Raw genomic sequence first — 110,873 nt, forward strand, 5'->3', positions numbered from 1 at the left:
GAAGTGGTTCTAAAGGTTCTGTACCAGCCTAACCCTAAAACTTGGGACTTAAAACATTTTCCACCAAAAAGTGACCTGAGAACTAACTGGAGATTGGCACCTACCTGCTTGCCGAACTGTTCAAGGTGCATCACCTGTCAGCCTGATTTTGCAGTAGCTCCGGCTACATTTTTTTGCAGCAGCAAATCCTGTTCAGCTGCCCCTCTTAGAAGGGGTATCTGGCCTTGTTGTTGCCCTCATCAGCTACAGCTTGCAGCTTTATAAATCTAGTGATTTTCGACTTCTAAAAAATGGACAAAGTCAGAACTTAAAAATCTTCACAGTAACTTTGTCAAGCTGCTTCCTGGCGGCGATGTGGGGCAAGGCACCTCGGAGTACACCATATGCCTTACCCCACTGAACGTTGCCGTCTCAGCAACTTTTTCTTCTAGATCTAAAGGTAATCCAGTACCGGGCCTACTTCACTTCATGCAGCCGAACCCTGCTCCATCGCCCTGGTCTTGTGCGTCTAACCACCAGTCGTGGGCGCTTAGTTCTTTTTGGTGTTATTTTCCACCTTAAACGTTGAAAATTCATAACTCCGGTTCTACTGCTTCAATTTACCTTGTGTTTGAGTCATTTTATTTATTAAACATTATTCTATTTATTGAGTGGGATTTTTCTTGCATTGCGTTTCCACTCGATTACTGTTTGTATGCAGCATACATACCCAAAAAAGTGCCATTAAGTTAGGCCTGACAGCTTTTGTGCCACGCTACCAGAGGGTTAAGCACAGGTAAGTCTGTGACCTTTTCTGGTTCACCTGACAAGGATTGTGGTTGTTGTTAACACCCCACTAAACAAAAAATAAACAATTTCTTACATGTGGCATTTAGATATCCCAGAGTACACCATTTGGCTGATTGCCAACATGGCTGGACCTTTCTGCGTGTGGAGGGCTCTAGCCCATCGAATAGGTATGGCCACCTGGAGGCTACACTCCCCTTGAAAAAACAGTTTGACAGCGGCTTTTCCCCCTTTGCCCAAGAAACCAGCTTGTATGTCTAAACATAAGAGCAGCCCATTCCTAATGTGCCAACCAATTCCCCTTCATAGGTGGAAGAAACAGTGAAACAATTAAGTGGCACTGAAGAACACAACACACTCAACCCTCTCAGGGATCGTGGTAACAGGACACACCGTTCCGCTCTTGCACTCGTACATGTCAACAATAAGATAAAGACACGAAGCAAGTTTATAATAATTATTTAAGCTGTCGTGCTCTAAGATGCAGTATTGTGCTACAATTAGACAACAAATGCATACAAAAAATATATTTAGCATGGTTAACAAACCACAAACGGCCTGTCATGTTATAAGACAGTTTAGCCTACCTCCTCCTTTCTACTGAAGCTAAATGATTATATATATTGTAGCTCTCAGGGATTAGTGGCAGACCCCGTATCGTAGCATACATAGGTGGATGTTCTGCATCTCAGCTGGCACAGCACTCTTGCTTCAGGACCTTCACTCAGTGTGGTTTTTTTTAAAATTCTTTTTATTAACTCACACAAATAAAAAAACAAAAACACGAACATAAAAATACACTGGGTGGCATCCAAACATACAATAAATGTCACATCCTCCAAGTTACGAAATACCATGCAAATAATACCAAACGGGTTCAGGGATCCTCCGACACAACATGATCTTCCAATATAGCGGGGGGAACACAAATATCTCCCCTGTACACATTCCAGATTTCCCCCCACTTCCTGGGCCTACCCCTGGCCACGTACACAAATCGCTCTCTAAACATGCACCAGTCCAGGTACTCCATCCATTTCCCAATATGTGGGGGCTGATTAGCCCCCCATAGTTAAGCGATATTTCGCTTGGCATTAGCACATGCAAGCGTGACTCATACCTTTCCGTGAGACGTAAGATCAGTTGGTTCCCAGACATTCAAGAGACAATGACGTGCTTCCAACTCAAGGCCCACTCCCCACACCTCGCATATCTTATCATGAACTGTGGTCCAATTCCCCCGGATGACAGTACAGTCCCATAACATATGCATAAACGTTCCAGTCTCACCACATCCCCTTCTACACTCACCACTAGCAGCCAAACTCATTTGCACCAAACGCGGGCCGGTAACATAGCAACGATGGAGGACCTTCAATTTCACCAATCGGAGTCGCATTTCAGTGTGTTTTTTTTAAAACCCTGGTCCTCAGTTATATGACAAGATATGTGTACTCACAAACAGCAGTTGCATTCTCTTGCTATGTCTATGTGATAGTGACAGATCAAAGAGAATAACCAGGGGCACTGCTGTTTGACCTTGTCTAGTGTGTTCTGACTAAATCCCAGGAAAATAATAAAATACGAGAACATGTGCAGGTTCTGGTTTTTTTTTTCCTCCTCATTTGCCTTTTCACTGCCCAAAACTAAGCGAAACGACCCTGGTCTTTTCCACCTCATTTACTGGCTATAGAGGAAGAGACAGAACAATGCTTTTTAGAATAGAAACTCCCCTCCGGGCAAAGCCCGTCGAAGGAGAGGGACGAGGAGTCTTCCTCCACAGCGCGTCAGCCCTTACTCCAAATCTTCCCAGTAACCAAGAAGATTTTCACCAGCCGAAGCAGGCTAAGGCTTAATCATTGGATTTATATTTTTCGAAACCAAATCACCCTGCCCCCACCCAAAACATGCCAAAAAAGGAGTCCAAAATTTGTATCTCTTCTTCGTCTGATCCAAAATATCCAATTTTGCAATAAATCTCATAGCTCGTAACCAGTCCGCTTCTATTGGCGATACCGGAGAAACCCACAGTTTACATATCTCTCTTCGTGCCACGAGTATAGCATAGAAAATAAGCTTTGCATTATCATCTGTGCCCTTACCTTGCAGGTCAAGTCTTCCAGATATGACTGACTCTGGGCTTACCTTGATCTTCAACCCTGGGGCACTCGAAAAACAGCTACTCACGGCCTCCCAAAATGCCTGAATCTTCGGACACAGCAGAAACATATGCAGATCATCTTCATTAGGGCTTTTGCATTTGGGACACACCACCACACCTCCTAAACCAAATTTGGAGAGTCTTCGCGGAGACCAATACCCCCTGTGCATCGTAAAAAAATTATTCCTCCTTAAATTTGCAGGCTTTACTATTTTATAAAGCATAGACATTGTTACTTGCCATTGGTCTTCCGTAGCGATCTCCGGCAAGCAGTCTCCCCACAGGATCTCAGGTAACTTGAAGGGGCCATCCTCCATTTCTAACATCAGCCAGTACCATAGTGATATTTCTTTTTTGAATACACCGTTAGAGAAAAGCTTATCCTCCAGCTCGTTATGAGTTCCAATTTGATCACCCGATACCGCCGACCAACTTTGGATATGTAAATATTTGAATCTCGAAAAACTGCGACCCCATACCTCCTCACAGTGCCCCCAGGGAACTAATTTTCCATCCGCGAATAACTCCTTCCATCTCTACAGACCGATCTCCTTTAATGGTCGGGCCAGGTGCATCCCAAATCGAAGCCATTTGGCTATAAAAATTCTTTTTTAAAGCTCTACTGATTCTGAACCAAGTCTCTGCCAAGTGTCTTAAAACGTTTAACCTAACCTTTTTGAAGAATTTGGGAACAGCAAATGTATACATTAAAACCATTTTCATTATAGTTTTGCTTCCTCAACATTGCTCCAAAACATTTTCCCAATCACCGTATTAGTCGGCATGTCCAGCAACATCCTGCTGTTTTTCAACAAAAAAGCCCACGCGTAAAATTGCAAGTCCGGAACCTCTAAACCTCCTTTAGCAAGTCTTCTCCTGAGCTTCTTCCAAGACAGGTGCGGCCCTTTTGATGCCCACAAAAAAGTACTAATCTCACTCTGCAAACTTGCAAGCAAATCCTTCTTAAACATCAGAGGGACTGTTTCAAACAAAAAAGTTAACTTTGGCAACAGCATCATTTTCACCAAATTTGTCCGACCAAACAGTGTAAGTGGTAAATGCGACCACCCTCGTAAACTAGCACTTATCTCCTTTTTAAGCTTAACAAAATTAATTTTGGTGAGATCTGCAATATTCTGGTTATCCTAACTCCGAGATACCTCATCTCATTTTTACATACAATTCCCTCAGTATTTATATTCCAGGCCATAACTTGTTTTTTTTTTATTCATATCGTAGCCTGAAACAGCCCCAAAATCTTTAGTTAAATCTAGGAGACATGTCATCGATTCCTGTAGATTAAGAGTATAGATAATTATGTCATCTGCATACAATTCGATCTTCTTAGACCATACCTCAAACTCGAAAGGAACAATATTCTCAGCAGACCTTATCATAAGCGCTAGGGGCTCTCTATACAAGTGAAATAAAAGGGGTGACAGCAGGCACCCTTGTCTGGTGCCTCGCATAATTGACACTGGGTGAGTTAGCATCCCCTTCACTAGTACTCTTGAAGTGGGGGCCTGATATATTGCTGAAAGAGATTTACTAAAATGTATTCCCAAGTTAAGATGTTTTATTAAAGCATGCAAATAGACCCAGTTAACTCGATCAAACGCTTTGGCGGCATCTAAAGAGAAAACCGCCAAGGGAAGATCATGAGTAGAAGCCATATCTATGGCACCAATGAGGGAAAAGGTCAGCTCTTTCAAATATCTTCCCTTAATAAAACCTTTTTGGTCCTCCTGAACTAATTGTGGGATGACACCGTTCAGCCTCCCAGCAATAATTTTAGCAAAAAAATTATAATCAGTATTAACTAATGAGATGGGCCTATATGATTCCTCAGACTTGGGTGACTTCCCTGGATTCAGTATTACTGTTCTAGTTGCCTCATTCCAAGAGGAGGGCAAAGACGCATCACCCAAAAATATCTCATTAAACAACTGACATATAATCGGTGTTAGTATCCCAACCAATGGTTTGTGAACTTCAGCAGGGAGACCGTCGGGGCCAGGACCCTTGGCTCTCCCCCGCCCCCCCGCCCCAATAACCTCCTCAACCACCAACTCAGTAATCTCCTGATTCAGAACATCCTTAAGCTCATCCGATAGGGGGTCCAACAGTTCCACCCAACTCTGCACAGCCTGATCTTCAACCACCATATCCTCCTTATAAACCTTCCCAAAATATTCATAAAAAGCAGCAGCTATTCCTTTGTTATCTGTAATCATCAGACCCGTTTCCACATTCTTCACTTCTTTAATCAGATTTCAAACTTGGTCACTCTTTGTCTTCCACGCTAGCAGCTTACTGCAGCCCTCACCATACTCAAAATGAGCAAGCTGGCTGGAATCTCACTTCTCCTTAACTCTCTCCCTCAGAACTCCCACTAGCTCTGTCTTTAACTCCGTAAGATCTTGAAGGACCTTTTCATTAGGGCCCCTACTACTAGAGTTTACCAAGCCCGCCTCCAATATACAGATCTTCTCGAGGTCTGTAACCCTACCATAATAAAGTCTCCTTTTCGTATCCGCCAAAGCTCCCAATCTCCCTCGTAAAAATGCCTTGTATGCATCCCAAAAAGTCTGTGTCCTGGTTGATCCCAGATTCTTTAAAAAAAATAGCTTTGTCTCCTCCTTCAAACCTCTACTGCTTCGTGATCAGAGAGTATTGTGCGATCTAATCTCCAGGTTGAATCCGAGGTGCCATCCCCTATCGCCAAGCGGAGGGTTATGGCTGAATGGTCAGATAGATGTGCTCCAACATGGCCCACCTGAACAACTGAATCAACCAGCCTTCTATCTACCAAGAAATAATCAATTCCGGATTTATGATTGTATTTTTTATTATAAAACGTAAATACTAGCTGCTGTCCAAACCTGCATCTCCAAATATCACATACCCCTAGCTGGGACATCATCAGCCTGACTCTATTTGACATTTTAGGATTCACAGCTGCTCTACTCCCTTCAGAACAGTCTAATCTGTGATCCAGCACTGTGTTTGTTTGTTTGTTTGTTTGCGTGTTTATAGAGCGCTAGAATAAACTCCCAAGTGAGTATCTCCGCGCTATATGACTGCAGAACCTGCAGGAGACCGAATTACATGGCTGCAATCTAGTTCTTAAACTGAATGGTTAGACCTGGAACAAGAACGTCTTCAGCTTTTTCCTGAAGGCCAAATGATTTTCAAGCTGCCTAAGCTGGAGAGGGAGACCATTCCATATCTTCGGTCCCTTCACAGACAGAGCCTTACCCCCTTGCCTTACCCGCTTGATCCTAGGAATCGTGAGAAGCAGTTGGTCACTGGACCGTAGAGCACGGGAAGGGACATACGGCACAAACTTGTCTGCCAGATAGGAGGGACCCAAACCATGAAGTCCTTTGTGGACCGTACAACAGATCTTAAAAACAACTCTCTGACGGATGGAAAGCCAGTGAAGCCTGGCAAGAAGAGGTTTTGAAGATGTTCTCGGAGGGGCATTTAGAACCAGCCTGGCTGCAGTGTTCTGCACGACCTGTAACCTATCCAGATCATCCTCATTAGCTGACAGCAAGAGACCATTACAATAGTCGAGACGACTGATAACCAACGCCTGGACCAGGGTCTTTCTGATGGTGTCTGGAAGCAATGGAAAAACTCTGCGCAGCAATCCTATGGTCCGAAAGCAAGATCCAACAAGGTTGGTAACATGCTGCTTCAGGCTGAGTTCTTGTTCCAGACAGACCCCTAGGTTCTTGACTGTCTGCTTAGGCTCAGGGACTGGGCCTAGATCTAAAGGCCACCAGTCAGGAGCCCAGCAGATCTTAGCCTCACCGAAGAGCATAACCTCTGTCTTTGAAACATTGCACTGCAACATATTCAAAGACATCCACTGGGAAACTGCTCTCATCCCCTCAGAGAAAGAATGTAATACCTCTGGAGTTAGATGGTCAAAGGGAAAGAGCAGCTGGGTATCGTCAGCATATGACACTGGGCAGAAACCAAAGGCTCTCAGGATATTAGCCAGGGGGGCCACATAGATGTTGAATAATGTTGGGCTCAAACAAGAGCCCTGTGGCACCCCCTTAGTAATCCTGGTCTCCTCGGATCGGAAATCTCCCATGGTGATACATTGGGTTTGATCCGAAAGAAAGCTCTTTAGCCAAGCCAGTGCCATGCCCCCTAGTCCACTCCCAGTCAGACGCTCGACCAAAATCTCATGTGAGATGGTATCAAAAGCTGCCGATAAGTCTAGCAGCACCAGGACAGCTGATGTTCCTTTGTCCTGGAGCATGCGTAGATCATCGGTAATCGACAGCAATGCTGTTTCCGTGCTGTATTTTTGTCTAAAGCCCGACTGAGAAGGGTCTAGTGCACCAGTGTGTTCCAGGTGATTAGACAAGTGCTTATTGACGTGCTTTTCTATGAGCTTTCCCATGAATGGTAAAAGGGAAATGGGTCTCAGATTGGTCATGTCAGCCCACGCAGTGGCGGTGTTCTTGCGGATGGGTCGCACTTGGGCTCTCTTCCATTCTAATGGGACACGGCCTGTGTCCAAAGAGAGGTTGACCAAACTTTGGATTTCTGGTGCTAATATGCTTCTCACTGAAACCATCACTCTCGGTGGAAGCTGATCCATAGTACTCCCACTCTTTATAGTTGTAATGAGTCCCTCCACTTCAGCCAAGGTGATGGTAGAAAAATTCGTCAAAGTGGAGACGATAATCTTTTTACTCGCTGGGACCACAGTGGGGAGAGTAACTTGTCCAATGGAAGCAATGGAGGCATGAATCTTCTCATAGATGGTTTCAATCTTGTTCGTAAAGAAGCAAGAAATATCATTACAAAGTTGTTGAGATGAAGTGTCAACACTCTCGCATGCTGCCGGCTTCAGGAAGGAGTTCAGTATTTGGTAAAGCATCCTCGGCGCATTTCCTACCGCCTCTAACTGTGAGGTAATGTGATGTTTACGAGCTGTTCGAATAGCTTTGTGGTAGGATTTTAGCGCCCTCTGATACTCCAATTTATCTGACTCCAGATGGGATGTACGCCAGGTTTTCTCTAATTTTCTAGTTCTATGCTTCATGGACCTCAGGTCCTCTGAAAACCACACCTCCTGATTTTTCGTCGGGCGGGTCTTAAAGGTTTTCATTGGAGCTATATGCTCAATGGCAATGGTTACTGCCTTTTCATATTTCTCTAGCGCCACATCAATATCGCTGATTGTGGCGTGATCTTGGATAGAGAAGGCATCCCTAAAAGATTCATTAGTTATCTTGTGCCATTGTCTCCGTTTCATAGGGATCTGAGTAGATCTCTTAGGAGTTGGTCCTATCTCAGGGATATAAAATTCTATCGTAAAATGGTCCGTCCATAGATTTGCAATAGGGGCAGAACACTCAGTTCCAGGAAACCTGGACAAAATGAGGTCCAAAGTATGTCCGGCCCTATGGGTGGGTCCTTTATTGCGGAGCAAGAATCCCAATGAAAAAAGATCATTTAGGAAATCCTGGGTCTCTTTTTCCTCCTTTAGCTCTGCGTGTATATTAAAATCACCCAATAATAAAAAGTCTTTCTCACCATTAACATGGGGGGCCAATAATTCCATTAATGTGTTGGAAAAATTGTTCATAGGTCCAGGAGGCCGATAGACCAAAGCACCGTTCATAAAACATTTCGGCGAGGTACTGATTTTAAAAACCAACATCTCCATCTCTGCTGAGCAATATTGCTCAAGAGTGGAGACCTTGATATTATCTTTATGCACGATGGCAAGGCCACCTCCCTTTTTTATGGGTCTGTCCTGACAGATAATTTTGTATCCCGGCGGTATCCCCAATGTAATAGTAGGTGCAGTGTGGGGTTTTAACCAGGTTTCAGTAAAGAAACATAGGTCAGGTTCTGCCTCCGAGATAAGATCCCAGATCTGCATGTAATGTTTAGGCAGTGATCTAACGTTACATAGCAGGCATTTATTACGGGAACCGGTGTTAATAGGGGCCGAGGAAACGGGCATAGCTAATAACTCCAGCCGGAGCGGTGCATTCATACTCTGAAAGCGGCAGTTTTTACATGAGAAGGGTCCTTCCAAAAATAAAACTTGGTTGCACACACAGTCTCCATGACAGAAAGTGTGTACATGGCATAGTGCGGCAGCAGTGTATGTAATCTTATGCTTAGAGTTGTCACTTACAGGTGCAGGGATCACCATCCTGAGCCTAGGCCCCTAGCCCCGTCCTGTCACGGACTGGCTTCTCTTTGGCGCCTCTTCGGCGCGTCAGAGGCGCTCCCGCTGCGCGTCTCCGCTGCGCTACAAACCAGGGTCTTTGTAGGTTAGGAGGGTTGGGAGACTAGACCGACACCCTGACAAAATGGCCGCCCGTTGTGGAACGACCAGGAAGTGCCAGCGCTATTCCTCCCTCCACATCAATCAGCAATGAAAGCTGCGGTGGACCGGGGAGTCAGCGCGCCTCAAAGGTATGTGCAAAGTGCAAAGCTAACCGTTTTAAAACAACGTGCTTGAAAGTGCAAATGCATACAGTAAAATAAAAACAGCGTTTTTAAAATGCGAGTACTGAGCAAACCGGTTCTAAACCAGCATTACAATTCAACAATTTACAAATTTACACATTTAAGAGCAGAGCTGCATACAACACGCTCCCACCACAATGTTAGCAATCATTAGGGGGGCGCGAGGAGGATAGGCTCTTTAATAGTCAGGGAGGGCTGGGAGACTAGACCGACACCCTGACAAAATGGCCGCCCGTCGTGGAACGACCAGGAAGTGCCAGCGCTATTCCTCCCTCCACATCAATCAGCAATGAAAGCTGCGGTGGACCGGGGAGTCAGCGCGCCTCAAAGGTATGTGCAAAGTGCAAAGCTAACCGTTTTAAAACAACGTGCTTGAAAGTGCAAATGCATACAGTAAAATAAAAACAGCGTTTTAAAAATGCGAGTACTGAGCAAACCGGTTCTAAACCAGCATTACAATTCAACAATTTACAAATTTACACATTTAAGAGCAGAGCTGCATACAACACGCTCCCACCACAATGTTAGCAATCATTCGGGTTCAACCTGAAAGGATCACGGAGTACTCTCTGAATATCCTTGGAGATCTCCTCCTCTGTCTCCTCCAGCTGCAACTCACTCTTCAATAGCTGCACTACAAATTTTCTGATATCCGTGTTAAAATCACCTGCCAAGAAGATCTGTCCTGAAAAATTCAATAGTTCCCTAACCAAATCGTCTAAAGGGCCTATATAGTCTTGGTTTGAACCATAGTAGATCACCACAATAAGCACTTGCCCGTAAACCTTTAACTTGACAATCAGCCACCTCCCTCCTACGCTGGCCGCTTTCCCTTCAACTGAGCTATTTAGACCATGTTTGATTAAAACTGCGACCCCTTTAGTCAAAGCTGTCTGGGGAGTATAGACTTCATGAGCCAACCACCGCTGACACAAGCACAACTTCTTACTCTCCTCCCCGGATAAATGGGCCTCTTATAATATTATTATTTGGGCCAAAGAATCCCTCAAATATTTCAAAATCAAATCCCTTATTTTCACAGCATTCTGTTTACGCTCCAAAATAAAATTCTCAACTCTTTAGAACTACCCCCACTCATCCCAGACATAGACACACAATCTCTCACACCCTCTCTTCCATTGACAGCAAAAATGCTCCTGAGGATTTTTCTGTATTTTCCCTTCCCCTTCTTCCTCCCCTCCACCCCAGAGACACCCTAGAAACCACCCGTCTCCTCGGAAAACCCATCCCAATTACCCATGGCTAAATAAGCCCTATGAATGCCCCTTGACGGGCGGTGAAATAAGAAAACATTACAACTTAAATAAAAACTGTGATGTACACACAGAGTCCTTTAAGAGAGAACATGAGCAACCTAATAAACACGATGAGTGGCGATAACGTTTCCTGACTTACATACCCCCTGATTGACACTCACCTCATCAACAAAACGAAAGGATTGCATCTTGTTACTCCATATAACCTTTAACAGCGCAGAGAACTTCAAATGGACCGAAGCCCCCAATTTCCTCAACGGCTCGATACTTTTACCATGCTCCCATTGTCTATTAGCAGTAATAGATGATAAATCTGATCTTACCTCCACTTTAACACCATCTACTTCAATTGTTTTTTTCTTAGGGGCGCTTGCTAGGATCTTTTCTTTCAGAGTATATATCATAAAATGAATCAAGATTCTCCTGGGTTTAGCACGATTCGGGTTCAACCTGAAAGGATCACGGAGTACTCTCTGAATATCCTTGGAGATCTCCTCCTCTGTCTCCTCCAGCTGCAACTCACTCTTCAATAGCTGCACTACAAATTTTCTGATATCCGTTCCTTCTTTGCCCTCAGGGAGTTTTAACATTTTCAGGTTATTTCTTCTCTGCATATTCTCCAACCTTTCTACCCTTTCCTCGTGCTCCCTATCTTTAATCTTGATTGCCTCTAGCTCTTTCCGATTGACCATAACGTCCTCTCTAAGGTACTTAACCTCCACCTCTAATGCCGTCGTACGGCTACTCAAACCATCTATCTTTTTCTCCAACAAGCCACAAGCCGCCCTGATACTTTCCTGATTCAGCTCAGAAACCTCAAATCTCTTATGCATCTCCAAATTAAAATTTTTAAGCAAAGTGATAACAGAGAAATCACTGCTATCCTGTTCCGATGATGCCTCCTTCTGCTGGACCAACTGGTCGGACTGCTTTCCCTCTGCACCTGGTATGCTTGGACTATCAAGGGGGCCAATAATAACCCCAGAGCCACTTACTTCAGGGGGCGAAACCTGCCGCAGTAAACTTAAATTCACCTCATTCTGGACTTGTGCAACATCATCACCATCACCCACATCTAACGACAGGACATGGAAACGATTAGCACTTAAGTGCTTGGACCAATCAGCCAAATCTAAATCAAGCACCTCTCCCAAACCGTCCCCAGCACTGACCAAACTACACTCCCCACTCAAATAATCCTGTTTGGCTTTTGGGGATATCGGTGGCCCCGTTAACTTTGTCGGAGATGTGCAGGTTCTGTGCGAAAATACAATCTGGCACAAAATCAAGCGTGTTATGTAGTAATGTGAGTAAAAGAAAAGCGGCCTAAAACATGCACAGTTAGGCTAAAATAGGAAAGCACCAATGGGCCAAGCAAGAAACACACAACACGCCTTCTGGGCTCACACCCCCTCAGGCCGTCCTGCCAGAAGATCACACCTCTTCCCCTGGGCAGGTCCTTAATTCCCCTTCCTGAGAGTTGTTCTCACCTCTCCCTAGGAGGGCAGCAGGCTGTCTCGAGGACAGCAGTTGGGTGCAACCAAAGACAGTTAGTGGAAAGTTTTGGGCAACAAAGTGACAACTTTCTACAAATTAAGGGCCCTCGATAGAAGGGGGTAGTGGACTTGGAACTTGGGTGGTGGGTTTAGGTGGGCATTTGGGGGTTTTGGTTGCTTCTAGTTTTTCTAATACCTGATATAGATTGTTCGCATCTACAGTGTGCTCATTCCTGGAATTTGTTCTATAGCGTGATATGGCTCTTTCTGTCTTATTGCCTAAGATTTCTACCTTACAATGTAATGAGGGTTTGGGGCCATATGGTCATGTGTTATTTATGCATGCGCCATAATCTGTCAATAAAGAGATTTAATACTAAAAATTAATAACATAGTTACATTAAACTCAACTTGTGCATCAAGTTAGATTTTTTGCAATGATTCTTTTGATACCTTAAAGATTCAACTTTAGTAGTGCCATTTGGAAGTTAGCAATACGGAGTTGTCAGTGTGTAACTCCACACGAACCAATGGGGCTACTCATCTTAACACAGTAAAATTGACAATTCAGGGTTTTTGCAGTCAGGATATGTAAAATATAACTGATATCCTTCTCTGTAATATAATACACCCTTCCTTTGAGGCTTGTTAGACCTACCTTAGGTGTGACTTACAAATATTAAAAAAAGAAGGTTTTGGCTTTGCCACAGGTTGAAATGGCACAGTCGAGTTAGCAGTTTTAATGCTACTCTGCCAGCCTGCAATGGCAGTGTGGGAGAGATGTTACACATTGTCACACTTGTGGTGGCACAATAAGTATTGCAGTCCATGAGGAACACTTAATGTATAGACTCCGGGTACATCGGGTGTCATACAATAGACATCAATGTAGTAGTAAACTTATGCTAATTGGAGATAAGCCAATTAAACATACACTTTTAAGGGTCAGAGTACATGCACCGAGGCCTGGAATGCAGGGTCCACAGGCACTACAGTCATTACACAGCACTCAATCTGGCTCGCCCCTGGGAAATCTGGCTCGCCCCTGGATCCTTGTCCTGCTAAAACACTGGCGAAACTGGCTGATGTGATCAATCCTATGGTCAACCCGCTGCTAAATCTTTCATTGAGTCAGGGAGTGGTCCCGCAGGCTTGGAAGCAGGCGATGGTCATCCCGCTGCTTAAGAAGCCTGGTCTGGACCCTAAGGCCCTTGTCAACTACCGGCCTATCTCTCTGTTGCCGGCTCTTTCGAAAATTGCTGAAAAGCACGTACAATCGGTGCTTTCCAATTTTCTAGAGGCGAATGAGATTTTGCATGCCTCCCAGTCAGGTTTTCGCCCTAATTTTAGCACCGAGACGGCGCTCCTCGAGGTCTCTGAAACAATCAAGGAGATCTTGGATCCAGGGGGTAAAGCCATGCTGGTGATGTTGGATTTGTCGGCGGCTTTCGACACCGTTCCCCATGAGGGTCTTCTCACAAGACTCTATGAGATAGGACTTCGGGGAACGGTGCTCAGTTGGTTTTCTTCCTTTCTAGCCAGCCGCCGGCAAACGATCTGGGCCTCACCAGATTCCGCCGTGATGCCTCCACTGGGAGTCGGGGTCCCTCAGGGCTCTATTCTGAGCCCGACCCTCTTTAATATCTTTATGACCCCTTTGGCGGCATTGGCGGAGTCGTTCGGGGCCCGGATCGTATCTTATGCCGACGATACCCAGCTTCTCTTCTCGTGTAAGAGAGGAGAAGATTTCAAGGGGGAGAGTATCCGGGATTGCCTTGGGGCTGTGTTCCAATGGTTCCAACTGCACAGCCTCAAGTGCAATTCCGACAAGTCTGAGATACTCTTCTTTGGGTGCGACACGGAGCCAGACTGGCAGGCCTGGTGGCCTACTGACATGTTCCCCCCTATGCGTTCTTCCCAAATAGCAAAAAACTTGGGTGTTAAGCTGGACGCGGGGCTGACAATGAAAGCCCAGATCTTAGGAGTGTCAGGCATGTGCTTTGGCCTCCTCAGGATGCTGCGGAGGTTCCTTCCCCTGTTATCGGAGGAGCACCGGAAGCTGACTGTACAGGCCCTGATTGGCTCCAGGTTGGATTATTGCAACATTTTATACCTGGGCCTGCCGGAGTACCTGTTACAGCGGCTTCAGGTTGTACAGAATGCTGCGGCAAGGGCGGTCTACGGAGTGAACAGGCGTACCAGCGCTATGGGTTTGCTCCACACCTTGCACTGGCTCCCAATCCGCAAGCGGATTGTTTTTAAGGCTCTGACATTGGCATTTAAGGCCCTTCATGCGTCGGGAGCGAAATATCTCCAGAGGAGACTGACTTTCTACCAACCGGCTCGCTCTCTTAGATCAGAATCTTTATTTCTGGCTACTGTCCCACGGGTGAAGAGAGCGCGTCTGGGTGGTCGCTCCTTTGGGTTACTGGCGCCCCAATTATGGAATTCCCTGCCCCTCTCACTTCGGGGATCCACTGGCATATTATCCTTCAGAAAGGACCTTAAGACCTGGCTGTTTGTCCAGTAGGCCTTCTTTGTGTGCTGTTTTCTGTTTTTTCACTTTGTTGTTTCTTATTCTCTTAAAGGTGTTATGTTAGTTTACTGCAGCCTGCTTCAATTAAAAGCGCCGGGACACTCTTTTTGAGTAGCCGTGCGCTCTACAAAAAACCAGTTAACATAACATAACATAACATAACTACCTCAAGCAACAGTAGGGCAAAAAGCATACGGGGGAGCTTGCAAAAAGAGTCTCTCACACTTAACAACATAATTAAGCATTGCTTTTGTTCTTTTACAACAAATAGCCAAACAGTATAGCATTTTACCTACTCCTGAAATAAAAATGAGTCTTAAAAAAACCAATGATAATGAACAGAATATTTCATGTTACAGATCTCTATGTGCCATGATGTTTTCTAATGAGAATTAGTCACGTCAGTCACATTGCATTGAGGCTATAACAGAATTTTGTCATAGTAAGAAGGGTTTGATTTTTGCTTTGTTGTTGCAAATAACGTGTTATTGCACATTTATTTTCACAGGTGTGTGTCTACATTTGTGCATATGAATTTATGAAACAAGTAGTATTTATAAAAGGACAAACAGCTGTCATGGCCAGGGAATCTTAGTAAGCGAGTGAATGGGGTAATACGGACTTTAAAAAAGCTCTTGATTGGACACCATGGTGATGATCGTTACCTTTATACTTTCAACAATTCCGCACACATTCATATTTACCAGTCACGTACCCTTGTGCAGGGCAAGACGGCAATGTTTAGAATATGAAGAATTGGTTAAAAATAATAGATTACGTAAGGTGAAAGAGAGGACTCGTATTTTGAATTGGTCTTTGGATTCGCTTTTGCATTCATTCTATCTCCCAAATGCTGATATATTTCAAGTCCCCTTGCTTCACTAGTATTCCACATTCTAAGCTATGAGTTTTCTACAATGAACGGATTCTCAGATTATTTTACAATATCTGCATTCTTGTGAAGCTTTTCTCATGTTTGCCACAATGAATTGCCTTTATTAAGGGTATCTGAGTGAAGTGTTTCCTAAATTCTGAACAATGAAAAGTTTTCTCATCAGTATGGATTCTCTGAGAGTGATTTCTTATGAGTAAAGCGTTCCCTACATTCTGTGCATGGATACGGTTTCTCACCACTGTGGATGTTTTGATGTCTTAAGATAGCTTTTTTCTTAGTGAAGCCTCTCTCACATTCAGTACACCAATGCAGTTTCCCACCAGTATGGATTCTCTGACGCTTCAACAGCTTACCCTATACAGTAAAGCTTTTCCTGCATACTGTACACTGATCGGGGTTTTAATCAGTGTGGATTCTCTGATGTTTCAACAAAGTGCTTTTCACAGTGAAGCTTTTCCAGCAACCTGTTCACGGATGGGGTTTCTCACTAGAATGGATTCTCTGATGGCTCAGCAGGGTACCCTTCTCAGTAAAGCTTTTCATGCATTCTGTGCACTGAAAGGGTTTCTCACTAGTGTGGAGTATTTGATGCTTCAACAAATTGCTTTTCACAGTAAAGCTCTTCCTGCATTCTGTGCATTGATAGGGTTTCTCACCAGTATGGATTCTCTGATGGCTCAACAGCGTACACTTCACAGTAAAGCTCTTCCCGCATTCTGTGCACTGAAAGGGTTTCTCACCAGTATGGATTCTCTGATGGCTCAACAGCGTGCCTTTTTCAGTAAAGCTTTTCCAGCATTCTGTACAGGGATAGGGTTTCTCACCAGTGTGGATTCGTTGATGCTTCAACAAATTGCTTTTCACAGTAAAGCTCTTCCTGCATTCTGTGCAATGATAGGGTTTCTCACCAATATGGATTCTCTGATGCCTCAACAGTGCACCCTTCTGGGTAAAGCTTTTTCCACATTCTGTACACTTATAGGGTTTTTCACCAGTGTGGATTCTCTGATGGTTCAACAGCATGCCCTTTTGAGTAAAGCTTTTCCCACATTCTGTACACTGATAGGGTTTCTCACCAGTGTGGATTCGTTGATGCTTCAACAAATAGCTTTTCATACTAAAGGTTTTCCTGCATTCTGTGCAATGATAGGGTTTCTCACCAATATGGATTCTCTGATGCCTCAACAGTGCACCCTTCTGGGTAAAGCTTTTTCCACATTCTGTACACTTATAGGGTTTTTCACCAGTGTGGATTCTCTGATGGTTCAACAGCATGCCCTTTTGAGTAAAGCTTTTCCCACATTCTGTACACTGATAGGGTTTCTCACCAGTGTGGATTCTCTGATGCTTCAACAAATGGCTTTTCACAGTAAAGCTTTTCCAGCATTCTGTACACTGATAGGGTTTCTCACCAGTATGGATTCTCTGATGGCTCAACAGCGTACCCTTCACAGTAAAGCTTTTCCAGCATTCTGTACACTTATAGGGTTTCTCACCAGTGTGGATTCTCTGATGCTTCAACAAATGGCTTTTCACAGTAAAGCTTTTCCAGCATTCTGTACACTGATAGGGTTTCTCACCAGTATGGATTCTCTGATGGCTCAACAGCGTACCCTTCACAGTAAAGCTTTTCAAGCATTCTGTACACTTATAGGGTTTCTCACCAATATGGATTCTCTGATGGTTCAACAGCGTAGCCTTCACAGTAAAGCTCTTCCTGCATTCTGTGCAATGATAGGGTTTCTCACCAGTATGGATTCTCTGATGACTCAACAGTGTACCCTTTTCCGTAAAGCTTTTCCCACATTCTGTACACTGATAGAGGTTCTCACCAGTGTGGATTCTCTGATGACTGAACAGCGCAACCTTCAGAGTAAACCTTTTTCCACATTCTGTGCAGTGGAAGGCTTTCTCGCCAGTATGGACTATCTGTTGTTTTAAAACACTGTTTGTCTTAATGAAGCGTTGCCTACATTCTGTATACTGATAGGTTTTATTGGCGGAATGGCATGTCTGATGCATTTTCAGTGTGATGTTCTCACTGAATCATTTCCTAAATTTTGTACAGTGACAGGGTTTCTAACAAGTATGGTTACTCTGATGAATCTGATCTATGCTAGTCCAAGTGAAGATGTTCTCACATTCGGTACACTGATAGGGTTCCTCACCAACATGAATTATCTTATGCGTCACTATTGAATTTTGTTTGCACTTTCTGTACAGTGGCATGGTTTCTAACCGGTATGGACTATATGACAACAGTGATTTCTTCTCAGCAAAGTTTTTCTCACATTCATTACAGTGAAAGTGTTCCTCATCAGTATGGATTATCAGTTGCTTTACCAGTGTGCCATTCTCAGTGTAGCTAATCCCACATTCTGTACAATTATAGCGCTCATCACCTGTATGGACTCTCTGGTCTCTCAACAGCTTCTTTGTCTCAGTGGAGCTTTTCCCACATTCGGTACACTGGTACGTCCTATCCTCAGAATGAACTATTTGATGCCTGTGCAGCGAAGAAACCTCAGTGCAGGTTTATCCACATTCCATAGACAGCTAGAGTTTCTCCCCAGTAAACATTCTATGATATTTCAACAGAAATGTTCTGGGATCATGCTTTTCTCACACTCCTTACACTGGTGTGACCTATCCTCTGGATATTCAGATTAACTGCTCTAATTTCACATTAGAATTACAATTGTGGGAGTAAACCAAAGGTTTTTCAGACTGTGTATACTCAAAGAGATGATTTCTGGTGTGAATCTTTTAAAACTGTCCATTAAGATGAGCTCGGCATGAAATTTTTCACGAACTAGGTCTGTGTTTTTCCCCTGAACGTATACATCGTAGGGTGTGTATCCAGGTCCAATCTCCAGCCGAGGGTTTTCTCAGACTCTACACACTGGTACAGTTGATTATCTGGGGCTGGGGTGCTGCAGGTCTCTTCATCAGGTTTTATTGATTCTGTGAATGAAAAACAAATCTCTGTGAGGATGGGAATGAAATCAAAGGGACTTTTTCATTTATTTATTTATACAGCACATCATTCATCCATATGACGGCACATTATTAGTGAGGGTAGAGTTCTGACAGAGGGTCTTTAGGTTGCTAAACAGGTCTTGGGAAACAGGTTTGGTTTGAATTTTTTCCTGAATATTAGGTAGTAATTGATAAGCCTACGTTCTAGAGGTAATTCATTTGAGTGAGTCGCTGCTAGATGTGAAAAGGAGCGATCTCTAGCCCTGCTCTTCTTGAGGCACATAGTTTTTGCCAGTGCCTAGTGGCATGACCTCAAGTTCCGTGTGGGTGCTTAAAAGACGACGATCACTAAGAATTCTAGGGCCCATCTGGTGTAGGACTTTGTACGTATGGCCGAATAGTTTACATTTGGCCATTTGTCACACAGGGAGCCAGTGGAGCGTCCTCATGCTTTCTGATGCTAAACTGTACTTGCTTTTGTTGCATACCAGTTTGGCTGCCGCATTCTGAACCATTTGCAATGGAGTGAAGAGGTAGTCCACCATACCCATAGTCCCATTTGCTAATTAGCAGTGCTTTGGACAATGGTCATCCAACACTCTAGAGGGATCCATTGAAAGAGTCTTTTTAGCAATGTTAGTGTTGCAAAGCTTTTCCCACAAAGTGCACGCATGTTTAGTGCATTAGCAACAAGAATGCCTACGTTTTTTGCACCCTATTTAACTGCGGGTGCATTGCCCAGTGACGAGTGCCACCAGGTTGCATTCCAGACTGACTGTGCTCCTCTAAAGAGCAGAATCTCAGATTTGTCTGCATTCAGTTTCAGACAGTGATTGGACATCCAAGCCACCATTCCAGAGAGGCATGTTGGTTAGTCTAATCCTTGTATCTTTGAGCCCATCAAGAGCAATCAACAGTTGTGTATCATCCCCATTTTTCGGTGATTTTCGCCAATGAGGATACGAAGACATTAAAAAGGGTAGGGCTAGGAAAGGGACTATAAAGGACAGAGAAAATAGATGAGGAAGGAGTGATTTTGAAGGGGAAAGGCAGAGAAGGAGGTAGCAGAAAAGCAACGGGGTCTGCACTCTTGATATTTAGGTTTAATGCCAGAGTTAGAGGATAAATGTAAAGTACACATTTCTGATTGCAACTGGTGAACTAGTCGATTCTGTTGGTGTCTCCTCCAATCAGATCAGAACTAATCAGACTGTTCAGTGTTGAAAAAATGTGTGCCTCTTAACCATGACATTTTCTCGTTGATAACCCAGCAACAGTACTAGTACACCCAAGATTAACCAGTATCTTCTAGGACTAGTAGAGTGTGTGAACTGTCCCTCCACTAACTCAGACTCTAAATACCAGATCCCTGTAAGCGCCACTGGAACCGCCTTTGAATTTATTGACTTTGTGAAGTAAACTTCCATAATGCAGGCAATATTGTATTACTTCTCTGAACAAATTAGCAGTATTTCAAATCTAAGGAGCTGTTTCATAACATTGCAGACCTACAATGTCCTAATGCAGTTAGTTTTCTCCTATAAAGCAGCGGTGAGGGCGTGTCATGCCATTTGAAAAATCCATTTAGAGATTTTGCAGTAGAATCTTTCTCCGTTTGTACTCATTGACTAACTGGGTAAGGAAGCATAAAACAACCAACAGAGAATAGGCACAGACAACTGGTCTCTGGAGGAATATATTCTATATTTATTAACCCAGTACTAGTAAAAGACACACATCAGTGAATCATAAATCACACAAGCATAGGTTATGGATAATTCTTCACAACAAATGATCCAAGTGCCGAAATATCTTCTCACAAATTAATGAATATTGCCATCAAATCTCTCAATAAAAGCATCACGCCAAATCGGACTTGCAGTCAACAATACCATAAGCTGTCTTCAGAAATGCAATCATGGTGTTGTGAAGGATCACCTACAGAAAAAATATGATTGCAGTTATGTAACAATTCTGCTCTCCGTGGAACAATCTTTGAAGCCTTATCGATTAGTCTATATATCTAATGCACAATTCAGATTGTTAATTTGGACTGAAGAATCAATAATAAGTGATTCCCATATTATGGCATTTTTGGCAACAACGCTTTGGATTCTGGTGTACGCAAATTTACTTTTCCCTTTTACTTTTCTGAGGTCCACTACGCAAGTGGTGTTGCTTAAATTCACATTTGTACGTTTGAGCCCCACATCCAAAGTTTATAAAAATAATAATCTTACAGTTTCAACCCAAAAAAAGATTTGTGGTGCATAATTCACACTGAATACAGAGCATTTCAGACAGCAAGAGTCTGCATAGTGTACACATTGCTTGTGCAATAGGCAGACAATCCACATGTAAACAACAAAAGCAGGGCCTTTAATTTTGATGAAAAGTTTACAATGTTTTCACTGCCAAGCCTGAAAAAGCCGAGGTGTGCACTAATATAATGCATTTCGTAGACATAGGTATACAAAACCTTGTAGTTTTTTCCAACAATTTCACCAAAAACACTTTATGAATCATAATGCAAATGTGCATGAAATTCATATTTTATCTATGTAAGTGTTTTTTCGGGTTCAGCGGTTTCAGTTCTTTACTGAACCAACTTTCCTTTATGGAAGGTACTCTTTTTACAGGGAGTATTCAATGCGTGGTAGAAAAACAAGGATTGAAAAGACCTGCTGTAGATGCACGTCTGTTGCCCGCTTCTTGGAAACTGGACTGGAGCAGCAAAGGAGGCCAAGTGATGGCCGTCCCTGAGCTTGATCTACCACTTCTTGGACCCCATGAAATCCATCTTTCATCACAGGCAGGGGTGGCAGCTGGGCGCTGCAGAATGTGAGATGTGAACATAACTCGAGGAGCAGGGGAGGGTGCCAACTTCTAAGGTATTCTTCTGCCTGCTAACAGGTGTCATGTGTCACGGATGCTTGCTGCGTGGTTCTCCACTCCAGCCCTGGCTGACCTGAGGTCTGAGGGAAGCTTCTAAATCTTCCTGTGAGAAGCTCACGTAGAGTGAGCCGGCCTGGCTGATCTCTGCCACAAATCACGTATTACCATGACAGTCCTGAGCTATCCTCGGCTCTGGGTTCGATCACAGAGCTGCAAGCAGGATAACAAACAGGGAAGTGACAGAGTCACAGTATCCACGCTCAGAGAGACGACTGTTACACAATCACTTCTGTAATGTTACTGCTGTACGGCACCACGTAGTGACGTGTGCGCGTAAAGCCAATCAGATAGCGCCATTTCAGCCAGAGAGCTTTTTTGTGGCCAAGAAGATAAATATAGCAGACATCGTGCTCCGCGCCTGATTTCACGATTATTTCGCAAATCGCGAAATCACTAAATTCTGGAGGGTCTGACAGGCTCTAGGAGCTCAGAAGAGCACTGAGGCTGCGAGGGCTCAGAGGAGCACGGAGGCTACGAGGGCTCAAAGGAGCACTGAGGCTGCAGGGAGCTCAGAGGAGCACTGAGGCTGCAGATAGCTCAGAGGAGCACTGAGGCTGCGAGGGCTCAGAGGAGCACTGAGGCTGCGAGGGCTCAGAGGAGCACTGAGGCTGCGAGGGCTCAGAGGAGCACTGAGGCTGTGAGGGATCAGAGGAGCACTGAGGCTGCGAGGGCTCATATGAGCACTGAGGCTGCGAGGGATCAGAGGAGCACTGAGGCTCTAGGAGCTCAGAGGAGCACTGAGGCTGCGAGGGATCAGAGGAGCACTGAGGCTCTAGGAGCTCAGAGGAGCTGTCACAAGGGTACAGAGGGCATTGTCAACATCTTTAAGTTAGCATGAGCCCGAGAGCCATGATGCTGCTTTTGCACACGCTACTAGGCGCTTTCTCTTATGCAAGACTGTTACGCTGTTCACATGAGAACTGTCTGCTGCAACCGTTCTCTGCTTATTCCCTGAGTTTAGCCTGAACAAGCAAGGTCAAACAACAACGCCCCTTGTTATTCTGTTCTGGTCAGGCCCTAGCACATAGGCAAAAAATACCCTGCAGCTGCTGTTTGTGGAACACTCACATTTTTGATATTACGAGAATGTTTGTTTAACAGACACACACTTGGAGTGGGACCTTTCCAGGGAGATGAGCAACATGCACCTGTGATGTAGAAATACGATCTATGTCCTAAGGTATGGGGTCTGCTGACAAAGCCCAGAGATCTTCTATTATACAATATTACATATTCTGTCCACGTGGAGGGAGCTTAGGTATTATAGTCCTGTCCCCATTGTCTTTTGAAAATGACATCTCTTTTCATAATGTATGGGATTGCTGGGATGCTGACAATATTTGTATTATGAGTTATTACTCTAGTAGTGGCACGTATACTGCATTTTAGAGCACGTTAGTTGAAATAAATATTTTAAACTAATTCAGTGACACTGTCAGATCTGGTTGTGGACAGGTACGAGAGTGTGAGCGAAAGTGAGTGTCTTGTTACCACGATTCCGGAGAGATCAGGGAGTGTTGTGTTCTGGGTTGTCTAATCATTTGTTTCTCCATTTGTGAGTAGGAGAGCGAATATGACACTATAGCTAGTCCGTCTTGGGCTTGTGGGTACGAAGGCGATATGAAGACTTAGCCCCTACACACCGAGGTTCCATATTCCTGTGCATAGTTTTGTATATGTGCAGAATTCCTACATGAGAGCACTGAGAGTACAGGAGGAGGGTCGGGGTGAGGCGAGCGATGCGATAGAGTTGACGGTGCGGGGGAGTCACGGATCACAGCGGCCTTGACACGTACCTGGCTCCAATTTGACCTGACCCACCTGGAGAAAATCACCAGGGGGTTAAATTTTAACCAGCCAGAAGCAGTGACTGCGGGGGTCCTGCCTGAGAGCCCAGTAGAGCGGCGAGGCAGAACCCAGAGACAGGCCTCGGCAGGCAAGTGCGAAGGTTTCAAGCGGGCATCTGGAGCATAAGCATGAAAGCCCGGTCTCCCTTCGCGGCGGCCGTGGAGTGAAGTACCCGGGAGTGTCCCACAGAGGCGGCCCAACTAGGTTGGGTGCGGCTTGCGGCACCCCAGTGAGCCCTGCTCTCGCACCTCCCTGTAAGCAGGCCTGGAATCTGCTCCCGCGCGGTACTTGTCCATAACTGCGGGCATGTCCATCAACAATGCCAAAAGGGGGTGGGGGCAACCAATCAGTCGAAGGTCCAGCCTAAGGGCCACCCCAAGGGTGCGAATACGTACGATCTATAGACACAACATCTCCCATATTCATACATGATGATGGCGATGCTTTTAAGGGCCTAGAGCCTTCTACAGTCAAAACGCTTCTTGGATCTACAACTGTAAAAGGCAAATCCCCAAGGGCAAGTATAACAACAGGTGGAGGGCCAAAAGATCTAACCCCTCTCTCACCAATGGGGCAGGAGTCATCCTCTCGTCGGCTCTCATGTACACTGTTCAGGGGGTGGACGAAAAGATCTTTGTGTTGGCACAACATGGGAGCCTCTCCAGCTTTATTTGATCTACATACAACAAAACAGGCAGCAAACCAGGAAGAGGGATTGGGCTTGGGAACAGCTGGGAGGACTTCAACCGGCACTAGCAGCCCACACAATACTCCAATAATCTCGACGGTCACCTGCCTCATACCAAAAGAAGATACGGCCATCGCCACTCCAACCCCGGGTACCACAGCTCTTATTAGCAAAGGAGGGTCATGCACAACCATAGGATATTCCCCTGAGCTCGACCCGGAGAAAAGGGACTCTTTATATAGATCACCATCGTTCCTGCAATTCGAGCTCTCATGTGCTCAGGACAACTTGTTAAGATCAGTCAGCACATCCCTCACACCTGCCATAAACGTGTTACCATGGCAATCAGAGAAACTCAAACTGCAAATGCATGCTGTTAGAAATGGGATTTCCGGTTGGCTAAGGCTTGCGCCAAAACCAGGCAGAAACCACCACTCTAGTCAGGGCAAGGGAGTTACACGCCAAGATAACCCCTGCTCACCCCCTTGGTAGCGTGACACGAGCAGTAAGGCTTACCCCGGAGGCAATGTAAGTTAAGTATTTGCGCACACACCCACCAGCAACAACATCCCAGGCCCCTCACAAAAGGAACTCCACACAAGGTTATATATAAAACTAGCCTTTGTATTATACCAAACACATTGTTATGTTATGTTATGTTATGATAATTAATTTATAGAGCGCGTCTGTTACCCGTGGGTGTCCTGGCGCTATCTGCTATCCAGAGGGAGGGAAAAAAGACGAGTTGCACGGTAAAGAGGTGGTTCTAGAACAACCAAGTTTTAAGCATTTATCTGAATGGTAGCAAATCCGTGCAACTCCTCAAATAAAAGGGAAGCTGATTCCACAGTTTTGCTGCGCCCATCACAAAGTTTTCCCCGCCCTAGCATGCTTTTTTCACTGGTGGTACTCTCACCAGTTTTTGAGCTGATGAGCATAGAGACCTAGTTGGTAGATACCATTGAAGTTGGTCCTGTAGACAGCGTGGTCCCCGGTTCTGAAGGGACTTAAAAAGGAGGCACATCGATTTGAAGTGCACTCGTTGTCTCACTGGCAACCAGTGAAGTCTACGGATTTCACTAGAAATAGGGGAGAATTTAGGTATGCCTGAAATCAGCCTAGCAGCTGTGTTCTGCAGCATCTGTAGCCTATGCAACAGCCTCTATTGGATGTTTAAATAGAGGCTGTTGCAATTGTCCAGTCTTGACATGACCAGTGCCATAACCACCGTCTGTCGACTCTCCTTAGGCAGAAAAGCGAGGATTTTCTTGGTAGTTCTAATAGTGAACATCGTGGATGACACCATGGCGTTGACCTGTTTTTTCATATCCAATCTGTCATCCAGATACACTCCCAAATGTTTAACATGTGTGGAAGGTACAGGCAGAGGTCCCAAAGAGTCAGGCCAGCATTCTGGGGTCCACAAGTTAATATCGTTCCCAAATAGAATGACCTCAGTCTTGTCTGAGTTTAATTTAAGACAATTACTGGCCATCCATGATCCAACTGCTTCCATACAATCATGTAGCTTGTGGCTAACAGCCCCTTCTAATCCTGGAAGGAGGGATACCACTATCTGCGTATCGTCCGCATAGGAAGTAAGATGGAAACCAAAAGATCTTATCAATGGAGCCAGGGACGATACGTACATGTTAAATAGAGTTGGACTTAATGATGATCCCTGTGGGACCCCACAGGGAAGTTGAAAAGGGGCCGAACAAAACTCTCCAAGGGCTACTATATGCCTACGATCAGAGAGGAAAGACTTTAAGATCTTACAGGCAGAGTTCTTTACTCCGCAGGCTGACAAACGGTCCATCAGAAGATCATGATGGACCCTGTCAAACGCTGCTGAGAGATCCAGCATAATCATTGCTGCTTTACCACCCTGTTCCAGAGTTTTCCTAATCTCGTCAGTAGATTTTAAGAGGGCGGTTTCTGTACTGTGGCCCTCCCGGAAGCCATATTGAGTACAATCAAGCACCTCAGCGTCATATAGATATCTGCTCAAATATCTATTAATCCATTTCTCCAACATTTTGGCTGGAAAAGGTAGGCGAGAAATCTGAAGTTGCGAACATCTGTTGAGTCAAGATTAATTTCTTTTAGCAAAGGGATCAAGGAGGCGTCTTCCAATACGCCGGAAAGCTGCCCACCCCCAATACCGTATTAACAAGCATTTACAATGCAATAGGTCTCGCAGCATTAAAGTTTGAGTTATTGGCATTGTGTATGACAATGCGTTGCATAAAATGTTTAGCAAACTTTGAATTGGTGAGCAGTGAGAGTGTGTGCAAGAGTATACTGTTGCTCACAGCTGTTATTATTCACACAGCTCTGATGATGCACCTCACGCACGGGGCTGACGCAGTTATTATTCACACAGCTCTGATCATGCACCTCAGGCACGGGCTCTCAGCTGTTATAATTCACACAACTCTGATGATGCACCTCACGCACGGGGATGACCCAGTTATTATTCACACAGCTCTGAGGCTGCACCTCAGGCACGGGCTCACAGCAGTTATTATTCACACAGCTCTGATGATGCACCTCAGGCACAGGCTCACAGCTGTTATTATTCACACAGCTCTGATGATGCACCTCAGCACTGGGCTGACGCAGTTATTATTCACACAGCTCTGATGATGCACCTCAGCACGGGGCTGACGCAGTTATTATTCACACAGCTCTGATGATGCACCTCAGGCACGGGCTCACAGCTGTTATTATTCACACAGCTCTGATGATGCACCTCAGGCACGGGCTCACAGCTGTTATTATTCACACAGCTCTGATGATGCACCTTAGCATGGGGCTGACGCAGTTGTTATTCACACAGCTCTGATGATGCACCTCAGGCACAGGCTCACAGCTGTCATTATTCACACAGCTCTGATGATGCACCTCAGGCACAGGCTCACAGCTGTTATTATTCACACAGCTCTGATGATGCACCTCAGCACAGGGCTGACACTGTTATTATTCACACAGCTCTGATGATGCACCTCAGCACTGGGCTGACGCAGTTATTATTCACACAGCTCTGATGATGCACCTCAGGCACGGGCTCACAGCTGTTATTATTCACACAGCTCTGATGATGCACCTCAGGCACGGGCTCACAGCTGTTATTATTCACACAGCTCTGATGATGCACCTCATCACGGGGCTGCCGGCAGTTATTATTCACAGCTCCCTCTCGCAGCGAGCCCGGGAGGCACAGCAGACAAAGCGATCGCTTTCACTTTTGCGATCGCTTGAAAATCAAGACGTGCGCGTGCAATGACAACCAACATGGGGGGCGTGTGTTAGCCCGGCTCACGTAGCCCCGTAGTAATCCTACACAATCCTGCTGTAAATCCTAAATCCGCGATATCCTACCTGTCGTCCCGGTCACCACATACCCTGGGCTGCAATCTGAGACCTCCGGAGCTGCAGTGGACCGGGGAGCCCACAGCCACCCAACATCGGAGTGTTGTGCGCGGCCCAACCTGCGACTGCCGTTGTGAGCTGGTGCCAGAGTGTGGCATGGACCCGGAGTTGTGCGGGTGCCTGGACCCCAGCCCTGACCTGACGATGACCGCTAACTCTGCTAAGCAAAGAGAGTGCCCCAGGTCCGTGCCTCTGTGGTTTTCCTGGTTGCTGCCGGGGCCGCAGCGGAGCGCAGAAGCATTGTCCACTGCGACAATTGTATGCAGGAGCTGTTGGGCACCGATGAGCCGCTCGCGGCCTGTGAGTCGCACTAGACATCGAGCGTCCGGCGGTGACATTTTGACCTCTCTCTGCTACAGAGAGTAGAACACAATTTGGAGAACTGGTGAGGCAGGTGAGGAGCGGTGGGGGCCCAGAGCGAGAGAGCCATCAGGGCACAAGACGGCTAGAGCATGGGAGACCTTTTTGGTTGGTGCTCACATTTCTAGGCGGCGGTGGGGGGGAGGGGGTCTCGTGCGCTTGTGTGTGTCTGTGTGCGCACGCGTGTGTGTATGTGTGCGGGCGGGGGGGAAGTCTCTGTATGTTTGCGTGCATGTATGGGCGCTTGTGTGTGTGTCTGTGTGTCTGCGCATGCGTGTGTGTTTGCGCTTCCCAGGAGACAGGAGTTGGCCAGAGCGAGCCGCTCGCGCGCGCAAGGCCCGCTCCGATCGCCTTCTTCAAGATGAGCGCGGCCAGCTCCTGTCTCCTGGAAAGCTGTGTCGCTGACTATAGGTCTCTGGCGAGCCCGCTTACGCGCGGTTAACGCCACAAGACCTAAAAAGGGGAATCAGAGCCGTAGTAAAGATTTGAGGGATCAATTTGGCTATTTTAATAGGACAGGGGTCATAAGGGGAGCCTTATTTCAAGTTTTGCAAAAGTATGGCAGTATCAGTGTTGGATAGCAGAGGGAATTCAGTCAAAGCGTTCTGCGTTTGTGAGGCCATGTTATTATCCATGCCTGGTTCCTGAGAGAGACCATTGTTGGCATTATTGAAGGTTGAGAAAATATCCTCAACTTTATCTAAATAGTTCCTGGCGATTTTATCACAGAGTTCCTGGCTCTTTGCCACTTGTGACGTATGAGGGTTGGCCAATTTGCAGACAATCTTAAAAAGTTCTTTTGCTGAGTTTTCCTGCTAGTTCAATTTGATTAGCAAAGTATTCTTGCTTAGTCGTAAGCAACAGTTGCTTATATGCCCGTATACTTTCTTTATGTTTTGTTTTATCCTCTGCCTTATAACCCTTCCTCCATTCCTGTTCAGAGTGCTTACAGAAACATTTCTGAGCTTTTAGATTAGGGGTATACCAGGGGGCAGAAGGATAGATCCTTTTAGGGTAGAAGCGTTTTTTTTGGGAGAGCTTATCAGAAGCTTCATTAACCCAATCATTAAATCTGGTAGTAACCATGTCAACCTCACCAACTCAGGGGTGTGGAATTTAATTAAATATCTACTTGTCCATGGGGCAGGCGGCGGGCGGGGCTCTCTGCACTTCGGGACCTCGCTGGTGGCTGCGGGGAGCACTGCCGGTCTCCCTCTCCACACAGGGGACCGGCGATGTGCGGCATGGCTTCCCCAGGCACACGCAGGAGAGCGGGGTAGGCTCCCGTCGCTTCCTGCTTCCAGTTTCTGGTGGAAGCACTTCCCGGTCGCCGCGGACAGAGCGGCGCCCCGTAGTATTGATGGCTGTGTCGGCGGTCTCTCGGGGTGCCAAACGAGGGGTAGGCACCCTCAATAATTAAATATAAAGTCCCTGGCGGGGTGGCACCTGCCTAAATAAATAAATAAAACGGGGTGGGCTCCTGTGAAGGTAATAAAAAAAAATAGCGGCAATCCTGCAGGGTGGGCACCTGCTCTGCAATAAGCAAAATGGGGGGGATCCCCACGTCGGGGAATCCCTCGAGACAGGCAATGGCAGCTCGGGGCTGCAGTTTAAAAGTATGAGGGCTCCCAGCACTCAGGACCAAGCGCTCCCCAGGCGCTTCTACAGGCAGAGTCCAGGAAAAGCCTAGCAAAAGTTCTTAGGCAGGCAAGGGGGCAAAGGCTGGGCCCAGGGGCCAGCTCACAGGGCCCTCTAGGCAGGGAGGCAGTCCCCAGTGGCGGTCCTCCTGGCGCCCAGCAGCAGCAGGCCCCCCTCAAATTAGGATCAGGAGGAGAACCTTTTGCAAGGGGTCACAGCCCCTTTTTATACACAATCCTTTGTCTAGGCTGCAGGGTGGGGGAAAACCAGTCGCAGCTGGTTTTGGAGCACTCTGATGTGCTCAGCCCCTCTTCCCATTCACTGGCCAGGCTAGGGTCATCAGTCGCACCACAGGGGGCGGAGCCAGCATTGTGTGGGGAATGCCCAGCCCTATTCAGGTCCCAGGTGCACTCCTCCCTCACATCAATCATGCAGATCTCTCCACTCACCACCGGGGCAGACCCATCCTGCCTCCTGGAGCCAGGCTCACCAGCCAGCTCTAGCCACTCACAAGCCAGACAGCGAATTTACATAAATTACACAGACATGCCAACTTCTAGAAGTGGCACTTCCACACTAGACACAATAACGCCGCACACATCATCGCGCAGCATTTAATCACACGAGTCCGCACATACCAAGCTCGACCCTGCACTCCCCACACATCAGTAACTAACATGGACACATACATTCTCCATGCATTCCTATGGGAGGGCAGGCCAACCTCACCATACGCACGCACTTTACCCTGGGACACAGAGGTAAAGTGCGCAGAAGCCAAAAATCACTGACACCAGGTCACAATTAAAAGGAAAATGTTTAGGGGTGAAGCTGCCAGAAGGGCCAAGTCCAACAGATGCCCTGCAAATCATGGCATCTAAAATGGCAGAGATGGCCAAATAAATTGACAAGTTGGCCGCAAATAGTGACAACCCTCTTCTTCCCCTCCCTCCCCCGACTGCCGATGCCCTGTCCTAATTGACAAACTGGCTTTGCTCCGGACGGTACTCACCTCGCTGGTGGAGGAACTAAATCACAGTATTAGAACACAGCCAGTTGCAGTTAGCACGGAGCTGTGTACCAGGAGCCACACACCAGTGGTCAGGGACGAAAATCTGGAGCCCATATAATTACAATTACATCAGCGGCAAACAACAACGGCAACCCAGCCCTCCCCTCCCGCACCTCTAGAGGGCTCGATGGGTTGGGGGGGAAGAGTAACCCCATAGCAAACTCCACCCCCATTAATTCTGGGTCCACCCGTCGGTAGGAAGTTGGCCAGGACGCTCCGCCAATAACACGGAGAGAGAAGAAACGCCTCAAAAAACAAGAGAAGCAAGCCAGGAGTCTAGCACTAAGAAATCGCCAGCGCAATACTATGGCAACAGAACAAACAAATGCAGCAGTCAATCGGACAAACCCTCAACCGCCGTAAACTTATCGAACACGCAATCAATTAACCAGCCCTTAGTAGTGGATGCAGCGACAGGGGGCGGTTCTAAGAAGTCAAGGAGCCACACGTTTGGGGGGGCCAGACACAGTAGGGCTTTCGCCAACATTGAACCAGCGCAGACAGCCTGCCACCTCCACCTTAAATGCCATCAATAATGGGATGTCAGATGAACAAAGTGCTGATCCAGCAGGGTGGTTATCGACCGTGAGCACCGCAACCAACTGCCCCCCCCCCCCAAAAAAATACAACTGGCACCCTACCTGGTCTCCATTCTCTCCTACTGGAGCCCAGAAAGACACCCAGAAAGACACCAGGTAAGAAGGATATTTAACAACTTCCCCGGGTAATGTACAAGGCCAACAAATGGGACAGTCCCACCAGCCCAATGGCTGAACTCTAACCACCCCCACTAGCACCCAGAACAACACCAGGCATGGGGGAATTTTACCAACTTGCCCGGGAAGCTTTCAAGACCAACCAACGGGTCATTTCCATCAATCCAACGCTGCCCCTACTAGAATTGAGCCCCCCAAGGTTAAAACAAGGGACGGAATTTGACCCTCCAGGCCAAACCCCCAGACCAGGTCAACTCACGTGGGCACAACCCTCATCACGCAACGGCCCTCCCACAATGCTGGAACACTCAGGCCCCCCATGGGAATTCTGGGAGAGGACAAATCGCAAAAAAAGAGTATGTTTCCAAGCTATACCTCAAAGGGTAATCATGATTCTTTTAATAGAACAAAACATTTTAACACTTCTCCACCACATACAGACACTCTCCCATATTACAACCGGGGATATTGTCAGGGTCCAATTCACCTCCCTGACTTTACAACATTGGAAGGAACAAACAATTGTAACTTGGGCCAATGCGGACACCGCTGACAGAGTCACTATGGAAAAAGAACAATTTTCAGAATGGGGGAAACCGAAGTGTGGAGGTTGGAACAGGAAAAGTATCCATTTATCCTCCGGGTTCCTACTAAGAACCCCCCTACAGTTAGCAAACTGAAGGTGATTCGTGGTGGGGAGGGCTCCCTTGCACAAGCAAACTTTAACATTCAGTGCCGGGTCGACGGGCCTTGCAGGGGGAAGACAGGTTATTTCTACATCTAATATCCCACTCCATTGTCCCCCACCATCCCCAAATTCGGCCTGTTGGGGCTGGGTCGCTGCCAATGTGGCCAACAAATCTCAGGGCCTTATCAAGTAAGGGGTCCGGATCGTCAAAGGCCCGGCCCCCCTCAAGCAACAGCCCTGCTCAGCCCAGACACCCTTCTGATAACATCCAATCATTAAGCATTATGACCTGGAATGTCGCTGGGATGACCAAGGTTATGCAAAGCACCTCAGCAACCACGCTTCTTGCAGGGGCAGATTTAATTTCCATTCAAGAAACGTGGTCAACCACATCCCTTCCAGTAGGAGGCTATACAGAATACTTTAAACCTGCAACCAAAGGCCCTATATTCGGGAGGCCATTTCCATATACATCAAACATGCCTTGAAAATCCATTTAACCAAGATAAAGAACGTCTCGGACATAATCCTGGCCGGGACCTTGAAAGGCATGAATACGGGCGAGGGCCCACTATCCCAACTCGAAAATAAAGTATATTACAACCCTTGCAGGCCGGCACAAAAAGACAAGCTCACTCAGCTGATTGCTGAGATTGAGTCTTTGCTCATACAATTTGCTCCTATGGAACCTATTATCCTTGAGGATCTTAACATGCATAAAATAGGAGAGGATATACTGGAAAGCCATTCCGCGGGGTGTGCTGGGACATTTAACGCCTTCATGCGGGCATACAATCTGGCCACTGCGAACTCCCTAGCCACAAAGTCCAAGCCATGGGTATCTCATGCACACACCTACAACAATCAGACCACTATACACTATATTTTACTAGGTGAGAGGCTACAAAAACATATGCTAAACTTCGAAGTGCTTCCACGGAGTGAAAGTGACCACACTGCCTTAATTCTGCCTTTAACCAGTGTGGAAAAGTAAATTTTGCCATGTTCTGTGTCCCTACGTGTCCTCCATCTTATGTTATGTGTGCATGATTAAATATGCATATGTATCCCCCATGTTTGATTAAAGACGCAATTACAGTTGTGTCCATCACTAGTATGCCAGTTTCCAGTTCTCGTGAAAGCTACGAGTATCAGGCCTATGTAAAGTTACGTTGCCACGTTTCTCAGTGTGCACGTTATTTCATTGTAAAGTCCCCGTTTCTAGGCCTCAAAAGGGCCCGGACACCAGATTCAGCTCCTGTCTTCTGAGTCCTCGCTGAGGAGCGATACAGCCCCCACCTGTATCCTCGACCCTTCACTTACTTCCTGCCTCACAGTGCCCGGCTCAGCCTGGCTCTGCCTCTGAGTCTGCCAAGAGTATGTTATGATTCTAGTTATCAGTCCAGCCCTCCTTCTCTGCATTCCTAAGCTACTGAATAGCATCAATAGTTTCCGTCATTGTCTAGCCTTTACGTCTCCATGTAAGAGAAATACTGCATTTAATGGTCATTTCATATTCTTCATCACGCACTACATGTAGAATAATGCATGCTCCAGTCTTAGAGTCCGTTAGCCTCTCCCCTCCTGACTCTTAGTTTATATCAACATGTCCTCTAAACATCAGATACTAGATAGGGTTTAGGTACATGTCGCCCTGACTCTCCAGACTTCAGTCTCTGCTCCTAGCACAGAGTTCATAGCCCCCAGCTTCTCCTAGTAACACGTCATTGTCAGTTTGCGCGCACCATTAGGTTAGAGGTCCCGGCTCCTTAGGTAGCCCCTCCATGTTTCCGCCCCATTTATGACATATTCTGTTACGTTTGCATCACATGTCTATGTATACGCCCCTGTTACACCCATTTTCACCCTTATCTTTCGCGACTGCTATTGACCACACCCACTGCTCCGCCTACTGTAATTCATTGTAATGTAACTGTTTTAGTATATATATTTGTGCACTGTTATTAAATGTTACGCCGATTCTGACCCTGTCCCCCCTGCAGGGCCCTGTCATCCTATTCCTGTGCAGGTTGTCCTGTTCCTGTCCTTATGCTGTATTAAACCTGCAAACTCCTACTACCTCGAATCTTGACTCTTATTTATTGAGCTATCTGTTATTATTATGTCCAGTAAAACCTAGATCCGGTATTATTTATTTATATACCACATAATGGCGCCCGAACAGGGACTTGCCCTTTCCCCACGCGCCGGTGAAGCCACGCCGGCCCCCTGACCCTCTGCAGCCGTGACGGAACCATACCGTGCACGTGCAGATATTTCTGCTTCAAGTATCCCTCAGGCCCACGGAGGAGACGGAGGTGGCGGTCCAGCATCCAGACGAGGCGGTGGAGGAACGCGGCGAGTCCCGACCAGAGCCCAAGCCGAGAGTCCAAGGTCCGAGGTATCCGGAGGCCCACCCGTAACAGAAGTCCGAAGTTCGTCCGTCCGGCGTCGAAGCAGTCCAGTCCAGTCCGAGGCTTTCCGTTCTTGCTGCCCGGTGAGTACCATTGCTGGGGTAGTATCTAGACAGGGTCAATCTAATTGACTCTGGTCCGTGGGTTGGTGGTACACAGACCCAAAACGAAGTGTCCACTTCGGTGGATGCGGGTCCTGACGTGTCTCTTTATGAGACCGGTAAGTTTCGTACTGTTTCAGCAGTGCATCTAGTTTCTGTTCTAGTCAGTTCTGTTCTCGAGAAATTCATGTATTCTGTTTTCAGTATTCCAGGTAGTATTCTGTTCGAACTGATATTTTAAATGTTCTTCATGTATTTTAATGTCGTGGTATGAATGTGGAGTAATTATCGTGTTCATTGTGTATTGTATTGTGTCTAGATTAACAGTTCAGTCATGCCGTTATTTTCCAGACTACGTCAGTTAAGAACTAGAAAAGGTCTGTTAGAAGAAGCAGTTCCTGTCCCGCCTAGGGACAGTCCAGGTCATTTTATGTATCAGAAGCATGGCATAAGTGCCATATTATATCTAGATTTATGGGTAGAGTATACCAAACAGTTAGAAGAAAAGTATAGATGGCCCGTATCGGGTACATGGGATGCCGAGTGCATCATGCGAGTAGAAGAAGCATTATGGAAAAAGAAAGCCAGACAGTCACAGAAAGATGCCATCGAGTTATGGCGCAAAGAATCTCATAAAAGAACCGAAAAAGAAATCAGAAGGTCAGAATTAAGTAGAGAATCCTTAGAACGAGCCCAAGAAAGGGAACTAATCGAGATAGGTGAACGAGTCAAAACTGAACAGTCAGATAGACAGAGGCATGCCCTCATTAAGGGTATGTATCCTCTTCTTGCCGAGGGCTTGCCAAAAGCGACCCCGGAGGCATCCAGTAATTTTCCGCCACCACTAGTTCCGACTAAGCTACGTCACAAACCGACCGCAGCTGATATTTTCATCTCGTCCTATTTGGACGACACAGTCCCAGAATATGCGAATCCTGTTCCGCCAGTCCCTGTAAATAATGTAAATCTAGCTCCTCCAGACACCGGGGCACCTCTTGCAGTACCTGCTACGATACCCCCGGTCCAGCCTACATTACAATTTCCCGCCGCGCTAGTACGAAGAGTATCAGTCGAGGATTCCAGTTTAGGGGCCGCAGGAGGAGGTCCTCCTGGTACCCCGCCACCACACCAACGTAGAACGTTGGCCGAGTTACATGAATGTGCGTTACAGCGTACGCCCAAATATAAGTCCGTTGCAGACATCCGACGAGCTCTCACTGAATGCCGCTATGATCCAGTTGCAGGTGATGATAGTACAGTAATATATTCCATCCGTGTAAGACGGGTGACCGGGTATTTGGACACCCTACCAGATATGAAAGGAGATCTAGACAGAATATATTGTTTCATCCGTACAGGGGATGATCCAGAAAGTATTGGTGAAGCCATGTCCCAAAGGAAAGCTGAGATCCAGCTCATGATATTAAAGTTTCTGATTAATTGTCTAATAAGAGAACAAGATTACCCAACTAAAGATCCGGCCGAAATGAAAATCCTGACAAGGTGGAGTGATAATATAGCCGAGGGTAAACACAAGACTATCAGTAGTATAGAGAGTATGTACAAGAGAATTCGTAAAGAAATAATAAAGTTACATGAACAACGTAAAGCAGCACAAGTAAGCGAGAAAGAAAATGACTCTTCTACTGAAGAGGTAGAGGACGAGAATCCCGCCAGAATAGCGTATGTAGGAAAATCTAGATTTCCAGACCGACATTCACGTCTAGACTACAAGAAAACTGTTCATCATCCAGCACCAGAACAAGGTTCTCTAGAACAAGTATTTCAAGCTACCGATCACATTCTGAAATCACGAATCGGTTATAGTGAGTTAAGTACTATGCATGAACAAGAACTAGTCCGATCAGCGGTCCGATGGATTACTGATTCTACCACTTTTCCAGACGAAATAGTGGCACAAATGTTTCTGAAACTGCCCCCAGCCGAGCAACGACTGGTGGGTATGTATATGATCCAGCACCTCATTACTCTGTATGAGGGTCAACATTCTGATCCAGGTCCGTTACACGATGTCCTGAACGAGTTACTCCAGTATAGATGGAAAGGTTTAGGTACCGATTTAATTAGTGTTATTTTAGAACAGCGCCACAAATATAGAACGTTTTTGAACCCGCATTTTGTTCATGTCTCACCTCCAGAAAGTAAACCGTTTTACATAGACAGACAGAATCCGTTACGAGAAGTACACCCAGTCAGGACAACAGATGGTGAAATGCAACGAGTGTTTGTTTACACTCCGATTACAAAGATGGAACTCTTAGAGATGAAGAAATTAATTCCCTGTCATGACAAAGATCCAGCAGGGTTCCACCGAGAATTAAAAGATATGCTCCGTATGGGAGAATACACGTATCCAGATATAATTAAAATGTTAAAAGTCCTGTTGCCCGCAGGGGTATACGAAAAACTCAAGGAAAAAGATTGGGAGGTGGGAGAGAAAAAGATCGATTGGGCAGTTCTAGAAGCTGAAGATAAGATACGAGTACCAGGTACCGGTCTAGGAGAAAAATGTAAAGAATTACCAGAATTGTTAATACAAGTTTTGCCAAGATTATTAGCCACTAAAAAGGAAGACTGGGATGCAATCTCAGCCTGTAAACAGAAACAAGACGAAGACACTAGTGATTTTTATTCTAGATTCGAGAAATGCTTTAGTATCAACAGTGGCCTCAAGACAAGTAGCGAGTCATACCCTCATCTTTTTGTTACTAAATTAGTCGAGAATTCAAGTCCACAAGTGAAGAATCGAGTTTTGAAAGTCGAAAGTACCTGGCAAGCTAATACCCCGTCCCAGATGTTACAGATGCTTCAGTATCACCAGAATAGAATCAGAGAAGAGCAAGATCATGAAAGAAAACGTATGAAAGACACAAAAATGAAAGTACTAGTTGCACAATCTATTCCACAAGACAGTCAGAAGAGGGGTACGAATCAAGCCAGTCATCCTGCAGTTCCCGTTAAAGGGACATGCAATTATTGTAAACAGCCAGGTCATTTTATAAACGAGTGTGCAGTTCTGAAACACAATATAGCTACCGGTAAGACTAAAGAAAGACCACGTCCGCCTAGACAAGAACAAGTTTCACAGACTTCTCAGCCACAGAATGCACAACAGACAGTTCCAGCACCGCAGCCTATTGCTGCAACACAGCATGTTACACAGCAGATGTACCAGTATGCGCAGTCCGAGTATCCAGAGTATCAGCCGTACTCATGAAACAGCCTAGAGAGGGAGGTAGGCTTGCCTCTCATCGAGATACCTGTAGATCAAGAGGGTCCCTATGTTCATAGTCAAGTATTAGGGAAAGACAGAAAGTTTTTGATTGATACAGGGGCAAGTAGGACCACCATCAGCCACGCCGAAGTTCCAGGGGCTCCGCTCTCAGGCTCAAGAAATGTTTCCCTTGGATTTTCAGGAAAGCCTATTGTAAACGAGATATCTAAGCCAGTTACTCTAGAAGTAGGTCCATTGTCCCGCACTACTGATCTGTTACTTACAAAGTCGTGTCCAGAAAATCTGTTAGGCACTAAAACACTGAAAGAATTAGGTGCAGTTATTTGCTGTTCCCCAGAGGGAATACGACTGTTCCTACGTGACTTCAAGGGTCACTATGTATTACGAGATTTTGATCCGAGATTGTCCAATGTTCCGCAGCATCTATGGGCGCAAGGTCCAACTGATGTTGGTTATATGCAAATCACACCCCATCGTGTGACTCTCAAGCCAGGTGTAGTGTTGCCACGAATCAGACAGTACAGATTGCCACCTGAGGCTGTAGCAGCCTTATCCAAAATTATTGACGAGCTCATGGCTCAAGGAGTAGTTGTAGAAACTGACTCCAATGTATGTAATTCTCCGATCATTCCAGTCATGAAACGTACTGATCCAAATGCACCGCCAGTATATCGATTAGTGATTGACCTACGAGAACTTAATAAATGTGTTATTCCCCAGTACCCAGTTGTCCCAGATATCTCTTCCCTATTGACAGCCATTGATTCTGAAGCCTCATTTTTTTCAGTCATAGACCTCAAGAACGCATTTTTTAGTGTCCCCATTCATCCAGACAGCCAGTTCCTTTTCGGATTTTGTTTAAATGGAAGGAGCTATATGTTCACACGAGCTCCTCAAGGTTTCACAGAAAGTCCTAGTATTTACAGTCAAGCACTTAAAAGACAACTAGACAATATTCACATGCCAACTGACACTGCCCTGCTCCAGTATGTCGATGATCTACTGATCACAGCCCGTTCTGAACGTGCTTGCGAGCGAGCATCCCTTACAGTCTTGTATTTCCTTGCCGAGATGGGGCACAAGGTGTCCCCTTCTAAGCTTCAATTCTGTGTCCAGCAAGTGATCTACTTAGGCCACTTGCTGTCCAAGAGGGGTAGGCAGTTGACACCTGACCGTATCCAGTTAATAGCGAGTCTTCCTCAGCCCAAGACCCAGAAGGAGGTACGTGCTTTTATCGGCATCACTTCTTACTGCAGACAATGGATTCCTCAGTATGCATTTCTAGCTAAACCACTGATACAGTTAACGACACAGGAGGCAGCTGTATCGACTGTCCTCCCTTGGACATCTGAACATACACTTAGTTTTAATGAATTAAAGAAAGCTCTATGCCAAGCTCCAGTTCTAGCTACACCGAACTACAGTAAGCCTTTTACACTTTTCGTCACAGAACGGGAAGGTACAGCATTATCTGTTCTCACACAAGATCAAGCAGGACAATACAAGCCCTGTGCTTATTTTTCGAGCACATTAGATCCTGTAGCCCAGGCTCTGCCTGCGTGCCTCAAGTCAGTTGCAGCCACAGCACTAGCTATCAGACAAAGTGATTCCATAGTATTAGGACATTCCTTGACAGTACAAGTTCCACACTCCGTGGAAGTTCTTTTAAACCGAACACAGACTCAGCACTTGACAATTGCACGTTTAACAGGTTATGAACTGACACTGTTCCAGCCACACATAGAAATCAGACGCTGCAACGTTCTAAATCCTGCTACACTGTTACCGTCAGTTAATTCAAATCCTGCCACACACGACTGTGTGGAAGTAGTTAACATTATGACTAAACCAAGACAAGATCTGACAGATATTCCATTACCAGATCCAGACCTGACACTTTATGTGGATGGTTCATGTATGAGAACAAGTACAGGAGAACTAGTAGCCGCGTATGCAGTGACTACTGACACTGAAGTTATAGAAACACACCGTATTGACACCCTGTCTGCTCAAGCAGCAGAGCTAGTTGCTCTGACACAAGCCTGCATACACGCTAAGAACCTGAAAGCTAATGTTTACACAGATTCACGCTACACATTTGGAGTCGTACACGACTTTGGAGTGCTCTGGCAGGAGAGAGGTTTCATGACTTCTCATGGAACCAAGATTCAGCATGGTCTCCTTATTCAAGCTCTGTTAGATGCCATACACTTACCGACATCCATTGCTATCATGAAATGCAAAGCACATACGAAAGTTACTGACACTATTTCCCAAGGTAATGATCTAGCAGATCGCACAGCCAAGCTTACAGCACAGACACAGGACATTCCAGTTAACAAGACACCGACATCCACTCTAGAACAGACTACATGTATGACAGTTAAGGACCCTACTCAAGATGTCATAGATATCCAGTTACATGCTACTCCCGAGGAAATCAAGAAATGGTCCGAACAAGGAGGGGTCCAGACAGATCAGGGATGGGTAACAAAGGGTAAAGCCACATGGTTTCTCCCCGACTCCATGGTTCAAGTCATTATCAATACCGCACATAGTCCAGCACACTTAGGAGAAAAAGCTATGTTAGACAGTATCCAGAACATTTGGTTCAACAAGCATTTACGAACTGCAGCCAAGCAGAAAGTCCGTACCTGTATGATATGTTGCCAGTTTAATCCAGGTAAAAGTGTCCCGGTGGAACAAGGTGGTTTCCAGCCCCCTGACCACCCTTTTGAAGTCCTCCAAATGGATTATATTCAGATGGAGCGATGTCGAGGTTTCAAGTATGTCCTTGTAGTTGTATGCGCTTTGTCCAGATGGACAGAAGCATATCCAGTCCCAGATTACACAGCCACGACCACTGCCAAGCAGTTGGTTCGTGAATTCTTCCCCCGTTATGGACTCCCTAGGGTCGTGTATTCAGACAACGGCCAGCCATTTTCATCCGAGTTGATGAAACATGTTTCCCTGTTGTTAGGGTACCAGTGGAAGTTCCATTGTGTACGCCATCCTGAAGCAGCCGGTCTCGTAGAGAGACATAATCAGACCCTGAAAATCCGAATTGCAAAAGTATGTAAAGAGAAAGGTGTGGACTGGCTAGTAGCTCTGCCAGTCGCCTTGTTTTATATGCGCATGGTCGCACATTCCAGATCAGGTCTGTCCCCGTACGAGGTCGTATTCGGCCGCCCCCCTAACATGTGGGGTACACCTAGACCTCGAAGTATTACCGATGTTTCAAGTAATATGCTGACAGATTACCTAGCTTCCTTGATGTCTGCCCTCAACTCTTGTCGTTCACAGGTTGCTGCCGCCTTTCCAGACAATACCGAGGTGGCACCGCATGAAATCGTTCCCGGATCCATGGTTCTTGTCCGGAATTTTGATCGTTCAAGTCCGCTGGAGCCTCGCTGGAAGGAACCCCGACAGGTCCTCCTGGTCACCCGTACTGCCGTCAAGCTGGAAGGCAGGAAGGGCTGGGTCCACTTGTCACATGTGAAAAGATTTTTTGGACTAAAGCCTGTTTCAAAGAGCATTTCCGAGGATTCTAAAGACTGCCAAAGTACTATTCTTAAGGACTGTCCCGCAAAAGACATTGCTACGAACCCTTCCCTGTTAGAGAAAACTCCGCAGCAGGAGTATAAGCTTAAACTAAGGTCTAGTAAAATAAGTCAGCCAGTTTGATTGTCTAAGTCCTCCCCTAGGTGAAACGGTTAGACCGGTTTCTGACATGTATATAATAGACCCCCACAGAGAGAGAGTTAGTGAGAACTCTAGAAGTTGCACTATTATTTTATGTTTTCTGCTATATTTTAGCATTATGATTTCCTGCACCAGTTATGCATTTTATTTGTATTTTCCAGTTTCTCATGTAAATAAGTCTGTTAATGTTACAATAGAGCACACGTTTAGTGATCTGCCTCCTCATGAACTTTCTTATCGTCTTGCTATGCGTAATAACTCCTTTATCCGCATGTTACATTATTCACACCAGACCAGCAATGCCACAAATTGTTGGGTGTGTGGTCGACTCCCCCCTTTCCAGACACCGAAGGGAGTTCTGCCACTCTTTCCTTATCCATTTTCACATAATGGTTCGTGTGGAGCATGGTCCACGTTAACGTCATCCTCAACAGATATGTCCTCTCTGAACAGCACATGTTTCCCAGACAAACAAGGTCTTCCCCACAGAACAGGGTTAGATCTAGAAAATGAAGTTTATAATTTAGGTAATTATTCTTCGAATTTCATGGTCCTGAATGTTCAGTCTGATTCTACTCCAGACTTACCTGCTATTTCAGTACTACCAGTCAAAGGTGAATTATGTGTCCGAAATAATGGTTCCGTACATGTAGGCCATAGTGATTGTACTACTATTGTCAAGTATAGTGACAGTAGGAAATCTATTTTCAAAGCTTCACGTCATTCTTATTTTGTTTGTGGTCAGACCGCATATGTTCGTCTGCCCCTTGATTGGGATGGTACATGTTACATTGCCTTCCTACTGCCACCAGTTTTCCTAGCCCCACCTGACTATCATAGGAATTCCCACCTAGTACATACTAGACACAAGAGAAATTTCCCGATTGTCGATTATACTGAAACTGCTCTAGAACAATACATAGATATCAATAAAGGTGTCTTCCCCTACTTAGGTACTGTCGTGAATAGTAAACTGATACGTAGATTAACCAGAACACTTGAAGCAGTAGTGATTGAGACTACTTCTGCTCTAAGTAACTTAACCGAAGAACAATCCTTTATGAGAATTGTCGCGCTCCAGAATCGTCTCGTCCTTGACGTCATACTGGCTGATAGGGGCGGGGCATGTAGAGTCATCGGATCTAGTTGCTGCATTTTCATTCCTAATAACGCACCGTCTGTTTATTCAGCTATTACCAGACTCCATAAAATTGCCCATATGTTACACCAAGATCCAGGCACCTGGACATGGTCCGGTTGGTTCTGGAATATAATTTCCGCCTGGGGATGGAAAGTATTGTCATTTCTGGGTATTACAGTAGCGATCATATTCAGTGGCTGCCTCTGTTTACAATGTGGCCCTGCGATTTGCGGCATTTGTGCTACCTCTTGTATTCCTAGTCCCAAGTCCCGTCCTAAATCCCGTTCCAAGAAAATTCGAGACGAGCAAATGATACTGTATGAAATGATAGATGGTATCATGAATATTGATGTTTCCTGATGGAAACGTTGTGACAAGGAGGGAATGTGGAAAAGTAAATTTTGCCATGTTCTGTGTCCCTACGTGTCCTCCATCTTATGTTATGTGTGCATGATTAAATATGCATATGTATCCCCCATGTTTGATTAAAGACGCAATTACAGTTGTGTCCATCACTAGTATGCCAGTTTCCAGTTCTCGTGAAAGCTACGAGTATCAGGCCTATGTAAAGTTACGTTGCCACGTTTCTCAGTGTGCACGTTATTTCATTGTAAAGTCCCCGTTTCTAGGCCTCAAAAGGGCCCGGACACCAGATTCAGCTCCTGTCTTCTGAGTCCTCGCTGAGGAGCGATACAGCCCCCACCTGTATCCTCGACCCTTCACTTACTTCCTGCCTCACAGTGCCCGGCTCAGCCTGGCTCTGCCTCTGAGTCTGCCAAGAGTATGTTATGATTCTAGTTATCAGTCCAGCCCTCCTTTTCTGCATTCCTAAGCTACTGAATAGCATCAATAGTTTCCGTCATTGTCTAGCCTTTACGTCTCCATGTAAGAGAAATACTGCATTTAATGGTCATTTCATATTCTTCATCACGCACTACATGTAGAATAATGCATGCTCCAGTCTTAGAGTCCGTTAGCCTCTCCCCTCCTGACTCTTAGTTTATATCAACATGTCCTCTAAACATCAGATACTAGATAGGGTTTAGGTACATGTCGCCCTGACTCTCCAGACTTCAGTCTCTGCTCCTAGCACAGAGTTCATAGCCCCAGGCTTCTCCTAGTAACACGTCATTGTCAGTTTGCGCGCACCATTAGGTTAGAGGTCCCGGCTCCTTAGGTAGCCCCTCCATGTTTCCGCCCCATTTATGACATATTCTGTTACGTTTGCATCACATGTCTATGTATACGCCCCTGTTACACCCATTTTCACCCTTATCTTTCGCGACTGCTATTGACCACACCCACTGCTCCGCCTACTGTAATTCATTGTAATGTAACTGTTTTAGTATATATATTTGTGCACTGTTATTAAATGTTACGCCGATTCTGACCCTGTCCCCCCTGCAGGGCCCTGTCATCCTATTCCTGTGCAGGTTGTCCTGTTCCTGTCCTTATGCTGTATTAAACCTGCAAACTCCTACTACCTCGAATCTTGACTCTTATTTATTGAGCTATCTGTTATTATTATGTCCAGTAAAACCTAGATCCGGTATTATTACAGCGGACACCTGCTACACACCCCCCTGCATCGGAGTGTCCCAAGGTGAAGAACAGCACAGGCTCCTTGAAGGATCAAATGGGGGGCAAAGACAATTAACAAATTTGCCTGATGGAACACAACATGGATCGGATGGCAGACCGGTCCTAATAACTGGGATCGTATAGGGGAATGGGACAAACTTGCATATGCCCTTGCCACACTGTTGCGGGGAAACACCACATACAGTATCCCCCTAAACCCAACACATGCTCTGGGTCAAGCTCCAGGGATAAAGCAATGCGTAAAACATCTAAAGACCAAACGAAGGGCCTATCAAAAAACCAGGTCAGAGACCGCCAAGAATGAACTTAAATTAGCAGCAAAAAAAATTCACAACAGGTTTGGAAGGCAAAACGTGAACTCACAGAGGCAAAATGGGTGAAGATCTTTGACCTGTTGGGGCAGCGCAAATCCCAAGAAGTTTGGCAATATCTAAACCAACTATTTCACAGGCCCTCCAACAGAGATAACCCTCTCGATGCAGCTACATGGATAGCCCATGTTAAAAGTCTGTATACAAAGGATCTGAATAGCACTTTGCAAACCAGTGCTACAAAACCCAGGGAGGGACATGGAAACACCTTAGTAGAGCCCGTTGTACCTCCAGCCGCTTAAATTCTCCCAGGTAAAGGCGAGGTCTGTTTAATCCTACAAAAGATACAACAGAACGGAGCCCCTGGCCCCAGTGGTCTACCCGATACAGACTTCTGGTCTGACACCCTGGCGCAGTTATATGCAGACGTCCCAGACTCTTGGAGGGGTTCACTGCTGCAACCAATATATAAACCAGCATTGGCATAGCCAATTGGTCTCGCTTTTGGGACCTTATAAGTGTTTAGTTATGGAGTGCAATATCCTTACTGCAACAAAATTAACTGTTGCATGGCTAAACACTTATAAGGTCCCAAAGGCGAGACCTATTGGCAATGCCAATGATTGTTCTTCTGGGGAAGGTGTTGTTTCAGCAGGCCTGATTAGAATCCAAGTACTACAGAGAGTAGCTAGGTTGTTGTGTCTGCTTCTCTCTTTCAGAATCCATGCAAGGAGAATCGTACGCAATTGAAAGGTAGGACTAGTTGAGTTGTGCTAGTTCAAACCCTACTATTAACAACAAACTAACCAGTTCTTGATGCTCATTCTTGGTATATTTATTGTTTTTTTTTTTAAACGTGTATCTTTTTTTATTCAAGCAGTAGGTTGATTCAAGCCGTCAAACAATTACAGAAGTGTTAGAATGGGATTACAGGAATATGGTATGTACTATTGAAAACCTAGCTTTATGTATGGAAGAAGATGTAAGTGAGTTAGATCAAGTGATTAATGTACATGTAATGTTTATTAGACGCAGTGTTTATACATTTCCTGAAGACAATCAAAGAAGCCCAGATCACTTCAAAAAGAGAAACTACATCCGACGTCTCTGAGAAGAAGAGATCCAGTGTTTTTTTTTGTTTCTCTCAATCCACTTCCCCTTTTCCTTGTGGGTACATCAGTCGCACCAGGTGTTATATTCTTGGTCTACTGGTTTATTCACAAAGGAGTTGGGAGCTAGCATCATCAGGAAGAAAACAACAGGAATCTCGTGAGCTGACGCTTGACAGTTACTGTGCGCATAACCGCACGCTCTAGGCGACACAAAAAGCTGTGGTCTGCTTTTTAAAGCCCACTCACTAAATGTCTCGCCAGAGCAGCGCATGAGCTGGCTCAGGCAAGACTTAAAAAGGGTTGGGCACGCTGACCCTGGACTGTTTCCAATCTTATAATTAACTTGTGGTTTGGAACAGCTAATCGGGCCGCACACGGGTGCACCTCCACAAACTGCAGCAGAAGGGCAAAATGGTCACCTACGCACTCTGCAAACTATACGTGACTTTGGGCAGTCCATCAACAATGGCCATACAAAGAGTCTTGAGGGCTAAACTTTTACCATCCCTCAATTATGCGTAACAGGCATTCCCAGGGAAATTTGAGCAAGACCAAGAAAAAATACATTGCACCGCCTAAAAAAAGTTATTCTGTTTACCAGCCTGCACCAGGAATACCTTAATTTGTTTGGAATTTGATCTCAACCAACAAAAGCTAGAAGAGCTGGCGACTCTCGAAATACTTCTTTTTAACAACAGCGGCCCCTACAAACTCTATGAAGGCTGTTTTAAAATCGATTTTTCTACAATCCAGCAACCTATCTTGCTTTAGCCAAAGATCTTCTGCAGCTAGCTACAGAGAACTGGGACCCGAGCATAACCAACTACACTATTATTAAAGCAACAATAAAAAGCAATTGCGTCTACGCTCTCGCACTCTGGATATGGAATCCCTGGCAGCAAGAGGCTTTCATGAGACTCAAAGTCGGAACCTTCATCTAATACAGGCCGTGGGGAGGCAAGCCCTACACATGTTTTTAGCTGCCAGACTCCACCCTCTCCCTTTAAAAGAACTATATCCAACTCTGAATACAAGACCAGGCATTTGGGAGTGCCGCTTCTGCAATTACAAACGAGAATCCCTGGCCCATATTCTACTTTGCTGTTTAGCCCTTCAACTAGTTCGTAGCATTTACCTTAGGCCGATCCTTCTCCAATTGGGCACTCATACAGCAAAAGAGGCAGTCCAAGAACTTTACACTTTGGACATTGTAAAGCACATGGCCAGTTTGGGGAAATTTGTTTAAAATATCCACATACTATTGAAAGGAAACTCTCCACACGCAGAGTGGGGCTCAAACTTCGGGTTCTTTAAAAAGGAGGGCCTGGGCCGTGGATGCTTAGCCAATATCAAACCTTTGACTTGCTCTGCCCATTAAGGTTTTTATAACCAATGTCTTATCTTATATACAAAAATTAAATGGAGATTTTAATAAATGTTTTGATATAATATTTATTGTTTTACACTTTGAAATGCTGCTCTCTTCCTTTTTAATCATGTTGCATTTTGCAATGGTTTTGATTAACCGCACAAATAAAAGCATCATTCATTCATTCCTACAGGAGGAGGGTCAGAAGAGTACCAAGACTACAGGAGGAGGCTCAGAGGAGCACCAAGACTCCTGGAGGAGGGTCAGAGGAACACCGAGCCTGCAGGAGGAGGGTCAGAGGAGCAACAAGACTGCAGGAGAAGGGTCAGAGGAGCACCGAGACTGCAGGAGAAGGGTCAGAGGAGCACCGAGACTGCAGGAGGAGGGTCAGAGGAGCACCAAGACTGCAGGAGGAGGGTCAGAGGAGCACTGAGACTGCAAGAGGAGGGTCAGAAGTGCACCGCGAGTGCAGGAGGTGGGTCAGAAGAGCACCGAGAGTGCAGGAGGAGGTTCAAAGGAGCACTGAGACCAGAGGAGGAGGGTCCAGAGGAGCACTGAGGCTCTTGGAGCTCAGAGGAGCACTGAGGCTGAGGGCTCAGAGGAGCACTGAGGATGCAGGAGGAGGGTCAGAGGAACACAGAAACTCTAAGAGGTCAGAGGAGCACTGGGACTGCGAGGACTCAGAGGAGCACTGAGGCTTTAGGACAGAGGTCTTCAATCTGTGGGGCGCGACCCCTCGGGGGCCGTGGAGGACGGGGAAGGGGGTCGCGCATTTCCCAGCCTCACTTTTGCATGGATTCCGAAAGGCTTGTTTTCATTTTGGAAAAAGACAGCCCTCCTGGGACAACTGATTTCGCTCGTTAAAATGCGCAGTGCTGTGAAAATCTTTCGTGCCAGTGTGCCTGGTCGCCTGAAAGAAATGCAAATGTGCCCTATTAGTTAATCAGTAAGTGCATAGGGTGAATGGGACCCCATGAATCACTCCAACCTTTGTGATGACAAAGATTTGTTTTCTTTTTTTTAATGGTAATGCAAAATGTTAACTGGGCTGTGATGTGTTTCCTTTTAATCCTAACTGTATTTACACGGCCCTTAGTACCCCTAAGGATTTGTTGATATACTGTGTGTAATGAAATGCAATGCAAGTATAATTTAATGACTTGCATATTCACAGTCCTTTCTGTCACAGGCTTTGACCTCACAGCACTAAAAATACACCAGTCACTTTCTCCACTGCACCAACCAAGATTTAATTTTGTGGCTCCTTGGTTACACATAGACCTTTGCAGTGCATTAACCCCTTCGATGCTCATTACGAGCTCATCTCGTCATGCAGTACACTGCTGGTGTGCTCACGACGAGCTGAGCTCGTCATGAACAATGGCAAATCAGGAGTACCAGCACTCAGGGGAAATTGCCTTAGCACTGAAGTGGTTAACTAATAGAGGTTTCATAATGTACTACAGTGTATTTCCCACTGAGTAACAACTTTTAAAATCTATTTTTCATTTACGCTGCCCATTATTTTATATGTACGTAACTGATGGTGAAAGACCTAATAAACGTACAGAATATTTTGGAACTTATTTAGGAGAGGATTGCACCACCAGAGCATCCCTTTTTTGGATGCTCCGGCGGTGCAAGTGTCTCAATCATACCTATGAGGGGACACAAAGTCACCCTGCATGGCCTCATAAATATGGAGTGAGACAAAGCAGCGCAAGCCACTGCGTTGCCTTACTCTGCGTCAAGAAGGTGTTCCAGAGGCGTTGATTGGGGTTTCCCATGTAACACCCATGGATTTCGATGCTGCCCCATATTTACAAAATCATGCAAACCTGGGTCACCACAAAAAATTTAAACCTCCCCAGCAGAGGCTGGGGAGGTGTTTTCTTCTTTCCATGCATTCTGCAGCACACATGGAAAGTAGAAAACACATCTTTGTATGGTTTTTGAGACGGAAGGCGGCCCTTCCAGCCCAAAAAGTCCTGTCTATCTATGTTGGTGCTAGGCACCAATTTGTGCGCCAATGCAGGGGGAAAGGACAGGAATGCGCCGTATTTCATTAATATGGTGCATTCCTGCCCTTTCATATTGGCGTAGGGCAGCGCAGCAAATAGACTCGCGGCGCTGCCCTATGCCAATTTCTTGTAAATGAGGCCCTTTGTTTTTAGATACACCCTGGCCACGCCCCCACGCTCACTGACCTTTGGTTGGCTAAACACTGTTTAATATTATTTCCCCACCGTAATGACCAGGTTCTAGAAGTTTTTGTCAGGAGGTGGTCTTTGGGCTAAAATAATTTCACAAGGGGGTCTCAGCATCAAACTTTTGTAGACCTCTGCTCTAGGAGCTCAGAGGAGCACTGAGGCTCTAGGCGGTCAAAGGAGCACTGAGGCTGCGAGGGCTCAGAGGAGCACTGAGGCTCTAAGAGGTCAGAGGAGCACTGAGGCTCTAAGAGGTCAGAGGAGCACAGAGACTGCGAGGGCTCAGAGGAGCATAGAGACTGCGAGGGCTCAGAGGAGCACAGAGACTGCGAGGGCTCAGAGGAGCACAGAGACTGCGAGTGCTCAGAGGAGCACAGAGACTGCGAGGGCTCAGAAGAGCAATGAGGTTCTAGGAGGTCAGAGGAGCACTGAGGCTGCGAGGGCTCAGAGGAGCACAGAGACTGCGAGGGCTCAGAGGAGCACAGAGACTGCGAGGGTTCAGAGGAGCATAGAGACTGCGAGGGCTCAGAGGAGCACAGAGACTGCGAGGGCTCAGAGGAGCACAGAGACTGCGAGGGCTCAGAGGAGCACAGAGACTGCGAGAGCTCAGAGGAGCACTGAGGCTGCAGGGGCTCAGAGGAGCACTGAGGCTGCAGGGGCTCAGAGGAGCACCGAGACTGCGAGGGCTCAGAGGAGCACAGACTGTGAGGGCTCAGAGGAGCACAGAGACTGCGAGGGCTCAGAGGAGCACAGAGACTGCGAGGGCTCAGAGGAGCACATAGACTGCGAGGGCTCAGAGGAGCACAGAGACTGCGAGGGCTCAGAGGAGCACAGAGACTGCGAGGGCTCAGAGGAGCACAGAGACTGCGAGGGCTCAGAGGAGCACAGAGACTGCGAGAGCTCAGAGGAGCACTGATGCTGCAGGGGGCTCAGAGGAGCACAGAGACTGCGAGGGCTCAGAGGAGCAATGAGGTTCTAGGAGGTCAGAGGAGCACTGAGGCTGCGAGGGCTCAGAGGAGCACAGAGACTGCGAGGGCTCAGAGGAGCACAGAGACTGCGAGGGCTCAGAGGAGCACAGAGACTGCGAGGGCTCAGAGGAGCACAGAGACTGCGAGGGCTCAGAGGAGCACAGAGACTGCGAGGGCTCAGAGGAGCACAGAGACTGCGAGGGCTCAGAGGAGCACAGAGACTGCGAGGGCTCAGAGGAGCACAGAGACTGCGAGAGCTCAGAGGAGCACTGAGGCTGCAGGGGGCTCAGAGGAGCACTGAGGCTGCAGGGGCTCAGAGGAGCACTGAGGCTGCAGGGGCTCAGAGGAGCACTGAGGCTGCAGGGGCTCAGAGGAGCACTGAGGCTGCAGGGGCTCAGAGGAGCACTGAGGCTGCGAGGGCTCAGAAGAGCACAGAGACTGCGAGGGCTCAGAGGAGCACAGAGACTGCGAGGGCTCAGAGGAGCACAGAGACTGCGAGGGCTCAGAGGAGCACAGAGACTGCGAGGGCTCAGAGGAGCACAGAGACTGCGAGGGCTCAGAGGAGCACAGAGACTGCGAGAGCTCAGAGGAGCACTGAGGCTGCAGGGGGCTCAGAGGAGCACTGAGGCTGCAGGGGGCTCAGAGGAGCACTGAGGCTGCAGGGGCTCAGAGGAGCACTGAGGCTGCAGGGGCTCAGAGGAGCACTGAGGCTGCAGGGGCTCAGAGGAGCACCGAGACTGCGAGGGCTCAGAGGAGCACAGACTGCGAGGGCTCAGAGGAGCACAGACTGTGAGGGCTCAGAGGAGCACGGAGACTGCGAGGGCTCAGAGGAGCACGGAGACTGCGAGGGCTCAGAGGAGCACGGAGACTGCGAGGGCTCAGAGGAGCACGGAGACTGCGAGGGCTCAGAGGAGCACGGAGACTGCGAGGGCTCAGAGGAGCACGGAGACTGCGAGGGCTCAGAGGAGCACGGAGACTGCAAGGGCTCAGAAGATCACTGAGGCTGCAGGGGCTCAGAGGAGCACGGGCTCAGAGGAGCACGGAGACTGCGAGGGCTCAGAGGAGCACGGCGACTGCGAGGGCTCAGAGGAGCACGGCGACTGCTAGGGCTCAGAGGAGCACGGAGACTGCGAGGGCTCAGAGGAGCACAGAGACTGCAGGAGGAGGGTCAGAGGAGCACTGCGGCTCTAGGAGCTCAGAGGAGCACTGAGGCTCTAGGAGCGCAGAGGAGCACTGAGGCTCTAGGAGCGCAGAGGAGCACTGAGGCTCTAGGAGCGCAGAGGGCTCAGAGGAGCACTGAGGCTCTAGGAGCTCAGAGGAGCACTGAGGCTCTAGGAGCTCAGAGGAGCACTGAGGCTGTAGGAGCTCAAAGGAGCACTGAGGCTGCGGGGGCTCAGAGGAGCACAGAGACTGCGAGGGCTCAGAAGAGCACAGAGACTGCGAGGGCTCAGAGGAGCACAGAGACTGCGAGGGCTCAGAGGAGCACAGAGACTGCGAGGGCTCAGAGGAGCACAGAGACTGCGAGGGCTCAGAGGAGCACAGAGACTGCGAGGGCTCAGAGGAGCACAGAGACTGCGAGGGCTCAGAGGAGCACAGAGACTGCGAGGGCTCAGAGGAGCAGAGACTGCGAGGGCTCAGAGGAGCACAGAGACTGCGAGGGCTCAGAGGAGCACAGAGACTGCGAGGGCTCAGAGGAGCACAGAGACTGCGAGGGCTCTGAGGAGCACAGAGACTGCGAGGGCTCTGAGGAGCACAGAGACTGCGAGAGCTCAGAGGAGCACTGATGCTGCAGGGGGCTCAGAGGAGCACAGAGACTGCGAGGGCTCAGAGGAGCAATGAGGTTCTAGGAGGTCAGAGGAGCACTGAGGCTGCGAGGGCTCAGAGGAGCACAGAGACTGCGAGGGCTCAGAGGAGCAATGAGGTTCTAGGAGGTCAGAGGAGCACTGAGGCTGCGAGGGCTCAGAGGAGCACTGAGGCTGCGAGGGCTCAGAGGAGCACTGAGGCTGCGAGGGCTCAGAGGAGCACTGAGGCTGCGAGGGCTCAGAGGAGCACTGAGGCTGCGAGGGCTCAGAGGAGCACTGAGGCTGCGAGGGCTCAGAGGAGCACAGAGACTGCGAGGGCTCAGAGGAGCACAGAGACTGCGAGGGCTCAGAGGAGCACAGAGACTGCGAGGGCTCAGAGGAGCACAGAGACTGCGAGGGCTCAGAGGAGCACAGCGACTGCGAGGGCTCAGAGGAGCACAGAGACTGCGAGGGCTCAGAGGAGCACTGAGGCTGCAGGGGGCTCAGAGGAGCACTGAGGCTGCAGGGGGCTCAGAGGAGCACTGAGGCTGCAGGGGGCTCAGAGGAGCACTGAGGCTGCAGGGGCTCAGAGGAGCACGGGCTCAGAGGAGCACGGAGACTGCAAGGGCTCAGAGGAGCACGGCGACTGCGAGGGCTCAGAGGAGCACGGAGACTGCTAGGGCTCAGAGGAGCACGGAGACTGCGAGGGCTCAAAGGAGCACGGAGAACGCAAGGGCTCAGAGGAGCACTGAGACTGCAGGAGGAGGGTCAGAGGAGCACTGAGGCTCTAGGAGCGCAGAGGAGCACTGAGGCTCTAGGAGCTCAGAGGAGCACTGAGGCTCTAAGAGGTCAAAGGAGCACTGAGGCTCTAGGAGCTCAGAAGAGCACTGAGGCTGCCAGGGCTCAGAGGGGCACAGAGACTGCGGGGGGCTCAGAGGAGCACCGAGACTGCAGGAGGAGGGTCAGAAGAGCACCGAGACTGCGGGGGGCTCAGAGGAGCACAGACTGTGAAGGCTCGGAGGAGCACAGACTGTGAGGGCTCGGAGGAGCACAGACTGCCGGGGCCTTGGAGGAGCACAGAGAATGCCGGGGCCTTGGAGGAGCACAGAGAATGCCGGGGCCTTGGAGGAGCACAGAGACTGCGGGGACTCGGAGGAGCACAGAGACTGCGGGGACTCGGAGGAGCACAGAGACTGCGGGGACTCGGAGGAGCACAGAGACTGCGGGGACTCGGAGGAGCACAGAGACTGCGGGGACTCGGAGGAGCACAGAGACTGCGGGGACTCGGAGGAGCACAGAGACTGCGGGGACTCGGAGGAGCACAGAGACTGCGGGGACTCGGAGGAGCACAGAGACTGCGGGGACTCGGAGGAGCACAGAGACTGCGGGGACTCGGAGGAGCACAGAGACTGCGGGGACTCGGAGGAGCACAGAGACTGCGGGACTCTGAGGAGCACAGAGACTGCGGGACTCTGAGGAGCACAGAGACTGCGGGACTCTGAGGAGCACAGAGACTGCGGGACTCTGAGGAGCACAGAGACTGCGGGACTCTGAGGAGCACAGAGACTGCGGGACTCTGAGGAGCACAGAGACTGCGGGACTCTGAGGAGCACAGAGACTGCGGGACTCTGAGGAGCACAGAGACTGCGGGACTCTGAGGAGCACAGAGACTGCGGGACTCTGAGGAGCACAGAGACTGCGGGACTCTGAGGAGCACAGAGACTGCGGGACTCTGAGGAGCACAGAGACTGCGGGACTCGGAGGAGCACAGAGACTGCGGGGACTCGGAGGAGCACAGAGTCTGCGGGGACTCGGAGGAGCACAGAGACTGCGGGGACTCGGAGGAGCACAGAGACTGCGGGGACTCGGAGGAGCACAGAGACTGCGGGGACTCGGAGGAGCACAGAGACTGCGGGGACTCTGAGGAGCACAGAGACTGCGGGGACTCTGAGGAGCACAGAGACTGCGGGGACTCGGAGGAGCACAGAGACTGCGGGGACTCGGAGGAGCACAGAGACTGCGGGGACTCGGAGGAGCACAGAGACTGCGGGGACTCGGAGGAGCACAGAGACTGCGGGGACTCGGAGGAGCACAGAGACTGCGGGGACTCGGAGGAGCACAGAGACTGCGGGGACTCGGAGGAGCACAGAGACTGCGGGGACTCGGAGGAGCACAGAGACTGCGGGGACTCGGAGGAGCACAGAGACTGCGGGGACTCGGAGGAGCACAGAGACTGCGGGGACTCGGAGGAGCACAGAGACTGCGGGGACTCGGAGGAGCACAGAGACTGCGGGGACTCGGAGGAGCACAGAGACTGCGGGGACTCGGAGGAGCACAGAGACTGCGGGGACTCGGAGGAGCACAGAGACTGCGGGGACTCGGAGGAGCACAGAGACTGCGGGGACTCGGAGGAGCACAGAGACTGCGGGGACTCTGAGGAGCACAGAGACTGCGGGGACTCTGAGGAGCACAGAGACTGCGGGGACTCTGAGGAGCACAGAGACTGCGGGGACTCTGAGGAGCACAGAGACTGCGGGGACTCGGAGGAGCACAGAGACTGCGGGGACTCGGAGGAGCACAGAGACTGCGGGGGCTCGGAGGAGCACTGACACGGCGGAGGAGCAGAGAGGAGTACTGAGGCTGAGGGAGGAGGCTCAGAGGAACACTGTAAGAGGAGGGTCAGAGGAGCACTGAGACTGCAGGAGGTCAGAGGAGCACTGAGGCTCAGGAGTTCAAACGAGCACTGAGGCTGTGAGGGCTCATGGGAGCACTGAGGCTCTAGGGGCTCAGAGGAGCACTGAGGCTCTAGGGGCTCAGGGAAGCACTGAGGCGCCAGGGGCTCAGATGAGAACCGAGGCTGCAGGGGGCTCAGAGGAGCACTGAGACTGCGAGGGCACAGAGGAGCATTGAGGCTGCAGGAGGAGGGTTAGAGGAGCACTGAGGCTGCAGGAGGAGGGCCAGAGGAGCACTGAGGTTGCAGGAGGAGGGTCAGAGGAGCACTGACGCTCTAGGAGCTCAGAGGAGCACTGAGGATGGAGAATGATCAGAGGACTGAGAAGGTACAGGATAAGCAGCAGAGCACTGACTGGAGGAGCTACAGGGTCAGCAGCAGAGCACAGAGGAGCTACAGGATCAGCAGCAGAGAGATGACCGGAGGGGGGGGGGGTGGTACAGGATCAGCAGCAGAGCACTGACCAGAGGAGCTACAGGATTATCAAACACTCACCAGAAAATCTGAACCAAGACCGGACCGTCCAAGACCGAACCGTTATTAGTCTGAGCTTCCTTCAAATCCTTGCATCTGGAGCTGAGAACAGAAGTAATATAAAAAATTGACTGAGTGACAGTGTTGCCAGATTTTGAGGCCCGTCCCAAGCCCGAAGCTGCACAAGTAGAAACCCAAATTTAGCCCAACGCAGACCAGAGTCAGACTAAAAACCAGCCCAAAGTCACAACTCTCGAATTATACAGAAATAGTCATCAGAAACCACTTCAAGATTGAATCTAAATTATATTCAATATACAGATAGTAGGAGGAGTTAACTGAGGACCTGTGTTAATGCTAATCATTTCCATGACCCGTCCCCACTGTCACTTTGCAGCTTGTAACAGGCACTGCTAATGCTAGAATAGGAGAAAACACAGAGTTTAAGAAAGGCAGCAATAGTATTATGTACTATTTACTGCTCCCTCCAATTTGTTTTTGAGCAACCCCTAAAGTGAATTCCCAGTAGCCCCCATTTACCCCATAGCCCTCAAGGACCCCTCCCTCCCTCCTTCCCGAATGGAGTCTGACAACCTCCACTTCTATTTCATCCGCAGCATATATCTATGTCAACATTTGGGATAAAAATAAGAGGGAGATTCAAAGACAAACCACGGTAAAATGATTACACCTTTAACTTGTATTTAGGTTGGGGGTGGGGAACTTTAAGACCTAATTACATAAAATAATACTTTTTTGCTTACAAAATGTGCAGTCTCCTGCCTAAAATTAATGGTAGTACCACCTATGGGAGAGGAAGTGGCGTTACAGCCACGGCCATGTGTTGGAGCAGCAGCCGTGTGAGCTTCCCTCCCACAGAACAGGTAACACACAGACAGTAGCACAGCCACCTTCACTTATTTATTTATTTGAGTTTTATAAAGCACTAGCGTATAGACCCAAAGGTATCGGAGCGCTTTACAACAGCAACTTTTTACATCAAAGATAACAAGTCTACACAGAGCATCTGAGCCAGAGTGTTTTACTTATCATATAGCACTCATTCCTACTCTTACCATAAGAAACAAGCATTGGCTAAGCCAATAGGTCTCGCCTATACAAGAGGTATTGGCTGTGCCAATATGTTTTAGCGCTGTGGTACACCAGGGTGGCTGCTGCTCAGCATGGCTGAGTAAGTTGGGTAAAGGAGAGTGGCGTGGAGTGTCGTAACGTGGAGTAGAGTGGAGCGTTATGGAGTGGCGTACAGTGGAGTGGAGTGTCATGGGTAGCGCACAGTGTTGTGAAGCGTCTTGGAGGGAGTAGAGTGTCATAAAGTGGAAGAGGATGTAGTTGAGTGGCGCAGAGGGGAGCACAGTGTCAGAGTTGAGTAGAGTCTCGTACGGTGGAGTGGCACAGAGTGTTGTGGAGTAGCATAGAGGGAGTTGCTTAGAGTGGAGTTGAGTGCTGTAGAATAGAGTGGCATACAGCGGAGTAGACTGTTAGAGTGGAGTGGCACAGAATGGAGTAGTGTGTCATAGAACAGAGTGAAGTAAATTGGCATGGAGGGGTATAGAGGGAATTGCGCACAGTGTTGTGGAGTAGTGTTGTAGAATGGCACATAGTGGAGTAGAGTGTTGTGGATTGGCACACAGTGGAGCAGAGTGTCAGTGGAGCAGAGTTTAATGGAGTAGAGCATCAGAGATGAGCAGAGCGGCCTAGTGAAGTGGCGTGAGGTACAGAGGTGCAGAGCAGATTGGCGTAGAGTGCATTGGTTTAGAGTTAAGTGGTGTAGAAAGCATTGACGTACAGTAGAGTGGGGCACATTAGGTTGCAGTGGCGTAAAGTGCAATGACGCAGAGTGGAGTGGTGTAGAGCGCAATGGCGTAGAGAAGGGTGAAATGACAAGAGTGGAGTGGAGCAGGGTAGAATGCAGAGGTGTAGAGTAGAGTTGTGTAGAGAGCCGTGGCATAGAGTAGAGTGAAGTGGGGTGCTGCAAGGTATAATGGTGCAGGGTAGAGTGCAGTAGTATAGAGTAATGGCGTAGAGCAGAGTGCCACAGCATCGACTGCAGTTTCACAGAGTAGATTGTTTCAGAGTAGAGTGAAGTGGTGCAGAGTAGAATATAGTGGTGCAGGGTAGAGTGCAGTGGCATAGAGTGGCACAGTGTTGATTGCAGTGGTAAAAAGAGTGGAGTGACGCAGACTGGAGAAGAGTGGCACAGAATGCAGTGCCATAGAGTAGATTGCCTCAGAGCAGAGTGAAGAGGTGTAGGGTAGAGTGGAGAGGCATAGAGTATTGGCGTGGAGTGCATTGGCATAGAGTGCAGTATTGTGGAGTGGTGTAAAGTACGGCGGCGAAGAGAACAAGTGTGCAGAGTGGGGTACAGTGCACTGGCGTAGAGTGGTGCAGAGAAGAGAGGCATAGAGTGCAGAGCCAGAGTGCAGTAGATTAGAGTGGTGTACAGTGGTTTGGCGGAGAGTGCAGGGCGCAGAGTAGAATGGCAGACACAGTAGAATATCGTACAGTGCAATGATGTCGAGCAGAATGGCACTGAGTACAATAGTGTAGAGTGGAGTGGCGTGCAATGGTGAAGAGTGAAGTAGAGTGCAAAGGGGTAGAGTGGCATTGTAGAGTATAACGACGTACAGCACAGCGATGCAGAGTAGATTGGCATAGAGAGCTGTGGCGTAGAGTGTATTGGCTTTGAGTAAAGTGATGTAGAGTGCAGTAGCATAGAGTGCAGTTGCATGGCGCAGAGTGCAATAGAGTGTCATAAACTGCAGCGCAGAGTAGATTATTTTAGAGTACAGTGAAGTGGGGAAGAGTGCAGTGGTATAGAGTAGAGTGTCGTAGAGGGCAGAGTGGCTTAGAGTGGATTGGTGCAGAATTCAGTGGCAGATAGTGCAGTGTGGCAGAGAGTGCAGTGTGGCAGAGAGTGCAGTGTGGCAGAGTATCCTGTCGTAAAGTTCAGTGGAGTATAGTGGAGTGGCGTCGAGGGCAGTGGCACACAGTACAATGTCAAAGAGTGTAGTGATGTACAGTACAGTGGTGCAAAATAGAATGGCGTAGAGGGCAGTGACAGAGTGCAGTGGTGTAAAGTAGATTGACGTAGAGTGCATTGATTTAAAGTAAAGTGTTGTAGAGTGCATTGATTTAAAGTAAAGTGTTGTAGAGTGCATTGGCTTACAGTGCATTGGCATACAGGGCAGTGGCATAGAGTGCAGTAGAGCATAGTAGAGTAGTGTGAGGTTGAGAGCACTGGCGTAGAGTGGGATGGTGCAGAGAAGAGTGCAGTGGTGCGGGGTAGAGTACAGTGGGGTAACATGGAGTATGCATGATATTGTAGCGTGCTGCCATTACAGACAAAAGATCTTCAATTGAAATTACCTTTACATTTGCAATCACACACAGTTTTACTGATAAAAGTATACAGCACACAAACGATAATGTGTGGAAAAGTCATCACCCAATGTATTGATTTGATCGTCAACAAAATTCATTTAGATATTCAAATTTTGTTGTGCGCAAGGGAAAATAATTCAGTACAGCCATCCTCAAGCAGAACCCCCACTAGCCAGCATGATTGTCACATAAATCGTCTCATGTTTAAATCAGAGAAAGAAAAAGAAAAACCAAGCTCCTAGCAAGACACATCCTAACATTTTACTTCTGTCTTTGATTGCACAGCAAATGTGACAAGATAAGAACAAGATTCAAAAGCAGGTTTACAGAAAGCGAGTTTGTGGAAGAACACAGTATACAAGATTTTGGCAATGGAAGGGACGAACTCAACAGCCTAAAAGAAAGCCATCAAACAAACCACAAAGCTAATGGTAAGAAACGGGCGGTATGCATTCCTGGGTCAACTTTCTGAATGTCTCCAATGTCTTTAGCAAACCAGACAGCTGCGCTGTTTGATAGGCTGAGATGTAAAAAAGTAGTTATATGAATCTGAGCAGTGGAAGGATAGATGTCATCCAGTCAAAGGGATTGTAAATAAGCTACTTTCCAGGGGAATGACAAACACGAGAGGAAGAAAAGACATCAAGTAAGAAGCAAGCAAATAAGCGATTAGACAGGCAACCAATGATAAGCAATGGGCTGGGACAAAGTCCACTGGACGTTTTTGATTTGGTTCACAGAATGTCTTTTACGCACAGAGAGCTAAAAGGCATCTGTAGGCAAGATCTAAAAATAAGAGATCAATGCCAATGCCTAGGTTCTTCCATTGGGGGAATGGAACTATTGGGCTACTAAGGGTTTGGCGGGCTGAAGGGAGAGGGTGCAAATGCATGCGTGTGAGTGAGTGCATAGCTGGAAAGATGAAAGCATGTGTGCATGGATGAAAAGATGAATGTGTGAAAAGATGGATGCTTGTCACTATCTACACATTTTGAGGGCAGAGAAAACAAATGCTTCTCCAGCTCCATGAAACCCAAATCTGGGGAGAGGTTGCATTGTCATGGCTATGCTGGGATCAGGAAGGGACACATTTCAAGTCCCATAACATGATGCCATTTTGTTTCGAGTGAAAGTCTGGTGCATTGAGGAAAGTATAGCCACAACACAATGGGGCCACAGACAGTGCACGGACACACACTGGGGAATGTATTGATGCACCTGTGTCTGTGACGATGCGTCAATGGATGCCTTAGATTGGCAGCCTACTTGGATGGCTAAATAGGTATAGATGACTGCCTGGGTGTGATTGGATTGATAAATGAAGGTGTAGATGTGGTGGAAGTGAAGAGCTGGACGCCTTGGTCTATTCATAGCCTTCTCTAAGGGACTGCTTCTGGAAGCCACAATTTTCCAGCTGTAATGTGTGTTACAGAAGAATGTCTCCTGAAAAGTAGTACCAGAAAAAAACTCACAAAAGCACAAACAGATTCCAGGTGCTGGCAAACTTTGTTTTTTTTGTTTTTGTTTCAAATCTGTTTTTATTTTCCAACAAGAAAAAAGGGTCCCACTCCACAAGGGAAGCAGATACACAGCGCTAAGCCTACAACCCTATTGAGGGCCGGCCGCGTGATAGAGAGGCATAACAGATGGCATTAAAGTGCAGTGGGGAGGAGATTTATACACAGCGTTGCGCCTACAACCCCGTAGGGGCCGGCCGCGATCAAATGGTAAAGTACAACAGTAGGTAGTCCTGTGGAATGGTAAGACCCAGGGGGGCCTTTCTATGCTCTAGACGGGCAACAGGCCCGTATGAAACAACCATTTCAACGGGGCACCAAGGCCCAAAAAGAAGACAATAAGAGGAAGAGGAAGAGCAGTCAAGAGTAAGAGAAGCAGGAGAAAGGCAGAGGGCTAGGAGAGCAAGAGTAGAGACATCGCGCGGGGAAGGGGGGGCAGGGGGCTCAACATTCCAGTCTATTAACGGGGGCGGTGAGGCGCAGCGCTGGGGGGCATTCATGGAAGCAATCTGCTCGGATCAGGGGGGGCCAGAGCGTCCTCAAAAAATCTCAGTGCCCTGAGCTTAGTAGGCACATAACGCGCCCGTTCAACTTCGCAAAGGTATTTGACTAGGGGCTGCCACACAGCTTTGAAGCGGGTATCGCGCGCCTGCAGCTGGGCTGTGAATAGCTCCATCATGAGGACATGCCAGAGGCACAAGAACCAAGCCACGATTGGAGGTGCTTCGGGCTTCTTCTAATATAAGGCTATGAGCTGTTTGGCAGCACCCAGTATGTGAAGCGCCAGGATCCAATCACTCCTGGTAAGGGCCTTTAGAGCAGCAGGCTTAACACCCAGCAGGATGGTGGTAGTAAGTTCAGGCAGAGGAAATCTCAGCACCCCCCTGATGTGGCTAAGGACCTCCTTCCAGTAGAGGGTCAGCGCCGGGCACGCCAACCAGATATGAACGAGGTCCCCTGTTGCAGATCGGCACCGCCAGCACAGGGGCGAGGAGGCAGGGAACATCCGGTGCAGGCGCTGAGGGGTATAATACCATTGAGTCATTAATTTATAGGCATTCTCCCGCTGTGGGATGCTACGGTATTTTTTGGGTATGTCCCCCCAGAGCCTTTGCCATTGTGCAGGGGTAATGTCCGTGTCCGATAATGTCTGCCATCTGTCCTGATAGGGGTGGGAAGGCGGTGCTTGCGGGTGCTGTAGGAGCTGGTAAATACGCGAGACTAATCCTTTGGATTCGATGGGGTGGCGGGCCAGCCGCTCGAAGGGGGTGAAGGCGCGTGTGGCAGCCTGGTACATTGCATCTGAAGTCACCCAATGTCGCAACTGGGTATACTGCAGTTGTGCCGTCGCTGGGATACGGAACTCTTCTCTACATTGGACCAAAGGTTTTATTTTGCCCTCCTCGAATAGGTCCGTAACCATCCTGCAGTCTCCTTGCGTCCACTTGGCAAAGGTCCGCGTTTGATGCGCCGGCGGAAAAGAAGGGTTCCCTTCAATCGGGGTGTGCGGCGAGGGAAAGGTCGTAAGGCCTCTGCGGACAGCCACCGCATCCCAGATGTCAAGCACCGTCTTCGTGGGGACCGCCAAATAGGCACTCTTAGAGCGTGCCGCCCGCTGATGCAAGACTAGGTCCCAGATGGTACGTCCCGTCACGGCCCGATCCATATGGAGCCATCTCTTTTCACTCTCCGTCACCACCCACTCCACCACAAAGCGGAGGTGCGAGGCCCAGTAGATCGAGGCAAGCCAGTCCCCCCTTATCCCGCGGTGTCATTAACAATTTTTGAGAGAATCGAGGCCTCTTACCGCCCCAGATAAAGGCTGTGAGAGCACGCTGGAGTTTGCGAATGTCACGGAGCGGAATGGGCGTGGGGAGACACTGAAACAGATACAGGATTTTAGGGAGAATGGACATTTTGACGGCGTTGAGCCTGCCCAGCCACATCAACACTAGGGGCTTCCACTGCCGTAGATCCTCCAGGACCGATCGTCGATACTCCCGCCAGTTTACTTGCGACCATGTGTCCAGGGAAGGAGTTATCTGTAACCCGAGGTAACGGATGCTCTGGACGGCCCACTGGTATGGCGCCAGCTGCTTGAGGCGAGGGATGTCGGCCTCTGGAACAGTAATGTTGAGGGCCCCTGACTTACCGTGATTAATCTTAAGGCCAGAGGCCCGCTCGAAGAGGGTCAGCAAGGAGTGGAGAGCTGGCAGAGACTCGTCGGGGCAGGTGAGGAGAAGATCATCAGCGAACAGCGCCACCTTATTCTCGCAGCCCCCCATGCGGATGCCGTGGATGTCGGGTGCCCGACGGATCATGGCCGCTAGTGGCTCCACCACTAAGGCGAAAAGCAAGGGCGATAGTGGGAACCCCTGTCGGGTGCCCCTGTGAATGGGGAACGGCGCTGAGAGCTGCCCATTGACCCAAATCCGAGCCTGCAGAGCGAGGTATGGCGCCATGATCCTGTTGATTATGTCCGGTCCCAGTCCGAGCTTCCCCAGGACCGCCCTCAAGAAGGTCCAATCCACCCGGTCGAAGGCCTTCTCCGCGTCAAGCGAGAGGAGGCAGGCCGGACTTTTCCAATGCCGCGCCTTCCCCACCAGGTGAGCTATCTTGCGGACGTTGTCCGCCCCCTGTTGGTTGTGGATGAAGCCAACTTGATCCGGGTCTACAAGACCCGGCATGTGGGGGTCCAGACGCCTCTGGCAAACTTTTTAAGTTAAATGTACAGGCTTGTAAATGCTGAACTGCAGCTATGTTATATAATACGCCAGAGGGAAAGAAGGATAGTACCTTTGGCCAAAATAGAACCTTTGGCCAGAAAAAAGCTTTCTAGAATGCAGAGGATGCATATCTCGTTGCTTTGTGGTACTTCAATGTGAATTCACTGGCAAATAAAAAGTTAACAGCAAATAAAGGCTTCAGTGTGAAGGTTAGATAAATGTGCTTCCTCCCAGACCAGACAAAACAATAGCAGAGCCAGGAATGTACTAAGAAAATAAGAAATAAAAAACACAGTTCGCTTGTCAGCTTGTCACACATTGTCTTCCCAGAGTGTTTTACAAACATGTTTTCCATTTATTACGCTAAATCCTCGTGAAATTGTAACATTGGAGGGTGGCCACAGGTGAATCCTGGCTGAACAAAATCTGTTTGGAGTGGGACACCTGACTGTACAAGCGGCGTCCTTCAGAACGATAACAAGAGGTCACATGAAGGAGTGATGAACAGATGCTCTGCAAACAGCTTTAATACATTTGACATCCTCAATTAGAATGTTCCACACACTCAGGGATGGACACGGGGATTTAAAAAAAACTTTTTCACAATAAGGAGAAAACCAGGTCACCCCAATATGGACAAAGAGCTTCAACTTAACATCAAAAGAATCCCACATCACTTCAAAGTTGTCAGGGATCCAACCCACCTGACGTGTCCTCAACAGCGTGAATGCACCATGGACAACTACAGAGGCATTGTCAGCCTCAAGACCTACAACAGTCACAGCACCACGAACTCAGGATGGCTGCAGGAGGCTGAGAAGAGAATATTTCCCAGAACACAACTGGCAAGAAAAGGGCTGGACTAATCCACCATATCTGACAAGTCGCCAATCCAGACACTGTTTCCCACTTGAAAAACTTAGTTCGATAGTTGGAAATATCCATGAACCACTAACTTCTAGTTGCATCTAAACCAGCTGCCCGTTCACCAGGAATCCAAAACGTGCAAAGTTGGAATAACTCGGCCCTCCCAAAGAAACACTGTCAGGATTTCCGGTGCTGCAGCTTATGGTCTTGGTGTTGTATTAGGAGGTGCAGTCTGTTTCTGTGCGCCCCTCTTGTCATAACTGAGCACACTCGTCACTTCCCCTCTGTCTTTTGTACTTCCTGCTCTTGTCCAGAATAAAGACTCTCCTCTCATGTCTGCTTTCACACAGTGTGGATGCCTGGGGGCTGGAGTGGCAGTCTATTTCCTTGTGTTGAAATATTCTCCTCTTCCCTTCTCAGCCTTGCCCCTGGAGCTCATTACACAGCACCTTGATGGTTACAACAAGAGACAGTGGCACTTTGTTATGTTATGTTAATTTCGATTTATATAGCGCCAAATCACCGACAGGTCTCTTAGCGCTTGCTTTGGGAACCCGTCCTGGCTTTCCCTGCAAGATAACCCCTACTGGGCATCCCCAAGGTGAAGACCAGGCATCCCATCGCAGTGGGGCCGTAGTGGAGATTAAGCAAGCTATTGCCCAGAGTTGCAGAGTGTGAACCCATGATTCGAGTAGGCACCGAGGCGAGAATTATCGCGTCCGTGGACATTTTGAGCTCAAGACCCTGCCGCGTCGGGAATTGAACCCTGGTCCCGGGTCTGACCTCTGCATCAGGGTCTGCCTCCTTTAACCAGTGAGCCACACTTCTCCACTTTGCAGCCACACTCTATTCCTACGGCCCCAAAGCATACGAGTACTTGCAGCAAACAGGCTTTAGCTTACCGGAGCCCAACACTTTACTAAGGTGCGTTCAAGCTTATGTCTTTCAAAGGTTTGGTGTCCTTTGCTGAGTAGGTGTCAGTGTAGGGGAGTTGTATATTTGTGTGTGTTTTGATTGTGATGTAGGACATATCCTGTTATATTGGTTTGTATGGCAATGTTTTTGACCAAATTTATCAATTACTGTTCCTCCTTGCACTCCTGTAAAGCGCTCTGATACCTCTGGGTCTAGCCAGCGCTACATAAAACCTTTAAAATAAATAAATATGTAGCTTAAAAAGTGGCAGCAGGGAACTGCTACTTACTGTCTGAAACCCTCAATGATGTAGAAGTAACAGTATTACAACCCACATATTAAGATCAAGAACGCAAGGTATTATGGGTACTTTTAGACGGAGCACAATTATCTTCCGAAGTTGAATGTCTTTTTACAACACGAGATTTACAACCATTCGTGGAGGAATGGCAAACGTTAGTAAACACAATCACTTGTAAACACATGGTGACCACAGTATTGCATTGCCCTGATCGTTCATATAGTGCTATACTGTACCGTGCTGTAGCTGGTTTTATAGCGCTTCATAGTTTTGCATCACACTTAAACTCAATGTCAGCGAGGGGAATGGGTGAAGGGAAGATTTTCCGATGCTTTGTCTGTAAATCTCGCGGGTGGGGCCTGGCCTCCCATGTCGTGGCCCATCTGACATGTCCACACTGTGTTGACACAGCCACGCCCTGCAGGCCCAGACCGTGCACACTCCAGTGCAGCACTCACACTAGCACCACACACTGCAAACCGAAAGTAAAATATCTGCGTGAGGATTACCATGGACACGAGGCAGGACTCCGCATACCCTGCAGTTTAGAGAGAAAATGGCAGATCTGTCCAATCGGACACAATACCCAAACAAGCATTTTAAGTACAAGGGTCGCTTCAAGCTTTCACTTCAAACTTACCCTAAAGTCCGCACTGAGTCTGCCCAGAGTCGAGCCCTTCCGAGCACAGGCTGCGGGGGCAGCAGCTCCTATAGGCCGAGGGTGCAGCGGCTCCTACAGGCCGAGGGTGCAGCGGCTCCTACAGGCCGAGGGTGCAGCGCCTCCTACAGGCCGAGGGTGCAGCGCCTCCTACAGGCTGCAGCTGCTGCCTTCGTTTTGGTGCTCGAAGCCCGCCAAAGACCCAGTTCAGATGTCTGAAAAAGCATGGAATTTGGAGAACTGAAAGCAGAACTGCTTCCGGGTCACGACAACACCGAAGGGCAACAACTAGACCTCCTATGTTCAAGCTATGCATTAAAATCGAGGAGCCATCTTGGATGAGGTTGAAGAGAACCTTTTTGTTAAAACGTCATGCAATTTATATTTTGGGGGATGTGGGGGGGAGGGGGAGGGGGTTGGGGACTTGTTTTTTTAAAGTATTTTTTTTACCGAATATGGGTATTTGTATTTATAGACTCGAATCCTGGCTTGTTCCAATATGAAAGCAGGTCTACAGTACCAGAATGCATATCAAACAAGCATTTGCAATGCAGTAGGTGTTGCATTTACACAAGACCTATTGCATTGCAAATGGTAGGCATCGCAGACAAAGGGAGGCGGGGGAAGAAGGCACGGACAACAGGAGGGGAGAAGGAGGCACGGACAATGGGAGCGAGGGCGGGAGTGGGAAAGACGGCACCGGACAACGGAAGGGAGGGCAGGGGTGAAAAGGAGGTGTAAAGTCAATCAATCAATCAGGGGTTTGTATAGCGCGCTACTCACTTGTGAGGGTCTCAAGGCGCTAGGGAGGGGGCGGCTTCGGATCAAGTCGTGGGGCCCTAGGCCCTCATACAATAATAGTAAGGACACAGACTCTGTACTTAGATGGTAGAACTTGCCCAGGGTACGTGCGTCCGGACCCTTTTAGTTACAGGGTCACATGTCCTTTGACGCCTGCGCTGGATCGGTGTGGGGTGCATACATGCCAACATTTTAGGACAGGGACGTGGGAGATTTAAAATAAAAAATCGTGAGAATGAAAATTCCTCATTGACTTCTATTGTTGAAAATGCAATTTCAGGTGGGAGACAGCTAAAATAAAGCAATTTTTGGCTTGAAAAATCGGTAGTCTCCCTCCTGAATCGGTTCTATTGGCATGTATGGTTGGGTGGGGTGTGAGCCAGCCCTCGAGGAGTGGCTGGTACTTTGGAACACTAGAACAGTGACCAGCAGGTCACTACAGAAGGCACTGACAATGGGAAGGAGAGCGGGAGAGTGGGAAAGATGTCACGGACAATGGGAGGGCAGAGAGAGGGGAGAAGAAGGCACGGACAACGGGAGGGAGGGCGAGGAGGTGGAAAAAAGGCACAGACAACGGGAGGGAGAGTGCCGGGGTGAAGGCACAGACACGGGAGGGGAGGGGGAGGGGAGTAGAAGTCTCAGACTACGGGAGGGAGGGCAGGGGTGGAAAGGAAGGCACCGGTAACGGGAGGGTTGGGGAGAAGAAGGCACGTACAACAGGAGGGAGGGCAGGGTGGAAAAGAAGGCACAGACAACAGGAGGGAATGCAGGGGGTGGAAAGAAAAGCACGGACAACGGGAGGGCAGGGGGGAGAAGGCACGGAGAACAGGGGGGGAGAATGCACGGGCAACGGGAGGGAAGGCAGGGTGGAAAACAAGGCACCAAAGCACGTTGTGAGAACCTCATTAAAGAAAATAGTGCTCACACTCTAAATAACAGTACCATGTAACAGCTGAAGTAAAGGGGCCAGTCGCCATGGGAGGTGACAAATGAAGAGGAGGCGATACTAAGGAGGGACAAGGCTATCAACGAATCAGAAGCCAGAAGTTAGGATAGACAAGGACACAAGCCAATGGCAAATATGGGCGGAGATTCTTTCACCTACTTGTTAGGTTGAGCCTCGAGCCAGCACGCATCTCGCAGAGCAGCGCATGCCTCCAGGCTCTAGGCTCAACCTAAAACATTTCCTAAATCTATCCTATGTGTGGCCTCCGTTTCTCGTCCTGGTCACCAGGGCATCAATCCTATAGCCCTTGCAGCTCTCGCCTGTGGTATATCTTGTGTCCCTGTGTCATGCATGGTCGTCAATACCTGCAGCATATCTGCCCACACCGCTCAATCTTCAGCAGCTTTTTTGTCCCTTTTGTTTGACCTCATATGTAGGCTATTTAGCTAGTGACCATTTTAGGTCTCTGTTCTGAGTGCTCACTGTGGGGCCTCGTGGGCGCAGCCAGCTATTAGACATTCATCTCTTGAGTGTAATCTTTTTTAACTCATTTTTTAATCGATTGAACTTTGAGCACAAATTGAGTATCGTTAGGGGGCAGGATAGGGGTGGTAACAAAGTTGAAATTTCTGCTTCTGGTCGGTATCGCTACCCCTAACTCCAGGCATTCCAGGATGAAGTCCATTGAACAGGGAATATCCCACTTCACCATGAATTTACTGGCAAAAACATAACCTACGTGGGGAATGAGGGTTCACTTATGTGATGTGGTGGAGTGAAGCCACACAAAATGTAATTATGTACTTTGTTGCATGGCACCTAGTTCCAGTTGCGATGCACCATCATGTGTTAGTACAGCTTTATTGATGAAAGGTGCAGATGCTGTGACTGAGGGGATATGTTGACAGCTATTATTGTTGTTGTTTATGTTCATTGATGTGATCATGCCGCTCTGCTATTGATTTCTTATCTTGACTTTATGATTACCTACTGGCTTTGCACAACGCGATCAATGTTGTTATATTGTTTTGTTTACAAGTATACAAAAGAACTAAAACCTTTAATAAAAAGATCAAACAAACAAATAGGCAATGGGGGCCACAGAAGACTGTTGCAGGAAGTCAGAAGAATGTGAGTGGACAGGACAGACTCTGGGGCAGTTAAAGGGACATAGTGCTGTGAAAGTGATAAGGTGGCACCTGGGCTGAGACTGTTCCCGGACTCAGCCTTGGTGGTTTTACCATGTGTGTTTTCTCACCTGGTAAAACCAGGCTCAGTATTCATTTACCAGGTAATTCCAGGTTTGGGAACAACAGGCCACTCCGAAATGGCCAAAGCAGAATCTCCCTTGTAATACCCCTTCAGCCTCAACCACACAGCTCCCTATCGTGCCTTATAATGTGTCACTCTGGGGTACTGTGAGATGCTCTCCACGCCTTCTGCCTCAGCCACACAGCTCTCTATCACGCCCTATAATGTGTCATTCTGGGGTACTGTGAGAAGCTCTTTACCCCTTCAGCCTCAGCCACACAGCTCTCTATCAAGCCCTATAATGTGTCACTCTGGGGTACTGTGAGAAGCTCTTTACGCCTTCAGCCTCAGCCACACAGCTCTCTATCACGCCCTATAATGTGTCATTCTGGGGTACTGTGAGAAGCTCTTTACCGCTTCAGCCTCAGCCACAAAGCTCTTTCTGATGCCATATAATGTGTCACTCGGGGGTACTGTGAGAAGCTCTTCACGCCTTTAGCCTCAGCCACACAGCTCTCTATCACGCCCTATAATGTGTCACTCTGGGGTACTGTGAGAAGCTCTTCACGCCTTTAGCCTCAGCCACACAGCTCTATCACGCCCTATAAAGTGTCACTCTGGGGTACTGTGAGAAGCTCTTTAGGCCTTCAGCCTCAGCCACACAGCTCTCTATCACGCCCTATAATGTGTCACTCTGGGGTACTGTGAGAAGCTCTTTACGCCTTCAGCCTCAGCCACACAGCTCTCTATCACGCCCTATAATGTGTCACTCTGGGGTACTGTGAGAAGCTCTTTAGGCCTTCAGCCTCAGCCACACAGCTCTCTATCACGCTCTATAATGTGTCATTCTGGGGTACTGTGAGAAGCTCTTCACGCCTTCAGCCTCAGCCACACAGCTCTCTATCACGCTCTATAATGTGTCACTCGGGGGTACTGTGAGAAGCTCTTTACCGCTTCAGCCTCAGCCACACAGCTCTCTATCGTGCCTTATAATGTGTCATTCTGGGGTACTGTGAGAAGCTCTTTACGCCTTCAGCCTCAGCCACACAGCTCTCTATCGTGCCTTATAATGTGTCACTCTGGGGTACTGTGAGAAGCTCTTTACGCCTTCAGCCTCAGCCACACAGCTCTCTATCATGCCCTATAATGTGTCACTCTGGGGTACTGTGAGAAGCTCTTCACGCCTTCAGCCTCAGCCACACAGCTCTCTATCATGCCTTATAATGTGTAGCTCTGGGGTACTGTGAGAAGCTCTTTACGCCTTCAGCCTCAGCCACACAGCTCTCTATCATGCCCTATAATGTGTCACTCTGGGGTACTGTGAGAAGCTCTTCACGCCTTCAGCCTCAGCCACACAGCTCTCTATCACGCTCTATAATGTGTCACTCGGGGGTACTGTGAGAAGCTCTTCACGCCTTCAGCCTCAGCCACACAGCTCTCTATCACGCCCTATAATGTGTCACTCTGGGGTACTGTGAGAAGCTCTTTACGCCTTCAGCCTCAGCCACACAGCTCTCTATCACGCCCTATAATGTGTCACTCTGGGGTACTGTGAGAAGCTCTTTACCCCTTCAGCCTCAGCCACACAGCTCTCTATCGTGCCTTATAATGTGTCATTCTGGGGTACTGTGAGAAGCTCTTTACGCCTTTAGCCTCAGCCACACAGCTCTCTATCGTGCCTTATAATGTGTCACTCTGGGGTACTGTGAGAAGCTCTTTACGCCTTCAGCCTCAGCCACACAGCTCTCTATCACGCTCTATAATGTGTCACTCGGGGGTACTGTGAGAAGCTCTTTACCGCTTCAGCCTCAGCCACACAGCTCTCTATCGTGCCTTATAATGTGTCATTCTGGGGTACTGTGAGAAGCTCTTTACGCCTTCAGCCTCAGCCACACAGCTCTCTATCGTGCCTTATAATGTGTCATTCTGGGGTACTGTGAGAAGCTCTTTACGCCTTTAGCCTCAGCCACACAGCTCTCTATCGTGCCTTATAATGTGTCACTCTGGGGTACTGTGAGAAGCTCTTTACGCCTTCAGCCTCAGCCACACAGCTCTCTATCACGCCCTATAATGTGTAGCTCTGGGGTACTGTGAGAAGCTCTTTACGCCTTCAGCCGCCTTCAGTCTCAGCCACACAGCTTTCTATCACGCCATATAATGTGTCACTCTGGGGTACTGTGAGAAGCTCTTTACGCCTTCAGCCTCAGCTACACAGCTCTCTATCACGTCCTATAATGTGTCACTCTGGGGTACTGTGAGAAGCTCTTTACGCCTTCAGCCTCAGCCACACGGCTCTCTATCACGCCCTATAATGTGTCACTCTGGGGTACTGTGAGAAGCTCTTTACGCCTTCAGCCGCCTTCAGTCTCAGCCACACAGCTTTCTATCACGCCATATAATGTGTCACTCTGGGGTACTGTGAGAAGCTCTTTAGGCCTTCAGCCTCAGCCACACAGCTCTCTATCACGCTCTATAATGTGTCACTCGGGGGTACTGTGAGAAGCTCTTTACGCCTTCAGCCTCAGCCACACAGCTCTCTATCAAGCCCTATAATGTGTCACTCTGGGGTACTGTGAGAAGCTCTTTACCGCTTCAGCCTCAGCCACACAGCTCTCTATCACGCCATATAATGTGTCACTCGGGGGTACTGTGAGAAGCTCTTTACGCCTTCAGCCTCAGCCACACAGCTCTCTATCACGCCCTATAATGTGTCACTCGGGGGTACTGTGAGAAGCTCTTTACGCCTTCAGCCTCAGCCACACAGCTCTCTATCAAGCCCTATAATGTGTCACTCTGGGGTACTGTGAGAAGCTCTTTACCGCTTCAGCCTCAGCCACACAGCTCTCTATCACGCCATATAATGTGTCACTCGGGGGTACTGTGAGAAGCTCTTTACGCCTTCAGCCTCAGCCACACAGCTCTCTATCACGTCCTATAATGTGTCACTCTGGGGTACTGTGAGAAGCTCTTTACGCCTTCAGCCTCAGCCACACGGCTCTCTATCACGCCCTATAATGTGTCACTCTGGGGTACTGTGAGAAGCTCTTTACGCCTTTAGCCTCAGCCACACAGCTCTCTATCACGCTCTATAATGTGTCACTCGGGGGTACTGTGAGAAGCTCTTTACCGCTTCAGCCTCAGCCACACAGCTCTCTATCGTGCCTTATAATGTGTCATTCTGGGGTACTGTGAGAAGCTCTTTACGCCTTCAGCCTCAGCCACACAGCTCTCTATCACGCCATATAATGTGTCACTCGGGGGTACTGTGAGAAGCTCTTTACGCCTTCAGCCTCAGCCACACAGCTCTCTATCACGTCCTATAATGTGTCACTCTGGGGTACTGTGAGAAGCTCTTTACGCCTTCAGCCTCAGCCACACGGCTCTCTATCACGCCCTATAATGTGTCACTCTGGGGTACTGTGAGAAGCTCTTCACGCCTTCAGCCTCAGCCACACAGCTCTCTATCACGCCCTATAATGTGTCACTCTGGGGTACTGTGAGAAGCTCTTTAGCCTCAGCCTCAGCCACACAGCTCTCTATCACGCCCAATAATGTGTCACTCTGGAGTACTGTACCGCTGTGACATCTAGGTTAGAAAAGGTTGCTAAGTGCGATGCATGTTCACTTCTCTATCAAACCAACCCAATGCCGCTGGGTAAGAGTGGTTTGGGCTGCCTCGTACATAGGCAGTGGCTCCATTACCTTTGATAAGAGTGGCGTGGGGCTGCCTCGTACATAGGCAGTGGCTCCATTACCTTTGATAAGAGTGGCGTGGGGCTGCCTCGTACATAGGGAGTGGCTCCATTACCTTTGATAAGAGTGGCGTGGGGCTGCCTCGTACATAGGGAGTGGCTCCATTACCTTTGGTAAGAGTGGTGTGGGGCCGCCTTGTACATAGGGAGTGGCTCAGTTACCTTTGATAAGAGTGGCGTGGGGCTGCCTCGTACATAGGGAGTGGCTCCATTACCTCGAGTCATCCCATGACTCTTGTCTCTGCCCACGATCACAGGTTTCCACAGCAGCTCCAGCACAGGGTGGCACAAGTGATCTGTCTGAGTGTCTCGGAGATAGCACCGTGTACCCCGCCACACACATACGCAGGCTCACGCAGCATGAAAAACAAATTATAGAAACATCGTCTAACAAATGCAACTATGGAGCGCAACATAAAGTAAATTGTGACCGTAATGCTGAATTATGTTACTGAGAGGCAAGCTTCTCCTGCTGGTTTCAGTTTTGTTCAGGAGCCAGCTGCAAACATATGATGGGCACAGTCTTTGACCTGTTCTCTCTCTGGAATCCGGTGGACATGGAGGGGACACCCCACCCCACTCTCTGGCAACTGACCATGTAGTGTTGAATAAAACAATTGCAATGATGGCGCCGGGTGCAACTCCTCTGTCAAAATTTAGCTGTCACCAGCCAGAGAAAGATCCAGTCAGGGGAGGGTCCTCTCAGGAGAGGGGCCGCCACACCACAATTAGTTTTTGCAGTGCAGCGCTGGAACAGTGTTTCTGACTGATGTCTAGGACTTTACTGGATCATAGCAATGAGTGAGTGCCTCAGGCTGCAGGATATTGATCTGTATATAGTTCAGGAAAGAATTCCCTGCATGGGGTGCTTGAATTAAGCCATGGAGCACCTCTCATGATCCCGCTGTGTGTTGAGGAGTTTTGTAAATCCGTGACTAATACATTTTAGTGCGGTGATGCGGCCACCAGCACTAAAATGCGTTAGTCTAACTCCTGTTGCCTGGTACTTGGCAGGGCTGTCTGCAGCCGCATTTGCCACATAAACCCTCATATGCGTCATAATCTGCAGATTAAAAAAAAATTGTTTCTAGCTCAAACAAATCAAAATGTACTAAAAACTTGGCGATATATGTTAGTACACATTAGAGAACCCTTCGCAAACGTTAACTAGTCACTTTTCACTTTTTCACTTGCCCCTCCTATATCACAAGTCAGCCCTGCTGCTAGCTACAGAATCGATCCACCAAATGTTGGATATTAGCAACTCTGCAGCACTACTAGTGTTGGACCTCAGTGCCGCGTTCGACACCGTGTCTCATAACATTCTGATCGTAAGATTTTGGAACTGCAGCTTTGGCTATAACGCCCTGATGTGGTTCGCCTCCTTTTCAGTCAAAGGGGCTCCCTTTGCAGCAAGGAGTGTCACAGAGCTCCTCCCTGAGCACAACTCTCTTAAATATATATGCGTGCCCCCTGACTGAGGGCATCGAGGAGCACTGAAGCTGCAGGGGGCTCAGAGAAGAACTGAGCCATCAGGGGGCTCAGAGGAGCATTGAAACTGCAGAGAGTTCAGAGTACAATGAGGCTGGAGAGGGCTCAGAGACACACAGGCTGCAGGGAGATCAGGGAAGCACTGAGGCTGCAGGGAGCTCAGAAGAGCACTGAGGCTGCAGGGAGCTTAAAAGAGCACTGAGGCTGCAGAAAGCTCAGAAGAGCACTGAGGCAGTGGTGTGAACCTGCGGCCTGCAGGAGAGCAGCGGATGCCTCCGGCCCATTCGAGGATCACAGTGAGGGGTGTGTGCTGGCGGTAGGTGATGGGGTGCGCTGCAGTGGGACTCCCACCGGCCTGCCTATATGAAGGGCTGCACAAGAGGCCCGGGCCCAGCCGACTCGGGTGACTACCTGCAGGACAGAGGATAGGAGCTGTCCCACATGTTGCTGCGCTCCTCCTCTGCCTGCCTCCTCTGCGCTCCTCCTCTGCCTCTGGGACTGCGGGTGGCGATGCGAGGCAGCATCGGCTGTGCTGAGGGGGCCCGCTCTCCTATATTCTCCTGAATCTTCCAATGTGAAGGTTGTGGCAGCATCACCCCTGCTTGGAGGTGGTGGGCGAATGAGCATGGCCTACCTTTGGGCCTGCTAAGCCTGTGTGGTTAATGGCTATTGGAAGACTGTGGAACGTGTGGCCCTTGTGCCCCCGGTGCTGGGGCACCGAGACGACATGCATGGCAAAGTGGTGAGCTCACTGGAACGGCATTCTTTGGTGGGCCCTTCCCACTCCAGCTGGGATTTCTGTACAATGTGTCCTGGCCTCAGACCCGCCTGAGCTGTACTGTGCCTTGAACTTGGGGGCCCATTGCCACTGCTGAAGTGCGGGCCTCCCGGTACAGAAGTACAGGGGAGCCCGGGTGCCGAACCTGGTGCAGGTGTGGGCCTCTCAGCTTTGTGGCAGTGGGTCTGCCGCCTGGGCTTCAATCGGACGGCTCATGAGAGGGATGTGGAGCCCTAGACCCTAATCTGGTACTGTGATGACTAGGGCATAGACCGTGCTGATCTTTGTTGTTGCTGCTAGTTCCAAAAGATACTCCAGCGAACCCGGACACTTTCACCAGGGGTAAAAGTGATAGCAAACAAATGAAGTTACAATTTGATAGCAGGCATAGCACCAGGCAGGGCGAACCCTGCATATGTTCTGAGGCATCCCCTGAGCACACGGATGGTCAGCTGCTGGCCGAGGTGGACATAAAGAAGATTCTGGTGGAGGTCGGCTCTAGTCTCAAGGCTATTGACACTAAGCTAGATCTGCTTACTAGCCGACTGGAACATGTCAAGCAGAGAGTGGATAAACTTGTGGATAAAAATGATGACCATATAGACCAGATTGAGCAACGAATATCTGATATGGAGGAAGCGCCAGGGAGCAATTGTAAACAATGGACAACGTTTTGGAGGCTATTAGCGCCAAGAATGAGGACCTTCAAGCACGCTCACGTCGACACAATGTTAAAATCACAGGCCTCCCAGAGTCAATCAACATCACAAAAATGGAGCAATTCATCAAGAATATGCTCCGGGACATTTTTGGAGATGAACTATCAGCCATGTTTGCAGTAGAGCATGCACATAGGCCCCATGGGCTCAGGCCTCCCCCTGGGGCTCCTGCTCGGTCAGTAGTGGCCCTGCTGCTGAACTACCGGAACCAGGACACAGTGCTCTGCATGGCCCAAGTGCATATCACAATTCAGTACCTGGGAAATGCCATTTTCTTTACCCTGGCTTTATTATTTCTGTATAGGTGACCCAAAGTCAGTTCACCCCAGCATACAAGATATTGCAAAAGGCTGAGGTCCCCTATGCAATTATTTATCCAGGGTGTCTGAAGGTGACTTGGGAGACCAAACAGCACTTTTTTAATGACGCTAAAGTTGCATTGAAATTTGTTTAGCACACAGGGGCTCCCATAGACCTTCCCCAGTTAAACGGGCTGACCATGCATTGAGTGATAATGATTGATCCCATACGACCCGCTGGTTGGAAAGTACTTAATTGTGGGCTTTGCTCTCATGTGTTGCCAACTATGATTTAATGTAATTATTTACTGACCATATTGCTCTGCGATCAACTTATTGCTCAGCCAGTGTCACACGTGTTTACACATGCTAAATGGTTAGTGAGCCAACAGGGCATGCTGTTGTACTTAACAGTCAGTTTGATGCAGCGACACTCAATAGATATATGTTTATTGCCAGATTTACACCTCACAGAGGGCTCTGCATCCAGGCTTAGGTCCAATTGGTGGGTGAGAAACATGCCTCGTTGTACTCTAACTATAGTTGGGGGGTGGCGATAATCTTCAGAAAGGTGTTGGTGTGGCAGACGCGTAGGATTAAGTGCGACACGCAGGGCAAGTATGTTATTATCACGGGCGACATCATGGGCCACCCTATTAGAATAAAGCGATACCAAAGGGGATGATGGACGGCGCGTTTGAGCAAATCAAACACTCACCCCCAGTCAACTGATCTGGGTTTAATCCATCACCATTCTTTAGCTCACTCCACCACCCCAGTTGACATGGCCATATGCAAATCAGTCTGACCCTGTGCCTCATGGGAACAGTCCAGCCTGAACTGCCAAGCCATGTCTTCCCTGGACCAGAAACAAGCATCCTGGGACTGGTTTCGGAATCATAATCCTCTTCAGCCAGGCTATCTTGAATCCAGTGGTAGAGTGAGTAAGGGACCCACGTCTGGGCATACCCTGCCAACTTAGGGCGAACAAAGCGATACCAAAGGGGATGATGGATGGTGATGGATTAAACCCAGATCAGTTGACTGGGGGTGAGTGTTTGATTTGCTCAAACGCTAAGTCCATCATCCCCTTTGGTATCACCCTATTAGAATAGTGGCGGTCTGCGGTCCGTAAACAGACAACCCCCAATTTTTTGCAGATGCATGGAGGCAGGCTGATTCACTACATTTCATATGTAATAATAATAATTATTTTTATTGATAATAAGTCTGCAATTCTACCATGCATGCAATTAAATGCAGATGCATGGAGGCAGGCTGATTCACTACATTTCATATGTAATAATAATAATTATTTTTATTGATAATAAGTCTGCAATTCTACCATGCATGCAATTAAATAAGCATAAAGTAGCAATCAAATATGAACAGTCAATATACGTAGACTAGCAACAGAACCTACGAAAAAAAATACAAAATATAACTTTTGGCTTATATGTAGGCTTTCCTGTTTTCAGTTTCTATTTTTGGTAAATTCTGGTGGGGGGTTTTCAGTGTTTTCAAGAGATTTCAATACTTTAAAAAACAGTTGTTATCAGTGGTTACACATTTTCGCGCCACTAAAAACCGAAAAAGTGTTTTTACGGTGTGTATGGAACATTTTGCTTTTATTATAGCGTGCTTTTTGCACTCATATAACATGATATATAGACAGTGTATGTATAGTGTATATGAGGTCCAAATACATTTTTGCAAATTAAGCTTATTGTAGTACACCTTACAATATTTCTTCAGTGAGTCTTTGGTCATGTGCGCTCGCTCTTTCCTTCCCATGTAAACTTCTGTGAAAAGGCCCTCTCAACATTGGCACTTGAGACAGGCAATGCCAAAACAGCCAGGACACAATTTGTTAACTCGGGCCACTGACATAGCTTTTCTTGCCAATACTGGTGCACTTAAAGATTGTGATTCTCAAGGCAGGTTCGGCAACATTTGCATTGAGCTGGGCGTTAATGCCCTCAGAGTAATTGGTGGTGAAGGGACATTTCTATGCATCATTGCAAGCCATGTCTCATACATTGTAAAATAGACATTCATGAATTGCCCTCCAACCTTGCTTTGCTTAACAAGTGGCAAGCACTCTAACATGGAACATGTTGCAGTGCCAAAGTCACTAAAGGTGTCACCCAGCCTACTCTCAAGGAGATGTTTCACATCTACACCAATTATGCTGAACACTTGGCAGACAAGGGTTTTTTCAGACTCTATTTTTTTGTATTTTGTCCACTACAGCAGTTATGTTTTCCTTTAAAAATCTAATAATGCATTAGAGTGCACTTTTTTCACATCACTATCTTTATGCGACCAAAGATACTCACATTTTGTAAATACAAATAATATCACTCCAATCTTTCTTGAACTTGGAAAGAACCTTTTTTGCAGAGCATTCCAACTGACACTGCATTCCATATTTTCCAAAATTCTGGTGTCATGTTTTCACCACTATCCCAGAAGCTTGGTGATAGCACTGTTTATACATATACTTGTCACTATACCTTGCATTGCATGTTTAAAGCCTGAGATGTTGGCCATTCACCAACTATCAATACCGACCCACTAGAAACTGTGGGCTGATGTATTAAGGGTATTTACCCATTCTCTGTGGGTAAATGTGATGACACATATTAGGAAAGATTCTTAAGAAACCAGCCATTTTACCTATCAGTGAAAGAATCGAACGCAGCCAAAATATCAAATATGATTTTGATATTTCCTGATTCTCTACAGTTTATAAATTAAATAAACAAGACCTAAAACATGCTTCTAAACCCTTCATCTTTAGACCAAAGACCACAAAGCTGAAAAAAGCAAAAGGAAGACAAAACAATATTTTAGTGGCATCCTAAACAATAAAACTCAAACAGAATAATGTTATCCCAGTCTTTCTTACTGCTAGCTTGTATAACAAAGTTACATTGTATTGGCCCCTTCAGGAAGAAAACAAATGACTCGTTCACTCTCTTTTTCCTTTCTTTGAATGGCATTTAGTTTGTGGTTGTGCAGGTGTTTTTTCAGTGTTTATATCTTTTAACTCAGAGGTCTTCAAACTGTGGGGCGCGCCCCCCTGCGGGGGGCGTGGATGGGTTCCCAGGGGGGCGCGAATGCTTCTGCAATTGCATGTAAATGAAGATGGCCTGGGAGTGCGGCGATGTTTATTTGCTGCATTTCCAGGCTGTCTTCATTTACTTCGAGCCCTAGTGAGAACGGTGATCAGCATGCCATGGGGGCAGAGGTCAGGAAGTGTGCTGGCAGGGTCAAAAAGGTTGCTAAAAACAAGACATTTATGTATTTTTTATTTTTGCCCCATTTCAATTCCTGACCAATGAGAATTGCTCGAGAATGAAAGAAAAGCACCTGATGCCACGTTCCTTGCCCCAGCAATTTTCAAAGTATCAATAAAAATGCCAGGATAACTCCAGTGATTAGTGTTCTTTCTGGGGAGAGACCAGAGCTTTGTCTGGAAGTGGAAGTTTCTTTTGACTCATCATAGCACAGAAGGTTAATATGCCTGGTGCACGGAACATGTCCGATTCAGATCACAAAGTACATACACTATAAATAGGTCAATGGGTTATGGTTTTTCTCAGAGAGATGTTTTTGTTACTTGCAGTTTAACAGTTAAAATACTAATATATAGCTGAGTGCTATTAACTGTCATCAAAGAGCTGCCTGCAAACTGCAAGGAATATATTACAGCTACTTTTTTTTGTGTCCAGTTTTTCCTTATCCTAGTATTGCAAAAAGGGATCATTTGGGTAGAAATCAAGTCTTCTTATTAAAGAAAACCACTCACAATGGTGTTACATTTTAAATTCTTAATTTGTGCTTTTCCAGACCAAGAACTCTTAAACTAAACTGCCTACCAGTATGCATTACATGTGACTCCCACAACTTGTAGGCCACTGTCTTATGTAGCATTTACCATACACGGATTAACACTTGTATGATTGTCTCCGTGCAACGTATGTGTGATGTAACGTGTTCTGACACCTTAAACTGGTATGAGTGGCGCTATAAAACTAAATTAATCTAAAAGACAGTGGTAATGGAGACGTGGGGGGCATTGTCAAATGGTGGTAGTGAGGGAATCCGTGGCGAGGTGGTCATTGGGGGGGAGGGGGGCATCACCAAATATTGTCGCACAGGGTGCCACCAGGACTAAGGCCGGCCCGAAGGCCTTTATTACAGAAATGTCCTTAGTCCCGAATCTTGTGGTAGCACTTTTTTTCTGCTTGAATCGTGATTATAAGAAATGTGGTAATTACAGAACAACAGTGTTGGTACATTCAATTGTTATTTCCTATGAGGTTTAAATGCAGACCACACAGGAAGGGACTTGCAGGGCACTGGGTGGATTGGTAGGTACTGACTGCCCTCTTCACCCCGGGAGATTTGGGAGTGGTAATTGCTTCACAGCACTGAAATTGTTAATGGGGGTGGGAATTGTTTAGCGGCCAAGGGAATAGTTAATGTTTGTTTGAGTGCTGTGAGGACATATTAATCTGAGCGGCAATAAGCAGATGTTTTTTTTTGTACCTGAGCTCAAACGGCCTTATGGCAACAGCAATAAGGTGTCCGTGGTGATCCAATCCCAAAGTATGTTTGGGAGATTAAATGGCTGCTGAATCCATGCTCAACATATTTAAAAAACATGGCAGAAGACCACAAAAGAAGCAAAATAAACCGCAACATACATAGAACTAGGTTCACTTAAAAACACGTGTGCAACAAGAATGTATTTGTCTTCCTGTACTGCACAATAAAGCAGAACTATCGAAAAGACATAAATCTGTCCTCCAGAATAGAATTTTTGTAAGTACTAGTTTACAGCACTGAAGAATTGGATATGCAGTACTATGCAGCAGATGATGGATTACGTAGCAAATGCAGTAATATAAGTGGCCTTTTTTTTCTTTAAAAAAGGCCTTTCATTAGTGAAGCATGTACTGCTGCCAGGTGTGTAAGTGGCTACTGCTGATTATCAATAATTACACAGATGCAGAAGAACTGGGGCCCATGGGTTTGAGGGGCCCACTGCATCACAGTTATCACTGTCTAACTTTAAAAAAGAGGCATGGGAGCTTATTTTCCTTTTTAGCATTAGGACCGAGGGCACCTTTGCAGAAAAAAAGGGAGACATACTGTGGGAGCTTTATGTTTTTTCTGAATGGGACAGAGAACCTTATTCAAAATCAGAGTGATGGGCAGGCATGGTGGGGAAGAGGTGAAAGATGTAGAGGAGATAGCCTGCTACTCGGGACTGCTGTTATCAATAATACAGCAGGTGTAGTTGCATTTGGGTCCAAGAGTATGAGGGGCTACAACAACCCAATAATGGGGAGCAGTATTTTTGGGACCAGACATGTTTTTGTTTGATGCATTTGCTGTTTTATAAGTATCATATTTAGTGTGGTTTATGAGCTACAGAAAAAGTATTCCTGAAATCATCTCATAAGCCCGTCCTTTGCACACAGCCATGTCCCTCCCGCTTCACCAATCATTGCCTTACAGTTTTGTAGGGGGGCCCGACCTCAAAACATTTTGCTTAGGGGGGGCTCGGAGCAAAAAAGTTTGAAGATCTCTGTTTTAACTGGTGAGGGCTATTTCTCTTTCAGTGGGGTTTTATCGGTTATTATAGGTTTAAACCTAAAACCCCACAGCCTACTTATATGACAGTAATCCTCAACCTTCCCTGAACAAAAGAATATCAGGAATTAAAACTACTTCATACCATAATCCTGGAGCTTAATGGGTAAACGAATAGGCCTTCCTACATGACTCAATTGGCTTCCCACCATACTAGCTTCTCCCGTCTGTTCCTCAAGGCTAGACCCAGTCTCATCAGCTTGCACAGTTTGCTCCAGGCATTCCTCCACTGGCATTTCAGACCCCATGTCTTCTGTTGTGTACTGAAATCCTCAGACACTCTACCACCTTTAATGATTCAGAGAAAGAACTTGACCCTTTGGAACTCTGCCTGACTTCTTAACACAGACCCATTCCCCTTCAGACAAAGCCACATCAGTGCAAGCATGCTTGTAATTATAATAATCTTGATAAACTTGCTTCGCCTTCATTATGCTATTCCTCACTTCCTATGCAGACCATTCCACCTTTCTAGACTCACTCAACCCATGTTGTTCTTATTATACGGTTTCCTACTTCTCATGAATTCAAAAGGACTATATCCAGTAAAAGAAGAAGGGGACCTATGAGCCCAAATCATTTTCTTTACTTCAACTAACCAGTCCTTACCATCCATTTCTGCCAACTGATTCATTCGCTTGACAACTCTTTACCTTTCATTGGCACCATTACCTGCTGGATGATACACTGATGCAATCCGATGTCTAATTCCATTAATTTTTAAGTACTCCTCAACCATGTCAGAATTAAGCAGTGCACAGTTCTCACTAATCAAAGTTATAAAATCTTAACCACTGCTTTTGCCTGAGCACTTTTCATAATCACCAACTCAACTTTCTTAGAAAAATTATCCACCAGAATGATTACATACTTATACTCACCTTGATCTTACAAAACTGGTCCCAAGATATCCACTCAAAGAGTTTCCTACAAAAGAACACTATCAGACATAAAGTGGGACAGAAGGTATTAAGTGTTTTGTCCGCATTGTAATATTCTTCAAACATCCTCACCTATCTTTCTGTGTCCTTATCTACTCTGAACACCAATACAATCCTTTAAATCTTCTCTTGGTATTCACTATTCCTAGATGACCAACGTGACAACTGTAGAATCTTGTCTCTCGCATTCACTGGAAGTATAATTGTCTCCCCTCTCCATTCATAATTGACACTTTTACCCCCCAGTATTTTCTGAGATTGACAGTCAAAGTTCTCTGGTGTGACCAACCTCCCTTCAGATCTACTTGACTTCCACAAGCTCACCATACTTTTAACCCCTTGCATGCTGGGCCGATTTTGCTGCTGTGCGGCACTTTTAAAGAGTGGGCGGGTTTATGACGGCCCCCAGCCGTCATTAGCACACGAGCGCCGTAATGCATGACGGCTGGGGGCCGTCTTCAGCATGGAAAGGGTTAATATGCAGTTGTTTGAGCACTCTTATTAAGGCTGTATTCTTCACCATCTTCTACACTGGCTACTGCAAACTCCTCACAATTATCCTTTGGCACTTCCTTTAATGGTAAAGGTAATTTGAGAAAATCTGCAACCAGATTTCTTACCCCAAGTACATACGATACCTTGTAAACAAAATCTTGTAAACCTATGGACATTTTTGCTATACGTGTAGACACTTTTTTTACCCTGCTAGTAGTTGGTATTTTCGTAAGTGACTTGTGATCTGTTCTTAAATCAAAATCCTTCGCCCCATATAAACGGCCTAAAATGCTCCATGCCACACATGCATGCAAAGGTCTCCCGTTCAATCACTGAGTACCTTTCTTCAGTGGCTGTCAAACTCTATGAAGCAAAGTCATTCACTACTTCCATACCATCTGCCTCTATCTGTCTGAGAACAGCCGCTAGACCCTTACCACTAGCATACATTGTAATTATACTCAGTAAATCTGGGTCAACCCCCTTAAAAGGTGGTGCACTACTTATGCTGTTTCTGATACTCTCAAAGGCATTCACACACTCATTAGACCACAAACATTCTGATTTAACTTTTAGCAGTTGTCTGAGAACATGCGTCTACACGGAAGAATCCTGCATAAACTTTGAATAGCACAATTCCTCCTTATTTCCAAGACAAGGAGCATTTTTCACAGCTTTAATCAATTCAAGCTTGGGTATGATTCCTTGATTACAGATCTCATGACCCAAGAAACCGACTGTATGCGTAACATGCATGCACATAATCCCACTATAAGACCCTTTTTTTCTAAAACAAATATTACCTTCTTTAGTCGCTCATCATGTTCAATTTTATCTTTGCGATACAAAAGGGGATGATGGACGGAGCGCCTGAACAAATCAAACACTCACCCCCAGTCAACTGATCTGGGTTTAATCCATCACCATTCTTTAGTTCACTCAGCCACCCCAGTTCAGACATGGCTATATGCAAATCAGTCTGACCCTGTGCCTCATGGGAACAGTCCAGCCCGAACTGCCAAGCCATGTCTTCCCTGGACCGGAAACAAGCATCATGAGACCGGTTTTGGATTCATAATCCTCATCAGCCAGGCTATCTTGAATCCAGTGGCCAAGTGAACAAGGGACTCACGTCTGAGCATACCCTGCCACACTTAGGGCGAACAAAGCAATACAAAAGGGGATGCTTGTTTCCGGTCCATGGAAGACATGGCTTGGCAGTTCGGGCTGGACTGTTCCCACGAGGCACAGGGTCAGACTGATTTGCATATAGCCATGTCTGAATTGGGGTGGTTGAGTGAACTAAAGAATGGTGATGGATTAAACCCAGATCAGTTGACTGGGGGTGAGTGTTTGAATTGTTCAAACGCTCCGTCCATCATCCCCTTTTGTATCAATTTTATCTTTGCCCATAATCAAAATGTCATCTTGGAAAAATAACACTACTTTCATTCCTTTGAAGATTTGATGCATTAGTCTCTACAAGACTGCAGCAGCTGATGCCAAACCAAATGGCATTCCTACAAATTGGAAACACCCCACCATTGTGATGAAAGCAATTAGTCTCCGCTGGAGTAGCACCTGACGATAGGCTGATGACAGGTCTAAAGTTGAAAACCAATTAATACCCTTTAATTTAGATAGCTGTACATTTATTTTTGGCAATGGAAACCACCAATATATTCCTGTTGAGATCAAGCAAATCAACACACAGTCATATTTTCCCATTAGGATTGCAGAACAGGAGAGATCCAATCTGAAGACACAACTGATTCAATTATACCCAGCTCCCGAATTTTCTCTAGTTCCTGTTTAACCTCCTCTCAAATCAACATAGCAATATTCCATACTTAGTGGATTACAGACTACATGCCATCCTTCAAAACAATCTTGTTTTAGAAACCCTCCAACTTGCCAACACTTTCAGAAAACACCATAGGAAATTCACACCTCCACTTCTTCCCTGTATCAACATTTTCAGTCACCAAAAGAACTTATTCTAGGCTATTTGGATCCAGGTTAATATCTAGATACCTCTGATCAATGAAGTCCAAAACAAAAGGACTATTTTGTGCTGCATACAACTTTCTTTCCTATAAATTCAACGGTAGCCCAATGAAAACCCATCATAGAATAGGATTCCTTATAAAACTGCCAGGGTTTATTTTACTTGGCTCCAATGTTTTTCCTGCCACCCCAAAAAACTTCTCTTTTCACACATCCTGAGTAAAATTGTGTAGGGTGACCCAGAATCAGCCACAATATTTATGTCCACGCCTGCAATGCACCTCTCACAAACTAATTTATTGCAAGACTTACCACTCAAACCCAACACACCTTCCTTCACACGTAGAGCACAACTGCCATTGTCAGTTTCCACATTCTCTGAGGTATTCAATTCCTGTTCCTTATTCACACAATTTATCCTTGTGTTGACTTTCTTCAGTTTATTCATTTTGTTAAACGCCTTTATAAAATGCCCAGTCTCAACACAACCAGAACACTTTAGCTTTTTTGCTGCTAGCTAACTGTTCTCTACTTTCAGGCCTATAACATGTGACACCAGCACCTTTCTTTTTCTCCTTATCAGCTTGTTTTCTTGAATCACTATTACCATCACTCGACATCCATGGTTCCCTCTTGGGTTTAAATCTACCCACAACATCCACACTTCTTTCTGACTTACTCATAGCTTTCAATCAATCAGACATTTGTAAAGAGCTGCATTGTCAGCCCTTGGGATATTTGGGCACTGAGGGTGCCATGTCTCCTTAAAAAAACAGGTTTTAAGTCTCGTTCTGAAAGCTGCCAGGAAGGGTCCTGTTCGTAGGTGGAGAGGCAGGTTGTTTCTAGTCTTGGCAGCGATATTGGAGAAAAAGCGGCCTCCGCTGCTGCTGTTGCAGATGAAGGAGATATGTGTGAGGGCCATTGAGGTGAAGCACAGGTGTCTTGAGGGCAGATGGAAGTCGGTGGTTGATGTAGGATGGTCCATGATCGTGAACAGCTTTGTAGGCGTGTGTGACTATCTTGAACTGACATCTTTTCTAGATGGGGAGCCAGTGGAGGCTCCTGAGGTGAGAAGGGATGTTGTTGTGTAGTTTCTAAGAACAATCAGGATCTGCACGTTTGTTGGATAACATAAACTTGGGCTTGGTGTTAACACTGATTCTAGACCCCCCAGCAGGATAGGTCAGCCTATAGTCCTGCTAGCTCACAGTGCTGCTATAAGCCCCTCACGTCCTCACCAATGAGTGAAGAGTTTTTGGTAACAACTGAACATGACAAACTGACCCCTCAGGGATCGTGGAAACAGTACCATAGTTATTGCTCAGTTACTCGTGTTCACTTACGCTCAGAGAGATACAGAGAATAAACAAGAAGGGCATTTCCAATAAGGATTTATTGAATCAGCATCATTCTAGTGTAAAACATATGTGCTTCTACAATCATCAGACAGAAGCAAATGTATAAGATTACAAGCACCAAAAGAGTAAATAGTAGGTATATTTCTACCATGGCGCTAAAGTAACGAATATATGCAGGCTTATAAAACACAGTAAATTCTGCGTACTCCTACTAATGCAGACCCTTTCTGAATGTACCTAAGTGTATGTAGATGTGAAAGCATGTATGAGGATGTAAATGCTAAGAATCCGCTAGGAAATAGCGAGAGGTGGCTCTGCATTGGGGACAAAAACTGCCCCAAATGTCCAGGGTTGGTTACGTAGTCTCGCCTATTGCAATGTAAATAGTGAGCTCTATGCAAGTATGATGCCCAGTACGTCCCGCCCCAAAGATATCTGGAACTGACCCTTAGACAAGAAACAGAGTCCCAGATGGAACAGGACATTATCCCGCCGGGAGTGGGGTGATTCTGTCCCACCAATTGGATTTTTTTTAATGTAATATGTAAGTACGCCGAACCGAGATGCAAGATGGTTTTGTGGGAGGAAGGAGTATAATTTCTGGAATTTTTGTTACAACTGTGAGGGAGGTCGGTTTAAAGACCCTAATGTGACAAGCAATTATTAATGCCATTGGTCCTCTTACCTGGTGTCTATCCAAATATATTAATATAATGCATAAGGTGCTAATTTAGAATGATGAGACAATCTATGACTATGGACTGATGTACAAACATTCTTGTATATTTCTTATGTAATGATGAAAACAGAAAATGAAGTAAAAAAACAAAAACAAATCCCATTACCTGGGGGGAGAGAATGAAGGACCCCATCTTGGTCTTGTGTAGGACTCCATGCAAGGGATGTCAGACCGCTGCGTGTTGATGATTCTGCTTGTGTCTCCTCTGTATGCCCAGTGATGATGTGCCCTTTATACCCAAAAGGTGCCCACAGATGTTCTACCACGATCGATATGTTATGGTTGCAATTATGCAAATTTACTGGATGAATAATTGTAACTGTGCGCAGCAGGCCTGTCGTCCAAGGATGACGATGGCAGTGACTTTTGTACAGACTCGTTATACTGAGTGTGCAGGGGATGAAGATATGGTACAGAGAATCCTCATGCATAACAAATGAGGGAAGTTTTCAGAGAAAACCACACGATATTTGCTCAACTCATAACTAGGTAAAAGGTCAGTGCCAAAACCGTTATATAGAGAGAGGTAGGACGAATGTAGGTAAAAGTCACCTTACTACTTAGGCTAACTTATAAAGTATAACACCCAGTCCTCATCTGAAGGACGATAAGGTAGTCTAATGGTAAACTATGCTAAGAGCATAAAAGCATTGATAAAATGTAATTCTAAAACAAGCATTTGCAATGCAATAGGTCTCGCATTAGGAAAGTGTGAGCTATTGGTATTGTAAATGACAATTATTTTAAATATGTGTTGGCTTTGAATATATATAAATTAATAGCAAGCAAGGACAGTGCTGTTGCGGTGCTGAGTGATGATGTGGTTGGGCTGAGTGATGTGGGGGTGTATTAGAGTGATGTGGTGGTGTATTAGAGTGATGTGGTGGTGTTCCTGAGTGATGTGGTGGTGTTCCTGAGTGATGTGGTGGTGTCCCCGAGTGATGTGGTGGTGTCCCCGAGTGATGTGGTGGTGTCCTCAAGTGATGTGGTGGTGGTGTTTCTGAGTGATGTGGTAGTGTCCCAGAGTGATGTGATGGTGTCCCAGAGTAATGTGGTGGTGTCCCAGAGTGATGTGGTGGTGTTCCTGAGTGATGTGGTGGTGTTCCTGAGTGATGTGGTGGTGTCCCCGAGTGATGTGGTGGTGTCCCCGAGTGATGTGGTGGTGTCCTCAAGTGATGTGGTGGTGGTGTTTCTGAGTGATGTGGTGGTGTTCCTGAGTGATGTGGTGGTGTCCCAGAGTGATGTGGTGGTGTCCCCGAGTGATGTGGTGGTGTCCCCGAGTGATGTGGTGGTGTCCCTGAGTGATGTGGTGGTGTCCTCGAGTGATGTGGTGGTGTCCCCGAGTGATGTGGTGGTGTCCCCGAGTGATGTGGTGGTGTCCCTGAGTGATGTCGTGGTGCCCCTGACTGATATGGTGGTGTCCCTGAGTGATGTGGTGGTGTCTGCGAGTGATGTGGTGGTGTCCGCGAGTGATGTGGTGGTGTCCCCGAGTAATGTGGTGGTGTCCCCGAGTGATGTGGTGGTGTCCCCGAGTGATGTGGTGGTGTCCCCGAGTGATGTGATGGTATTCCTGAGTGATGTTGTGGTATCCCTGAGTGATGTGGTGGTGTCCCTGAGTGATGTGGTGGTGTCCCTGAGTGATGTGGTGGTGCCCCTTAGTGGTGCCCCTGAGTGATGTGGTGGTGTCCCTGAGTGATGTGGCGGTGTTCCTGAGTGATGTGGTGGTGTCCCAGAGTGATGTGGTGGTGTCCCCGGGTGATGTGGTGGTGTCCCAGTGTGATGTGGTGGTGTCCCTGAGTGATGTGGTGGTGTTCCTGAGTGATGTGGTGGTGTCCCTGAGTGATGTGGTGGTGCCCCTGAGTGATGTGGTTGTGTCCCTGAATGATGTGGTGGTGTTCCTGAGTGATGTGGTGGTGTCCCTGAGTGATGTGGTGGTGTCCCTGAGTGATGTGGTGGTGTCCCTGAGTGATGTGGTGGTGTCACTGAGTTATGTGGTGGTACCCCTTAGTGTTGTCCCTGAGTGATGTGGTAGTGTCCCCGAGTGATGTGGTGGTGTCCCCGAGTGATGTGGTGGTGTACCCAAGTGATGTGGTGGTGTCCCTGAGTGATGTGGTAGTGTCCCCGAGTGATGTGGTGGTGTCCCAGAGTGACGTGGTGGTGTCCCAGAGTGATGTGGTGGTGTCCCCGAGTGATGTGGTGGTGTCCCTGAGTAATGTGGTGGTGTCCCTGAGTGATGTGGTAGTGTTCCTGAGTGATGTGGTTGTGTTCCTGAGTGATGTGGTTGAGTCCCTGAGTGATGTGGTGGTGTCCCTGAGTGGTGCCCCTAAGTGATGTGGTGGTGTTCCTGAGTGATGTGGTGGTGTTCCTGGTGATGTGGTGGTGTCCTCGACTGATGTGGTGGTGTCCGCGAGTGATGTGGTGGTGTCCCCGAGTGATGCGGTGGTGTCCCCGAGTGATGTGGCGGTGTCCCTGAGTGATGTGGCGGTGCCACTGAGTGATGTGGTGGTGTCCCTGAGTGATGTGGTGGTGTCCCCGATTGATGTGGTGGTGTCCCCGAGTGATGTGGTGGTGTCCCTTAGTGATGTGGTGTGTCCCTGAGTGATGTGGTGTGTTCCTGAGTGCTGTGGTGTTGCCTGAGTGATGTGGTGGTGTCCCTGAGTGATGTGGTGGTTTCCCCAAGTGATGTGGTGGTGTCCCCGAGTGATGTGGTGGTGTCCCCGAGTGATGTGGTGGTGTCCCCGAGTGATGTGGTGGTGTCCCTGAGTGATGTGATAGTGTCCCTGAGTGATGTGGTGGTGTTCCTGAGTGATGTGGTGGTGTCCCCGAGTGATGTGGTGGTGTCCCTGAGTGATGTGGTGGTGTCCCTGAGTGATGCGCAGTGCGCCAGGTTACGGTATTCTAGTCAGGCCGCTATGTATGTACCACAAGCTAAGTGCATACGGGCAACAAGAGGTGTACTATTGTCAAGGCAACTGTGGCAGCAACTAGTCCAGCGTGAAATGTCACAAAACAGGGAGGACCGCACCCATACACGATACATACATGATGTTTTCTGGAGCAAAGTGCATGTTCATCAGTAAACAAAACGAGTGATGACGAAAAGCTTAAACAAGTGAAGAGTGGGCACCAAACAGTACGCGGGAAGAGAGACTCAAGGGGGCGGTCATCCCTCGGAAGGTATCGCTATCAGCTAGTAATCCTACGTGTGATGGATTGTCAGGAATGTAGGAAACGGCCTGATGCGGCGAGGTTTCCGCAGTCGGCATGGCTCCCAGGCAAAGTACAGGGCATGAAAAAGAGACTAATGGATAAAGCAATGCACACGAAAAGAACGCATCGGAAAGCGATGTAAGGATATTGTGCCCGCACCCAAGATTACTGTGGTGTTGGCATGTTTGAAAATCAGAAACCTTCATGCGGAATGCAACAAAGTAATATGCTAGTCAGGATGAAGGAGAGAAAAAGTGTGGAGGCGGGGGGCGGAGAGTGGTGCAGCAGCACAGAGACTGAAGCTAAAAATAAAAAAAAAGCTCTCTGCATTGCGTGGCGCGGGAGTGCATTCCTTTGAAGTCTGATGGGATCGGGGGAGCGGCTTCCTTTGAAGTCTGATGCCGAGGCTCAGACAAATAGTGGTGTGCGAGCGGCTTCCTTTCAAGTCTGATGGGGGCACAAATGGTGGTGTGTTATGTGGCTGGCTCTGTGCACGCGCATAGATCACATGAACTGTATGCGATCCGCAGCCGTTTTGGTAGACTTTTCTTTTCCGCTTACTATTATCTCGCATTGGCTCAGGCGAAACATGTCAAAATGAAACAAATCATTAAAAAGAGATGTTGCTACAACTTAAAGAGCTCTAAAAGTCTCATAAAAGTCCATATATGAGTTCACTCAATGAGCACATCGAAAGCCATCCCGAAGCCGAGGTGCGCCCAGATGGTGCACCATGCGCTCACGACAACGTCGCACTTGCAGGGCTCTTTCCATCCCCCCATGAACTGGGAAGTTAATTGCGAAGCATATAGATAAAAATCAGGATGCCCAACACAAAAGTAGGACCAGCAGAAGCCCTCCAAAAACGCTTCCCAATTCAAAGTGTATCAAGGACGGAATTACTCAGAAAATTGTCTGAAAGGTGCTGACCAGTCCAAAACACATACGTTTAACTTGGTTCACAATCCCCCTCGTATCAGACATGTTAAAGATATGATGAATCATTTCCCCAAAGTGGAGTGGAAATATCGTACAGACTAGAGCTTGTATCTCAGATGAAGACATTGCAACCTAGAGATCAAAAGTCTCTCTGTCTGAGGTTAAGGCCACAGCTTTCTGAAGAAGCATGGCTTTCATTCTGCTCAGTATACAGTATAAAGGAAATATCTAGCGAAGGCCATACTATCATCTCCCTAACTCTGTGGGCGGGTGTAAAAAAGAGTTGCATACAACAAGTAACCATGGAACTTACTGTGACCAGATATACGATGCCTGGTACCATCCCACAGCAGCCTTGATCATTTAGCATTAAGTAACTCCCATTCAAGAGCAACTCGAATACTGGATAAATCACAGCAGCTGGGGAGCCTTTCAAATAACAGAACAAGTTTCCAACTGAAGCATTACAAGCTCTGTTAAGTGTAATTTCTTTGCAAACTAAGGATTCACTAAAAGTATTCTCACAGTTTGAGCCACTTAGAAAAACTTCAGTGTCCCCATTCCTACATCTGAATTGGTATGGTAATTCCCAGTACTCATGTTTTTATGTTGATATGCTAAAACAGCTATCCCTTACAATTTGGGTCACACGAATTGTACGACCCATTATGCATCAAGGTGCCTAATGAATCCTCACTGTGTTGTGTATAATTTTGCAACCCCTCAAAGTGTGTAAGTGAGGGAATTAGAGGTTTTTTCAAATCCTTGAGCCTGGCTAACCCAAGACAGGAAGTGTCTTGCACAGTCTTGTTCAGGAATATTATCTGATGTGGAATGAGGCATGCTCTGAATAAGGCCTAGGTTCCCTGAACCTTCCAATCTTTAGTCCTTCAGGCAGATGTTGTGTCTATACTGTCCCTACAGAAGTCAAAACCTTGTACAGGCAGTTGGGAAATAAAGGAAGAAGAGTATATCAGGTTTGTGTTTGTGAGCATATTTTTCTTTGCAGAAGTTGGTGCAAGCCTATAGTAATAGGAGGCCGGGTCTGAAGTGTTAAACCCAGAAAAATAAGAAAATGTTTGTGTGAACGTTTTAGAACCACCTTTCGGTGGTGTTGGGTAATGTTCCCTTTGGTGATAAGTGAAAACATTTCGTGGGATGCTTGCTTTGTGCAGAAAATGGTGACTATAATGCTGGTAACAAAGCATGGTGTCAAAAGAAGTTTTTTTTCTCATACAATTCATTTTGTGCATGTGCAGCAGATTGTTCTAAATCAGACATCATTGTATGCACAGTTTCAATGTCACATTCATCAGCGATTGTACTAGACACGATTACATTATTTAAAGACATTTTAAACAGGTGTAGAATTTTCACAAGTTCAGTTGGACCATATACATCATAGGAAACCCCATACCAAACTATTCCCTTAGGAACTGGAACTGCTGTAATATTCACTAAGGACAGGCCTCCTTGTTCACAGTGTGATGATGCATGTGATTTTAAAACCAAGTTCACATGCGGTACTGCAGAGCGTTCTGCAACATAATGCCCATTTATGAGAAGGAAAAAGACAGTCACTATACCAATCCAAATTACTAGCAAAAGTAGACCAATTGCAAGCCTTTTCTAGAGCCAGGGATGAACAAAGTAAGTCTTTTTCAGCCAAAGGTAGAAATCACAAATTTGCTGTTTGCAGGGAACAGGGTGTAGCAGTGTCTCGGGTTCACTTGGATCCGATGAAAAGTCGTCAAAGTCAATGAAGTAGCCAGACGCAGTCCGATCTATCTTTGGTAGCTCAGCAGGTTTTGTGGAACTGTTAGATGACTTGTTTTGAGACATACTCACATAGATGTCAGCATTTGGCCGAATTGAAATTTGTGTTTCATTTGAGACTTGATGTTGTTCAATTTTAACAGGTACAAATTGCATTCCATTGTTGGTAACTCCTTCACTTTGCTGTTTTGAGTTTTCAAACATTATTAGTATTTCCATCTGAACTTCCTGTATGGTAGCGAGAGGAGAGTGGCGGCTACCCAGGAGCTCACGCAAACTACTGTTGAGAATCAGCCACATAGTATGGTTTCATCAGATCAATTGAGACAAATCTCTTGTCTTTCTTGCTGGCAAGGGGCGCAAGGAGCGCAAGGATTACTGTTCTTGTTCTTATGACAGCCAGGACAGGTGTACACATTCTTTCTTGTCCACAATCTTTTCTCTGACCAGATCCCCAACTTCCAGGATGTAAGCAGGCCTTGCCGGAACTACTTTCACCTCTCCAGTGGAGGTACGTTTTACTTGTGTGTTCCTTTGTAATGCCAGGAATTCATTGAGTTCCTGTAAAACAGCCAAACGATCATTGCTGTCAAATGCTTTTTCTTCCGACACTGTGCTACCAATGTTGAGGTCAGATACCCACATTCTTATCCCAAGCAGGACCTCTTAAGCGAAACGGCCTCCCAGGGATTTTCTTGGCATGTTGTTTAGTGCCCTGTAGTCCCCATGTAGACGATTGACCCAATTGCCACCCAAGCCTAATACCCTCTTTGTTAAGGATTGCTTTAAGTCACAGTTCTTCCTCGCTACATTCAAATTTTCCTCAGGATGATATAGGGACGAGTACCGTAAGGTCACACCCAAACTTCCCATGGCTTCTTTGTAAGCCCGAGAGCTAAATGCTGGGCCACGGTCGGAATGTAATGTGCCAATTGTGTATGTCTCTATGAAGACTTGCAAATCCTTTTTAACAGTTCGGGCGTCAGCCGAGCGCTGAGGCCAAACCCACAGGAAACTAGGGCATGAATCTACTGTCACAGAGATGTAATTGTAAGCCCCATCAGATTGTAAGGGGCTGCAGTGGTCCAAATAGACACAAGCGAGAGGTCTGTCAGATATCAATAATGGTGTCAGTGGTGGACGTACTACGGTGGAGCCTTTCATCTGCGGACAGATGTTGCACCAGAGAACAAGGTTCTTAATCTGTTCACTAAACCCTGACCACCAATAACGCTGCTTCATTAATGAAATCGTTGCAGCGACCTCTGCATGTGAGGAACCCAGACCCTCGTGTGCAGCTAGAATTAAACCTAATCTGCAAACTATGTTTTGTATTACTTTGTCCCCCCCCTCCTGGAATCTGAGCATACGGAATGTTTTATGCATCTAACCTGTAGGAGTACTTGAGTGGAAAATCTTTTGGCAAAGCAAAGCTGATATGTGTAGCCAATGAATTCCCTACAATATGTACTCTAACTCGCTGATGACTCAATGTGTGAATTACACGAACCCAAGGCATGCCTTCTTTCAGCTTCGCCACCTCTTCTCAAAGTAACTTGGGTTTGATTGTGCAACCTTTTGAATCTCAGAAGCCATTTTGGCCCCAATAGTAAAGATATTAATTATATGACTGGACACAGGAAATCGAATCACACAGTATGAGTCTGGGGAATTCCGGTTCCGTATTCTAACCTGTAGGAGTACTTGAGTGGAAAATCTTTCGGCAAAGCAAAGTGGTTATGTGTAGCCAATGAATTCCCTACAATATGTACTCTAACACGCTGATGACTCAATGTGTTAATTACACAAACCCATGGCATGCCTTCTTTCAGCTTCGCCACCTCTTCTCAAAGTAACTTGGGTTAGATTGTGTAACCTTTTAAATCTCAGAAGCCATTTTGGCCCCAATAGTAAAGATATTAATTATATGACTGGACACAGAAAATCGAATCACACAGTATGAGTCTGGGGAATTCAGGTTCCGGATTCTGCAGTGCCAGTAATAGCGCGTTTGGTTCTGCCAGCTGTGTCATGTAATCTCCTAGAGACTACGCCTGGTATTGCTAGGACGGAACTTGCCGTCCGCATATGCCCCTTTACTATTTCGCTGTATTGCTGTTTACTTCCTAAGGCCGGCTGAGCAGAACCGTCAGTATAAATAATATATTCATACTGGTTCAGAGGCAGGACTTCATTCGGGAGAGGATATTCTTGTTCATACTGCAAAAATGCTTGTGTGTTCAGTGTAGGATCAAATCTGTAATCTGTATCTGTTGCAGTGAGAAAATTAGCCCATTGTATCCACGTGGATGTAATGGTTTTGTGTTTGCAACACTTGCGTTTGTAACAGTCTTTATGGGTGGTAATGGAGTCACGCCAATTATTTATATCCCCTGAGCTAGTGCTCTTTCTCTCACTACTATTTACAACAAGGGGTGGTGATGGACAGAGTCTCTGAATTAAGCAGAGTACTCTCACCCAGTCAAGAGATCAGGGCTAGATCCAACACCGTTTTTTAGCTCATTGCACCATCCCAGTTTCAGAACCCGGCTGTATGCAAATTAGTCTGTCCCTGGCCCAGTGCATCATGGGAACAGGGCAGACCAGACTACAAAAGCCAATTCTTACACTGGGAAGGAAACAAGCTTCCGGGGACCGGTTTCTGGCATTTCAGCCGTCTTCGGCCCGGCTTGCTTGAATCCTGATGGTGCAATGAGCAAGGGACTCACATCTGAGTATACCCTTCCACGCTTAGGGTGGACAAAATTATTTACAACAAGGGGTGGTGATGGACAGAGTCTCTGAATTAAGCAGAGTACTCTCACCCAGTCAAGAGATCAGGGCTAGATCCAACACCGTTTTTTAGCTCATTGCACCATCCCAGTTTCAGAACCCGGCTGTATGCAAATTAGTCTGTCCCTGGCCCAGTGCATCATGGGAACAGGGCAGACCAGACTACAAAAGCCAATTCTTACACTGGGAATGGGATGGAAGGGTATACTCAGATGTGAGTCCCTTGCTCATTGCACCATCAGGATTCAAGCAAGCCGGGCCGAAGACGGCTGAAATGCCAGAAACCGGTCCCCGGAAGCTTGTTTCCTTCCCAGTGTAAGAATTGGCTTTTGTAGTCTGGTCTGCCCTGTTCCCATGATGCACTGGGCCAGGGACAGACTAATTTGCATACAGCCGGGTTCTGAAACTGGGATGGTGCAATGAGCTAAAAAACGGTGTTGGATCTAGCCCTGATCTCTTGACTGGGTGAGAGTACTCTGCTTAATTCAGAGACTCTGTCCATCACCACCCCTTGTTGTAAATAATTTTGTCCACCCTAAGCGTGGAAGGGTATACTCAGATGTGAGTCCCTTGCTCATTGCACCATCAGGATTCAAGCAAGCCGGGCCGAAGACGGCTGAAATGCCAGAAACCGGTCCCCGGAAGCTTGTTTCCTTCCCAGTATAAGAATTGGCTTTTGTAGTCTGGTCTGCCCTTTTCCCATGATGCACTGGGCCAGGGACAGACTAATTTGCATACATCCAGGTTCTGAAACTGGGATGGTGCAATGAGCTAAAAAACGGTGTTGGATCTAGCCCTGATCTCTTGACTGGGTGAGAGTATTCTGCTTAATTCAGAGACTCTGTCCCTCACCACCCCTTGTTGTAAATATTTTTGTCCACCCTAAGCGTGGAAGGGTATACTCAGACATGAGTCCCTTGCTCATTGCACCATCAGGATTCAAGCAAGCCGGGCCGAAGACGGCTGTAATGCCAGAAACCGGTCCCCAGAAGCTTGTTTCCTTCCCAGTATAAGAATTGGCTTTTGTAGTCTGGTCTGCCCTGTTCCCATGATGCACTGGGCCAGGGACAGACTAATTTGCATACATCCAGGTTCTGAAACTGGGATGGTGCAATGAGCTAAAAAACGGTGTTGGATCTAGCCCTGATCTCTTGACTGGGTGAGAGTATTCTGCTTAATTCAGAGACTCTGTCCCTCACCACCCCTTGTTGTAAATATTTTTGTCCACCCTAAGCGTGGAAGGGTATACTCAGACATGAGTCCCTTGCTCATTGCACCATCAGGATTCAAGCAAGCCGGGCCGAAGACGGCTGTAATGCCAGAAACCGGTCCCCGGAAGCTTGTTTCCTTCCCAGTATAAGAATTGGCTTTTGTAGTCTGGTCTGCTCTGTTCCCATGATGCACTGGGCCAGGGACAGACTAATTTGCATACAGCCAGGTTCTGAAACTGGGATGGTGCAATGAGCTAAAAAACGGTGTTGGATCTAGCCCTGATCTCTTGACTGGGTGAGAGTATTCTGCTTAATTCAGAGACTCTGTCCCTCACCACCCCTTGTTGTAAATACTTTCTCTCACTACAGCAGTTTGTACTGCTGTAAGTATCTTCTCAGTGGATGCAAAATGCATTTCAGCATCTGTGTACAAATGTGATTTGTATGCAATGGGTACTATTATGCCTTCATTGAAAGTGATGTAAGTGTACATTGCTTGACCCGCAACTTCACGGATCGCCAGGTTCGTAGAGTTCACACCCGTGTGTAAGTGCTTGGAATCTATCTTATCAACTGATATGGAACGTGACATTTCTGTGTCCAATAGTAAACTGAAAGATCATGTCTAATTAGATAGTATGAACCCTTCCTATAGCAGGCTTTACCTGTCTCCTGCCTTCAGTCCCGGGGGAGACTGCAACGTTTGTTTCTCCCGCCATAGCGGTCCCGGGAGGGGCTGCTTTTGTCACCGCGTCCTGACCACACGCCATCGCTCTGCCGAAGGGACTACAGTTCCCATAGACCCTTGTACCACGCCTACCATTGCGTCAGCGCTGCAGCGCAGGAGGCGCCATAAGAACACGTGTGGTCACCCGCGGCGTGGGACGCTCGAGGAAACCCTTCCTATAGCAGGCCTTACCTGTCTCCTGCCTTCAGTCCTGGGGGTACTGCAACGTTTGTTTCTCCCCCCATAGCGGTCCCGGGAGGGGCTGCTTTTGTCACGGCGTCCTGACCACACGCCATCGCTCTGCCGAAGGGACTACAGTTCCCATAGTCCCTTGTACCACGCCTACCATTGCGTCAGCGCTGCAGCACCAGGAGGCGCCATAAGAACACTTGTGGTCACCCGCGGCGTGGGACGCTCGAAACCCTTCCCATAGCAAGCTTTACCTGTCTCCTGCCTTCAGTCCCGTGGGGACTGCAACGTTTGTTTCTCCCGCCATAGCGGTCCCGGGAGGGGCTGCTTTTGTCACTGCGTCCTGACCACACGCCATCGCTCTGCCGAAGGGACTACAGTTCCCATAGTCCCTTGTACCACGCCTACCATTGCGTCAGCGCTGCAGCACCAGGAGGCGCCATAAGAACACCTGTGGTCACCCTCGGCGCGGGACGCGCGCCAGCGAAGCCAAGGGCGGGCCCGTGCGTGCCCGTCATAGCCCGGAAGAGGCTGGGCCACCCCGCTGACTCATACACCACGAATTCGGGACCTGATCAACCCACTGTGTGGTAAAGGTACTTTTTGTCCGGTATAGTCGGAATTGTCCCAACTAATAGTTTGCTCGGATACTTTCATTGTTTTCCTGTTCCTTCTTTTTGTGCACATGGGTAAAAGAAAATTGATGTACCTTGCGGGTGGGGCTTCTGGTCCGCATGGGGGGTGCTTAAAAGGAAAAAGGCCAGGAAAGTTTCCAAAAACTCCTGTACCTCCCTGATCCTTGACAGGATTGAGGCTTTGGTAGATGATTGTCAGGGTGTTTTGCTTCAAGATTCTACCTCTTCCTCTACCCTCACAAGTGATATCTTCATAAGTTGTTCTCAAAATACCAGCCCTACACGTTCGCTGACTGTACTGTCAATGTTTCGCAAACCCTCAGTCAAACAAGTGGTAACACCGCCTGAACTTGGTCGCTCTATAACCATCCCTAACCATATACCGCTAGAGTCCATAGTAATATCATGTACAAACCGTTATTCTGTATTGGCGGATGCCATAGACCTACTAGAGGAACCTGGGAAACAGGGAGAAATTACCACTTCGGCTGGGAATGTGAGGGAATCTTCTAATGTAGGGAACCTACATGATGTTGTTCAATCCATCGCCTCGCTCAGATTAGAACTGGGCGAGTTAAAGTTGTTAATGCAAGAAATTCTGAGTGTCGTTAAGAAGCCACCTAGTAACTCTCTACTTATGGATAGTAGTAATAATGTCCATAGAGAAGTATCGCGGGAATCAAAACAAATATCCCCCAACACCAAAAACACTGAGTTGCCTACACTAGCACTCCCCTCTGACCCAGACAAAGCCTATAGGCAGTCGAGCAGACTAGTGGATTGTAATCTTAATAAAGCATCAAATCGGCTTATAGCTGACAATTTTTGCTATCCCGCTAGTTTTAGATCTGTTTCACATCCAATGCACAATAATCCTGGCCTCAATCCACCACTTCCATTATTCCACAAAGTCCCTCCTTCATCTATGAATAGACAACCAAGAGTCTATATGGTTAACGTGCCCACATCACACTCACGAGAAGATGAGGGCTCTTTGATTAACAAGGCCACACATTGGATCCGCCATGTAAGGGGGTGTCGGTCCTTGATAAGGGAAGATATAATAAGGGCTCAAAGAAGAGGGCCAGGAGATAATAGTACAGACATTATCGAGCTAACACTCACCAACCATGCACTTGCTGAGGGTCTACTAGTACTTGATTTTAGAAATTAACCGCCAGGTTCTTCTGCAATTCTGTTTAGGCGATTTCCTACCATGGGAATTACCAAAGGGACTGACCGTGCCTACTCTTTAACCACAGTGGAGCCCTCCGCCTTGGATCTAATTATTGACTGTCCCATGGTAGTAATCCCACAATAAACCCACTAGCATCCCTGTTGAAGCCCATGATGTGAGTGTAATATCTTCCCAACCACTAGTCCAACATGAAGAAGAACCCACGATACTTAACAACAATCATACAGGTGACTCTGCTAGTGCTGGGGATTCCCCCCTCCATGTTATGGTCTCTGGTGGTTTAGTTCCTCGAAGTACCACTACAGGGAACTTCAAAATAATCTCATGGAACATAGCCGGTCTACGCAACAAATTACTATTACCAGATAGGAATAATTTTATAGATGGTTATGACCTATGTATTTTTCAAGAAACATGGAGTTTAGTGCCGTTGTATAAACCTGGCTATTCGTGTTTCTTCACACCAGCAATTTCTGTAGGGCGCGGCCGCCCGTCTGGGGGGCTTATGGTCTGGGTTAATATTGCTCTTAATTGAAGGGTTATCCATCACTCCTGTCCCACTCCAGATCTGATGAGACTAACTTTGAGGGAGCCAATTGGCGATAATATCATTGAATTATTCAATGTTTATGCTAGAGGCACAAGAGGAGGAGCAAAATCCCCAATCATTTCTACTTTATCCAACAAACTCCTTTCCTGTCCCACTAATTCCCCTGGCTTAGTTGCCGGATACTTAAATTGCACATTCGAACGACTAGCCTCTGATGACATTACAGGAACGGAGGAGGAGGATGCTAGATGGGGCATACCGTCACTAATCATACCGCCACTCATGAAATCACCGGTGGTTATTCAATTGAATGCCCTAGTATTAGAATTTGGGTTAAGGGCTGTCAATGGACGCACGCCCTCGGACGCTTCGGGAGCTAACACCTTTAACAGGGTCTCGTGTCCCACTAGAATTGACTATATACTGGTTAACAGGAGACTCTGGAGACACGTGATCGATATGATTATTGTTCCATCTACTGATAGCGACCATAACCCGTTATGCCTCTCTATGATGGATTCATGGCCTAGCAAGGAATGTCGCCCTAATACTGGCCCCAGGATGTCCACAAGAGAGGTTTCACCATCTACCTGTAAGAGGTTCGTCAAATGGCCAAAGATTGTTGTAAACGAACGTAAAATGCTAGTTCTAGGGGAGATTCTGAGTGATCAGACTACTAAACTATCTACAGCATGTCTGGATAAGGACGGGTTTTCAGCTGTTGGGTCCACCTATGTCGTCACTGTTGACCAGATGGGTTCCCTTTTTTTAGAGACCTTTCCCCCCAATAAGCGTCCTATGGTTCGTAAACCACTGGAAACATGGTATAACAAGGAATGCAGACAGAAAAAAACTTCCCTGATATCTGCTATTAAAAGCCATAATACTATTGAGGTACGACTGGCCAGACTGAAGTACAGGCGGGCTATGGTAAAGGCCAAGAGGGTTTGGGAGGAATTCTATTGGACAGATTTAAGGGCCGCTGGTCTGTCCAAGAATGGTGAGCTGTTTTGGAGCCTGGTTAGGAGATCCAATGGACGGGACCCTGACCAGATTCCGAACCATATTACCGACCGGGAGTGGCATGATCATTTAAAAAAACTTTATGCGGGAGATGACGTTCTCGAGGGACGAGGGCTCCCATGTTGCCCCTCGACCTTCTTTTCCCCTGCACCCTTTGATCCCATACTGACAAGCGAGGTAGAGGCCACCATAAATAAGATTGTCCTGGCGAAAGCCCCTGGCCACAACGGCCTACCGGGCGATCTATTTCGAGCAAATCCTGAAAAATGGGATACATATTTTGCACTTTTGATTAACGCTCTCCTGGAAGGGGTCCCGGTACCTGACTCATGGAAGGGGCGGAAGTAATTCCTATCTATAAGAGGGGCCCCAGGGGGATCCTGCCAACTATCGTCCCATCAGCCTTATAGATGCTGGTCAGAAGGTGGTTGGCAGGGTCCTATTGGAGAGAATTCTCTCTTGGGCCAGGGAGAACAATATCCTGTCACAATTCCAGGCAGGCTTTAGGGCATGCACAAGCACGGTTGATCAGGCCTTTAGGCTGGCCCTTTTGCACTGGAAAGTGGTGACCATTGGCAAGGGCAGTCTTTATCTCGCCTTTATTGAACTAAAGACTGCCTTTGACCTGGTCCCTCGAGACCGCCTATGGTCGGTCTTACAGGGGATGGGGTTCCCCCAGTTCATTTTAAGTCTTTTGGTCTGTATGCACGAGGACAATTACGCCAGAGTCAGGTGGGGCACACAGGAACAGAAAACAGATAAAATCCCTCTCAATAGAGGCGTCTGCCAGGGATGTGTTATGGCTCCCACCCTTTTCTCGCTTTTTGTGAATGGGGTGGTTTCCTTTCTATTGGAAATAAATGCTGATGCCCCAGTTTTGGCGGGTGATAAAGTGCCTACCTTACTCTTTGCGGACGACACTTTATTAATATCTAAAACCCCTGTCGGACTGCAGAAATTGTTAAACAGGTTTGACCTTTTTTGTCATATGAGGGGCTTAGTAATTAATACCTCTAAGACAAAGCTCCTTTATTTTAATCCTAGTAGGTCGGCTAAGTCCACCCTTATACTTGATGGTACATCTCTAGAGTGCGTCAAAACATTTGATTACCTGGGAATCAGAATCTCAGATAATTTAAGCTGGCGACCACATATTGGCAAAATGGCTCTGAACCACAAGCGAGTTGTGGGTGTGATAGGAAGGGAACATCGTGCATCAAAATCCAGGCCAATTGCTCCTGCCCTTGAGATCTATGCTGCCAGTGCCGTAGGTTCAGCACTGTATGGTGCTGAACTTTGGGGCGTTGATAAAGTCGATGTCATTGTAAAAGTGGAAAATAAATTCTTTAGAGAACTGGTCTCACTCCCGCTGGGAACACCTACTAAGCCACTACTGAGCGACTTGGGACGCCGCTCAATCAAGGATCTTGTGACACTACGTCCTCTTCTCTATTGGGCTCGACTTTGGGGCACACCCGAGTTATCTAAATATGCCGACGGCCTAAGAGAAGTGATGAACCTTGAGGGATCCCATAAGATCAGTTGGCTAACAAATACAAAAAAGTTTCTCTTAGCATTGGGATTTAAAGCGGCTCCGTTGACAAAGGCAGACATTAAGGGAGCCTACTGGGCATGGGTCGATAGCCAGGAAAATAGAAATCCCAGCCCAGGTAGGCTGACCAACGAGTTTCGTCAGCACAAGCAGGTGTCCCGTTTGGAGCCCTATTTAGACTTTATTCAGAAACCCAGGAATAGGGCCCTTTTTATTCAGTTTAGATTGGGCACGCTTCCCGTTCGTGAACACACAATTAATTGGAAGTCTCCCCATCAAACAACCCCAACCTGTCCACATTGTGAAGGAGTAGTTGAAAGCGTCCCACATCTCCTGTTTGCATGCCCAGTTTATACTAAACCAAGAACTAGGTGGCTAAAACCCTTTTGTTGGCAATTAGGAACCAGGAATCACTGTGAAGCGCTTAGAATCTTGCAAGCAGACACCAATACAACTTTTGCTTGCGGTGTGTCCAAATTTCTTAGCTGGGCTTGGGTGATAAGATCAAAAGCGTTATGACCAGCCTGAAGACTCTTTCTTAAATTTGCTCATATTCTGTATAAAAGCTCAGATAGTTTAATTCGTTTTTAACTTCCCCTTGTGTTTTTTAAATCTTTTTATCTCTTATTAAAAAGTCATCTATTATGTTAAATGAATTTCTCAGGTTGTGACACATAGCTTACTAATCGTCCAAAATTTAGAATAGGTATTCTACTGTATTGTAAAGTAATCCGCATCCCTTGAGAGATGTTTCTAAGATTTTCTAATTTGACTTCCACTTGTAATCTTTATAAATTGTGCTTCTTTTACATAATTTGTAAAATGCTTTTAAGATATATTTTTATCGAAATAAAGCTTTGATGATGATGATAAAGGTTTTACCTTTTCTGCATTAACCAAAATTTATGTTCTGCCAAAATGTAGGAATCCTAAAATAGATTGTAAACCTTTCAGAGTCTTTTGAGGGTGGAGCAGCACACATTTTCCTAAAAATTGTCTATTAGGCTTTTCCCTTTACTTAAGAGCTCGTTTACCAAAAACAGGACACTGGGGTGGGCAATTTTCTATTTCATGAAATTGAATTTGTAACCCAAAGTGGCAAACCCCAAAATGATGTTCACCCTGCTCAAGGGCTCCAATAACTCAATGTCCATCAGATAAATGTCATCTACATAGGACAATGCCGCCTCATCACAGTTTTGAATTAACTCTAATACTCTTGCTGAGAATAACCCAGGGCTGTTCTTGTACCCTTAGGGCAGTCTACAGAATTTGCCATTAGTGCCCAAGGCTGAAAATGCTGTCAAATATATGCCTTCAGACGCTATATTTGGCAGAAAAATCAATTTAAGAGATATCAAGTGTTGTTTTGTCTTTCTTCTGCACCATGTTATTCATCAATGCGGCACAGTGTGCATTTTGTACTGCCAAGTTTCCTCGGCCTGCTTCTGGAAACTAAAAACCTTGCAGAGATTCCTGAATCTCCTCCCTTTGGACTGCAGGAAGACTGTGGTCCACGCTATGGTTACGTCGAAGCTTGATTAAGCAAATAGCCTGTACCTGATTCTTCCAGCGTACCTGACCCACAGGCTGCAGGTTATTCAGGATGCTGCGGCCACTCATTAGAAATGTGCCGTTGCATCACTGCATCTCTCCCATCTGCGGAGCCTACACTGGCTGTAGGTCAAAAGGAGGATAGAGTTTAAGGCACTGACCATCGCCTACAGAGCATCCAGGGATAAGGGACCTGAGGCAGAGACTCCAGAAATATCACCAGACCAGGGCCCTGAGATCCAATCTCCAGCAACGTCTTAGGAGCCCCACTTTGCTAAAGCCAGGATCGGTGGTTGAGCTTTCTCAGTGAGAACTGCATCTCTGTGGAACACCATGCCTGACCACCTTCGTAAGGCAGAGACAGAACAACTATTTCGGAAATCCTTGAAGACCTGGTTGTTTGCCTGCTCGTAGCCCTCTCTCTCTCTCTTTTCTTCCTCTACTGGATCTGTTGCTAGTGCCGGGATACCTCCGTTGGAGTTAGCTGTGTGCTCTAAAAGTGTCCCATTCATTCATTCAATAGTTGGCCTGCTCTCTCTGTGGCAGAGTGTGTACTCACAGAGTGCGCCATATAATTATGGCAGAAGAGCTTTTCTAAAAGGTTGGCGTGTTCTGCTCGCAGTTCTTCTAATCTCTGCGCATGCCTCGCGTTTGTCCCTGCTGTTGCTTCGTGTCACTGTAACTGCTTCTCTATGATGTTAAGCGAGTTTGTCAGTTGCTTCCTAATATTCCAGGTGGCTCCCAAGCAGTGACCTTTCGCGGTCACTTTGAAAGGATCCCTTTCCAACAGCGCGTCGCCTGCTGTACCTTTGTTCATCTCAAAGTATTCTAGGATTGCCGTCCCTAGTGAGGATCTGAATGTCTGATCCTCCAGCGCTGCTGATTAAAGCCACCATGTGGGAATTGGGGGACGGCCTACATCCCAGGTGAGTTGTAATATTTGAGGGTTATGATTAGAGTGTATGTGTCCTAAATACTCTATCTTCTTGATGAGCGGGGTAAGGACATGCAATTCCAACATACGGTGTAGCCTAACATGCAGCCTGTGTACAGCCGAATAGAACGAGTGTCCGAGAGGGTCGGAGATAGTGCCTGAGAGAGTGAGTGTATGTGAGAGTCTGTGAGAGAATGTCTGTGAGAGAGTGTCTGTGAGAGTGTCTGTGAAAGTGTGTTGGAGAGTGTCTGTGGGAGAGTGTCTGTGGGAGAGTGTCTGTGGGAGAGTGTCTGTGAGAGAGTGTCTGTGAGAGAGTGTCTGTGAGGGAGTGTCTGCGAGGGAGTGTCTGCGAGGGAGTGTCTGCGAGGGAGTGTCTGTGAGAGAGTGTGAGTCTGATAATCTGTGAGAGTCTGAGAATCTGTGAGAGTGTCTGTGAGAGTCTGTGAGAGAGCGTCTGTAAGAGTGTGAGAGTGTCTGTGAGAGTGTCTGTGAGAGTGTCTGTGAGAGTGTCTGTTGGAGTGTGTCTGTGAGAGAGTGTCTGAGTCTGTGAGAGTGTCTGTGAGAGTCTATGAGTCTGTGAGTCTGTGTGAGAGTGTCTGTGAGAGTGTGAGAGTGTCTGTGAGAGTGTCTGTGCGAGAGTGTCTGTTAGAGAGTGTCTGTTAGAGAGTGTCTGTTAGAGAGTGTCTGTGAGAGCGTCTGTGGGAGACATTACACACTGACGACATTGTAGTAATGCAAACTGTGGGGGGACAGGATGGACTCCACACATAAGGTATGAGAGGCTGCAGAAATGCAACTGCACTGTGAAGTGAAAGAGAAAAGTGTGGAAGTGATGAGCAGGGACACAACTAGTGCCTGGTGGAAACTCAACTAGGTATGAAAGGAGCGAGATCTACAGAGATTTGCAAAAGACTAAGACAAAAAAAGATAAAACATGAGATAGCAAGGGGTTGTGTATGTGACAGGTCTGAACATAGCCAAGGATAGCTAATTGTGAAAATCTTCAAGAGGTTAGAAAAGATGGGGTTAAAAACTAAAAGGGTCACAGTCCATTGAAAGTATAGGTTGAGGCTAGTCGAACAAAGTGAAAGGAATGAAAGGGAGCGGGAAGACAAGCATTTTTACGACTTATAGAAGTAAAAGAGTCAGGGCCATCTATGTATGGTCTCTGGCAAACTGAATGCAAATGTTTCAATAAAAAAAGTTTTTAAAAAAAAAGTAATGCGCTAGTCTGTTTAAATAACATTGACCCACTAGACGCAAAGGCAGTAAAGCCCTAAATTGAGTGGTGACGTGCAGCTGCGGGAGCTTCATTGAGCGTTCCTGCAGGCTAATTGTTAATTGGGCCCAGCTGAGAAGTAAACAGGGTGCATGTTGAAGGGGATAGTGATTGGGGTGTCGCGATAATTCTGCTAGGCTGGACGGTGATGTGCACCCGCGGGAGCTTCATTGGGAATCATACACAGCTAAGCTCGGTCAGCCGGGAAGCGCTGGAAGGGGGGCAGATGGCGGCTGCGTGCGTGCACACTCGCCTGAACGCAAGCGCTAGGCCACCAAAAGCATGCTGTGGTAGCACTTTGAAAATCCTAATACTAAATGTCTCGGAGTAGCGCATGCGCTGGCTCAGTGAAATCTAAAAAGCAGAGGGATAGGAGAGACCTCCTGACAGCGCAGGTACAAGAATTAGAGTGCATCCACCAACGAACTGAGGCCCGAGGGTTTTGCGCCAGCTGAAGGCCTCACGTGTCTAGTTGTCAGCACTAGACTTGGATCGAGTGGAGTATGCCGCACTGAGGCTGCACCACACTTTCTACACTTGTGGAGACAGGAGTGGGAGACTGCTAGCTAATAGACTCCGGATGCAGAGATAGGCTGCGGGTGTAGTTGCAATATATGAACCGACTGGGGAGGTAGAGGAGTCCGATCATCAGATTGCAGGGACCTTTCGCCAATATTACAAAGGGCTTTGCGAGGCGCAGGATCTCCCGACAGTGGCACCAGCTAAGTATTTGCAAGGGAAAGCAACAGCGAAATTAACACCAGACCAAGCGGATAATATTGAATCCCCCATACAATTAGCAGAGGTAATTATCACTATAACAGAAAATGCTAAAATCCCCAGGGCCAGGTGGGTTTACAGCCCTTTTTTGTAAATCCTTTTGCCATATACTGGCCCCAAACCCCACCAGAGTGTATAATGCTGTCGGGTCTACAGCGCAGATTCCCTAAACCATGCTATCAGTGGTGTTGATTCCCAAGCCTGGTATGGGTAAGAGACACTGTGCCTCTTATACGCAAATCTCTCTGCTTAATGTAGATCTTAAATTATTTACAAGCGTGCTGGCTGCCAGATTGTCCCCCCTCCTTCCTGGCCTAATAGATCCAGACCAGGTAGGATTCGTCCCCGGCTGTCAATGCGCTGGTAACACTAAGAGATTACTCCATATCACGGATAAAGCACAGAGGTTTGAGACAGAGCATATGCTACTATCGATCGACGCTGAGAAATCGTTCGATAGGGTCCATTGGCCCTATCTAAAAGCAACCCTGTGACATTTTGGGATCCCCAACAGATTCATCTGATGGGTCTTTAGTGGCTATACCAATCCTATAGCTTCAGTTAGAGTGAACGGATATACCTCCTCTCCCTTCCCAATACAATGAGGGACTAGACAGGGTTGTCCCTTTTCCCCTATCCTTTTTGCCCTATATATGGAGCCTATGGCTCAAAGTGTGCGTGATAATGCTCAAATTACAGGGGTTTGTTTGGGAGAGACAGGCACACCCTAAGTTTGTATGCAGATGTCATAGCATCTCTGGAGGTCCCCGAGGTATCACTCCCTGCCTTTTTGGCTGAGTTGGAGGAATTTTTTCAAGCTGCAGGGTTTAAAATTAATATTCAGAAATCCCAAGCTCTTAGCCTATACCTTAAGCATCCAAGCTAGCAGACCTACAAGCAGCATACCCTATCCAATGTGCACCAGAGGCAATTTCCTACCTGGGGACACAATTGGCCACTTCCCCGCAACAAATGGTATCATTGAATTACAAAGCCCTGCTCAAGAAAATACGAACCTCTTTTAGCCATTGGAAATCATATACCCTATCCTGGCTGGGCCGAATAGCGACGATCAAGATGACAATCTTACCCCAAATTCTATTTGTTTTCCAGACCTTGCCGTTAGATCCCCCTCTGGGTACAATACTTACCTTAAAAGAATTAGAGCACTTTATTTGGGCCGACAAAAACCCCGCCTATGCCGAGATCTCAGTTGTAGACCCCCAGGGGAGGGGGGGTCCTCAGGATTCCGAATCTTCAAAATTATTATTGGGCAGTGCAGATCAGGCCCTTGGTGGAATGGTCCCAGTTTGAATCTGAAATGCACTGGCTGTTCATGGATAGGGCCCTAGCCAAAACACCCCTGTAGAACATCCCCTTCCTCCCGAAACGTCACCGTCCCAGGAATTTCTACCTTCACGGGTCACGCAGACAGATCTGGGGGCTTGGGATAAAGTGGCTGAGAGAAAGATGTTAACGACGTTCCCAACTCCACTGACGCCTATAGCAGAAAATTTCGATTTTACTCCGGGTTAGATACAAAAATTTCCACTGGTGGTCACAAGAGGATAGTCAATCCATTGGGCACTTCTTTGAAGAATCTGGTCCCCTGACATTCCAGGATTTTCGTCAACGCGTACACCTGCGTAGAAACCGAGAGATTTAGGTATCAACAAATCTGGCATTGGGTGATGCAACCCAAGATACGTCCTCAAGCACAACGCCATCTGATGTCATTTGAGAAGTGGCTTCTGTCCAAGTCATCCGATTATCGCCTTATCACAGAACTATATAACCACTTAAGGGCCCCTCACCCAACCATCAAATCCCCTAGCCAGAGACCGATGGGAAACTAAACTTGGTGGTGAACTCACATTGCGCGAGTGGGAAAACATATACTATAGAGCTAGGCACACAGCTAGAAACATAACAGTTATAGAAACAGCCTAAAAAATAACTACCTATTGTCACCTCACACCAATCAGATAACATTGTGGAAACCCTGCACTGGACCTTTTATGTTGGAGGGTGTGGGGCTCAGGTAACCTTGACACATATACTGTGGGACTGCCCAAAATTATATGAATATTGGACACAGGTCCTGAATGATATAGATAAGTTCTGTGACATACAACTTCCCCGCTTTCCGTGCTATGTTGTGCTGGGCCTACCTAATGATCTTATGTTTCCGCTTAAATCTCGGAAAGGCAGACAGATAGGCCTTGAACTAGGTGCCACTCCACACAATATTTTGGCATTGTATGGGACAGATAGACTTCCAACCCATACAGTCTGGCTGCATCGCGTATGGCCTATCATGGGCATGGAGCGGATATTCTACTCTTTGGCTAACTAGGGGACTTCTTTTTCTGAACTTTGGAAGCCATTTATAGAGATGCTCTCAACTGAATTTAAGGAACTCACATGCCCCAAGTATTCACGAATACTAAGACTTAGGAAACCAATGCAGGAGGAACATTAATAGATTGCAATGGTGATCTTTATGAGAAAGGGCCGGAGCTAGGAGTGAGGGGACTGGAGAATGGAGGGGGGAAGGGAGTAGGGAAGGGGGTAATTGGGGTGGATTCTTCAAAAAGGGGCTGGGTGGGCCAGGGGTACGGTTAATCAAGTTTTTTTTTCTTCATGGTTCATTTATGTACCGAACATAAAATTCAAAAAAGATACTACAAACCTAAAAAGCTTATACAAGCTCCCACATTAGGGATTCCATGTTGTGTTAAATGTGCATAGACTGCTGGTAAGCATTTGTATGTTATAGCAGTAGGTTGCGCTATAATTAGTTACAAATAGATTCCAAGTGTAACACACATTGGGTTGTAACCTTTTAATAGTCAAGCTTGAAAAACCAACATAACTAGTTGATTCCTATACACTGGAGGATTAATCCCTAACACCACGGATTTCTCTGATAAAAGGTGTGAGAGAATTGTGGACAAGCACAAGCACGACTCAAAGTTCCCGCAAATAAGTACCTGACCAAAACATTGGTGGTGACATGTTGCATGGATTCGGCTCAGGAACTGAACTATGCTAGGAACCACAGAACATCAGCAAGTAGGGACTGAGAAACCATACCACCTCAGTATCTGTGAGCCTGAAACCGACTACCTCAGTATCTATGAGCCTGAGCCCGACTATCTACAGTGCCTTACTTAACCCCCTACCCTTTCCAGAGAAATAAGTGAGTTGGCACCCAAGAACACAACACTCTTGCCTCCCTCAGGAATTGCGATAACAGGATCCATTCTTTTACTCTCTCGCTCATACTTGTCAACAATCAGATAAACAAGAGACACAAAGGAAGTTTATAATATTTATTAAAACTATTGTGCTCAAAGATGTAGTATGTGCACCACAATTAGACAACAAATGCATACCCAAAAATATCATTAGCATGGTTAACAAACCATATACCATAAAAAGCCCAGTAATGTTATAAGACTGCTTAGCCGAATAACCCCCCTTCTACTGAAGCTAAATGATTATATATATTATAGATCTCTGGGATTTGTGGAGGACCCCGTATATAAGCATACATACGTGGATGTTTGACATCTCAGCTGACGCAGCACTCTTGCTTTAGGACCTTGACTCAGTGTGTGTTTTTTTTTAGAACCCCCTGACCTTAGTTATATGACAAGATATGTGTGCTCACAA

The 110,873-nt window shown here is 47.1% G+C and overlaps 1 protein-coding gene and 1 long non-coding RNA gene across 2 annotated transcripts; both read right to left on the bottom strand.

The window, feature by feature from the left end:
• Nucleotides 1-15,000: 15,000 nt before the first annotated feature.
• LOC144828345 (uncharacterized) lies at nucleotides 15,001-17,836 on the bottom strand. The gene is made up of 2 exons (XM_078686465.1): nucleotides 16,077-17,836; nucleotides 15,001-15,832 (listed from the first exon to the last, which is right to left on the bottom strand). The coding sequence occupies exon 1, from the start codon at nucleotides 17,687-17,689 to the stop codon at nucleotides 16,136-16,138; it is 1,554 nt and encodes a 517-aa protein (XP_078542591.1). The 5' UTR covers nucleotides 17,690-17,836; the 3' UTR covers nucleotides 15,001-15,832; nucleotides 16,077-16,135.
• A 229-nt stretch (nucleotides 17,837-18,065) lies between these two features.
• Nucleotides 18,066-65,808, bottom strand: LOC144828350 (uncharacterized). The gene is made up of 3 exons (XR_013610430.1): nucleotides 65,584-65,808; nucleotides 55,237-55,317; nucleotides 18,066-18,631 (listed from the first exon to the last, which is right to left on the bottom strand). It is a non-coding gene; the product is annotated as an uncharacterized LOC144828350 (long non-coding RNA).
• Between the last annotated feature and the right edge of the window lie 45,065 nt (nucleotides 65,809-110,873).

This window comes from Lissotriton helveticus, chromosome 4_1 (assembly GCF_964261635.1).
Source record: "Lissotriton helveticus chromosome 4_1, aLisHel1.1, whole genome shotgun sequence".
NCBI lineage: Eukaryota > Metazoa > Chordata > Amphibia > Caudata > Salamandridae > Lissotriton > Lissotriton helveticus.

Bases quoted from the DNA above. Each gene is read 5' to 3' on its own strand.
- LOC144828345 (XM_078686465.1), bottom strand. From the start codon at position 17,689: ATGCATCAGACATGCCATTCCGCCAATAAAACCTATCAGTATACAGAA.